Consider the following 140,886-nt stretch of genomic DNA (forward strand, 5'->3'; position numbering starts at 1 on the left):
CTGGAATTTTTCAAATGTATAGAAATAAACTTGTCTTGTGTTGATACATTTTTTCAATTTATCACAACTGAGCTTTACATTCTCATTCTGCTTGGCAGTGCTGCTTATCATGATTTATTCAGCATATGGAGCCACATTTTATGCTGCTATATGTCTAGATGGTCTCCAACCCTGCTCATGGAGAGCTACCGTCCTGCATGTTTTAGGTATCACCCCACCTGATTCTAATTATCAACTCGTTATCACGCCTGTTGACAAGCTTCAGCTGCTTGATAACGAGCTAATAATTAGAATCAGGTGTGTTAGAGTGGTGGAGATACCTAAAACATGCAGGACAGCTCTCCAGGAGCAGGGGTTGGAGAACACTGGTCTAGATGGACATGAATCACAGGCCCAAGTAATGGTCTCTGTTCTCACGACGTGATTTCTGGCCACGCTGCTGCTACACAAACAGAAATATAAAAAATGACAACATGTAGTTTTAGTGGTGTTACATACTGGAATTATGTCTTCTAACCAACAGCAAGGTGCATTGACTTTTCAAGCTTCATAGAGTGGTATTGTCACAGTGGGGTTTACTTCTTTTACAAAAACTCATTTTTAATTTTGGTAGTCAAATGATTGCGACCAAGATAGACTGATACGTTGTAATGCAGACTCTGTTTATCTTTGGCATTTCTGTGCTGGAATTTCTTGTTATTTACTGTCCGTGGTAATGTATGTGGTAATATCTGTCAGCTAATTTATTGCTTGGGTTCTATTTGGTAACATTATTTCTGTACATAGAGCAAAAAACCAAAGCTGATGTCGATTGATCATATTTGGAAAACTGACACTCTAACCGTGGGGGGAAATATTTCCAGCATGTTAACTGTTGCTTTTACTTTCTGCTTGTGTGAACACATGAGGTAAGAAGGTGTTTGTGGAGTATTTTTGAACTCCACCAGCTCTGTACTGAACACACATAAGATCGACATCCATCTGAACATCTCACTCAGAAAGAAAGATAATAGGGAAACATTTCCAGTATGTAGAATTTTCCAGTTACAGGGAAAAATGAACAGGACACCTCTCACCAGAACAAGCACATTTCAGCTCTATGCGAGTACTGTGCGATGTACGAGCCGTGGAGCAGCTCAAACATGGGCCGGCATATGGACAAAGCACAGCACACACACACACACACACACACACACACACACACACACGGAAACAGTTACAAAAAATGAAGGTTCTCTTTGAAACTGTACATAGAGAGGTCCTATTCAAGTGAGGTCACACTGGAAGCATCATTTCTGTTCTGTGTGTATGTGAATGACCCTGCATACAGAGATGACACTGCCAGTGCTTATAGCAGTGAATCTGTAGTCCAGCTCTAAACTCTACAAATAAAAAGCAAATATAAATAATAGCAAAGCGGAAGGAAGATAACTGTAATAAGTGAATGTGTCTCTCTGCTAAATAGTTAACAGACGTAGATGTAGTAGGTGGTTTCAGTTGCCACAGTTCTTCACAGAATGATCCAGTTCATTTCTTTCAAATATAACAACCTCACTTTGTCAGTTAGTCAAAATATGTCATTTTTAAATGAAATCTTTAATATTTGTGATTTTAGTGCAACCCAATTTAGCCGATGTTCATGATACACATTCATCCATGCTGAGATAAGGATCCTATGTGACAACTAGTCACTGAGAGCCCCATTCAAACTTTTATTCATGTATTTTTTCATCATCCAGCTACACAATAAGCGAAGTTTCAGGATTTCTTTCTTTCTCATTTCTTTATAAGAAGGAGCACAAATATTGAAATCCTTTGCAACTGAACTATTTGGATTCTATTCTCACATTCTTAATACAGGATTTGAGTGATTGAAAAGAATACACCTGGAACCATGCTGTTTTTCTTCTCTAAAGAGTAGCGATTAGAAAGATTTCCCTGCGAAGAAACCTTCAAATAATATCAATTATGTGTCATAACAGAGTCTTAGGATGCTGCTTAAGCCCAATGTGCCAAAACACTGAGATGTGCATACCATGTATATATGTACAGTATGTGTTTTTGTGTGCCTGTAAAACATGTAGGACCATTGTTATGACAATGACACACATGCTGTAGTATGACACAATAGTGCAGACTGGTATGTGATTGAAAAACATATATCCTAAATATAAAGATAATAAAGAAGTTTTTTTTTAAAAAGAATGTGGAGGAGTGTAAAAATGAGATGTGGAAGCACCATTTTTTTAGACTGTAGTCATGAAGCATTAGTTTGAAATCGCTATTGCCAAACAAGCACTGTGACTTCAGAGAGTTTGACACGGAGCACGGAGTACACCCACAGTGTGCAGTGTGTGGTGTCTAATGTGCTTTTTGAGGTGAGCGAGTCTCGTACAGTCTGCTAAGCATATGGGATATGTTCAAACATAAGCATGCAACAGTAAATATTGTACAAGTAAAGCAGTTCAGTTCAATTTTCTTCAAACTCCAGTTGATGACCTCACTGTTCACCACATGTAACACTGACATAAGGGAGGTAAATGAGTGTGCAGAGCCAGATTAACCCTGACATGAAATGAACAATTATTACAAGCACAAACCTGCAGAGCTGGGGTTTTTTTTTTGTTTTTTTTGTTGTGGTTCTTCAAAAACTGATTACAAAGAAAAGCTATCAATGCTAACCTATATGGAATCCCAGCCAGCATGTCCATGTGGGCCCCACATGGGTTAAATGTAGGCTAACGTGGGTAATGAGTGGGCATGGGCTTGACAGGCACACAGTTCCCACATGGTGTCCGTAACATGGGCCCAACATGTGGGACTAGCTAAATGGGCCCCATTTAAAGTTCATTCTGATCCCACTGAGACTCATTTGGACCCCACCTGAAACCCAGCCACTTGAAGCCCAGGTGGGCAAACACAGTTGGGGCCACCATGGACAAACTCCGGACAAACCCATGTGGGACCCATATTTGCAACTCAAATTGAACTCTTATGGGGCCCACATGGACATGGTGGCTGGGATGGAAGTGAGAGATGTAATCCCTCATTTAAAATAGCAATGAGTTACAAAACATCAATTGTCAGCTGGGAGGACATTTGATTTAAGGGGGTGCTTTTGGATGCTATAACAAAATCAGGAGTGTTATACCTCATACAAAGCTGACCATTTACAAACAAAGACCAAGTCCAAGATTAGTCATATACAGTATATTAACAGTGAGAGAGTAAACTTTGTGCTAGTACAGTAGAAGGAAGAGGTATAACATACAAATTCTCCTGATACCAAAAAAAAAAAAGAATCACTCAGACTACACGATTCAAGGTGCAAAATCAATTTTCTGTACTGTGAAGTATAAATTATCATAATAACCGCATAACATTTATAAAAAGCACAGTTTTTTTTATCAAAATTCACATTTTTAAAAACCAACAAAATAGAGTTCTGAGAGTGTACCGTTTCTGTGAAGTCTAAAAATGATGTTCTCTTAAGAGTGTTTGCTGAGACCGTCTGTTAGGACAACTACAATACCCAGCATCTCACCGAAGCAGGGTCATTTTAAAGCATGAAGGAATTATGCACGTGGACCGATAATCAGATGATGGATCTCTGGCCTGGTAGAGCTGGTGGGCCCATATTGCATGGTGTCAATACTGAGCTGAGGACCTGTACATCCTATAGACAACCTGAGAGCAGAAACACTCATTTTGAAGAAGCTCATGATGCCTTTTTTCTTGAGAAGACTGTCCTCATAAGAGAAACCAACACATTCTCTTATTCTCTTACCAAAATGGCAGAATAGGCCTATTTCCAATGACTCCCTAAGCAACATATATGAGTGTTTTCAGCACCCTCTAGAGGATGGATGGAGAGCAGAAGAACTGTTTTATAATATAATTATGTTTTATGATGTGACAACGCTGTGGTTAAGGTCTGGTTAGGTTTAGGCACACAATTCACTTGGTTAGGAAAAAGATCATGGTTTGGACACCCGAGCTGCAGCAAACACTGGTGAAATTCACTGCTTCTTGCAATGAAAAACACACCTGAGGCGAGGCAAGTGGCGGTGTCTTTTGTGGAGAAACACACTAGTTTGGAAGCAGCAGGCGATCAGTGGTCTCCTGCTGCAAAGGCCACTTTTTGCCACCTCCTGATGGGGAAGTCACCTTATATTGATGTCACCTGAACAGTCACTTCCCTGGTTCATAATTATAACAGTCACTAGATCCCAGCCAGCATGTCCATGTGGGTCCCACATGGGTAAAATGTGGGTTACGTGGGTACTCAGTGGGCATTGGCTTGAACTGGGCAAATTTTGCAGGTCCCACATGGTTTCAGTAACATGGGCTCCACATGTGAAGGCCACATGGGTTGACTGTGTGAGCCCCATAAGGGCTAAGCGGGTATGGGCATAAACAGGGCAAATTGTATGGACCCCATATTGTTTAAGAAACATGAGCCCCACATGTGTAACTCACCCAGTTGGGCCCCACCTGAAACACAGTCAGAAATCACTTGAAGCCCATATGGGAAAACACAGGTGGGGCTACCATGGAAACTACGGACAAAGCCATGTGGGACCCATATTGCAGTCCAAATTTAACCCATATGGAGATGTTGGCTGGGATGGTGTAAATGTGACCATATGTCATTTTTGCTGGCTTCAATTTTAGACCTGTACTGTCAATTGTGAGGATAGACCGGAACAACAACAATATGATTCATATCTGTCAGAAGTTAAAAGTGGATCAAATGTAACACTGTTATGATGCCACACAGTCTACCCCTCTAACCCAAACTGTACCACAATCTTCCTATATGTGTAATGATGTAGTTTTAGTTGCACAAACTGAATCAAGCCTTAACCACAGCAGTCGGCAGGTACAGGAAATTTGTAACAATGATGGAAGTGTAATGGTTTTTGGAAAGTCCTGACAAATTATGTCATTCTACCAATTAGGACACCAAGTTAGAAAATGACAAATTTTGTAGTTAAGTTTTTAGGACTTGTTGTGAGAACCTAAAAGTGAATATTGACAGGTCAGGCAAACTATTCCATAAAGGGTCGTGTGTCTGCAAGTTTTTGTTCCAACCAATCAAGAGCACATGATTCGACCAATCAACTGTCTTAAGACTGAGATCAGGTGTGCTCCTGCTTGGTTGGTATAAAATCCTGCAGCCACATGGCCCTTTATGGAATAGTTTGGACATCCTTGATTTAGGTTCTCAGAAGAATTTTCTATAACAGCTTCTTCACACATGAGCTCCATCTTAGGGCCCCATGTGAACCCTTGGGGTTTGGGGCCTGGGCATGGTAGACCTGTTCAATAATCCATCCATTATGCATACAGCTGAAGTCATCATGGACAATCACACCCGGCACAGCGCAACACTTTGTCAAGGAAGATACATTACCAATCCTGTGCAATTATCAAGGAGTTATTCTTTTTACTATGAAAGTGAAAAAGGGACTACATGTCACTGACCTTATTGATTAACCAGTCAGTGAATAAAAAAGTGGCCAAGATGATGTATTAAAAAACAAAAAAACTACACCCAGGCTTCAAATTCCGCTCGTGCTACCATTTAGATACGTCCACAAGTGCAACATTCTTAAACCTTCCAACCTGTACAGCTCAGGACAGTAGTGCTTTAAATTGCTTAATAGTCCCCAAATCCCAAATGTATTCTCAGTTAAGTGCTTATGTTAAGGAAGTGCATTGAATACACGTAAGAGAATCTTGTATGTTTGAGTCTCATGTTTTGAGTGGACAAATATCTTGTGTAAGATATATTTAAAAACAGAGGTTTATTACACACTGTGGGCCCTCTTCTAACTGATGAGACCACCACAATTAACGATGCTTCATTTTTATAGTCCATATGTTATAATGATCAGATATCTATCTCATAATTACAAGATAACAATCTCATCATTTTGAGATTCCATGTTTTTTCTTGTGATTATGACATACAGATCTCATATGGCTGATCAGTGTAGCCCTAGAAACAGATGAACTGCAGGTTGTCGGGGTGATCCCAGCTAATCCCGACTAAATGATAAAGGCTAAATGGTTTATTGAGTGTATTGGATGTGTATCTGTCTTTGAGATTTTGTCTTAATTGAATTTATTCACACTCAAGCCCACAACATCAGACCTATGTGAGGTACGGTTGTTTTGTTTATGAGATTTTTTTTGGGTGAATGTAATGTAATGCACTTCTGTACAACATCTTTTAAAAATACGTGCACAATTTTGCTGAGAGGAAACTTTTGAATTCGGGCACTATTGCACATCATGTTAAAATAAGCTAGTGTATAAGCTAACGAAGATACTTAGTCACACAAAGATTGCACATTAGTGATAGAGTGGGGACTAGACTGTAATAAACACCATTAAGCTATTTGTTGGGGGGGGGGGGGGGGGGGGGTATCTTAAAATAAAGCAAAGTATATTGATATGTACATGAGTGTGTTTTCACTATGAGAAACACTGATTTCTCTTTAACAACTGAAAATATCTTTACCTACAACACAACACATGAACTGGGACAGTTTGGATTGCAACGCATTGATTTTTGAGCCAAACCTGACCGGGACTGTACAGTAACTCTACACAGCTTCACAGACTATGGGACAGTGAAATCACAGTGAATGACAGACGGTAGATGCTCCGATTAACATTTACATATGGTCCATTTCAGGTGACTGGAGTGTATTTAAAAGTTAAAAATGTTACTGTCTTGGTAAGACAACGTGTAAAAAATAAGGACAGGACTCATTATGGAGGCCATTTTTTTAAAAGTCTGTGGGTTGACGGTAGATTTGTTGCCTTTTGATTTTTCTGTCTGTAACGTCCGTTCACCAGTCAAGACAACATCAGCAGCTTTTGACAGCACAGCTATTTCAATCTGTGATGACCTTTTAAAGAGCCCTTTTAAAGGGCAAATCCGCTCACTTCATTCCACTCTGGGAGCCAATAAACACAATAAGTAAAACCCAACTTAACCACTGTTTAAGTAACAGAATTGTAATGTTAACAGCAGTCAAAGTGAGCACAGCTGGAGAATCACATAGAGAGCAGGGACTGTGCTGAAACCTGACCAGTGCACACAACACAGCTGTTTGCTGCTGCTGCTGCTTCTATGGGGCCTTTTGACATCATATGCCTTTGTTGTGTTGGATACTGACAGCCAGTTATAGATTGGTTCACAGTGTAAAACACATTAGTTTCACAATAACAGTTCTTAAGTTGATAGATGCCTGCAGTTTTTTTGGCCTATTCTTTTGTCCATGTCACGTGACTGTCAAGCTTCTGTCGCTGGCACTGCTTTGTATTCTCAGTGGAAAATGCAATATTTTAAGATATATTTGGCGTTAAAATGCGTTTTAAAAAAAATTTCGAGTGAGAAATATGCATTTTTTTCACAATCTTCTTTCAGTGAGTGCATACAATGTTTATTTTGAAGATTCTTGCAAGCTTTCCATCATCGCTACAGACAATCTGACAAGCAAGCTCCCTTTATGCTGTGATTTCCCACAAATTTAAAAGGGAATAAAGCAGGTTAATAAACTCTGAATATGTTGTTAAATTTGTTTTCGTTAAAGCTTTCATCCTTTAGATTTGAGTCCTGGTTGATTTGGCGCCACCTGTGGTTACTACCGGTAACAGCGGGTGTGTTTTAAACTCAGATCTCAGAGTTCTATAACAAATTGTACATGAATCACTGGCAGCAGCAAACACACCTTAATCTGCTTCTCTGTCAGAAAGGCAACAGAAGAAGAGCAACTGGTTGATCTGTTCAAAGCGCAACCGAACTAACTAGACTTCTTCCACTGGCACTGATTTCTGTCTTTCATATCAGAAGTGTATTAATTAGTATGTGTGTGCATTGTTTCCTGTGAATCCATTCGGTCAATGAAAACTGATAAACCGAGAGCCAATTGCTGTAAAGGCACCTCCATAAATACAACCAAATATGGGGATTGATATGATGAAAATTATACTGATTATAACTTAACTTTAATGTTGTGAAACCAACATCACTGTGTGACAGAGCTAGCAGTAAGCACTGGTAAATACATGTGCTCAATTGAAAGTGATTTATATTCCCGGCTTCTTGCATCTTGAAGTAACCGTTAAGTTGGATTCTACTGTTCTGTTTCTCATTTTCATATTCAACATTGAGTCAGCATTGTACAAAAAAAAATCAAAATGAAAGGCCAATTTTGTTCAAATCCTGTTAAAACATTCAGAATACAGAATGTTTAGACTTGGTGGCAGTGGGGCCATGTATGGGGAGTTATTTAATAGAATAATCTTTAAAAAATAAAAGTATGTTCCTAATCAGGCACAGACTGAGCACTTTGAACACTGGTCCAGGTGGCTGTGGTTATTCCCCCCCCCCCCCCCCCCCCCCCCCCCCCCCCACCCCCCGAGCACGACTGTAACCTGAACATATAGCAGCTAACAAGAAAACTACCAAACGTCTGTGCTGTGCTGCAGACTGATGGAACCTTCTGGAGAGATTTTAGAGGGAGGGAGGGTGAAGCTGAGGTTGGAGTGTGCATGTTGTCAGCCCTCCTCAGAGGTTCCAGGAGAATGCAGGGGTTGGTTGGCTGCTGGCTTTTCCTACAGTAAACAGAGCCTGTGTGCTCCCTGGTCTGTGAGCTCACACCTCTACTGAAGTGATCTGGTTCATCTGGGCCCTCATTGACTGGATGCTGTTGAGGATCTTCTTCTGGTGGCCGGCCAATGTCACTTCAACTCTAAGGATGTCACTGCAACGGGAAACCATTAGTCAGTTCAACTCATTACACCAGAAGACTACATTAACACCTGAAATCTGGAACATTTCTGATTTTATGAGTTCTGGAAGTCTACTGCTAAGTTTAAATGACATTTTCTGTGTGCTTTATAATATGATGAACCACAGTGTGTATAGGTGCCCCTTGGTTTTGCCTGTCATCACCATCCTAACCCTGTGATAGGTGGAGGTTGTTGGAACTTGACACGCACTAGCCAGGGCTGAACAAACTGTCAAAACTCATCTTAATCTCTTTAGGGAATAAAATAATTGAATCTCTATTTTGACTTACAGTTCATGTGCAATTATAATATTCTCTTAAGAAGAATACAGTATGAATTACTGTAAGTGTGCTCCCTCCAATTCTGAAAAACTGTCACTTTGGATAAGGGGTTTTCTCAAATGTTCTAAAATCACAATTAATAAACAATGCTCATGATGATTAGTATCACTACCATATCCCTCTTTCCAACATGTCTTTAACATAAATGATCTAACATACTCCATGGTCATTTGAGACACCACATCAAAGCTGGTGAAGCCTTCGTTGGCAAAGTTCTCCTTGTACTGGCCCATCTTGATGGCGTCCAGCCAGTCATCCACTGTGCTGAAAGAGGAGAAGTCTGGTGTGCTGCGGTCCAGCAGAGGTAAGTGAACACTAGAGAACAAAGCAAAAACAATAGAAGAACATATGAACGGTGAAACATTTTACGTTTTGAGTGTTATGTGATGTAGGCCATTCCTGCTATACCTTGATGACAGTGGTGTCATGGCCTTGAGGCTGTTGGGGTTGCGGATCATCTTGTCCAGGGTGCTGACAATCTGGCTGAATTTGGGCCGGTTGTTGCGGTCTTTCTGCCAGCAATCCAGCATCAGCTGATGCAATGCACTAGGGCAATCCATAGGGGGCGGCAATCTGTAGTCCTGCTCTATGGCATTGATTACCTACAATACAATACATGTAATCAAAACGAATGACAAGTCATAGAGAATATGAATGGTATGTGATGATTGAACAGTCTTTGAGATACAGATGAGCAAAGAAATATACAGAATAATAAAAGTAATGAGAAAATATATTTCCTGTGGAAAATTTGAGATTTGAAATTATTTTTTGCTTAAAAAAGCTGAAAGCTCCAATGCACAGCACTTCACTGCTGAAAAAACTGGATGCTGCCATAACTGGATGCTGAACTATAAAACCTAAAGAAGCAAAGCATTGAAATACATCGCTAAAAAGCTTTAAGTTATATTTTAAAATTGCCAAACCTGGCAGAAAAAAAGAAATGCTTTGTATGGATCATACAGGTGGACTGGATTGAAAATACAGACATGTGGAATGAACTGCTAGAAATGGAAGTTGGGCTGAATAACTGGAATCTAAACTGTAATACTGTCAAAGTTTTTCACTTCTGTTGAAATACATTTGGGAAAAAGGTTAATATTAATTTATAAAAGTAAAAAAAGTTGAATTGAAGCATACATGTTCATAAAGAGGAGAGGAAGTGCCCATTAGAATGGTTTGTGTAGCTTAAGGTATGCAGCAGTGGTAGCTGAATGAAAAACATGAAGGAAGGAGAATGAATGTCCAAATCTCTGCTGAACATGCAGAAATCTGAAATGAATGACTTAAGTACATAAGATAAAACAAATCTCCTTTTACCTGGGGCTTTCATTTTTAAAAGTTAGGTCATCCACAGTTTCCTCATGACATACTGTACAGTGACTGTTAGGGGCTTTTATTTTGAAAAACAAACCTCATCCTGAGCTTCCTGTTAAGATAGAGTTGCTCTATGGGGCTTTTATTTTGAAAGATTATGTGGGTAAATGAAAGATGAAGAGGAGATTGTGTGTGTGTGTGTGTGTGTGTGTGTGTGTGTGTGTGTGTGTGTGTGTGTGTGTGTGTGTGTGTGTGTGTGTGTGTGTGTGTGTGTGTGTGTGTGTGTGTGTGTGTGTGTGGTATATTTAAAACTATAAGTTAGACAGGAAGTAGTATTTACAGTAGTAGTATTTATACAATATAAATCTGCCAGTTTCAAGTTTCAGAGAAAATTGAGTTTTTAAAAAAAGGTGGATGGGTACCAACATTTTCAGCCATGTGTGTGTATCACCTTTATCTAGATTCACAGCTCAGATAACATTAGTGTCAATGAGACACAGCATGCTCTGCCCTTTTGGGCAAATTTTTAAAAAAAAAACGTGTCCTATTTTAATACAAGTAACACTGGATGAGAGAGGACACATTTCTAGATACATCCTGATTTTGATGTATGGATTTTTTATTTTTTATATGAATGCCTGAACCTTCAGTTTTTAAAGATTCCTTTTAACACATAAAAATACTCTGTTTGTAAAACTAATTTGTGTCTAATATGCTTTTTACATAAAAATGTACGTTCAAATCAAGCTTGTGAAGTTGCTTGTGTTAAACTGAGATTTAGAATGAGCTCAGACAGACTTTCTTCCTTCAGCCACCAAACACATCCAATCAAAAGAACATGTATTTGTTTGAAATTAGCTACATTTTAGCTACTATTTTGACCATTATGTTTGGCTAATGTTTTTTGCTTTATTTCTCTGCTTGCTCACTCACCATTTTTGACATATTATTCACTAGTTCTTAGTGACAACTTGTATATTTTCAGGTCTTATAACTGACTCAATATGTGGATGTATGTTTGATGAAATCATTTTTATTATTTGATCAAATGACCTGAGCTACTCTACAAAATGTCCACACTGTGCTTAAATACAAATGCTGGTTGTTTATCAGGCGGGAAGTTCTGGTCCTCTGAAATGAGGCGAACGTGGAAGTAACTTAAAACTGCATTCTATCAAAAGGCCACCAGGGGGCGACCGTTTTGGTGTCAAAAGGACTTCCGTCTCTATACAAGTCAATGGAGAATCACCAACTTCTCACTTGATTTTCTAACCTCAGTAAACGTTTTCAAAATGTGTTTATGGTCTCAATCGCTAGTTTAAAGCCTTCTTCAATGCAGTATGATGTTCATTTGGGACATTTTGGCCTCCCTGATTTTATATGTGACGATAAAGCAGGGTATGCATTAGGGCGTGGCTACGTCGTGATTGACAGGTTGATTGGTTCACAGGTTCAGGAGGGCGCCTCATGCTCCTCCTGATGCCCATATAAGTAGAATCCGTGTTTTTTTTTTTACCCGGCATGCACCTGAAATTTTCAAGATGGCGCTGCCCAGATCTGAAACTATTCGCTTCCTAGCAGCAGTCCACAAACCAATGGGTGACGTCACGGATGTTACGTCCATTTGATATACAGTCTATGTTGTTTACTCACATCTTGATTGCTCATGTCCCAGTAAGGCCTTTCGCCGTATGACATCACCTCCCACATGACTATGCCATAGCTCCAGCAATCACTGGAGGAGGTGAACTTCCTGTATTGAATGGCCTCTGGAGCTGTCCACCGGATGGGAATCTTCCCTCCCTGGAAACATGGAAACGGAAGTGTGAACAGAAAGACAAGGACATGTTTTTGTTTTGTTTTTTTTAGAAAAACTATGCTACTGTAATCTTATTGCCCTTTAAAACAGAAATGATGCACACAACCTGGATCTCATTGTTATGGAGGAGGCATATCATGAAAAAGGAAAGATGAGGATGCCAACAACCAGGCTGTGAAACATCTATGTGGGTAAATATGTTGCAGAATGAGAGAGCTCTCGTGTTTCCCCCCCCCCCCCCTTCAGCTCACTTGTGAATACTTAATGTAAAAATCTAAACATACCAGTTCAGATTTTTGTTTTGCAAGTACATCATATTCTACTGTTCTCACATCAAGTCTGTCATTATGTGTGTCTGTAGTGTATGATGAAGACTCACTAGAGCGCTGGTGTAGGTGGGGTCTGAAGTGTCATCCTCTAAGAAGCGTGACAGGCCGAAGTCAGACACTTTGCACACCAGGTTGCTGTTGACCAGGATGTTCCTGGCTGCCAGGTCTCTATGGACGTAGTTCATGTCACACAGGTACTTCATGCCGGCTGCAATGCCGCGCAGCATTCCCACCAGCTGGATCACAGTGAACTGTCCATCATTTTGCTTTAAGGAAAAAAAACATCAAATGAATGTTTTGACTTTGTGATGAATAATACAATAATGGCTGAACACTATACGTACTGGATAATAGGACTGTATAGTGACAGAATTCCTACAAATTCATTCTGCAACCACATGTATCCTTGCCGACTTGGGATCAGATCTCATCAAAACTTTGTCTCTTGCCTAATCTGTTGTAAGCATTATTGGTTGTTGCAACAAATCATTTTTGCATGGGTACTTCCTAATGGATAACTAAAATAATGTAGCTCAACATTCTTACGTCACATAGGCGTTTTTCAGAATTGTTTTCCAACTGTTTTTTCCTCTTAATCTTAAACCATTAAAGAAACAGCCCTTTTTGTTGTGATTATCTATGAAAGACACCAAAAAGCATCAAACTGAGTTTTCCACTTACACATGTGATAAGTTGGTCTTAAAATTTAATTAATCTTTGCACTCACTTAACTGTTCAGTTAGATTTCCTGTAGATTTAAATTTCAGATAAAGGCTGATGTTTTTTAGTTACAAGATGTTGTTTTTTTTTCTGGAGTAGTCAGTGAGTCATCATAGCTTTTATTGATGAATATTTATGGTGACCTGTGGTGCCATTACCCAGCCAGCATGTCCATGTGGGCCATACATGGGTTAAATGCGGGATACGTGTGTACTAAGTGGGAGTGGGCATAAACAGGGCAAATTGTATGGGCCCCATATTGTTTCAGTAACATGGGACCCACATGTGAAGCCTATGTGGGCCGGCTAAATGGGCCCAATTTAAGGTCCATTCTGGTCCCACTTAGAGCCTATATGGGCAAACATATGGGGCCTGCATGGGTCTCACTCAGTTGGGCCTCACCTGACACCAGGTCAGAACCCACTTAAAGCCCATATGGGCAAACACAGGTGGGGTCACCATGGAAACTGTGGACAAACCCACTTGGGACCCATATTTGCAGCCCAAATGTAAACCTTGTGGGGCCCATATGGACATACTGACTGGGTATCAATCTGACATTTTACACAAAAAATACCTAAATCTAATCTAGGAATAACTACATGAATAGCGTGTTGTGTATGGAGAGCTATACTGGTGGTAGGGGGCTGTTAGCTTCACTTTCTGGTCTGTACTTAGTTTTGAAAAAGTATTGCAGCAAGTGTAATGGGATGCATGTATAGATCAGGATCAACTTGTTCATCTGTCAGTGTTTTTACCCTGAGGAAAGAGTCGAGGGATCCGTTCTCCATGAACTCGGTGATAATCATCACAGGGCTGCTCTTGGTCACCACCCCCTCCAGGTGGATGATGTTGGGGTGGTCAAACTGGCCCATGATGGACGCCTCGCTCAGGAAGTCCCTTCTCTGGCGTTCAGTGTAACCCGTCTTCAGTGTCTTAATGGCCACCAGGATCTCTCTCTTCCCAGGCTGCCGCAGGTTTCCACTGCAAACCTCCCCGAACTCACCTAACAAGAAGATGGAGGCAGACAATAGAGGGTGAATGACATTAAAGTTAAAACACCCTAGCTTTCACCCCAAAATGTTTACTGTATTTCAACTTCAGCTACAGTATTACCATTTTATTTATTATTAATGTTATTTGTTTTTAAACTTTTTCTCTCTCTTCATTCAATTAATTTGGAATATTTTGCTTATGTATTACCAGAGGACCTATGTTTAGTAAAATAGTGCTGTTTTGTAATCCCATGTGGAATGGGCCAGATGTTTGGCATGACACAGAAATAAAAATAGAAGTAAAAACAGGCACTGAAGAGTTCCAATAAGTCCAGTAAGAAACCTTCTGAAAACCTCAGCCATCTTTTTGATGGACTGTTCTACTTCACCTGCACCTATCACTTGTTCAATCTTGACACAGGAAATGTCGATCTCCATGGCGAACTCTCTCACTGCCTCGTTAGGGTCTTCATAAGTGAAGGGGTCGATGTAGATCTTCATTCCTGGTGACACTTCAATAGAGAGATAAAGAAAAAGGACAGCAACAGCTATACACACAAAGCAGAAAAAATAAAAGCAGAGCTAAAAGATCCTGAAATCTGAATATACTTTCATTAGTTTTGCCAGCTGTGAGTCTGATGATTAGACTCAACTATGCCAACAGCCTCTAACATACTGTGCACTGTAAAAAGTGTTACTTACTGTGACCACTGGTATAATGTTGGAGTTTGTCTGTGTAGTCTGATTCTGGTCTGTCTCCTGAACTCCTCCTGCTAATGACAGACATACACAGAAACTTTTTTTGAAAGCAAATCTCTCTCGAGTACGCAAACTCCATCCACTGACAGAAAAAGCTAGTAAGTGGACCCTTTAGTTGTGATTGTTTTGTCAGAACACAGATCTACGCAGTCTATTTTTAAGTGTACAGTGATGGATCCTCTGGAATGCACATCAATTTCATAACTCAAAATGCCTTTGAACAATCCTCCTAGTTCCTAGTCGGAAATTTCAACTGGAACGCCCCCTGTAATCGGATCTGCGACTCGGAAAGCTGGACGTACCCCACTAGCCCCGACCTCAAAATCCAACGTTAATGCCAATATCCTGTTTATTAGCACTTTTGTCTCATTTGTATCTCATTAAATCAGTTGTACACACAGCATTGTCCAACTTCCATCTGTGGATGTGTTGCTACACAGTTTGTATGAGCAAAACACAGCAAAATGTATTTTAACAACTGTATTGCTATCAGTGGCTAACATGACTGAAACTGGTTTTCAGACTTCAGTAAACTGGAACGATACAAACTTGGGTGTGACGTCATTCCCAGCTCCAAGCTCAGATTTCCGAGGTAAATGGAATGCACCATCAGTCTTACCCCACTCACTCTGGGAGTGCATGAAGGTTTGTTTTTTTTAGATTTTTTTCTGGCATATATGCTTTATTTTACAGTAGAGAGACAGGAAATCACAGGAGAGAAAGGGCGGTGTGACATGCAGCAAAGGTTTGCCAGCCGGGACTCGAACCAGGGTCCGCTGCATATATGGCATGTGCCCTTAACCACTCGACCACTTCATGCGCGCCAGTGCATGAAGATTTTGAGCTCCTGAGCTCTTTGTTAGACCTCTATGTTTACTGAGGATGTCCACAGTAGTTTGGAGTGAGTCTCTTTGGATGTTTTTGATCTGATTTCAACTCAAATTCTGAGCTAGAGTGCATGTCTTTTATTTTAAACTGTTGTGTTATAAGCAGGTCAGATTTTCTGTTAATGAATTGTAGAACACTGAACTCAATTTCAGTTGGGAGCAGATCGTCCATGTTTGTGGCCTGTTTTGTCATCTAAGGGGTTGGCTGGAGTGGCTTGTGGAGGTATCTGGCATGCTGGACTGTAGGTAGTAGTGATCCATAAAGCTTTCCAGTCCGTTATATGATCCACTTTCTCCATGAACAGGTCCAGAGGTGCAACGATAAAAGTTTGTGTGATTTGATTAATGCATGTCCGTGATTTCAGTCTTTGCAGTGCTGTTTGTTGTGTTGACAGTAATGCAGTACAGTGAAGCAGCTAACTGAAGTAGGTCGCTATGATGAATCTCACTAATGTAGTCATTGATCACTGACTCAATGACTACGTGTAATGTGACAGGGGTCGCTTGTAGTGACTAACCAAAAGAGAATTGTCACTAAAGTTCTACAGAAGTTCTACAGTTTGGTACAATCAAGATAACATATGCTAATATATCATTTCATGGCTTGCAACATTACCAACCCACCTGCAGCAGACAATTACGAAGACAGTGATGGCAATGATGAGGACGACTCCTGCAGCAGCTGAACCAATGATGAGGGGGAGCTTCTCCTGGATACTGGAGTTATATTCCTCTGCATGGCAAAAGACAGAAAATGAAGATGAAGACTGAACACCATTCTCACACAAGCTTCTACTTTAAAAAAGGTGTCAAGAGAAAGTAGAGACCTAACATAGAGGTTGCCAAGATGTGAAGCTTTGACTAGCAAGTGGTAGTAGGTCAATACTGAGGTTGTAGTGGGTGGTGGTGGTGTACTGAAGTGCATTATATTGAAAAGTGTTCTTAATATTTTGCCCACCTTATCTATGTTAATGGAGTGGACAAAATATTAGGAAAACCATTCAATATAATGCACCAAACTACACCAACACCCACCATGAGCACAATAATAAACGTAAAGTAGAATTATCACCTTTCTGACAAAAATGTCAACGAAAATGTAAAATGTAAGCTTCGTAAAAGTAGAATTTGTGGCAGAGCTGTTGTATTGCCTTGCATTGGCTGGTGAATGTATGTAAAGACTTAGTTGGCCAGAAAAACCAATTGGCGCTCATACCTTCAGTCATGGTTTGGAAGTACATTTTGCCACTGAAGCGGCCAAATCCAGCGACAGTCCGAGCCCGAACCTGAAAGACGTAGATGCCTCCAGGCTTCAGGCCTCGTATGACTGCAGTGTTGGTCTGACTCCTTGTTAGAGATGAGTTCCACTCTGCCTGGTTCTAAAAAAAATACACATCAGAAAATGATGTGTCAGTAAATAAAGATGAATGAGATACTGTTAATGAGTCACTACAGCGGTAATTATCTCCGGGAGTTTGTGACAAAGTCTTCATCATCAACACTGCTGTACCTTCTCATAGTACTGCAGTTCATAGTCCAGTATGACTCCATTGGGCTGATCAGGTTGGGACCAGGACAGTGTGATGCTGTATGGGGTTCTGCTGACCTGGTGGATGATGGACACTGCTGATGGAGCTGAGAATGACCCAAAGGGAAGCAAAGTTAACAGCTGTTGAGAAAAAGTCAAAGTTTATCTGCCAGGTGAAGTGTCGTGATAGACTCACCAGCCTGGTTGGTGGTGATGTTAACAGATGCGTACTGTGGTGAATGAGGACTCTGTTCAGACACGCCGTTCACAGCTTGTATTTCAAAGGTGTACTGGGTGTGAGCCAGGAGGTCGCTGATGTGGACACGGGTGTCTGTCAGTCCCAGCTGACGAGGCACAAACTGCACGTTGTCTCCGCAGCGAGTGCAGCCGCCACGCCCACTGCCACAGCTCTTACAAATGATGTTGTAGACGACATCTTCCCGGCCACCGCCCTCCTGCGGGGGGCTCCACTCCAACCTCAGAGAAGTCTCATTCACCATGGAGATGACGTTTTGTGGAGCTGATGGAACAGCTGGAAAAGAGAGAGAGAGAAAATAATGTAATGTTAGACAAGGTAAGGTACTTCTGAAACAGAACTCACATGTCAAGCAGGCAACAGTAGGACAGATACCAAAAATACTTTTCCCCCTTCAATTTTCTTTTGAGGTGGAGGTTTAAATACCCCCATTATTCATTTTAAAAGGTTTTCCTGCTGGACAGAAGATGTCTCCTACTTCAATGTAAAGTGTACTTGCAATGGAGGTTTCAAGTTCCCAAGTCCCACTTCTGTAAGTTGAAAATAGGACCATGATTGGCTTGCAAACTATTTGTGATGTCACAAATCATAGTCACAGAAAATTATTTTTTTAAAGAGCTCAGAGAAACCTTCCTCCTTTAGCAGATGAGTGAGAAAATATTTGAACATATGTCATTCTGCACAGTAAAGATCAAGTTTTCAACTGTAGGAACAAGAAAAAATATTTTTGAGTGGAGGGGGACTTTAGGTTTTTGCAGGTGCTGCTTTAGTAGTGCAGATCCATGTAAACAAGTGACACCACAGAAGCAAATGTGTTATACTTGGATCCCAAAGAATTTGTCAAGATTGTCTTGTTCATATTCAGTACTTTATTTAGTATTTTGCTAGATCGTGACTATTCATCACTTTTTTTGTTACTTTTTTTCTTAAATTGACTAGAGGTCGATTGCATAAGCCTGTGGTTTCTTGACCTTTCCTGTCACATTTATTTTATTTCTCTCCTTACTTCTGAGCCATGGATTCAGGAGGGGCAGTGCTCTCACTCTTTACCATTATACTGAAGGGGTCATGGAGTTTGGCTATTCAGTCTGCATGTGCAGATGAAGACTGGATGGACTTTGTAGATCTGGAGGCTTATGAGGTGCGTCCACATTCTCAAGCATGTTCTCAGTTTGTGTTGGGCTCTGCCTGGCTTGTGTTTGGTCACCTATTCTATTTGTGATTATCATGGTGTGAAGAGAGGCTGTCTGGAAGAGAAAGCATTGATTAAGATTGTCATAAAATATTCAAATGAAAAGATCAGTCCACTCAGGGGAGCCAATGGATGTCTGACCTAAGACCCCTCCCTCTGTGGTGAAGAGGAAGGTGAGTCCAAAAGTGAAGCTCTCTGTTTGTCAGTCAATCTACGTTCCAGCCCTAAACTATGGTCATGAGCTTTGGGTAATGACCAAAAGAATGAGATTGAGAATACAAGTGATATCTGGATCTGGAATGAGTTTCCCTTGCTGGGTGTCTGGACTCCTCACACTGTCTCTAAGGACGATCCTGTCTACAACCAGCTCAGAAAAGAACCAATGCTCTTTTTAAAGTAACCACTTGAGGTAGTTTGGGTATCTGATTCCTCTCCCTGGAGGATTTCTGGGCAGGGTTGGGAACACCTTAGGATTACCCAGGTAGAGCTGGGGGATGTTGCTAGGGAGAAATATGTGTTGGACACCTCACTACACCTGGTGCTGCAGTGACTCAGAACAAGGATAGTCGTTAGAAGATAGTTGGAGAGATGGATTTTTACTTAAGGCCTGTTTGGCTCTCCTAGTTCAGTCTCAGTCATTACAGAAACATAAATGACCTCAATATCCATGAGTGAACTAGCCCCAATGATATAGATTCAAACAGCCCAATGCTTTGTAATGTTTTTGCACTGCATAGATGGATAGGTATTTTTAATCTTATAATTTGCATTAAAGTTCTATCCGTGACAGTGACAGCTGGCGTATACATACTAGTACAGGGCATCTGTGGAGGATCGGAGTCGGAGCGGTAATAGCCATTGCGGCAGACGCAGTTTGTTGCTCCCTCGTTGGTAGTTCTGCTGTTGATGGGGCACTGCAGACATCTGTCGTCTCCCTGTGCAGCCTTGAAGAAGCCTGATACACAAGCTGGAGGAGGAGATAGAGAGTGCACAGAGAAGAGAGAGGACAAAAGACAAAAGAAAGAAGTGATGAGAACAATAAGCTTAGAAACAAAGTGTCTGATGAAGTCAATCTGTAGTGTCAACTTGATATCATGTTGGCTGCTGGCAGCATCGGTATCAAAAACATCAGTATTAGTATTAGTCTAAAATACTGTGTCTGAGCTCTAGTAGTCCATCTCTACATTTCCCCCTCAGCATATGTTTAGTCATGATAGCACAGACATCTGCATCTCATAAAGGTCAGCTCATTGAAGTGACACATACTGGGCCTCCTTCAGATGCTGTCAGTTCTGCTGTCCACAGGAACAAAAAACATGGTATGCATGTGGAGCAAAGGATACTGTCTGTACTCTTTACATAAGATGATCAGTCAGTAAAATGAGAGAGAAAGAAATCTGTACTATCAATATTTAGTTTTCCATCATTTTTTTTGTTCCTGTTTAAATGCATAATGGAAGATGCCACCTGTACCATGGTGACTTTACAAGCAATATACATAAATACAGCAGAAAAATTACCATTGTTTTTTAATCTAATCCACCACAGAATTAACAATAAAAAAAATCACAAGCTTTAAAAGTTCATATTTCTTGCATTGGTAAAGGAATGAATTGAATTATGTTGTAGTGTAAAGGTAGATACTACTACTGTAGATAACTGAACTGAACTGCATTGATATAAAGGCATTTGGTAAAACCCTAACCCCAACACCAGCTGTGTTATATTCTTAACACAAAAGTTCTTAAATGTAAATGGTCCAGTGCACATATTTCAGTCTGAGATGGATCAAGTCACTGCACTGACACTGCAATGATAAATGTGTAAATTATATTTTGTGACCTTAGAATTATGAAGTTCCACCTGCGTTCAGAGTGGTTTTGAGATGTTGAGGTTCAAAGTTTTGACATCATACCAAAACTGATATACACTATAGTTTATTTGTCAAAATAACAGACACCCTCAATATACTCTAAATATATAATATCCAGATCCTACATAGGTCTATATAATCTGCTGAGGCTTCACAGAAAGTAGTTATTTTGTTGAAGATATGAAGATTAGTCTTAATTTCTTTCAGTAGAGAAAATGTATGTATCAGCTTCTCAAGGTAGTTATGATTTATATTTGGGCAGACAAGAATTACCTCCAAGCTCCATTAGAAAATGATCACTCTCAAAGATGCCAGCTGTTGCAATAATGTCGATATTGTGGGTGTGGTGGAAGGCGCTGAAGGGTGAGATATGCAAGGGTTTTTGCAGAGGCAGTGGGGCTCCCACTGAACCAGCCAACGAGGCAGCAGAGACTGGCTTTTTCTTGTGTGTCTGCTGGGATTTGTTGCCAGAAAGGCAGTATTGCTAGCGGCCAGAGAGAAGGGACGAGTGACATGAGAAGGCAAACCGGTATTGCTCCTCCAAGACCTGTCACAGGACATCATTCAGAGACGCAAGAAGCTAGATGGAGTGAAAAAGCAGCTAAGGAGAAGGTATGTTATGGTATACTGTACCTGGCCATTCTGAGAGTTGTCGCTGACAATATCAGACAAACTTTCACTTTGCCTGAGATTGTCTTTCGTCAAAAGCCTAATAAAACACAGAGGTTATAATCGATGACTGAAATACCTTTACCAGGATTTGGTTTTGTGAACTATTGTGTGAGTTATCTTTGATTTAAACATCTACAAGTCGGGACAGTGCACATGCAGATCTGATGATGCTGGGACTGAATTATAATGCATTTGCAGTCAATGCTTGGAGAGGCTACTATGTTACACCATATCTTTTTTTTCCTGCTTTTTCTCTCAGACAATAGGTTAAGATTGAAAAGTATAAATTGAGATGTTGATCTTCGTGCATCCCTTGATTTTAAGCTAATTGAGTAGATGCTAGGCTATAATATAATACAATTTTGGAGTTATGTTTTGTCTTATAATATAAGCTTCATAGCGGTTCAGTGGGTTTGGGACGTCACAGACAGATTACTCCAGTGTATTGTTCAAGAGTAAAAGTTATGGTAAACCATCTTGTTCTATCAGATGCCAAAATATTGGCAAAGAGGCCTGGAGAAACAGGTCTTATTCACCTGCACCAAGTGTGTTAAGAGAAAAGGGGTTTTCCTTGAGCCCACTGATCTTTGTGGTGGCACTTGAGCCTTGAGCAGCTGCCATCAGAAATAATGCAATTAAGGGCATTCAAGCAGAAAAACAGAACAAAAATGAATTTGTATGCAGATGATGTTTTGTTCTTAACCACAAAAAAACACAGAAACAACATAACCACATATATTGTTGGCTTCCTCCAAGTTTAGTGTATTTGGGCATCAAGATTGTCCCAGGTCTAAAACATATTATAGTTTTTCTCTCAGCTGTCTAAAATGTATATATTGCAGAAGTGTTCTAGGATGGGTTCAAGCTTTCATATCACAAATGGAGAGGAATCCCAGTTAGGAACCCATTGCTGGCATTTGAAAGGGAATCTTTGGGAGTATCACACCACACCACAGGGTGAAAGCCTTCCTTTTGGTGAAAATATCATCACTTTGGTATATCAAACTACTGATGGAGTGGGAATCTTAATTGAAAATGTTTTTGAAAATGACAAATGTATGTCATTTAAACAGATGATGGCTAAATATAAAATCCTAAAAAAGATTTTTTGGAAATATCTTCAATTGAGAAGCTGTAGAATGTCTAAACAAAGAAAACCCTCCCTAATGACTCAAACATACATAAAAAATGTCAAAGCAATTGGTTGACTATGGGCTTCTAGATTTTATTATTTTAGGAGACAATCTCACCTGCATCTTGGTGTAATATGCGAAGGGAAGTGCATTTGATATTTGTTAAACAATGTTTTAATGTTAGCCTTAACATTACATACGTTTAGTAACATTACAACAAAGTTATTAATATTACCCTAACATTTGACCGCTAAATAGATGATTCCGTGCCAATTTAGTGTAAACATCCAACATGTCAATGACAAAGAAGTGCTCATCATCACTCCTAAATCCCATTTCAAAACATCTCAAGACAAATCCAAACCAATTACGTTAAAATCTACACAAAAAAGTCCTGGCAAATCAACACAACAGTAACATTAGCCATCTCCTTGACAACAACACAGAGTACAAACCAACCGCATAATCAGCCAACATATTGTTATTGGACGCTGAGGGGTTGCACTTAATATTACATGTTCACCACATCTAGCTAACCCTAAATTAGCCGCCTTGAAACCTACAATCAGTCATCATATATTAATATCACTTGTTAGTAAGTATTAATCCAGTCAGAGAAAGTAGATCTGTAATTCAGCAGTTCAGGTCAACTTATTTTCAAACTCTGATGTGGTCACATGATGGCTCAACGAGCATATGAAGACCATGGGATTTAATTGGGTCTAATGCATGAATAATAATAGGCCTAAAGAAGCCTATATTGTGTATGATGAAGAAATGAGATGAAATAGGGCTAACATTTGAAATGCATACCATGCATATGGTAGTTAAATATTACTGATATGTGAAAATAGGATATATATATATAGCCTATTTTGTGTGTGTGTATATATATATACACACACCCACATATTGTGGAAACTTGGGATAGCAATAACAACCATTACTTTAGCCTTATGTCTTTGATTGTGAGCAGCTTTGATTGTGTGTGTGTGTATACACACACATTGTGTGTTGTATAGAGCTACTTACCTATGAAATGTTATCATTCCATGGTGTTGGCATTTCTCTATGTACAGAGGACAGATTACCTGCTGCTATATGGTTGAGGCACTTCCCACAGATGTGGAATCTACATGTAAGCCTATATATCTATGGGTTCTTGGAAGAAAAAAAATAACAGCCATTTGGGACTTCATTTTGCCTTAATTCAACAACAAAATAGCTGGAAGAAACCATGAAAATGTGTAGACCAACATCTAAATACATCCAGAAGGTAGTGAAGAGGATTCTAGTGATGAGGCATATGGCTGCCCACTTTGAGCCTGGTTCTGTCTGAGGTTTCTTCCTGTTAAAAAGGGAGTTTTTTCTTGCCACTGTCCCCAAGTGCTTGCTCATGTGGGAATGTTGGGTCTCTTTATAATTAAAACCTGAAGAGTTCGGTTTAGAACCTGCTCTATGTGTTAAGTGCCTTGAGATAACTTTGTTGTGATTTGGCGCTATACAAATAAAGATTGATTGATGAGGCAACTAAATCCATCTCCTGAATGATCAGCTGTTATGCAGTAAAGAATACAGTAAAGGCCATATAACGCCAAGCCAGCAAGAACAAAAGTGAGTGACAATTCTCAAGACAGTGTGGGAATTCCAAAATGGGTTCCAAAATATTGTGTTTTGTGCCATATGACATTTTACACAATGTCTGGTAAAAACAGGAAAACGCATAGACATGAGCTACATCTGTTACCACATTTACTGTACGCATCAAAGATATCAACAGCTTTAGCCTCTGAATGCTATAAAGACATTAATTTAAATATACAACATGAAAATGAGACGTTTTACAGATGAAAAATAGAGTAAACATGATCCTTACACAATACACAAAGAAACACACACTTCTTAAAAAGAGGGGGCTATCACATCATAGGCCATGTGTGTCATTAAACTTCACATTCCTACATCAGCAGCAGTTCCCCATTCAGCCGCAAAGCTTAATCCCACAAAGCATTGCAGGGATAATTGAGTCCTGGCTGGAGAGTTTTTAGTTAGAAAAAATCCTTTGACCTTCATCTGCAGACCATCAAATGAAGTATTGTTCTCTGCTGTGTGTCAAAAAGGATCATGTCACATGTGAAGTCCTCACTCAGCCAATACACAGTAAACATTAATGATATGGATCAGATAGAAACTTAAATACCAGGGTAATGTGTCCAGCTGTCATGCACAAGACAATGCCTGGAAGGCCCAAATAAAAATGAATCAGAATCATTGCATATCTCCGAAAATACTCTTCCAGTTCATAGACTAAAATATCAAATCCAGACTGCATTTTAATATAACATTATTTACATGTTGTTTTTAAAGATGATTCAATCAACACCACCTATTTCATAAAAATGTATTTCATAAAACTAAGCACACAGTTTAAAATGGAGTTTCTTCCCTTTAGCTAGCAGTTGCTTTTGTTGTAAGGTAAAACAAATTTCCAGCCATCATCTGCATAGTCAAAAGAAGCAGCAGTCACCTGAATATGAGCGGTTTAGGATCTTGGGGTGAAATTCTGACTTATTTTACAATAATGTAATTATCAACATCATCATGTCTATATATGGACTTATCGTATGATACATAGACATGACCTTGATCATTTTTTGACCTCAGTATTTCCACACTTCACATTAGCAGCTAAGATGCTATTCATGTCACATTGGCTAAACAAGTAGTGTCCTCCATTCCTCACTGTGTACGTCCTGAGTGGAGACTGTAGAAGAATTAAAGGGAAATAACTCTGTCCCCAACCATAATGATAGTAGCACCCACTCTCCAATCCCACCCCCCACTCCTCTTACATTATGATGCTTTTATATGATCATTATATCAGTGGTATAAAATGATCTTCAAATGACAATAATATCGTTTATCGCTATTATTTCTGAGACGATATACTGTAGCATCCAACAAAAGTAGTTATTGTAACAGGTCTAGTGTTGTAGATGGAACACTCTTAGCAAAATGACGTTGTTGATAGTGCACCAAAGCGGATGACGGACCAAACTGCCTACATTTTTATCCCTGGAGCCATGCTGCTATTGTGGCTAGAACTGCATGATAATAATTATTACCAACATTTCAGCTGACTAAATACAATGTTCTGCAAAAGCAGAAGTATCTTCCAGTTTTAAGTCCTTACCTCTGCAGACTGTACCATTCTCCAGCGCTTCGTAGCCAGCTTTACACATGCAGCGCCCGATGGGTACCATCCACTCCCCATCGCCGTTACAATACAGCTTGATGGGAACATCGACCTCCTCGCCGTTAGGAACACACACCCCTCTGGCTGCCACCAGGGAGGTGCTCTCTGCTCCGGACAGAGTCTCAGGGAAAAGGGCGCCATTCTGGATCACACTGGGACATTTCCTGTAGAAGACGCGTACAGCGATGAGTGACATACAGGCACCGTAATCCTGGAATGCGAGGTAGAAGCCATTGCGTGAAACAGGTCCAAAACTCCGGACTTCACTGTTGATCTTCATGATGCGGCCCCCGAGGTCAACCTGAGAGAAGCTCTCATCGGCCGCTATAGTGTCCACTTTAACCCAGGGGTTCTCCATCCATGGTGGGGACGTTTTAGTGGCTGTGTCCGAGTCAGACTCATAGTAGTACAGGTTAAAGGTCTCTTTGCAGGAGCCGGGGACATTGGGTATTGAACTGCAGTCACGTACTGAGAACTTCATCTGGACGTGGATGCGCTGAGCACCACGCCGACGGATGTACTTGGTGCGTACCCAGTTGTTCTGGCTGCTATCGAAGACATTGCACACCTGATATGTTCGGATGGTGTTCATGTTTTCGTTGTAGCCGCTAACTTCTTCCCACTAAAAGCGAGAGAAGAAAAACATGAAGATACAATGACACACAAAACATGTACAAAACCTATAAATATCTTAGCAGTAGCAGTTAATCTTAAAGGTAAATCTTCCATTTAAACTATCGTATTGCCCAAATGTAAAACTCCCTTCTCCAACAGCTGTTTCTAAAGGTAGATTATACCAGTGTTCTCCAACCCTGCTCCCAGAGAGCTACCGCCCTGCATGTTTTAGGTATCTCCACCACTCTAATACACCTGATTCTAATTATTAGCTCATTACCAAGCCCTTCATGAGCTTCAGCTGCTTGATAATGAGCTAATAATTAGAATCAGGTGTGTTAGAGTGGTGGAGATACCTAAAACATGCAGGACAGTAGCTCTCCAGGGTTGGAGACCACTGCAATACACATTCACACTTGTTCTGTTGGGAATTATTAAATAGGAGGAGAAAAAGTCCCCTATCCTTCAAGCCTTTTCTCTTGTAAAAGTGAAATAAACGCATTATTTTGACTGTTTTGTCTTTTTGAGCTCCTCAACATCATCACCGTACAACGGATTCTATATATTTTATATTGAATTTTAATGCATTGACTGTAATATCTGTCATTAAATTCCAACATTTCCTCCATCATGATTTAATGTCAGTTCTCCTTAAAGGGCGAGTTCATCATTTTCTTAAAACAACAGTCAGGCGCCCAAATTTGTTTATACTGTACTGACCATGAGAACATCCCTTCATAATACAATTCTAATGTATGTGTATTATGCTAATGAGATCTCAACAAACACACTACTCAGGTGGCAGCAACACACACACACACACACACACACACACACACACACACACACACACGGATGACTAACAAAGGCTAAAGGACAGCTCTGTGCTGAAGGGGACAAGTTGATACTGTTATCATTTTACTGGCTTTATGCGTCTATTTTCATTTTTGTAATGAATCTGTTTGTTTTCTTAGAGTCTCATCAGCTGTGTGTCATTCGATGAGTCATAATCTATGGAGACTGGCCCAAACATGACTATGGGTTCTTCACTGGTGTTTGAGTACACAAGGTCACTTGTCAAGAAGACACAAACATAGATAGTGTTATTCTTCTGATGAGGTCAGTTTCTCTGTCAGCCAGAGGATATGTCAGATGTTCTGAGTCGAGCACACTCTCACTAAGTGTTATATAATGGTCATATCTGAACGTTGATTATTTATGTATGTACTGCATAGATTGTCCTGTATGCAGTAGCCTACATATAGATCATGCATAAAGCCACATGTATTTTTTAAAAAGGTACATGTCTATTTTAGATGCAATCATTATGTTTAATTTAAATATGGAGGAATATTTCATGTTGGAGGCGAGAGATAGTGTGTCCCAATTCAACACTGTATATTAATGTTATGTTTCTTGCTCTGGTTTCTCTCACATGCCCCACAGACCTGTACATTAGGAAGGCCTTAACTGAGTTATATACAGTACATGTATGCCTGTACATGTGCCTCCTGCTCTGTGTGAGCTGTGATAGGCAAGAAAAGGCACATTTTCACTCAGAAAGGATGCTGTAGAATTTGTCCCTCATCAATTACATTGGATTCCTGTCATTAAGGGAATGTCTTCATCACTGGTATGGATAGGAGGAATGATCACAGCTACCAACAACTGAGTCAATGTACATGCAAGCATGTGACCATTGCTTGAATCTAGACTTGTAAAAATGTGAACCTATCCTTTAATGATGATGGTGCACTACTTTTGGTAGTTGATACAGAAGAAATTGATACATCATTTTGTTGTAACAGGAAGTTATACAAAGCGTGCACCAAACTGCGAACCTCAGGAGGAAGCCACCGGTTTCAAAGCTGTATAAGTCAAAAGTAAAATGATTACTAAATAAACATAATTTACTTTGTAGTATTCATTGCTTTCAGACTCTTTCCTTTTCATCTGTAAACAGTGAGACAGCAGTCTCCCTAAACTGGAACATGGACTATTTTCATTATCGATTAAAGCTGTCGATTATTGTCTAGCTTAATCGATTCGTTGTTTGGGCTGTAAAATGTCACAAAATGGTGAAAAATGTTGATCAGTGTTTCCAAACATAAAGATATTGTTTTGTGACAGTTTATTGTCATATAAGACCAAAAAACCCCAGAAATAAATCACATTTAAGGAGAAGATTGGCAATTAATCAATTAATCGACTAATCGTTGCAGCTCTAGACTGCTGATAATCTTCAGAGGATACTTTTAAATATCATTGACAGTAAAATACTGATGACCTCATTGTCTTTTTGTTTTAAGCTATTTCCAACAAAGACCATGATGTGAGGGTTTTCAGCCATCCATCAAAAGATCAAACATGTTCTAGTAAAATCACGTGCAGATGCTGTCACACTGTACCACATATGCATCGGAGTGTTAGCTACATATTTTTAAAAGAATCTTGGTTTGCTCCACTCACCCCCTGTGATGGGGAGATGGTCCAACCCAGTTCTGCTGTTGCTGTTGTTGAATCCATTAGCACCTCTGCAGGAGACACAAATGAAAAGGTCAGACATAGAAAAAATGATTTGAGTTATGATTGATGATATATAACTGTGTTTCCTTAAAGAAAGATTACATTTCCTTCTAAACAACTCACACAACATTCTGTCCATAGTCCTATTTCTTTGTAATGTATCATAATACAGCTGGCTTCCCATCAAATATGACTCAATATTATAATACTATGTGTCTGTCATAGATTATACCACAGCATGCCTTCTCTTAAAGTCACTCTCCACTCAAACATATGTTTCACTGATATTTGATTTATTAGTTTAAGTTTAAGTTTCTCACTAATAATCACATATTGGGGCGTGTACCTGTGAGCATGATTTGTAACATCACAACAGATTTTTGAGCCAATTTACAATTACATCATTAAAAAATCTAAACATTAGAGGCAATGAAACAGCAGATTGACCCACAAAGCCAGCAAAGGCACAGATTACTGTAGCTGTTGGCCACATTTCAAAGTTGTTGGGGTTTTTTTTATGAAGTTGACAGAATTAACAACCCAGCAGTTGAGAGTCACTAGACAATGAACTGTGTCTGTGTGTGTACAGAGATATCATGGCAGATTTGTAGTAAACAGTGGAGCTAAAAGGTGATGTGGTTCTTTAACTGTATTATCAAATAAATGCTAATTAACCCTCCTGTTGTCCTTGGGTCAAATTTTAAAATATTTTTATATCAGAAATATGAATTTCTTTCATCTATCTGAAAAATGACATCGTTGTTTCCATACAACATTCTTTGCAAGTATAATTTGTACTTTATGCTTTATTGTAAACAGTCAAACCAGACTGGGGTCAATTTTGCCATTCAAACATTTGAAGTGGTTTCAAAACTGAATCCTTAATAAACTTTAACATACACCAGTCTGTTACATTTTCTTACATTTACTTAAAATAATTCATAATTTCTGTTTTTAAAACTAAAAAATGAAGTATAATCTCATTTAAATGAGACCTATTCACCATTATTTCCAAAAAATAAGTGTAAAGTTGGAATGAAGTTAAAGAAAAAAAGGTCTAACACAGAATTGGATGATAATTTATACATTATGCTTTATTAACAGTTGAAATTGACCCAGGAAGACAACAGAAAGGTTAATAAGTAGCATTCAGTGACTCCACTGTGTTGCACAGTGAGCAAACCAAAGCAACACAATGCAACATCACCAACAAGTTGAATGATGCTTAACTAATGGCACAGTGTTGGCCAGTTTAATATGTACAAGGTACAATAAGTGTTAGATGAATTTAGTAAGGTGACTGCTGTCATGCTGCTGTTTATGAGTCGTTTCAGTTCAAATGTTGTGATGTTTCACTTTATTAGATTTAAAAGAATATTGATATCATTATGATTGTAAATAACAACATGCAGGTTATTGGTAAATCATTATGATTAGAGCCAGACTGATATATCAATCAGCTGATATTGACCTGTCTCAGATATATTGGTATCAGTATATGTCGTCCGATATGTGCCGTTATATATATTTTTTTTTTAAATGTAAGTAATACAGGCCGCATTTTATGTATATTTGATCCTTTTTCAAGTTTAATATATGCATATGTTGTTTTTTCTTTCGTTTAGTTTTTTAATTTATAACTAGTTATAATGATTCAATTCCCACAGAATTTTACTTTTTAGTGCACTGATGTCATTTTATACTATACATTTTATTGTAAAACTGTAAAATATCATACGTTCATTACATTTGAGGTATCATGACAACAAAAATAGTTTTTATCTACTCTGTACATATAATATTATTGGCATATATTATTAATATCGGATTTTTTTTACTCCCTAATATTGGTAACGGCATAGGCCCAAAAAAATCCAGTATCGGTCAGGCTCTAATTATGATCAGCTGGTTAACCTTTATAATGAAGAGTTACTTAGTTCATTCATTTATTCATTCATTCATTTTCTTTGCCTCTCATCCTCCAGAGGGTCGTAGGGGAGCTGAAGCCAATCTCAGCTGACAATGGGTAAGAGGCGGGTTCACCCTGGTGGCCAGTCAATCATAGGGATGATATGTATAGAGACGGACAACCATTCACACTCATATACACACCTACAGGCAATTTAACCTGACCCACGCAGGGACGGGGAGAACATGCAGACTCGGCACACAGAAGGGCCCCAGCCGGTCGGTGGGTTCCAACCCTGAGGCTCCTGTGAGGCGACAGCGCTAAACACTGCATCACTGTGCCACCCTCATGATGAAATACAACATGACAGTTTGTAGACTACAAAAGAACCAATCCACATTTAGTCGGAGATACTCAGAGCCTAAGATATAAACTCAACAAAAAGATTGTTAACCCCGTACATACTGTTCAGGTCATTTTTTTTACCCATTATCACATTAGTAAAAAGAAAAAACACCCTGAACACACTTGGAAGATACACATTTAGACATATTTTACATACTGTGGTTTTCTGGGGAACTCTGACCCTAACCCCTAACCCTAACTCAAACCCATTCATTAACATAAGCTGAAATCATTGTTTTTTATGTAACACAGGATCATAATATGAATGTTTTTTCTACTTAAACAAACTTGAAGAATTGACTCTTTCTGCTCTGATAGATTTAATAAAGGTTAATTACAAGTTTATTAATGACTGATGAGATATTTATGAATGCAAAAACTCTGGTATAGAGACTCATTATGAGGGTCAGAATATGAACAGTATTTAGGACCTACAGGGACAGAACATATGGTCTCTAATCTGACATTTAAATGGATGTTTGTCATTTGAAAACTAAACCTTATTAAATGATTAGCAGCACGGTTCACTGCACTTAAGTATGTTTATGTATTTAAAGCTGCTTTTAGAGATGCTTTAACAGCAGCATCACTCACTGTTGACCAGAGTGTGGAAACTGTAGAAAATACACAGTAGCAGGTCAGTAGCAATGCAGGAACACAGAAAACGATCATGTAATTAGAGCTTCAGTGTTAAAGCATTAATCGTGATGCGTTTAAGGGGCAGAGCACTGTTCAGGAGAGTGCGAATGGCCACAGACCTGTGGATGAAGCTAAAACGAAGACGTTCACTACAGCACATGTGAAATGAGTGGCAGCTCCACTGCAGACCAGCTCTATTTTTGAAGTAGCAGTTGTGTTACCTCAGGCTCATTGCACTTCTTTTGATTTGAAATAAATCTAAAAGTAGTTCATAAGTAACTTTCTTTGCATTCATTTAATTCCCATTCAAGATCCACTGGTAAGAACTGCTTTACATTGTTAATATGGACTCAAAAACTATTGTGAAATGCAAAATAATAGAATCTTAAATGTGAGTTTTTTTTAAAAAAAATAGTGATTAATCATGATTAACTATTGAAATTCAGCGAGTAATCGCGATTTTTCAGAATGAATCATTTGACAGCCCTAAATATAATATATACTTAAGTCTATGAACCTATTGACATGAGCCTACACCTACCTCATTTGATAACAATCACACGATCAGAACTAAGCTGATCATGGTTAAATAATCCTCTTAATTCTCATCCAGATATTTTGATTCTTTGAATGTAGTTTGAGCTGTTAATCCTGGATGAAGACAAAGACTAAATGAGTAGAGAGTAGAAACCATGATGAGTTGAGTTCATGTTTTTTTCCGCTCAGTTAGAATATCTCTAAATTCTGAGCACCTGCTAAACACCACAATCCCACTGACAGTTCTGTCACCAAAACTAATGTTCAGCATTTTTCTCTGTCCCCACATCCTGTGAGCAGTGTTGGGGAGTAACTAGTAACTATGTAACTTGGTTAGAAAATTAGAAAAGCCATCAAAAGTAATCAAATGTTACATTACTTTGATGAAGTCATTGAAGTAGTTACATTACTTATTGCATTTTAAATAGAGTAACTAGTAATCTATAAACTATTACATCTTCAAAGTAACCTTGACAACCCTGCCTGTGAATGAGGGCTTGACTTAGTGATGTCTGTTTCATTCTTGTGCTATTATTGAATTCCTATATGATCCACTCCTCATGCACACAACTGAACACACTCACACACACCATTTTCCCACCTCAATGAGTCTGTGCATAAAAGTAGCTATTAGCCTACAAACAGAGCAGAAGGAAATCACTGAATGCTTAAACAGGCTGTTTTCATTTTCTGCTTTCTTCAGCTGGCAGAGCACAGGAACCATAACTAGCATTTCCTATTCACACACCTTACATGAATCATTCTAATTATTGCAATGAACAATTTAAACCAGATCTCTTTCAATCATTTCACACCCTCATTTTTTTAAGTAAAGCTGTGGGTTTGCTGCTTTTCTCTGTTTTCTATGAATGTAAGATGAATATCTTTGGGTTTAAGACTGTTGGTTGTAAAAAGAAAACAAAAACAAACCAAAAGAAATGCATCAATCACACACAGCGATGTAAATAACAGTTAGTTCCTGACCTATACACAAAAGCAAACATTTGCAAGCTTGATCTGTCATACTGGATCTGGTTAAAGGGCTACTGCAATAATTTAGTGTTTACTTCCATGACACTGAAGGTTTCAGGTGTAAAAATCAGTGTCACAGAGGCTGATATGTCAACAATTTAAATCATGAGTCTCCAAATACACTTTCCATGATGCAAATCCATTGCCAAGTTATATTTTTCAAATTAACCCCTATTTCAATTTCTAATCATTTTGAATACATAGAGAGTGTGGGTGCAGTATGTCATGCTGAGATATCAGGGCTGAAGGCTGAAGTCAAAGATGGTATCTGCTCTAACCCACTTTCTCCCTCACCATACACTAGGGCTAGTCCATCAAAATCTCCCCATATGTCCCGATAATGATACTTTTCCCAATATAGGTCATTTCATATCCCGATAATGATACCTATATCAGTATGACACATTTTAATTCACTGAATAAATAGTTGGTCCATGGTTGTTTCTGATTTGCTGGCTTTCTCGCTGTCAGCGCTCCCTCTCTTCATTCACTCTCTGTGATTACCGCTGTAACCGCTTATTGGTGGAGCAACTCTGTCCCCCCAATTCAGTGTCTGTACCTTTTATACAGAACAGTGAGGTGAAAATAAGGATGCGGCATTCCCGCCTTGAACAGTCCCTCCTGAGGGCAGAGGAGAGATAAATAAAAGCAAAACACAGAGACACTCTCACACTGAGATGAAATGAAAAGAGTGCATGGAAATGTGGTAAATAACATAAATAACTACTGTTTTGCCGTCATTTATAGTCACCGTATTGCTGCTTCTCTCCTCTTCTCTGCTCTTTCTCAGTGTGGGCGGGACTGAGTCGTCTGTATGCGCAGCAGCAGAGAGACAGATAGCGATGATAGCGAGTTGACAACAACTAAACTCGTCACGTTACTGTAAGTGTAATCAAATCTTCATGAGTAAAAAGCCAAAAGGAGTAATTTAACAATGTAATCTGTGCAAAAGATGGACTGACTCCCAATGATGAAAAATACTGCTGTAAACAGTGTGATTTGCATCACAATGACATAAATGATACAGTAAAATATTAAATGATAGACATTTTTCTCAGGTCACACTCAGGCGGGGAGTTCTGGTCCTCTGAAATGATGCGACAGCTGAAGTAACTTAAAACTGCATTCTATCAAAAGGCCACCAGGGGGCGACTGTTTTGGTGTCAAAAGGACTTCCGTCTCTATACAAGTCAATGAAGAATTCACCAACTTCTCACTTGATTTCTAACCTCAGTAAACGTTTTCAAAATGTGTTTATGGTCTCAATCGCTAGTTTAAAGCCTTCTTCAATGCAGTATGATGTTTTTTTGTGAAATTTTGGCCTCCCTGATTTTATATTTGACGATAAAGCAGGGTATTCATTAGGGCGTGGCTACGTCGTTGTTGACAGGTTGATTGGTTTACAGGTTCAGGAGGGCGCCTCTTGCTCCTCCTGATGCCCATATAAGTAGAATCCTTGTTTGGTTTTTACCCAGCATGCACCGGAAATGTTCAAGATGGCGCTGCCCAGATCCGAAACTATTTGCTTAAAGCAGCAGTCCACAAACCAAAGGGTGACGTCACGGATGTTACGTCCATTTTATATACAGTCTATGGTCACACTATATATATCATCATAACACACAACCCTACCATACGCCATACCCAGCAACTTAAAGGAGCGCCTGTGAACCTGATAGTGGAATCAATTCCTGATAATGTAATAAAGTGCATTTCCTATTAATGTTATTACAATATTGGGAAATGATTAGGTTCTGCAAAAATAGGGTTAACCCAATAATGTAATAACCTCCTGCCTATTTAATAATTTATTACATCATCGGCACAAAGATTATGACATTATTGGGAAATGCACTTTATTACATTATCAGGAAGACATTACATTACCAAGTTTTATTACATTTTGTATTGAGTTATGAGGGTTTTTTATTACATTATCAGGTTTTACAGCGCCCTCACCACATTTGGAGTGTGCACAAATTAACACATTTTTAAAAATCAATAAATGACTTTAGAAATAGAATAGAAATAAACTTGTAGCTTCTACACTCTCTACTTGGTAAATACGTCAATATGCTTCAAACACAGTGCGTGCAGGATCTACCAGTATCTGAAACTTCCCCTGCTTCCATCCAGTGCAGGTTTTTTTTTTTTCATTCTTCATATACCTACTCCTGTCATTTTACACACGAACAACGCAGTGCAACACCATGACTGTATAAAAGTGTCCTCACGTCGTCTCATACGTACGACATGTGTGGAGACGGCAAAGATACAGAGACGATAGAAAGACATCAAGGAAGATGTGTGTCTGCAGACATTCAGAACAGCTACAATCACATGGACTACAAATGGACGCTTCATACAAACTTGCTCATTTGGCCACGTCTTTAAAGCCCCCCCCCCCCCAGTAAAATCATATAGTCTCCATGTCCTAGATGAATTAACCATGATGACGAAATGCAAACATTATACAATCGTTCTCCCAGGCTCAGGCCCAGGAGTAGTGCTCCTCAATGATGATGAGTAATGCGTAATGCAATTAATAGTCAATTAATCATAGGTCTGTCATGATAACAACTTTTTTTGGACGATATATTGTCTCAGAAATAATCATGATAAACGATATTATTGTCATTTGAAGATCATTTTATACCACTGATATAATGATCATATAAAAGCATAATAATGTAAGAGGAGTGGGGGGTGGGATTGGAGAGTGGGTGCTACTATCATTATGGTTGGGGACAGAGTTATTTACCTTTAATTCTTCTACAGTCTCCACTCAGGACGTACACAGTGAGGAATGGAGGACACTACTTGTTTAGCCAATGTGACATGAATAGCTTCTTAGCTGCTAATGTGAAGTGTGGAAATACTGAGGTCAAAAAATAAGATTGATAAGTCCATATATAGACATGATGATGTTGACAATTACCTTATTGTACGATAAGCCTATAATGTAATTATTGTGACAGGCCTAATTAATCATGATTTGTTTAAATTATGAGAATGTAAAAATGTATATTGTATAAAACATTCAGAAAATACAGAGTTTAACATTTGCTCTTCAGCATAATTGAATTGTTTATTTCTGACTACTTTAATTGCTAAAATGGTTTCTGACACTGCTAACAGATGAATCTTCAGTTGATTACACTATGAAAATTAAAATAAAATTGTAGTCTTGATGTACTAACATGTAACTATAAATGTCCTCAGACAATATATTTACATCTGGATTTTGGTCATTAGAGCGTTCTTCGGGAAAGCATAAGCTCAGCTACATTATATAACTTATTGAATGACTGGACCACTTCATTCACATTTATTCAGACTTGGCTAAAACAGAGAATACACCGATGTTAATAAGTGAAACCCGAGAGAGAGTCTCTGTCCATAATGACGTGGAATTTTCTTGACGTGTTTTCAAAAGATTCAATGACAATGGCCATTTAAATGTTTTCACATCTAGCTGTTAATTGTGGTTATTTTGTCAGCCATGGTCTCTCAGGAGGTCTGGCTAGCCTCCATTCTGTAACCCCCCCACTGGGAGAGTAGAAACAGCCAGTCTGAAAGTCTGGAGAAGAAAGAAAACAAAAAAACGGACTGTGCCTGCACCTCTGATGATTCTGTTAAGTCGGCCAGCACATTGGAGACTCACAAGGCTAGACTGCTCCAGAAAAGAGGTTGGCAGGCAGTTATGAAACAAATACATTTATTAAATAAAGGGGAACTCCAGTGATTCTATACACCAGCATGTTTCCAGGTGTAAAAAGCAGTATGAATCCTTTTTTGATTTTGCAGAGGGAGCTGTGTGAAATGTAATAAATTGCCTCAAGTGATGTCAAAAGGATGATATCTTTATTTCTGTTGCATTGATTTTGATTATTGTATTTTGTTAACTGTCCATTGTGAGTGCAATGATCAATTTCTAGCATATTCATTTAACTTATTGGCAACATCTGACTCCCCGCTTCAGTGACAGAGATTTTCTAGAGGATGTTTTTTCCCGAAATATGTCGGTAATGTAAATTATAACTTGTCAAAATATCAGGTTTTTGTGTTATTCATATCAGCCTTTTATTGGTTTTCAGAATTAAAAAAACGAGCAGCCACTGGTGTGTCCAAATGGCCCATTTTTCCGGGTGCTCGCTTCCTGTTAGTATCAGCAGCGATTAATGAGGAGCTGGGAGAGAGCGGCGAGCCAGGTGTCAGAGCCGCCGCTAAACAGGAATAAAGAGGCCATGAGCACTGACCTGCAATGAATTCCCACAGACTCAGCCAGGAAGGAAGCAGGAGGGGACAGAGGAGACTCAAGATATGAATGAGCACATCTCTGTGCTGCAGCAGTAATACAGCCTTTGGTGTTTTACCGTGTCATCAAGCAATTATAAAGAACTAAAGATGAGTTAAAACACCATTTTCTTACTAATGACAAAGATCATTTGGAGATTCTACTCTAGTCTTGATTAAATTTAAAGTAGCTTGTTTTTCCGCAATACTAAATACTGAAGGCCCTGGGCTCAAAACTGTAAATAAGATTAAATCGATACTGGAGAATGTGACTCCTGATGCGATCCTCTAGAGAGAAGATTTGCAATTGCACATTAACATAATAGAGTTCATATTGAATTACTCACCTAATTAACATCAGCTGACTTGACTTGCCACTGGCAGTGTTTGTCATTTTAACCAGTGAAAGTGACGGTCAGTTTTAGGTGTACCTTTCCTAATGTGTGCCTGAATATACAAAAAAATGCGTCATATTTTTATTTTTGTGCTGCTTTTGGCCAATGTCCAAATTTGACCTTTGTACGCTGCATATTCTATAAAATGTTCTATTGGACCATGATCTAGTGATTGTGAATATCTTTTTTGCATAGATAAACACTCTGTTTGCTCAGTGACAGCTTTAGTAAGGGTTAATCAAACATGAATGAATAATGTGAGGGTTAAATAATCAGGTTGATTAGATTCCAACTGATTCACATTCTTCAATACAAATGCAAATATAATTCTACTGTACAAAATTAGATATAAATATTCCATTTCCATTTTCATAATATGTTTCTGTTATTATTGTTTGTTTTCATTTTTTTTTGTTATATATACATATATACATATATTGTAATTATTTGGTTTGTTCTATGTAGTCATATCATTTTCTGTAATATTGTGTCATTTTAAAAAATTTTAGGTGGAGGCTTTAAAAAAAAAAAGCCCATTTGGGTTTTCTGCCTCTCCCTGCACATTATCTGTCATTATCTGTCACTTGTTGTGTAAATTTTAATTTGTGCAAAAATAATATAAACTAAACTATAATAATGAGTTACAATTTATGTCAAAGTACAAATGATAGTCTGGCTATTCCATGTCTAATATACTATAGACTCTGTAGTACAGAGGATGAGTAGATCCAGAAGGCATACATTTCCATAAGAAAAATATTGTGAATGCATTTCCTCATAGCAAGAAATATATAAAAAATTGATATAAAAAAGTATACGAACATATATTACAATACATTCCATCAGGATACTTTACCAATACCTTACTCTGAGAAATGAAATGAAATAAACATGTTTTTTTTCCATTTCCATCTTTTTACAAAGTATGGATTTCTATTGGAAGAAAACCATCACTAAATATCAACACTATAAAACAACAAATACATGTTCTTCTCCCATTTCCTGTCAAATCTCTACCATCAAACAGAGCTAGTGAATCCAACCAGACAGCAGAGACCAGCTGTATGAAACTCTGCGTGTGCAAAGATTTTTAAAGCCATGCATACAAATGGTTGTTTTTCTAAATCTCAGTCACTGTGGAAGTGCAGCTGTTATTATACATGATTGGTTAATTATAGCATCAGTGGTGGAAGAAGTATCTCAGTAAAATAGAAATACTACATTGTAAAAATGCTTCATTATATGTTCAAGTCTTAGTAAAAGTAAAAGTACTACGGGCCGTGACTATATTAAATACATTTAATAAAGTACATTATTAATACTGATGAATCAATGCATAAGCAGCAATTTATGGTTATTATTTGATCTTGAGGACTTTATAAGAATCATAAGATAAATCTGAGACTGTGAGGTGATCATTTATGTAGGAAAAAAGAAAAAGTAAAGTTATGATACATTTGGAATACTGGAATTTGACCTTTAACCAAACTGAATAACAATTTGTAATAATTTAATCTGGTCTGTCAGCTTATCTTCCACCTCTGTCTTATGATATCACTAACATCTGGCTCTGGGCTCTACGTATGCGTAGTATACGTGAGGTGCCACATTCTCACCACACCTTCTGTTAAAAACCAGTTCGTGTGTAGTAAAATGGTGCATGCTGGGTTTTATGGGCCTGCATCATTTATAGCTTTTTCACCCAAGTGTTCACAATCGCAAACATGAAACCTGTCATGATCAGAGAGATAAAAGAGAGAGAAGTGTAAAAGACCTGAGTTAATATATTGGTTAATAATGAAGGGCATTGCTGCAGCAGTGCATTTAACATTCAGGCGGGCCGCCATTGGCTGGATCTGCTGATGTGAGCTGGAGCTGGGAAATGGGGACAGTGTGGGCTGGTGAGGGCGGGGGTGCATTAGTATATGTTGCCCTCCTTTCGTGACTAGACATTCGTCATGGCAGCTCCTCAGTATCTGCAGTTGGAACACAACTGAATGGAGACAATATGTTGCTGGAAATCACTTGACATGAAGGAAGCATTGAATATCACCACTGACATCTGGTTAAAACTTAACACTTAGCACTAACACTTTCACTTGGTGTGTCTTTCTAGGCTGTATGAATTATGGATGGAACATATATACATCTATACACACAGTATATATCAGTAAAACCTGATGCTTGCTCTGATCAACACACACTAAACATGGCAGAGCTCTCTTTCTCTATCTAATAATGACTCCCTCCCCTTCCCACTGGCTCCATCTGTCCCTGCATTCCTGCAGTATATATATAGAGAGAGCTCTTGTTCTGCCTTTCTATGCAGGATTCAATGAAAAGTAGGGCAAAGAGGAGGAGAGAGTGGGCCAACTAAGTCCAGCACACATAATCTGTGTAGGCTGCACCACGCTCTGTACGCCATGCAGGATTAAACCCACAGGGACACATCAGCGAAATGTACTTTCCATTCTTTAGGTATCAGAAGGTATTTGACTTGAGCTTAAATGCAACCCATCTTATAATGTTACGGTAATACTATTATGGTATTGTAGATATGATGTATTCACAAGGTAGAGGTCTAGCATCACATGCATGCACACTAATTATAGAAACATCATGTCCTACTGTAGTATCTCTCTTCTAAGACTGGACTACCCAGCAGACAAAGTGTCCCCAGAAGCTCCAGGTTCACTGAGTCTATTGGCTGTGTGCAATGGAGAAACTGAGTCAGTAATTAAGTATATTTCTCATGTACTGCTCTTAAATACAATGTTAAGTTTAAAAGATTTATTTGACAACAATAAAAGTCTGCAGTCAACCATTCTTAACTATTAAATAATGAAAGACAAACAGCAGAATAATGCTAAAAGCTCATTTCTGGTGTGTCCTCTACAGGGTAAAAATGGGGTAAAGGCTGGGACATACAGGGTGTGTCACCATCGCGTGTGCGTCATGGAACCTCTTGCTTTTCATTTCAGTGCCCATGTTAACAGATTAGAACAGCTACAGAGTGTGTGTGTGAGACCTGAGGCTCATGTGAAGCTGCTGTGGCGCGTGATCTAGAGTGTCGGGGTATCGCCTATTTTTTCCACGTGATGCAAGCGGTTCTCAGCAAAAATAGACAGTGAAAATGATCTGTTGATAGTCATATTGACAAAATACCTGCATTAGTACACCTTTCACTATAGTTTCAATATTATATGTATAGAATATGTCACAGACATGAAGTGACACCACTGTGGCCTCTCTGGCAGGGTACTCCAATGTAGAGACTTGGTGACCCACCAACAACAACTCCTCCTCACTTTCTGTGATATTAGTTCAAACCAGGACTCCTGCCTTTTTTTAAACTGATTTACAGACAGAGATTTGCTTTTGTTATTTTCCTTATTTGTTGTCAGTTTCCCGCCTGAAAGTTAGTTTGGAGGATTAGAGTGTGTTTGGCTTGTTTGTGGAACTTGGTTTCATCCGGAGGGATTTTCTTCACTTGGAGCATTGACAGTGGGGGTTTAACTGACGGAATAATTAATTTAATCTATAAAAAAACCCAAACATCTTATGTGAGGAGTGTATGTGTCTGACACAGAAGTAGCCCCAGAAGTAAAAATGTCCTTAAGAAAGAAAGCTGCTTTCAGCGTTCAGCTGTCTAGGATCTGTGCTGCTCTCAGATGGTTAGGAAGGCTGATCCACAAGCATGGTGCAGCAGAGCAGAAGGCTTCAACCCCCATGGTGTGAAGCTTAGTACTGAGGGGCCCAGAGGAGGAGGCTGCTTACAGATCTGAGGTTAGCTAGATCCTGTATGTAGAGAGGCACATGTCCGTTGATGGCTTTGTGTGTGTCCAGTCTTGAGGAGATAAACTGATGGACACGATTCTCTGCATCTGACAGGGTTAGAGTGGGGCAGAGTTTAAATATGTTGGATAGATGGTAGAAAGAAGGTTTGCATAGATACGCTTAGCCAACGCTACCCAACACTTATACGGTCATCAAAAGTAAGCTGAGGGTCAAACTTAACTACCAGGTCAGTAACTAAAGGGGAAATGGGACTGTCCTGGCCTTCAAAGGTGAGATGAGGTATTGGGGGAGGTGACTGAACCTGGTGTGTAGTCCCAACAAGTACAGCTTCAGTTTTGCTGCTGTTTAACTGCAGGAAATGTGTGTCCGTTATCTCCTTACGATATGTGCTAAAGCGTGACATGACTGCAGAAGGGCTTGAGGCAGTTTTGATGTACAGCTGTGTATCATCTGCATAGCAATGAAAATATATCCAGTGTCTGTTGATGACATGTCCAAGGGAGGAGCATATAGAGGATTAGCAGGATGGGGCTGAGAACACCTCAGGTGACGGGGAGAGTTCTAGTCAGTCCTCCCGGAAGGACCGAAACCACTTAAGTCTGAAGGTCACAGTCTGATGTAGCTGTGGAGGCACTCTAACAGGGTGATGTGATCCACAGTGTCAAATGTAGCACTCAGGTCAAGGAGAATCAGAAGAGAAGGTGACCCTGCATCAGCTGCCATTAGCAGGTCATTTACAACCCTGTGCTGTTTCAGTGATGTGTGCTAACAAAAACTTGACTGACATTTTTCAGACAAGTTGTGGGGTGAGGTTGGAGATAGGTCTGTTAATGGCAAGAATGTCTGAGTTCAAGGTGGGCTTCTTGAGGAAGGGGTGGATAACAGCAACCTTGAGAGAAGATTGAACACTATCAATTTCAAGGGAGTAGTTGACAGTTTTGGTGATTGGGGGCTAAGAATTGGGGTGTATGATTTGAGCAGAGCTGTTGGAAAGGGGCACAAGTACAGGGTTTCATCTTTCTGAGGGTTTTTTTCCATGTGGTTCTGCCAGACGCCAGTAAAATGAAGGAGAGATGGCGGGCTCCCAGAGAGAGATTTGAGAATAGGAGGAGACAGAGTGGAAAAGCTGCACATCAGAGAGCAGATGCTGTTGACCATGGCTCTGAAAGAGTCAATTAAGCTGTTACATCGCTTTTCTGTAGCCTCAATTGGGGGGGATGACTGTGGCTTCGGGAGGTGATTTATTGGTGGGAAAAAGATGCTTTGAGATGCCAGGATTGTTATTAATTAGGTTGCAGTAGAACTGGGAATGAGCATCTTTAAGGGACTTTGAGGAAGTCCATTGATGTTCATGGAAGACCATTTTGTGGACAGTGAGCTCTGAGTGTCTGAAGTGTTGTTCCAGGACACGTCCAGCCGTTTTTACTTTCCACAGGTCATGAGTCTTGACTGGGGTATGGAGATCAATAGATGAGAAGATTATTTGAGAAGATCTGTCATAGAATATCGAGGTTTACATTACAGAGCAAGGCATCCAATGGAAGAAAGATCGGGCATTGGCAGGGGAGACAGTTTGCTGTCCTTCAGAGAAAAGGGATCCCATTAGAACAGGTAGGAATCTTATAATCCAAAATCCTTGAATCTCAGTAGAGAAGATTTCTGAGAAGTATTTTATTCAAAGCTCATACATTCAATAGAACATATTCCTCCTCAGGGAGTGCTCAAAATTCTCTGCTTAGGAGCTGGAATACTTACACCAGCTCAATATCTGGCTCATAGCTTCCTGCAATACCAAAAATGTTATTTATGTGAACAATTTGACTTCTTTTCATAATAGAAGTGAGCTTTTTGAATTACACGGGTTCTTCTCTACTATCTATGAATACAGATTTTGCTGTTCAGTCAAGTAAAATCTTCAAGAACTGATGCTGGTTGAGTCCATCTCTTCCTAGTGCTGTTTTGCATAGTTTTGATAATTTTGTAATTATAATGCATAAGTCTATCAACTGCAACATGCACATACTTTAAACAGTATGTGTGCAGACAAACACAAAACCATGGTCCCACATTAGACCTTGTATTTAGCCTAGATGCAAAATGTATCCAATGACTATATCCAATCACAAATATATACTTTTTAACTGTGATCACTAGGTATTAATACCCAGCCTACACCTTGCACACTTACATCTATAATAAGCAAAGTACCTAAGTTCTGTAAATGTTTTGACCTTAAAAGCCCACACCTGTCTGAATATTCCCACACCAATGACTTGGCTTAACATTTCACTTCAATCTGCTTGTCTTCACTACATATTATTGCACCTCTTATGGTTAGGTCCTCAGAAAGAAACAGCCTTGAATAAATAACAATACTCACAGCTGTAAAAGTACATTACATTATTATGAAAGAGTTAGTATTACACATTACATTATGGTTAAGGATGTGAGAACTTTTTTCTGCCCATTAATATACCCCTAGATTTTTATTTAAAACTGTCAATCAGCTGGTTACATTTGGCCCCTCTTTGTACCCCAGCTGAAAGTGCTGCTGTTGTGAAATGTTTTTATCTTATTTTACAGATAAAGTAGATTCAATCAGAGCCTCTATCACCCACAGTGCCACTTACTCTGATATTTTTCACCCACAAAAAAATAGTTTGGACCAGTTTTACCTGTATCATAACACTATCATTTAGGAGAGTGTCTTCCAGTCCTCTTGACATAATAACAAGCCCTTAGCACTTTGCAATTTCAAATTGCAATAGGGCCTTTGCACCACTCATAATAATAATCTTTACAAAAACAATAGGCTCCTCGCACTTTCACTGCCAAGGACCATTGGGCCCCTGGCCTTTTAAGCTCGGGCCTAGTTTAAAATGATGCAGCCTGAAAGGGGGGGAAACAGTCTTCTCCCTTGCTATCATAACATTTCTAATTCACTGCTGGCTTCCATTCTACACTCTCATGCACTGGGTGCTAAATATCACACGAGCATTGTCACGTCTGGATGAAACTGTGAAAACATCAACATCAAGAGTCTCCTCTGTCTGAATGACTAAAAGTCATCACTTATAGATTAAAGCAGCCAGCAATGTTACATACTCCAGGTCTAAAAAGGGCTTCTGTGTATATGTGTATCTAATGAGGATATGCAAATGCTGTTGATGACATTTTCTAATTTCAAATTTGCTATTTTCAACAGTCTCCTGCAGTGCTGCAAACTAACAATTATTTTCAGCATTGATGAATCTATTGATTATTTTCTCAACTGATCGGTTGTTTGGTTTATAAAATGTCAGAAAATAGTGTCAAATATTGATTACAGTTTATGTAAGCCCAGTGACATCCTCAAATGTATTCTTTCATCCTGACCAACAATTCATTCAAGATATTTATTAAGATGTTTACTCTCACATAGGACTAAATAAATGTGAAAATATTCACATTTTGGGGGATCAGATCAGAGAATGTGGACGTTTTTTCATTAAAAAATGTCAACATAACAATGTCTACATAACCTGTCCTGAGATTTCATTGAGCAAGGCATACAATGGTGAGTGAGCAGCAGTGAGGAGTGCAAGCAAGGTAAGATTACAGACACGAGTCTAGACCTTCATGAACATGCTTTAAAGTTGCACACAATGTTCAGGCTTTACCATCTATATCAGAAATACAATGTACTGAAGCAATATCTAATGTGTGTGTCCTATAGCAACAGTCAGGAGCCCAAATGAACAGTAAAGCATATTTTGTTTGCCATAATCATTTCTCCTGTTCATACTGACCATCAGAAGATTCCTTCATAATGCACTCACAATGGAAGTGATGGAGGATAAAACAAGTTATTCTTTAACTTGACGAAAGAAAATGATGACAATTTGCATAAAGACTAATAAAGTTGTCACATGTAACACAACAGGTTTCTGGTTCAAGGCACGTCTATTGTTTGCTTGAGGCAGCAACAAATGAACTAATAGGTACACAGACTAAACAAAAGACATACACCTACTTAAGGTCAATGCTATTAGAGTCATTTTGTCGAGAAAATCTGGCCTTTAATGTGATTTGATTGTAATTTTGTTTTTTTATTTATTTATTTAAACATGTGGAGGTGGAGAGGTGCAAAAAAAGAGGAAAAAATGCATGGCTTTCTTAATTAGAAAAAAAGAACAAATATTAAAAAGATGGGAAAGAGAGAAAAAAGGAAAAATAAGATTGCAATAGCAGAAATCCATACAAGTACACACACTAAAAATAAAATAAAAATGATTAATTATTAGCGGGGAGTTTACAAAGATAATCCATAAGGATAAGACTGTGGAGAGAGAAGCACTGTCGTGGCTCTCTGTCAGGCTAGCACAGATATCAAGTTGAAATTCCCAAGTTTGGTGAAGCGACCATAGGCCAGTGAAGAACTGGGTCATGAGCTGTTTTGATGCTCGATGTTTTCTGTCACTGCTCCCAGAGGCGAAAGAGCACTGTGCTGAATGCTGAATATTGATTGGCTTAGATAACTGACTTCCGCCGAGAAATGTCAGCAAAGGCCACTGAGGCCAGGCTGGCTTCTTTCCATGAACAAAGAAAAGTGTTGCCTCTAAGGAATGAGGACAAATGTTAGGTTGAATGAGTTCATAGAATACGTTTGAAGATACACTGGAACTCTCTTCCCCTTTAGTGTAAGAAATGAGAAACTATTCAAATACTGAAGCTACTATGCATGTTTTTTCCGTTGCTGATGCTTGATTTATATCTTTGGAACTAATGTAATGTTCATGTCAAAGCACATAAAAAGCATATTTGACGCCTGTCACTCACCCATCTCACAGAAGAGAGTTTCCTTTCATTTCAAATGTATCAATCCACACAGACTCAAAGACACACTTCACACTGATAGATGATAGAAGACCAGATTACCAGAACTCACAGCACCAAAAAAACCCTGAGACCTCAGCACCTCATATGTGAGTCTATGTTTTAGTGTTCAGAGTGTTGACATCACACATGGGCTTAAAAGCAGCAGGTAAAAACATCAGCTAGGCTATTAGCAGCTAAGAGGCTATTCATGTCACTATTCACTATTCCTCACTGTGTACGTCCTGAATGGAGACTGCAGAAGAATTAAAGGAAAATGTAGCACCCACTCTCCAATCCCACCCCCCACCCCTCTTACATTATTATTATTTTATATAATCATTATATCAGTGGTATAAAATGATCTTTAAATGACAATGATATCGTTTATCGCGATTATTTCTGAGACGATATATCGTCCAATAAAAGTAGTTATTGTGACAGGTCCAACATCAGCCTGGTTTGTGGTGTTAAAAACTGCCTGTCTAGTTATTGACATTGAAATGATAAATTACATCATGCAATTGTAGTGGGACAGCACCACAACAGAAAAATTATAAAATTAAATTTTTGGATTTTTTTCATGGCTGTACTGCATATTCATTTCTTTTTAATAATTAATTTCTTTAGCCTTTAAGTAAGTTCAGTGGCATAAGAACATTGCAGTATATTTCCCATTTTGAAACAGCCTCTATTAAGATTGGTGGACCAAAACTGAAATAATTAAATAGAATTAAAATCTCTAAACGATAACACATAAAGAGACACTTGCATTGCTTTCACATCATGACCCGCAATAAAAATTCAGAAATAAATTACTAAGCCTGGTGCGTGCTTCCTATCAGCAGTGTGTCTCTAATCACAAGCTCCCCTGTTGAGAGGGAAACAATTATCATGTAACACAGCGCTGGTATAATGAAAAAGTACAACAGAGTGATAATGACAGTAACGACACACACTGGTGCAAGATATTGCAATTATGTGCAACGCAGTTCCAGCTGAGAGGCAGCGAGGAGGCATGATGCATTGGTCAATGAACACTTGGTTAACATCTGTTCTTCACCACTGCAAATGCGCCAGGTAAAAATAACCCTGTGTGTGAATGAATGGAAGATTCAAGGCAAAGCAGAGAAGGGCTGACTTAGAGTCCGGGCTGGTGCTGACTGGATGGCTTGTGACGTGGCTAAAACTGTCAGGTCTGAGTTACATAAAGCAGCAAAGGAAAGATGGCAGCCGAGCCGAAAGAGGCTGAACTGGCTCCATACTGTGAGTTGGCTGTTAATGTCAGTAGAGGAGGATCCTGTGAATGTTTTGTTTTTCTATTCTTTATTATTGTCGGTGGTGGAAAGTAACTGGGTACATTTACTCAAGTACTGTACTTAAGGACGAATTTTAGGTACTTGTACTTCACTAGAGTGGTCACATTTCAGATGAGTTGTTAACTGTTATGTTTGTTCAAATCAGAAATTCCTTCTCAATAGTGATTACCGTGGATGTTACGCTTGTATGCTTGCACGCATGCTCATAGTATGAAACTATTGCAGGTGATGCCAGCCTCCCCCCACTCCACCCGCTACCGTACGCTCACACACAAACACACATACAGACGCTTGTGTTGGGCTGTGACTACTGACTGGTGAGAACAAATCCGCACCGCCCAACCTGTAAGAATATGCATTAATCAACCACCTAAACCTGACCTTACCCGCAAACCACTACTTTTTACCACAACCTAGTGAGCTGTGGCCGGGAAGCAACACGCTTTGGCTGGGAAGCAACAGGATGTGTCAATGTAGTTTTGTTGTGAAAGGTGTGTTTATTACCACCTTTGGACTACCGACAGAAAAAACAAAAAGGGTAATTTATATTCTGCTTTTACTCTGGAGCTTGTTTTCTGCTCCTTTGTTGAGGAAATAATGTTTTAGCTGTGTGTGCTGAGGAGTGGGCGACTGGTCATTGTGACCGTTTTGTTGTGAAATGTGTTGTGGTCAACGGTGGCAGCAAGCCTTCTCATTAGCTGGAGAGCTAATATCTGCAGGGTATTTCTAGTTGGATTGTATAGTTTTTGTTGTGTTAAGTTGTTATGTTGGTTGTTTGTTGACACTAGTGGAAGAGAGGCAAGGCACTCGGGAACACACAAAAACGTCATATTCGTTGGATTTTCACAATGTTCTCGTCTCCAGTGAAAATCAGTCTACAGGCTGACAAACAACCATCAAAGTCTGACAGTATCTACTTGTTTACCCATTACCCATTCACACAATGGCAATAAAAACGATAAATAAATGCGTTTAGCTTTGTTATAGTAATTGTAAACTTCTCACATGGTTTCATTTCATTAAATGTTCAAATGATCCAATATTTCAGCAAAAATCAAAGATTAGAGAAAAAGTCCAAAAGCTGAAAACACATTTGTGTATCAGAACCATGAATCATCTCACCACCCCTCACATTTATCTGCTGACCCTTTGGAGGGGCCCCACCCCTAGGTTGGGAACCACTGGACTAAACTAGCTAACTGTATATAAAGTAGTGTAAACTAGCTCCACCTCCAGCAGCTACAACAGTAACATGCTGCTCTAACACTGATGCTTCACTATTAATCATCTAATGATGTCATAATAATAATATATCAGTCAGAGGACCAAACCACTACTTTTACTGCAACTCAGATTGAGTATTTATACATTGCTGTACAGGTACTTTTAATTTTAAGTAAAGGATCTGAGTACTGACCAGGACTTCAACTCAGATAACATTATTTGGCTATGCAACTTGCCTTGACATCACTTATTTAATGTATTAAAATAATTTTTACAAGCTAACTAAAGGATCAATCAAAGCTTCCTCCATCTCACCCTTGTTACCAACATGTTATTTTGAACACATTACCGTGAAGTGCTTTTACTAGGGTTTATAATACAATCTAATGAAATTGCTATTTATTGTCAGCTACGGCACACACATCTGTCCTGAGTAGAGATTTATATGTCATATAATAATTTTATCTTTTGCATTAATCAGGTAGAATACCATTCTCTACATATACGTATAATTACATATATGGAGACCTGGTTGCCGCACAGCCTTTCAAATCTTGCATAAAGCGATAATGTTGGCATTCTATCACAGGCAGAGCAGAAAGTCACACTGAGCCTGATAGCATCCTGCTATAATACACAAAAGCCACAGATTCTGAAACCACATTAGCTTTTCTGCTAAAAGTCTGCTTCTTATCTAACTTACAAACATGAACACACATCCTGTCCTGCACCAAGCCACCAAACAGACATTCACCAGGGAAAAAAGTGCACCGCTTATCATCAGTAACATGCTGGTTTGGTCACTGCTCTTCAACTACACACTGTCTGACCAGGACTTGTCGCTGCAGGTGCGTTCACTTTGTCTCTCATTCCAAGCACTCAGACATATTGAGGGATCGACTCACACATCGTTGGTTGAGGATTGGGTCTTATTGATGGTATTTGATGACAGTAACAAAACTATAAAATAGCCCTTAAACTTGAACACAGGTCTTGTACAGGAATCTGAGGGAAAACAGTGACACAAGGTTGGGAGCATGCTGTTGTCTAAAATGTCATTGTTTCCCATTGGCTCTGGATCAAAAGTACCCCTGTTGACATCACCGGGGGGTCCACATGCTTTTGGCCGTGTACCAAAGGAATAAACAGGCTTTGGTAAAGAACAGAGATCAACTTTGAGAATGGCGTGATGTTACAAGAACTCCTCTCAGACACAACATCACATGAAACTGCTTTAACATTGTTGGCGTTGCTCAAAAATGACTCTCATTGGCTGCGAAGATATCGGAAAACTTTCCAGCCCTGCAGGGATTCATCGTCACTGGGCAGCCTGTTCTCTGATCATAGCAAATCAATCATTTTGGTTTCCAGTCTGAGAGAGAACCTGTTAACAGCCTTTAAATAATCACATAACTGCCCAAACTCCTTATTTAACTCCTCAGGGTCTGGTTTTTAGTTTTTAGTGACTGTAAAACTCTGAAGCGTCACTGTAAGTTTGAAATAAGGTTAATTAAGTTCAGTTTTAGAGTATAGGAACACTAAACTACCAGCATTTGCATTTTATATTCTTTTTACACTACTGTACTGTACTACTAATCAGTCAACTGTCTCATATGCATGTTTACTGATTCAGATCAGATAAATATATTATGACACATGTAAAACTAATGTTATGTTTACGTTTTTCTTTTCCTGCCTAACTTTTACTCACTCTTACATTTCTAAATGTTATGAATTTATTTAATGTTTATTTGCATGAGGACAAATATATGGGGCGTAGAGCGATTATCTACCAATTGGAAGATTGGCGGTTCGATTCCCGCCTCCTCCAGCCCACATGTTGATGTGTCCTCGGGCAAGATACTTAACCCCAAATTGCTCCTGATGGCTGCTCCGACAGTGTATGAATGTGTGTGAATGGTTAGTTTCCCTCCTGATGAGCAGGTTGACACCCTGTGTGGTAGCTCCTGTCATCAGTGTATGAATGTGTGTGAATGGGTGAATGGGTGAATGAGACATGTACTGTAAAAGTTCTTTGAGTGGTTAAAAATACTAGAAAAGTGCCAGTCCATTTACCATATACAGCATGAACCTACGCTACACACCACAGTATTTATACCTACTAGCAATGCCTGTTCCTAGATGCGTTATTTGTCTTATATTCAGTTCATTGACATAAAAAGGTAAAGGTGAAGAGGCTGACATCTCCATTCATATGGGTCAAGCTCCAAAGACACTGCTTTTCATGCAGCTCACATATAAAGTCAGTTCAGACATCATGAGGGTTATTCTTCCAGACTTGGCCTACAGAGCCACAGTGGACATTGGCAAAAGCTTACAGGCTAAGTGTTAAGGGCTGAGTGCCTCTTTATATTAGCCTTCCTAATTCATTTCTGATAATACAATGTGTGTATATAACTGTGTGCCTGCATGATAAAAATATGATATCTATTAATGTGTATTGATTTTATTTCAGTTAGCTTGTTTTAATGCTGGCTCCTCATATGCAGGAAACATAACTGCACTGCATGATTTTAGTTGAGCACAGCTGTGTCTGGCTGTTAGTATTAAATGCTGATATCAGTATTTTGAACTGGTCTGCCAACAGCCTGTAGTTTATAGTGAACTGTGATTTAGTCTGAGCCTGTCTCAGTCTGCATGATTGGAGAAGTAATCATTGATGTTACAGCATATAAAGCATTAAACTGTATCTCATCCCATCACAGTTAATCCTTCACCAGTTTCCCCTTTTTTAACCAATTAATTAGTTAGCTTCACTGAGTCATATATAACCAAGCTTCATTTTATACACAATTCTCCATAATTCAGCTTGACATAATTTAATATCTTTAGACTTTTGTGTCTCTGCTATAATTTAACGTGAATTAATATGGTGTGCAGGTCAAATTTGACCTGTTTTGACATGTGACAGCTGTAAAAACAACCCAAATGTTTTTTCTCTGACATTTGGTGACTTTTCCTTAAGTGGCCCAAAATGCACAAAAATGAAAATATATTAAAATGTTATACTTTTGTATAGGTGCTGCAAATGTTTGTCCATTGAGGCTGTTCTGGGTCATATTAGACCCGTATCTATTGACATGTGTTTCAGTGAAATGAATAGTTAATAGTAGACTGATGGCTCTAATGGTTCTACAATAAACCCCACAGTTCCATAAAGTTCTTGTCATTTTCACTTTACATAAAACACATTTCCATCATTATTGCTATGTTATATGTTCATGTCTTAGGTAAAATAGGACATGATATTGTGTGATAGTAGATGTTTTTTCTGCTCTCTGAAACATGAATCAAGGTTTAATCACACATTTATTGATCAGTCAGATCCACTATTGATGCTTTCTGAACACATCTGTGGTTCAACATTTGGTATAGACACTTTTTATGAGGAGATTCTGAGAGCAGATCAAAACTGACCCAGAACATACTGCAGGGGTGCAGAATATGAACAGTATGTAAGGGTTAAAACAAAAGTCTGGGAGTTAGTCTGGGTGCACAGCATGACTTTGTAGTGTTTGAATTACTGCAGATTTGACACCATTTAAATACAATAAAAGTTTTTGCTGTTTATAATAAAGGTGCATAGACACTGTGTTCATATTTAGGGTATATATTAGTAGCTAAATATGCATGAGCAGTCACTATGCCTCTGTATCTTGACTGTGGAGACTTTGTGGAGGCCCACATTAGTCCAAAAACATGAGACTGGATTACAGAGCAGTGCAGACAGAGCGACTTTATGTGCTGTTCTGGTCTTATACCGGTGCAGGCCTTCTGCTCGTTTTGCAGACTATTATAACACATGCTGCTCATACACACACCTGCACACCAGGCTACTTTCACACTGATCAGAACCAGCAACCAAGTGTACAAGAAGAAAACAGGGATGTAAAATAATGAGAGTATATGAGCAGCTCATCATTCAGGCCAATGGAGCTGCGCGGTGATGATGATTATTCCCGTTAAAATAAACAGTAAAAGCCGCAGAAGCGGATTAATTTCAGCCTAACCTACTGCCTCAGTGTTGATAGTGTAGTGAGATTAAACACATCCACATCCTAACAGCGCTACACACTGATCCACAGGAGTCGGTCCTAGTCTCCGCTGTGCGTTAATGATGGAGCCGCTGTCACATTCAGCGCATCCACACACACACACACTAACACACACACACACACACACAAGAGTAGTTGACCGGCTTACCTTCAGCAGCCCACACCGCTGGCAGCATCCACAGCAAACACAAGATATCCATAGTGATTGTAATTCCAGGCAGTTGACTGTATAAAGCCAATGCGTTCATCGCGCAGCAGCCGTCCAGCAGCGAGCCATTGACAGCGGATTCATTCAGAGGCGCAGAGCATCATCCTCATACTCATCCTCATCCTCAGCAGCAGCAGCAGCAGCAGTAGAGGGATAAAGGCTGAGGAGCTGCTGCAGTTGGGCGAAACCAAAAGGCAGGGGGCGGGAAAACACCGGTGTCCACTGATCAGCTCTAAATACCCTGAAATACAAACACTACACATCAGTCTGCTGCAACATGTGATGGAACAAAGCGTGTTCAGGTAGACGTTACACCCAATAATAATGATCTATAACACTGGACAGTTTATTAGTGGATTATATTTTCTTTTGTAAATTAAAATGCATCATTAAGACATGACTCTGACAACCTAACTACTTATTTCCGTCTATCTCCTCTTCTGCTCCTTCTTCCTTTTTCATTTATTCATTTTCAACCTTCACAACAAGTTTCATCTGAATTCATTAATATTACATATAGTACATAGTTTCGTTATAGGTGCTCTTGCATCGTTAAACATGTCTGTCTCACTGGCATTTACAGTCTTTTTAGCATCAGATTCCCTCTTAGTGTTTCTCTGTTGAGCTGTGGTGGAAGTATAGTAACAAAAATACTTTGCTACTAAAAACACTGTAATGTACAAACATAGAAGATGAAGATTTGACTCATTCAGACGACTGAAGCTTCATATTAGCTTCAGATCAACTTTTAAATCCATGTTTACACAGAAGGAGGACTGTGGATTTAGTCCTCCATCACTTCCATTGTAAGAGCATTATGAAGAGATCTTCTAATGGTCAGTATGAACAGGAAAGATGATTACAGCAAGATAAACACACTTAATGTTCTTTTGGGCTCCTGACTGTTGCTTTAGGACACACTTGAAAATACATTTTACATAGTTTGAAAAGCTCCAAAGTCTCAATATTTAAGACCTTTAAACTGTTGCAAATGTTACAACTGCAAATGCCAGCACACTTACACTCTTCTGGTATATACAGGAAAGAGACAGATAGTATGGAGGAGGCAGAGGAGGAGAGGACAGGAAAAAAGACTTATCATCACCGCTGTCACTCCTTTTCATAGACATGTAATTATCATCTTATGTTTTTCCTTTTTTTTGGAAATTAAACAATTATTATTTACATCTCTCTTGGGGGCCTCAATCATTGACGCAAATAAAGCTGCACTTCTGACCCTGTCCACATGGTGGCAGGATACTTGGGGGACTTTCTGGAGAGAGCCACACCGTGAGAGAGCACGGTCCCCATATTACTCCAGGATGACTAACAGTACACTTCAAAAGGTTCAAAGGTTTCAATGTCAATCCAGAATGAGGGTCTTTGTGCAGGTCTGGAAGCAAGGTAAGAGTCTCAATGTACTCACACACAGTTCCAAGGACCGTGCTCATAACGTTACACTCAACAAAGCCTTGTGCATGTAGGTGAAAAACATATAGAACAACGAATGGACAACATACAATATCTATATACAGTTCAAACAGTTTGTGTAAATTATAAACAAGGATACAAGTAATGCAGTGAGAGTGCAAAGAGTGCTGAAATAAATATTGAATGGATAAAGTAGTAGATTACTTTAGATAAACACTAGCTGGTCATGTACAGTATGTAAAAACCTGTTTAAATATATATAATAGTGAGTTTGACATGCACATCCAAGACAAGACTCATGTTTTAACCAAGAGTTGGCTACAATGAACTTTACGACACAATCTGATGCTGAGGGTATCTGCGCTCCACTGACCAACAACACTGCAGGCTCTGAGACACACTGATGGATTTACTGGTCGGTTTCACACCGTGCAGGCGTTTTTTCAGGGGTTGTGATTGGAGTATTGTATGATTGTGGGTATAACTCTTGACAAGTTCATTCATGTTGTAATTCTGATGGCTGGTCGCTACAATATTTGACAGCGATATCTATACATGTTATTGCGCAATGTGTGTTTTAAACAATTCCACACATTTATAAATTGTGGGTACAGTAGGTGTGAGTTAATGAGAGCCTTATAAACTGTAATGATGTGTGAAATATAATGTGGCAGAATGTAATGTGGTAATAAGCGTTACACGTGGTATTGCAACAAAGATTATTCCACAGCGACTGAATCAGCTGTTCAGAGTGATGGCATGTGGGCAGAATGATGATGAGGTACACGGTTGGTAAGACAGCTGTAGTCTCATATTAGCTTCAGTTTAACTTTTGAATTCATTTGGCACAAAATGAGTTTTATTTTGTCCCCATCTCTGATATTGGAAGCATATTAATAGGAAAGCTCTTAATGGTCAGAATGAGGAGGAATGATTACAGCATGATAAAGCCTTTTCAGTGTTTCACATTCCATATTTTTGAGGAAATTATCAGATATTTTTAACTTTTTTCTACCTACAGACACGTTTAATCTCAACTTTGAATTTGAATAAACACACAACATAAGTGCAAGTCTGAAACTTAACTTTCACAAATAAAATAAACCTGATAAAAAATATGCACATCAAAGCACTTTAACTGCAGACTTGATGTCTGCAGTTAAATCACCAAAATCACCAGGTCCACACTTTGGGCAATAGGCAGAATTTTTTTGTTGCTGCAGCCGATCAGGCAGCATGATGAAACCATGTGCTTAACAACTAGACCTGCAGATTTAATTCAGAAAATAGTTTTAAAAACCACAGAGAAAGAGGTAAATTGGTTGTGCTGATATCTGCATTAAGTACACTATGTTTATGGTACCATCAGTTTATTTGCTATATGTATATTTGTGATTGTTTAGAACACCTGACCTGGGATGCATCCTTCTGAAGATTATCAGCAAATGTCCATCATAGCTAAATAAGATACACAAAGTTTATGTATTTTGTCAAAGTTTCAGTTATAGCTAATACAGGTTTTAAAGAAAATGAAATTTAAAAAGAAAACATACTTGTGCAGACAACACAGGTAAAGGCATCTCTAACTGCTGCTGCTGCTTGGGCCTCTGTCAGGGAGGACACTTGTTGCAGTCCCTGGCCAGCCGGGACCAACTCCTCAATTTCTATCCAGAATATCACTGAGGACAGTAATCTACACATCGACTGAATAACAAGTCAAATATACAACAAGAAAATATATCCTACTTGTTCTCAACAATATCCTGTTTAACAGTTCAAATGAATACAATCCGGGGATCAGGGAATCTGATGCTAAACAGACTGTAAATGTGTCAGATATCACTTGATATGACTAACTCACACTGCTGAAGCTCAATAGAAGCTCAAATGGCCCAAATGTCTCGTGGTTTTTATCAACCATCATTTTTATGAATCATTAGGCTATTACTGTGGGATGAACTGTGGGATGAGCCAGACCTTAACATGAGTGCCATGCTAATAAAGTCGTTCTCCAAAACCTGTTAGAAGGCCTGAAACCAGAAGAGTAGAGGCTGTTACAGCAGCAGTACACATATCTTTTCTCTATCTTATATTTCCAATGCACTGGAACATTATAAATATATTTTAAGAGAATAAAGACGGTTATACCACATGTGATGCTTTCTTCATCAAGAACATAATATAAGCAGAGCTTTGTTCCTTAGCTGCACTTAGCTGCACTGTTGTCATGTCCACATAAATTCTACTGCTGTCTAAGCTATTTCATAACCTAAGACTGGAGTGAACAAGAGCTGAATAAGAGAGAGGGGAGGAGAGAGAGGAGCTTATACTGGCAGCAGAGAGAGAGAGAGAGAGAGAGAGAGAGAGAGAGAGAGGGAGAGAGAGAGAGAGAGAGAGAGAGAGAGAGAGGGAAAGAGAGAGAGCTCAGTAAGGAAATAGAGCAGAAGAATATGGGCCTGACAAAAAGGAATCCAGCCTGCCTCCAGATGAGTGAGGGCTGCAAAACAACAGATTAGAGGAGCCCAGGGCTTGTTCCCATGGAAACCTTTTCCCATGGAGACGGCGATGAGAATGCAGCAGATTGTAGGTCAGACGCGCCATCAGCGACCCAATCAGACATAATCTGTCTTGACTTGTGGGTCATAGATTGAGCAGTAAAGCTGGTGCCTTTCTGTTGCTGCTCTCACTGTCGGGGTTCCAGTCCCAGCTAACAGAGTCTGTAATCACTGCTCAACAGGAGAATGGGCCGGATGGAAACACTGTATATATAACAACGGGAGAAAATCGCAGACTGACTGTTAAAAAAGTCACAGTCACATCTTCTTAAAATCTCACGTCTTTCTAACAAGACAGCTGATGAAACAAATCCGATGAGCAGGCATGGAACCAGCTACATGCAGCACTGAGGTAGCTCTGAGTAAGTCTGTTGTGTCAACAGATGAGGCTTAACCAACATGTAACATATCTGATTTTCATGTCTGCCCATTTAAAATCCAGATGCAACGTCTCTGTTCCCTAACTTTCACCGTACAGAGAGGGTTACTGATGTGAAAAACTTCAAACCAATCGATACTTTGATAGATAAAGGAATAACTCGACAAGCTCCATTTCAATCAGGAGAGACCAAAGTTGTTTATCATACAGATGATACTGAAGATTAGTAGTCAAAAGTCTTTGTCTCTGCAGGAAGGATTTTTGAATCGAAGGACGTCAGTCGTGAGCAGCAGCAAGATTGATTCCCCCATGGAGTCCAGACACAGGTGGTGGTGGCTGAATACTTCAATCAATGAATCAATCTTTATATAGCACCAAATCACAACACAAGTCATCTCAGGCACTTACACATAGAGCAGGTCTAAACCGTACTCTTTAATTTAAATTAAAGAGACCCAACATTCCCACATGAGCAGCACTTGGTGACAGCGGCAAAGGAAAAACTCTCCTTTAACAGGAGGAAACCTCAGGCAGACTCAAGGTGGGCGGCCATCTGTCTCAACCGGTTGGGTTGATGTGACAATCACCTTCAATCTGACTTCTGCTGAGACTGATCAGGTTGATGAGGTTGATGCAGTGATTCACTGATGAGTCTGAAGACTGGGTGGTGATGGGGAGGTGGTGGGTCGTGCAAAAAAGCATCAGAAAAACTTTTGCTGAGCTTCATTTGACTTGAATATAGAAGTTTTAATATGACATATACCTGCTTTTGGTTTTATCCACGATATTGAAGTATTATCCACTATTTCAGTAAGCTCTTCTGGAATCCAAGGTTTAGGAAGCACCTGATTACCTATCATTATTTTGGGAGTTGATTTACTTTCACATTAGCACTTGCTCCTATTTTTCTTCTCTTCTTTCTTGCTTTCATTTTCTTCTATTTCATCTGTTCTTTCTCCTCATGTTGATCCATCACTCCCTCCCTTAGCTGCATCTGTTCCATCTTTTTGAGCAGCGGTCAGGTAACGGGTAACAGCAGCTTCTGCTGGGTGACGCTGATCTGTATCTACTCAGCCTGCAAGGCTGCAGCATATTTCAGTATGTCAGTCAATCAGTGTATTTTACTGGTATTTTTGGATACAGGCCAGCCCTTTGGCTTTCGTCAATCTGAAACCACTCAAAACTAAATCCTCTAGAAATTAGCTGTAGCTAATTAAATGAGCTTAATATCTCTTTGCTGGGATAAGACAGATCAGAAGTGATGGATGAAAATTAGAATGGGGTGTAGTTCCTGAAAAGTATCAAGCAGTATCAATGACACAGGATAACATGTCAAACCATATATTCAACTAATGGCGCTTATGAGTTTTAAATTTAGATGTAAATCCAGTATCTGTGGAGAGCTGTGGGCATCCTTACCACACACACATTCTTTCCCCATCAGTCTTTCTCCCAGTCTGTGGCTCTCAGACTGTGTATGTATGCATACATGTACATGAAGAGGTTATCCAAAATTGGTATCCAAAACAACCTGACAACAAGTTTGAGTGATCAAATAAGTTCAACTCTAACAATAAACAAAATCAATCCATCCATCCATTTTTCCACTGTCTATCCAGGACCAGATATTCTCACCAACAACACCATCCATGTCCTCCTAAAGGATCCCAGGCAAGGATCCTAACAGTTGGATGTGCCTGGAACACCTAGAGGGATCCTGACCAGGTACCTGAACCATCTCAGCTGACTTCTTTCCATGCTGAGGAGCAGCAGCTCTACTTCGAGCTTTCCCCAGATGTCAGAGTTCCTCACCCTATCTCTAAAGGTAAGCCCAGACACTCTCTGGAGGAAACTTATTTTGACCACTTGTATCACAATCTCATTCTGTCAGTCACTACCCAAAGCTTGTGACCATAACTTCTCCCCCCAGCTGTGCCTTGAGATTCTCTCTATGAAAATCACATACAGAATCGGTGACCATGGACAACCCTGGTGGAGCTCAACACTCACTAAGGGCGTACTCACACTAGGCAATCGTACCGTGCCCAAGCACGTTTGCTCCCTAAAATACGGATTACTTGGCTAGTGTGAGTGCTAGTGTACCGTGCTTGAGTACAGTACACTTCCCTGGTACGGTACGGTTGGAAGAGGTGTGCTTAGGCACGGTACACTTGGTCACCCATGCGCACTAGGGATTCATATTTTTCCCAAAAATAAGACATTTTAAATGCCGGGAAAAGACGCCAATTTTCCAGGGAATCCCGGGAAATCGTCGATTTTTAAAAGGCAAAACTAGCTGAGCCCTGGTCATTTCAAGCAACACTCAATGCAACGTGGATACATTGTGCATATATGGGTTCCCAATCCGACCATTTTTTGTGTATTATTTTATCATTATTAAGGCAAAAGAACTCAATTTATGTCCATCAACATTATAATGAAAAGGCTAAAGGCTTAATATTAGTTTGCATCCAGCGTGCTGCGTGGACTTCATTACATCTGCTGCACCGCTGCTACCACAATTAGGAAATGCTAAGTTTATTATCTGACTGTGACCTTCATAAAAGTAATATTTTACAAATCTGCATTATATAAACTAACGAAGTTCGTAAAAGTAAGTCATTTGGCGACTTCTAAGTCATTAAACTAAGTCTTACTTTTACTGGAGTAAAGAGTTGAATCAGGACGTCTGCTTTACTAGAGTCTTTTTATACAAGTATCTGTAGTACTGCATACTACACAGGCATGACTCAGAAGAACAAGCTTGCACTTTTTAATCATAATGCGTTGTGTTAATTGATCGGCTGTGTTGTGTTTTACCGGCGCACAGCACGCCAACACACACCTGTGCATGTTTTATGAGAGTAAACTGTCTATATGTTTTTGCGCAATGTGTCGGAGGTAACCGTGCTTGAGTACACTTGGGTTTGAGGTAATGTGAGTGCAGGCCAGCGGGGGACAGGGGAGGGGGGACATCCGTGCTGGCCCTAGTGTGAGTGCGCCCTAAGAACAATTCTGAGTTACAGCTGAGAAGGCAAAAATGGCTCTTACTGCAGTTATATAAGGGCCAAATGACTCACAGCAATGGCCTCAGTACCTTATACTTCGACAGCAACACCTCCAAGGTGCGCTACAGGACAAGGTTGTAAGTCAAAGTCCACAAAGAACATGTGGACCAGATGTGTGAACTCCCATGACCCCTTAGGTATTCTTGCAAGGGTGACAATGTCCCCGGTCAATCAGCAGTTCTCCACTTCTACTGAAAACAGCCTGAGCTAAGCCCTGCTTCCCCTTCCTGAGACACCTGACCGATTGCCAGAACTTCTTTGAGCAATCTGTCAACCAAAAGTCCTTCTCCATGGCCTCCCCGAACTCCTCCCATGGCTGTTTGTTTGCCTCACCAACCACCAGAGTCGCCACTCTTTTGGCCCTACAGTACCCATCTGATAGAGATTTTAATTATGCAGCCCATACATCAATGGAGAGAGTAGACAGGAGTCCAGGATGTCTTATATTGATAAGGTTTATTTACTTGATCAAGGAGATGTGAATGAATGATCAGTACACGTTATGTTCTGATGCTCCCTTCAATTCTGAAGTTTCTCTCCTCCGGGGATAGACTTTAAACCACACAGATAATGCCTCAGGTTGAGCCATGCCCAAATATGGGCAGACCCAACATATCTACAATATACAGAATTTAGTCAACTGGTCTATAGACAAAACATTGCTTAGACGACACTCAGGACCAACACTATATCAAACCTCTGACTCCAGTTACCTTTACCCCATTCAGGGAAAACAGTCAAAGACATATCTGACCTCGGCTGCTATAGCAACACTATCAGAATGCCTCCTGTTTTCCCCAAAAGGAGCAGACTCACTGCTTACCACTATCTCAAGGGGAGACAGTGTCTAAACCCAATATTTGGTGTGGCCTTGCTATGACCGAAAAGCCTAGTTTTACCCAGTGCATATTAGTTATGGAAAATTCCCTATCACCCATCTACTGTTTCAGATGTTTCCAGTCCAACCAAACTACTCATTTGGGTCTCTCCAGTCTGTCCAGCAGCCTCCCTCACCACCTCATCCAACTCACTAGGTGATGATCAGTCTGCTCTTCTCTTTACCTGAGTTTCCAAGACATGCAGCAGCAGAACTGAAGATACAACTACAAAGCCTATCATCAATCTTTGGCCTAAGCTGTTCAGGTACCAGGTACACTTATGAACAACTTATGCTCGAACATCTGATTTTGTTACGGCTAGCACAGAAGTCCAGTAACAATGCACCATTCGGTTTCAGATCAAGCAGGCCATTCCTCCCAATCACCCACTTCCATGTTTCTCCATCATTGCCCATGTGAGCGTTGAAGTCCCCCAGAAGAACTATGAACTCGCCAGGCTGCGTCCACTCCAGGATCCCACCCACTAACTCTAAGAAGGCCACAGTTGAGATGTGTTCCCTGCAGAGAGATTTATACAACATACTTATCGCAGCAGCAGCAGCAAATACTAGGACTGTTTAGCAAGAAAAACAGAGAAGAAGAATGCAATTATCATAGGTATTAAAATAGATCACTCTACAATAGCCAATTATGATGAACAGCTACGTTGGCTGCTCGTTTATATCTACAGAGATACAACAAACCTTTACTGGATTCAAGAAATAAAATGTATGTGCTGACTTTGACCAAAATGTGGTTGGGCGGTTGTGGTTTTCATCCACCCCTCTCTATACATATCATTATTTAAATATCAATACATTATTTACATAAATCATTCATTGACATACAGACTATCTGTTACATTATTCAGATGATGAAAATAAGGCATTTTTGTTATGTGGATAAGCAACCCTGTCCTCTAAAAAATATGCATATTTTCTACTTGTTTACAACAACAAATACATTTTGAAAGAAACTTATTGCCTCCAGATTAAAAATGTCATTGACATGGAAAAGAAATGTTCTAGGCCAAACCCGATCACCCTAGAAGCCCTACCCCTGTCTGTGACTTCTGTGCATTAAAAGAAAAAAAAAAAGAAAAAAAAAGAAGACAATTATTTTTTTCTTCAAAACATATTTGTCAAAACCGTGTAGAGGTATACACACACATGGTTGGGGTACATCCTGTAGGCCAATAAATTATTGGGTAACAATCCCAACAGTCCCTGGTTACAGTTTAATATGTACTTGATAGTGATGAGTGTTGAAGTCAGGAACCTCCTTTAGGGCCTCTGCACCAAAGAGTAAAACAGAGCTTTGCAGGGACGTGACGTGGGTCTGCTCCAGGAAACAATTTGCACAGTTAAGCATCAAAACTGTGTTTTCTAAACCCCAGGCCATGAACTAACACAAAATACTTAATGACTAATGTAACTGTGTCACACACATCAAGCCGAAGCTGTACTGATATGATGCAGTCAGTGCTTAGTCTGCTCTAATCACATCTCACTTTCTTTATAATCTTTATAGTCTTTATAATTTGAACACATTTTGGATTTTAAGACAAACTGAATCAATGTATTATTTAGCTTCATTTATAAATACAATGAAATAATGTTTTTTGCAATTTGCATTTATGAATATTAAATGGAATATTTTAAATTGAAAATCATACATTTTGTCATATTGTATAATACCAAGCAGTGTATATAAGCATGAATGTTCATTCTTGACATTGGAGAGTTTTCCCAAGAAGAAATGTGAAGACCTTGATATGCAATCAAAAGCTCAGGAAAAAATTATAGTGGATTTTCTACACTGGTTATTACTAGTTATTTCTGGTTAGTAATTATGGTGGAAAAAAATAAATGACATGTCATCTCTTTGAAAGGAAATCTTATGAGTTATTCTTTCTACAGGGATATGAGGAAAAACATGTTTCCCAAGCCAAGTGTCCTACAGAGAGGATTGCACCAAAAGTCATGATCAAATCTTCAGATGTATATTGTAATAACTGATCCACCAGTGTAATATTGTTCAGCGTAAATAAAAGATGTCCTTTAATATACCATATAAAAATGTTTTAGGAGGAAATTATGCTTAGGTAAGAGTAGAATATTGTCAATAATTAAGTCATGCAGGTTGCTTGGTGTTACAGTGGAGAGGCTGAGTGATTGTTGTCTACAGTGCCCTCTTGTGTTAGGAGAGATAACTGCACACATACATCATTCAGAGGTGACGTGACATTACAGTAGCTGGAGAAAAAAAAGCTGTTGATCTATGTTACAGTCCGGTCATGTATTGTATTATTAATGACAAATTGCTATCTAACCATACACAACGGATTCAACTCATTATTTGTATTTTATGTTCAAAACTGTGGAAAACAAGATGTGTAATAATACGACAGACAGTGATTGACAGTGACACGGTGGTCAAACAGATACTCATCACCTCCCCTGGAACATACAGGACTTATGAACAGCACTTTATACAAGATAACTGGACTATATGCTCTTTATTGATGGTTCAGTCCTTAGTACTGGTTGTACTTTATTGTTAAATGTAGGTTCATTTTTGTTTTTTCTTGTAAATCTATTTGTTGTATTTGTAATTTATACAAAATTCAATAAAGATCCTTTTAAGAACGCAAAAAAAAAGAAGTTGTAAAGTTGATGGCATTAAATACACTGAGATTTACACACAGAATTAATAACAAATCATCACACAATGATAAAGCTGTGTGTTGAATCTTTAACATTGTTTTGTATTTTATAAGATTTTTACATATTATTCTATGTATAGAAAATAATCTGAAAAGTATAAAACTAAAGTAAAAGTATAAACTCAAGTTAAGTAAAAGTACCTCAAAAGTTACTTTCCACCACTGTCAGATTCTTTCTCCCAAAGTTTTGAGCACAGAGCAAACAAAGGTGCACATATCAGCTTTTTTTTTCTGGTCTTCAGCTGTATGACACGGCCTTCTTCAGTAGATGGAACTTATTTATTTATTTAGTATGATTTATATAATAGGGACAGATACAATAAATATACATGTACAGGCTAAAACAACTGTCTGATGCAAGTACCAAAGTGTTCATAGTGAATGCTAATTTGCAACACCTGTCCCTAGAAGGACTTTTGTCAAAGTGAGAGATTAAAATATGTTTTTTAAATAAAAAATTTAAAAAAGTAAAAAAGGTTTTAAAACAAGTGCATCCATGTAATAAATACAATATAGCACAGATATGAGCAAAAGTAAAAAACATGGTACACGGTACAAAATACTGAATTAACCAGGATTTTGTGAGTCTCTTGAAAATGATAAAGTGTGCAGCAAATTTCAAGCGTTCAGGTAGAGAGGTTCAGATTTTTGCTCCTTTCACAGAGAAAAAACCGTCTGAGCAAAATATGTTTTGCAGAATGAGACTTTACAGTTTCCACTTAAAGCTGCTCTGGCGGATCTGCTTTGCTCGTGTGCCGTCTCTTAACTTCAGAGTTGAACTTTGACACTCTTTACTTCATACGTAAAGGCAGAAAAAAACAAGCAAACTAAAGGAACAGATCACCATCAATGTCAAACACACACAAGTTTGACAGCGAAGAGGAGGAGAGTGCTACGCTGCCATGTGAAGACTTTCAGGAAATTAAAGACCACACCCACTCACACTGACCAATATCTTAATCTTCCACTCTAACCCACACTCACAACAGAAAGATGAGCCTCGTACAAAGAAGCATCATCTTAACAGTGAGGAGGATGAAGATAAAGAGAGGGGAGTTCACTTTTTTTGACATATCACCGTTAGATCTGTGCTTGTTCATATCTAGTAACTCTTCATTCATTTCTATATAATACTTAACCCTCTCCCCCCCATCCTACTACCATGGCGATGAAGAGCAACCGGCACTGGATGAGTGATGGATGTGTGGAATTAACCCCTCCAGAGGATGTGAGATGATTTGATTGCTGAGGATAAGTGCTTAGCAGTTTTTCTTTGCATTTGGCTCTGCTGGCTGGATCTCCCCGCAGATTATGATGTCACGGCGGAGTGGGAGCCTGTGGATCACAGTCAGGATTAAGTGCATGTAGGTAGTGGTCTGTGACGAGTGACTGCTCAGGAGCAGTACAGCCGGCTTCCATGCAGTCCGGCTAGCTTCTCCCCTGAGGACCTTCCAGGAAATTAAATTCAGCATTTTTCTCCATCACAAGATCAAGAATCGGTGAGTTAAATGATCTGACCTGCTGCTGCTCTTTGTGGAAGTTACTGTCATAATAACCCTAACCCTAACCCTAACCCTAACCCTAACCCTAACCCAACACAGATATGGAGTGAAAGAAAAAAGTCAAATGCAGGAATGTGCTTTATGTTCTTTATACGCTCATTCTTCTATTCTTTTGTACATTAACATTTCTTTTTAGACCTGCCTAGCTGCTCATAGCAAGCACTAAACAAGATGAAGGTGAAATGGACCAAGCTGGGTATGGTTGTCTTCTTCCTGCTCTCTGTGGTCATGACCTGCTGCTTCATATGGCAGTACAGGATGCCAAAACTGAAGACAGGTGACGTTTATTTATCTTTACAACCTCTCAACTTTTAAAGACAAACAGTATGGCTCAACCCAACCCTGGAACTACTTTCTAGCCTCTTTGGTGTAATTGCTCATTTGCTGGCGCTGCAGAGGGATTACACAAAGCTGGAGAAGCGGGATTACGAGCCCCCCCGTTAAAGCAGACTTTAACTCTGCTGAGGGAGGGAGGAGCTGAGCAGTGCAGGGTGCTCCTGGATAATGACAACAGTCACTGCCTTACAGTGTGACAGGACTCTGAATTTGGCTCAGGGGCAGTTGAGTTCAGTTGGGGGGGGGGGGGGGGGGGGGGGGGGGTTGGACTGTCTGGAATCAATGACACACAATAACACACAACCTAACTTTATAAACTCATAGTCCTGGGAAAATGAGAACAGGTTGACAGTGCTTATTAATGAAGTGTACATTAAGATGGTTTTATAGCTGATGTGGACATGCTGGATTCTTCTGTCTGCTACTACAACTACTATAAACTATGCTTTTAGTACTTAATTGTGCTACAGTACACAACTGCATTCAGTACTGATATATCACAAAATAACAGAATACACTAAGTCTTAAATGGCTTCATTTATCTCGCTCTTATATCCACAGTGCAACAATTTGCCTCTGATCCAACCATTCACTTGGAATTCAGGTGTTGCCTAAGGACACTTCAACACCCCAACAGTTGTATTAGACACTGTTTTAGATCATATATAATGTATTAGTGTTACAGTAACAGGCCAGGTATGTTTAGTTGTGTGTCATCAAAATTAATTAATCATCCAAGCAGACAGATGTTTTTCTGCCTTTTTGATCATGTTAACCCTGTACTGTAACTTTAGAATGTCAGTAAAAAATATTCTATAAAGAAATAGTGAACCAACCCTTTAACAAGCTGGGATTTATGTGTCATGCTGTATTTAACATTGTAACAGAATAGTGGGAGAAATAGAAAGGAGTGCTTATTAGACTACAGGGAGAAAAGTGGAGAACATCTGTATAAAACGACTCATGAAGGATCAATAATCAAACATCAGTGCTCTGATATATGCGAGGCTTGCAAGACTCAGGTTTGGCAAGATTTAACCACACAAGAGAAAAAGCATGTAACATACAAGATGGATAGAATATTGATGGAAAGGAAAAGATCATGAATTAATCTTATCAGTCCAATCTGGACTATATATATATGACTATATATGAATATCTTAAGATTGTCTACTGCTGGTCAAACAAGACAAGCAAACTGAAGACATCAGAGAAGTTGTGAATGCCCATTTTCACAATTACAGTATAAACATTTCAGTGATTAAACTATTAAATTGAGAAAATATTTGTCAAATTAATCAATAATGAAAATAATAATTTGGGACAACAGCCCAATTTGTTGGTGATTGGTACACATTTGTTTATTCTACAGTGGCCTACATTGATTGGGATTTTCTACTGAACACATATAGTTGTGCAGTTGGGGTGTATATGCTACCATGACAGATGGAAAGGTTGTGTCTGTATGTATCATACATGATGAGACAGACTTTCTCCCTCTTTCTGTAGAAATGCTTACAAAAGTAGCAGCCATAGAAGAAATGTGCCCTCGCTACCCTGAGCCTGTGCCCCTCAGACATCCCATCATATCCCTGAGGTTGGCCTTAGAAAAGGTAAATCTCCTTTTTATTTGCCATATTTGAATTTTTATCAAACCAATTTCTGGATATAGTTAGACTTAACTAAAGTTTCTCCTAACAGATAGATGTCCTACTGAAGAAGAGTATTCACGCTACCAAGCTGCCAGCGATATCAGCCATCGTGGTTTTAAATGACTCGGTGCTGTGGAATGGAAACTTTGGCAAGAAGAACATTAGTGATCCTTCCTCGTCTGCACCCAATGAGTACACAGTGTACAGGTGAGTATCAGACAGTGTGTAGAGTAAGTGTGGAGAAGATTAACATATAATATGACAGATATGATAGAAGGGAAGTGGGGATTTGCCTGATTTCTACAGTTATTAATATTATTGGTACTTAAAGCGCTTCCGCCAGTTCATAATATTGGCGCCCCATGAGAACAGTAATCATTACCACACAGTCTAATTCTTCTATTGGATATTGCATTTGAGTTGAGGCTTACAGTTAGAATTGGTTGTAGATGTTAGGATTAGAGCTTCATTGTATTAAGTAAGCTTCATAAAGAACCATCATCAATGAGACTGAACCACTTACTAAATGAAGTGCTTAAATCTGTGCAGCAGTGGGAATTCTATGCACAATTAAACCACAATACATTTATTTAATCAATAGAAATAAGCGCATGTGATGCTCATTTCAATTGCTGTGATTGCAGAATTGCGAGCCTGTCAAAGATCTTCCCCACTCTGATGCTGTATAAGCTGTGGGAGGATGGCCTGGTGGACTCTCTCGATGACCCTCTGGAGAAGTACACAGACAACTTCACCATCAAGAACCCGCTGGGGAAAAGTGGACGGCCGGTATCCTCAACGGGCAGGAGCCGCTTGCCTGAGCTCACCCTGCGCAGGATGACCAGCCATCTCTCTGGTAACCACTCTATTTATCTTAATGACGTAGTGGCCATTTTTGATTCATCTACATGAAAAAGCAGAACTTTGTAGTCTCTCTCCAGACCTCTGATTCAATGCCTTCATCTGTGATTGGTTACAACAGGTCTGATGCTGTGTTATATAAATAATGAGGGTTTCTACTGGTTAGAAAAACAGTTGACCAATTGAAGCTTGGTAGGCGGGACTAGGAATGGAGGTGACATTTTACAACATAGCTACATTCATCAAAAAAAAAAATGCAAAAATGTACCAATGATGGATGAGATGGACACAGCTGCACAGATAAGTTGGACAACCTATTGCTAACTACTCTTAGCAACTGCAGCTTTCTGTTGACCTAATATGGTATCGGTGGGACAGAGTTGTCATTGGCTACTGAGAAAGAACATTTTAGTAAAGAAATTGGCAAACACAAGCATGAAACTACATGAAAATTAAAAGAACAGTCAAATCAGGCGAAGGACCAACATTAGGCTTGTTTGAGATCAGCTCTAGCTTTGTAAAGTGTATGTGTTTGACTGACTGTTTCAGAAAATGTGGTAACCATGGTCGTGTGCAGGCCCTTTGAAATTAACACTGTACATCTACATATGCGATTAAGCAAATGAAAAATGGAGACAGTTTATCAGAATGTGAAGTGAGCTCAGCATCAGACTGAACAAACATTATGAAGAGAAACTAAGAGAACGTGACGCCACAACGGTTTTTTCAGCTGTAATCTCATCATCAATATCTTAAACTCTTTGAGGGTCGACATCATTAGTTGCGTTAACGTTGTACTGAGTTAAAAGTTCAGTGTTCTGGAATGATTTGGCCCCAATAGGTATAGTGTTCCTGCAAATACACATTAAGTACACAGCCAATTATGTAATCATTATCTAATAGCAGCTTGTCTATGCATAAGGGTTTGAAAAAGCAAGAACAGCGTTGGTCACTGCTTAAGTAATTGTGTGTGTCACATATACGTAGAGGGTCAGAGACAATACAACAGAAACACCCTTGATTATCAGGAAATCGTGTACAACCTAGCAAAATACCGTCTGGAAAACGAGTTTAGACGTGAATCAACACATTTGAAAAACTTAGATTATGAGCTTCACATAGCTAGTATTTCCTCCAGTCTTTTAAATTAAATCAGATTGTGACAGGCGTGTTTTATTAATGACCAGTCATCTAAATGAGAACAATATAAAGAATACATGTAAGTGATAAACTCTGATTCACAGATCCTGTTAAACCAACAGAAGACTGGCTAATTTGATGCCCCTGCAATTACAGACAGGGACTCCATGTTACCATGTTACCATCATGAATACAGATGACCACTTATTATCTCATATGAATGTAGAAAAAGAAAAATGATGGTTATCATTGCTTGAGGTGGTGAATTCATAGCAAAGAGGTTACATTATGTAACAGGTGGTTACACTTCCTGTCACCTCATTACATGGCAGTCAAAAAGCTCCACAGCAGGGTGTGAAGGAAGCACATTCGTCAAAATGTAGGTCTGGACTCTCACACTCAACACTGTGTTAATCCTGATGAGGACACGTCTTTACCACCTACTACAGCACCTTAACCAACCTGGGTTCACATGAATATAGAAAGAAGCTATAATTACACTGACCTGTGTCTAGAGATAGAGCTAATCTGCTCTGTGCTCTCAGAATGGAATGGAGGCATTATGAGAGGGGGAAGCCCTGCTGAGAGGAGAAGTTGAACTAAACTGTCTGAGGACACAGATTGAAAACCATGTCATAACCTGACAGATAGCCTACTGGGCATAAGAGATCACTTATCTTTACAATTACTGTAGGAAATTTTAAATGCCACATTAACATACAACCAAAGTAGACAAATAGAAATTTTGACATGGTAGCACAAGATGGAAATTCAGCAGATCACCGGTTATTTATCCCGAGAAATGTGTGTGTCAAAATGTAACAGTGTCTAATAGTTGATGTTGAAAGTCTGGGATGTTTGAGTGTGGACCAGCTGGTCAACCAAACAATGAAACGACCGATACTGTAATCCTCACAGCCATGTTTGCATGCACTCAGGTAACCAGGTTACTCAGAGAGATGAGATTACATGGGTAACCAGAGGACACATTTACATATACTTAAGTAACCTGGTTACTCTAAATCTGTGTATTTATGTAGCAGATTTCCAGATTTCTCTCCTGCTGCCAACCTTATTTTGGAAGCATGGCTTACTGATTTTAACTCTGTTAGAAGATGCTGCTTCCTGATTTTGTTTAAACATAAAAGTAGAAGATGTCATCTTGATTGCTGTCGTTTTCATTTCTCTATTATTTTAAACATGTACGGTTGTGAAGTTTTTGGTTTAAAAGTGGTTATTGAAGTGATATTTATGGAGCACTTAATTGCTCTTCCTAAATGACCAGAAGTATATATAGAGTGGAATTTTCAGGGAGGATCAAATAGTTTCAGAGCAAATTAATTCAATTTCATAATATTACATTCAGTTTCAAGTGTATAGGAATTAAGTTGCATTGAAAAAGTTCCATTTTTCAATGCAATAATGCAAATTAAACTATACAAATTCAAATTATGTTCTTACATAGATACTGTATCTGTTTAATGTTTTCAGGTATGATTACTTATCTTGGTTCTTTCTTTAAAGGACCAGCATGTAGGATTTAGTAGCATCTAGTGGCGAGGTTACAGATTGCAACCAACTGAATACCCCTCCCCTTTCAACCATATAGGAGAATCTATGGTGGCTGCGGAACTAGCAAAAAATGGCATGCCCTCTCTAGAACCCGTGTTTTATCTGTTCTGGGCTAATGTAGAAACATGGCAGTGCAACATGGCAGGCTTCATGGACGAGGATATGGATATTATATTCTGTTTCTGCCAAATCCGTTCCACTATATACCACCAAATTCTACACACTACACCTTTAAAGCGGTATCTTATTCATGAATACATGGAAACAGTATTATTTAATGTTTTTACAGGGTTACCCCGAAGATTAAGGTCAACTAATCTCCTTTGGAGTGGAGACACGCAGGCGGCCCTTAATTTGTTACAGGATGATCTCCTTGTGGCAGATCCAGGCACTAAGTAAGACTCTGTTCTTCCTGTTTTGCTCTATTTTTGACGCTGATTACTTTAAACAGTCAGTTAAAAATGGAAATACTATGGATACAACAAGGATCCTTTTGGTATTTTGCAACCACAGGCAACTTTCAACTGACATGACATGATTGTCTCTTTTCCCTCAGATGCCACTACAGCAATGTTGCCTTCTCCTTGTTGGCCAACATCCTGGCTCAAAAAGTGACTGGCTCTGACTTTGAGAGCTGGGTGTCAGAAAACATTCTGGAGCGTCTCAGCATGGAGGATACTGGTTTCAACATAACTCCAACTATTCAGAAACAGATGGCTGTGGGCGTCTACAGCAATGGCCAGCCGGCTCCTCTCTACAACCTAGGCTGGTATCGACCTGCGGGCCAGATGTATTCCACAGCAGCTGACATGGCAAAGCTCATGATGGCTCTTCTCGGTGTATACGGCGGGACACTGCTACGCCAGGACACCCTGAACACCATGATGACACCGGTTTTAAAATGCCAAAGTGGATACTTTGCCAATTCCACCGGCACACCATGGGAGATCAATGAGCAGTTTGGCTATGATGTGGTGAGAAAAGATGGTGACCTGGACGGCTATGCGACCACCCTCTCCCTGGTTCCACGGCTCAAACTGGGGATAGTGATCCTGATGGCTGGGGTTCGGCCAGCAGACCAGGACCTTGTGAGGCAGGCCTACAGCTACCTCATTCCTGCAGTGGAGGGCGCTTTCAGAGACGCTCAACGAGCTCTCAGACCACCACCTGACCCAACTCCATACATGGGCTTTTTCACTTACAAGAATATGACTTTCTATGAGATTAAAGTGGGCTCAGATGGAGTGCTGGTCATGCAGCAGTTTGGACCACAGGTGGACACAACTGTGCCGTCCAAGTACAGAACTATCCGGCTGGACTACCTCCAGGACAGGGTGTTCAAGGTGGTGTTTGAGAACCCATACCCTTGTAAGCTGAAGGTTAACAGCGCCTCAGTCTCCCTGGAGATACAGGACAGACAGCTCTTTAACTTTTATGTTTTCAACAAGAAAGGTGTGTCACCAGGATTTGATTCCCCAGGACTCAACACTTACAAGGTGATGAGGATATCTGGCAAACCATATTTTACTTCATAAAAACAGGAATTCATTTTCAGCTGTCACTATACCTGGGGGCTGTGTCAAGGACAAATGCAGTGGAAGACATGATATTGCAAACAAATGGCTATATTTGACTATGTGGCCAGTGGTTGTGTGTGGTCAGTGCGATGAAAGGCTCCCTTGCTAAGGTTAATGTGATTATATTGTATTTTAACGTTATCTATTCAATATTGTACTGCTCATAATACCAATTTTGTCATTTAGTCCAGCCCAAGAAATCTCTGAAAGTTGCTCTTCTGCTAGATAACTAGCACAGGCAAAGCAAAACTGTTACACTATTGTATAAACGGTTTCGGTAAGATGTTTAATGGACAATATGGTAGTATTTCTCTGCAACCTTCAAGTGCCTACAGTGTGACTTAGAAAGAAAAAAAAATTAAAATGTCAAATGGTCAAATTTTTCAAGACCCAAGCCCATCTGGGAAACATTTAAACATGTTTTCTATGAGCAATAATGTAACTACTGCTAAATGAAACTCACATTGTATGATAAGTGTTCAAGTGTCCATAAAGCAGTGGTGGGCAAATAGTGGAGTGGTAGCCAAATCTGGTCCTTAAACACAAACATCTGGCACCCAAATGCCAGCTGAGGTTTTTTAATGGACTGCATAAAATCTTTTACATGACTCTTCATTAATCTACAGCAGACAACAATGTAAAGAAGAGGCTCATCTAAATCCCTATGAGCGTGTAACCTCTTATACACATATATAGTTATATAACATATTTTTTCCTATGAGATCAGCACAGATTTGTGTTAATAACAGTACTTCCGCTTCAACCATAAATGAAGGTGGCCTCTGTTTACTGTGTGTGGATTACTGATGGGAAATGACATCTGACCTCAGGTACAAGCCTAAAACGTTTTTTTTAAATAGATTTTTAAACACAAGTTGTCACTGTGCCTGTACAATGCTGGCCCCCAAATAAACTGTGTTGAAAGAAATCGGATTCATGGTTGAATTGCTGACCTCTGCCATGAAGTGTTAAGTGAAAATGTACATGTAAACATTAATATGCAAACATACTCGTGCACCTTTCGCATTTCCATCACACAATGTAATAATGTGGCCCTGATAAATATGTATGTTTTTGCCCATGTCCCTTTAGGGGCTCTTTTCAATGGAGACTGCAGATTGAGATTTTTTTTTAAATGTCCACCAATGTGATTCTGGCATCATTCTGCACAGAGAACATCACAGTAAAGGAACAAGAAGAATGACACATTACTCACTGGGTCGCTATAGTGAGAAACTCAAAGAATTATCATCACCTGTATCCTACCTTATTTTGGTGTTTACAACCTGCAGTTTCAGTATTTTGGTTCAGTCTCAACTGTTTTCAGTGAAGAACCTCTTGTCTGTGTCCTGTTGGTGCTGCAGGTGGTGTACACTATCAACTGCCTACCAGCACTGAAACTTAAAGGACATTGGCAGTTGTCACAGCATAGTACACTTCTTTTTGTAAACTTACAAAGACATGAAACAAACCAAAAATAAATTAATCCATTTATTCAGAAATGAACATTAATGTTAGCCAGAGATTGAGACAACCAAAGCTTATTTCACATTAGAATTTATTGCAACTGACTCAACCTGACAGCCAGGTTCAAACCAACAACTTCAATAAAAAACAAAATATTTCATGTTATTGCTTTAGCAAGATTTTTGCCCATCATCATTGCTACAGTCAGTGTTTCATGCTGTGGGGAGTCTATTTTTATCCATTTACTCATCTGTTTATCTGAACTGTTTTTGGCATGTGTGAGGAAGATATTCTTCATGTGAACTCGCTTTGCCTTCAATAGTCACCACACTCCACACTGGTTAGTGTAATTTTGAATTGGAAAGACACATGTTGTGTTATCTGCTCAGGTGGGCTGGTGGATCGACTTTGGGCCCTGTTAACCACTTTTTTTTTGGTCTAGATACTACTATTCATTATTTTTTTAACATATGAATTTCTTCTTGGATAATGTTTGTTTTTGTATATATAGCAAAATCAATAAAATATAAAACATAATTTAACAAACAGATGATGATTAGAATACATGTCTTATTATAAACTTCGAACATAAAATGGATTTCTGGAAAACGTAATTTAAAAAAGCGTTATGATCATAGATTAACTAGAACAGCTGGGTTAATATATGATTTTTTAATATTAATGATCATATATGTATACATATATATATAGAGAGACATATATATACAGTTTATACTGTATATGACTTCAAACTGACATCATGCAGTTCAATCATTGTGCCACCAGAGGGCTCTTATACAATGACAATATCCATCACAAAGTCATTTAACAAGAACCACTGGAAAGTGTTTGACCTCTTATATTAAAGTAATAGTGTGTCAACAGGAAACATTCTCCTCTGAGGCTCTGACGTTTGACGATTACAGTGAGAACTGGCAAAAGTTTGTTTATACCTCAAAGTGTAGAGAAACAGATTGTGCTGATGGAGATAGGTACTATTTCCCTTTAATGCCACAAACTCAAGGATAAATGAAGGCAAAAGAGAATGTAGAGCGAGAGCAGCCTCTGCAGGAATTGCTACATTTTCTGGATCATGACCTGGAATTTACCTGCAGAGATATAAAGGACAGAAAGAGAAGAAAGACAAAGGTCGTCCACACTTTAGACTTTAGACAAGATTCTAAAAATAAGCCCTCATATTTCCTCCTACCTAAATGTGTCTGTAATGTTTTTTACAATCCAACTTAAACAGTGGGCAGGACAGAATATTAGATATACAGCAGCCAAATAGTATGTTGGGGTAGTAATAGGTTTGTCTGTGTGTGCAAGCTGCAGGTCTACATGTGATCTTTCACGCTTTCTCATTGATTAAGAACATTTTCTTAAACACAGCTGTAGTTCTCAAAACAATAAAAACAATTAAGCATTATTTTATACTGATACCCCAGCACTCCATTTGTCCTACAAAAGGGAGTTTGCCCTTTGGAAAGCTAGTTTCTTTGAAGAAAACCCATTGAATGTAGAACCACATCAGCTTTTAAGATTTCATACCAAGTCAATAATCCTCAGGGGGAAATTTCTGTTGAAAGTCATTGGGATTGGGAGAAATGGGGCAGGACATTTGGCAATCCTGACCACCCCATTTAAAGATATTGAAAATGTCCAAGATGATTTTGCCATATAAAGGTCCAGGAGACCCCATATTTTGCACAGGCGGTGTGGACAGGGCCTAGAACAAGTCCAGACTACAAACACCCCCTCTATGGCATCTAGGAAAAAAAGGTTGTATTCTGAGCTATAACGTCAGGGTGGCGTGAGGGTTTTTACTAGTGGAACACCATCAATCAATTATTTTAGAACTCAGAAAGCAAAAAACCTGAAAAAATGTTTTGCAAAAATTCTCAACTCAAGGTCTACTTATTACCCTTTTCCCAACTTTCAACCACATCTCATGGCATTCCTCAGTGGATGGAGTAACAGCAGACAATAAACTGTTGTTTCCATGATCACGAGTAAACTTTCTGAGTGTCTGTGATTGGATGCTGGATGAGTGATGGTGACTTACATGCAGGCATGACGGACACCTCAGCGGTTACTATACTCTTCACTCCCAGGTTGGACAGACCTCCTCTCACCAGGCCACAGGAGAAAGCCAGATACTGCAGAGATACAAACAGTCAGTCAGTAACGTGTTCATGTGATGAGTAAAGTTGACATCCTGGGCACCGAGGCAGGTAGAGGCAAGTACTGATATAGAGTCTACTCTGTTTAAACACACAGTATTGTGACTGGGTGTACTGAAAAACACACAGAATCCAATTAACAATTTAATTTATTATATGATGCAAGGGTCACTGACTGTATTAAAGAGCATTTGAGCTGTCTGAATCCCGATCCTGTCCAAACTTTACTGCTGTAACTATTCCTCCCTGTTAGACCTCTCTGTTTGGACTACAGGATGTTACACTGTAGCCTGACCAATATATTGGTCAGCTGATGTTATTGGCTGATATCAGCCTATCACAGATAAATGGTATCGGTGTACATGTTGTCCGATAGGCTTCAATATATATAGTTGTATAGGGAGCTTTTTATTTATTTATATTTGATCCTTCTTCTCAATTCAAGTTTAATATATGTATATTTTTCATCTGTATTTTTCTAATATTTCAAGCTATTTATAATTATTCAATTCCACTGAAGTTTACTGTTTTAGTACAATAAAGTTTATTGTTAGACTGTAACATATCATGCCTTCATTACATACCATTGTACATATCAAGTGTTTGATAATCCATTTGTATGCTGAATATATGGAGTATTGGCCAATATATTGATATTGGAATGTTTTTACTCCCTAATATCAGTATCGGCATCATTCAGGGTCCACGTTATACACTTTTTTTTTTTAAAGGGTTGTCCAGCAGATGTCGCCATAGTAACTGTATAAAAAGCAATGAAACACTTTAAACACTACTGCTTCATACTGATTCAGTGCTTCAGAAAGCTTTGTCTACCCATCACTGCTGATAGATAGTCATAACTGTAATGACCAAAATAAAGAAATGTAACTTTGTATCATTATATATGTTATATCTATATTGTTCTCCTGGTGGTTTTGGCATTGAATGACAGTAATATGATTAGATTAGATTAGAGTTTTATTGCCATTTGCACAGGTACATCACAGTACGGGTACATTGGAATTCTAGTGCGTTTCCCTGAGTCAAGCACAGCTTTATTAAAAAACTAGACCCAGAGGTAGATAAAATAGACACTAAGTCACATTATAAATACAAATAACAAATAAATAATACAAACACAACACATGAATAAAAAACAACACATGAATGAAACACATTGGTGCAATATCTGCACAGAAGCCACTGAAAAGTAACGACACTTCAGCTTCTAAGGGGGCTGCTGAATGAGGTGTGGGGGGGGGGGGGGGGGGGGGGGACTTCATTGCCCACTGCACTCCATACATTACCCCATGAGTCCAATCACAGGACAGCATCAAGCAATGATTGACACACACAACCCAATAAAATGAAGTTAAAGCACCTTTGGGGCGTGTTCCATATACTGGTTCCCCGCTGACAGCTGACTCAGTAATCGGAACTTGTTGTCCTGGAGAACATAGATACCCTGAAACACATGACAAAGCAGATCTGACATCATCTACACAGCAGACAGCAGTGATATTATATAAATGATATTTACACAGCGTGGTCTGTTTAAAACTAAATGAATGATTTCAGTTCATCATAGCTGAGCCTGTAGAGCCCTGCAGGCTTTGAGTGAATGACATGAACATATTATGTAAGGCTGCAACTATTATTATCCTTATTAATTGATGTGGCAATTATTTTATTGATTAATCATTCATCACTTTGCCAACAAATGTCAGAAAAGTAGTGACAAATGCCTGTTATCATTTCATGGTGACATCTGAACCATCCAAAACTCAAACATGTTCAGTTGACTGTCAAGTATGAAAATTGAAGGCTTCAAATCTTCGAAATTAGGAAACTTATTAAAATAGTAATCAAAATAGTTGATGATTGATCTTCTCCCCATTGACAATGACAATAAATGACAGAGAGTCGATTCGAGTGTTACCTGGTGGTTGGTTCGGAGGTTGTCGATCTGCTTCTTGAACACACAGGTCCAAAAGTCTTTACAGATGAATTTCATGATGTCCAGCTCATCTTTGAACCGTGCAGTGTCTTTTGTCAGCCTGCATAGAAGAAAAAAGTCTTCACATGAAGCCCAAGAGTCCTTCATTCCACACAGACTGAGCCAGAAGTACCACTGGGTATTATTTGAAATCTACACAGTTCTTCAGAATGTATCAGCTGGGTTTGGCACTTTTTTTTTACTGAAACCCAAGATGACAAGCAGGCAGCAGGTTCATCTGTACTAGTCTTTGTGCCTGTCACAATAATTACATCATCAACTTGTCGTACAATAACGTAATTATCAACATCATCATGTCTATATATGGACTTATCATATGATACATAGACATGATCTTGATCATTTTTTGATTGTGACAGGCCTACTTGTGTCTGAGTCTGAGCTCATTGACAGCCTTCAACTATCTGACAAGTGCTCTTCTTCTTTTGTCAATGAATATTTTGATTCATCACGTTATATTTTTCATTCTTGCTGCTCTGTGATAATGAACATCGCAGCTTTGTCCTTACACACGTTACTAAATCATGATTGAGCACTTCTTAAACCAGGTTTGACTAAAGTTTGGATACATTTACTTCACAGTGGTTCAGTTCATACTGCACCAAACACCATCTACATGGATGCACTGAGCTCCTCTCTTCTCCTCCCTCTCTCTATCCGTCTATATCCATTAACATTCATGTGCTATTAATGCATTCACTAATTTAAACTTCTTCCCCAGAGTTCTCTGTGCTTTCGTCTCACAGGTAATCTGGGGTTGTAGATGACTGGATGACAGATTCATGCCCTGGACCTGTTATTCTCCCATCCGGGTCCTACTAACTTCAATGTTGATTGTTTTGTCAACGTGCTTCTCTTTCTTATGCTCCCACTCCTCTTCATCTCTCTCCTCTCAACCCCAACCGGTCGAGGCAGATGGCCGCTCACTTTGAGCCTGGTTCTGCCTGAGGTTTCTTCCTGTTAACAGGGAGTTTTTTTCTTGTCACTGTCTTGCCAAGTGCTGCTCATGTGGGAATGTTGGGACTCTTTCATTTAAATTACAGAGTACGGTCTAGACCTGCTCTATGTGTAAAGTGCCTTGAGATGACTTTTGTTGTGATTTGGCGCTATATTATAATATATAAAGATTGATTGATTGATTGAAGGTGTGCAATATTGTTATGTGGACGAGTGAGTGGGTTGTTTTATGCTGTTTATATGTGGTTTTTTTATATTGTTTCTTATTATTTATTAGATCTTTTGCACTGCACTTCATTTCGTTGTACATGTGACAATGACAATAAAGATATTCTGTCTGTGTGTGTGCGACTGAATGACAAAAAACAGTGTGTGTGTGTGTGATTTAAGTGTTAAAATCACGTGACGCCACTGTTGAGTCTCACTGACGTCACGTGATTTGAATAGTTTTAGGACAACAGCTGTACAACAAAAGGGAATGAAATATATTTAATACTACTAAGCGTGTGAGTTCATTGTTGGTTTGACACACAACCTGCACTGATAAGAATCTCATTGACTTTACACAACAACACAGCCCATTCATTCTACTGTATGTGATTTAAAGCTTGTTACCTCTCTATCAGCCCCTGTCCCACTCTGAAGCCCATGTTCTCCAGTCTCGTGATATTTCGTCCATTCTCCTGAATGAAAGAGAAAGCAGAAGTGATGAATAACCACCGACATGAACCGAGCACAGACTGTTCAGCTTAATAAAACAACCCGTTTCTTACCGTCTCTCCGCTTTCTGCTGTCTTGTAAATGTACTGTATCACTTCGTTATGTAGAAACTGGAAAGGAGCTTCGTCCGCCATTGTTCTTGTTCTAAAGTCTGAGGTTTATCAGAAGATATTACACTTATAACAACATTACTACACACATACAGTACAGTGAAGCCTATGTTGTTTCTAGGTTGTTCTTGTTTACAGGAAGCGATGAGTTTCTTACTGCAGCGCTACCGCCACCTCCAGGCCGGAGTGTGAACTGCTACAACAAACATCCACATCTATGCACTGAGTAGAGACACATACTGTACAATACAATACAATACAATACACTGGGGAAAAAATACATTAATGAGATTACTACTCATTAATGCTGCTAGTTTTTTCCCTCCACTGTACTGCAGTGTCAATTTGAAACATCTTACATTATCAGCTTATTTTATCACCTCCTCTCCCAAAAAATAAATAAATACATAAATAAGTAAAGTTAACTTTTTATTGATTGAATTTTCCATATTATATTTATTCTGTTAATTGTTTAATTACAATTGTTTCTGTAAATGTATTTGTTCATTTGATTTGTTTTTATTTTATTTCTAAACACTGCTTCAAAGCCTCCTTCACACTACTAGGATAAGATTCTGACTATAACAATTACTAATAAAGCAGAATAATAGGAAAAACTGAATATTTGTTGATTTCTGTTGGCCTAAAAGTCGACATATTGTAAGTCTAAAACTTATGGAATCAGTGTAGTAGTAGTTAGTTATGAAATTATTTTAAATTTTCAGTGACAATAAAGCAAAACCTGAGTATGAATTAAATATTTATTTTCAGTGTTTGGACTCTTCTGGTGGCTGATTTAATTGGTGACTATTGTAGTAGAGCAAACTGACACATTGTTGGTTTGGATCCTCTCAGGAGATTTGTTGAAAATGGGGGTGGTGTGCCTCTACCAGAGGCCTGGGAGTTTGAAGGTTCTGTGCAGTATCTTAGCTGTTCATAGGACTGCCTAGAGAGCTGGAGCCACCCTCCCAGTTTGTGGGTCACAGCCCCCAGTGCTCCCATTACCACTGGCACCACTGTTACCTTTACTCACTTATTGACCCACATCTTTTCTAGCTCCTCTTTCAGCCCTTTATAATTTGCAAGCTTCTCTTGTTCCTTCTTCCTGATGTTGCTGTCGCTCTGGATTGCTACTTCTATCACCACTGCCTTTTTCTGTTGTTTGTCCATCAGCACGATGCCTGGTTGGTTAGCCATCACCAGTTTGTCAGTGTCATGATTGTGGATTTGTGCTTGATGTTTTTGTTTGTTTGTTTCTTTCTTTCTTTAAGAGGCTAGGCGTGGTTTTCCTAATTTAGTGGACCTGCTGCCTGTTGCACACCTGCTTCCCAACTACCTAATCATCCACAGCATACGAACACTGGTCTTCTCTGTATTCAACACAAGATTGTTTCCACTATTCCACGTGGTTCCACTGTTGGCTAGAAACCTTTCTAGTGAAACATCTAGTGAACACTTAACTCTAGTGTAATTTATTCACCAGTGCCTTCTCTTTGTTTTCTCCAGACTTTGTGCAACCTCCAACTCTGCCACCATTGTCACTCCACTGTCCAACCTCTCCATGTCAGCCTCAAGCTTCAGCCTTAGCCAGCCTTCATCTATTGGACTGAAACCTTTTCTAAATAAACCCCCTTTTCCACTACCCACTGTCTCAGTGTCTGCTCTTAGATCCTTTGATATAACTGTATTGTCACAGTCAGTCTGGATCTGGAAGTCCCACAAGATCCTTGTTCCGTCATTCTCCACCACATTAGGATGTATTCCATTCTGACCATGGGACTTCCAGCTCATACTCAGTGCAGATGTCAATTATGCCGGCCAATATATATTCATATATATGTTAAATGTAAATGTATGTTAAATTTCAGTCATTTCGTCCAGTCATTGAACACTGTATGGTAATAACGAACAGCTGCTGCGGAACTATTTACATGGGTTACAGTTGATGTGTGGGAGAGGAGTTGAAGAGGTTGATGACCCACTTTCAGATTGTTTTTGTGAGAGCCAACATCATTGTTCTAAAAAAAGCAGATGACAAAGTACAGGACAGTCTGCTCTATGCTCACCATACAGGGGGATTATATGGGATGATGTAAACAACCTGGGCAGGAGACGTGTGAAGTGAATTACTGTCTGAAGAGACCTGCAAGTATGCAAGTTTATGAATAGGTTAAATACAGCTGAAGACAAAACACCCACAAATGTTTGCTCAATTTATTTCACTTCAAAACTGAGTGAGAGAGAGAGAGGGGGTAGAGAGAACACAAAAACTGCTGCCAGGTACAAAATATCTTCACATTACAAAGAGGGCAAACTTTTTTTTTTTAACAAAACACAAAATTCTCCCACAGACATCTCCACACATTCTTCAGTTCATCATGCAGCTGTGTATACAGTAAAGCAGAACACGTGGACGTGACTCCAGATACTGGGTTACAAAGGAACAACTCAGTGCTGCCACCTGCTGGTTGTTCTGAGGTCAATAATACGATGTGAGCCACTTCACAGGACAGTCCCTGAAAAGACACACACACAAATGCACACACTGAGTAACTATAGTCTCATTCCATTTATTTTTTCTTATTCACAAGAATCTTATTAATATGAAAAGATATTTACTGTTGAATTTCAATCTGCTTAATACACAACAATTGAATGTCTAATTCCTGGCCTCTGTAGTGATTTTAACTGCTGACTCAGGACACATGCTGTGACTGCTCATTCTTTTCCTTTCTCCTTTTTTCCTTCTCTAACTTCTTCTTCCTATTCCTCCATCTCATCCCTTCTATGTCCTGTATTCCTTCCACACTTCTTTTCCTTCTCAGCCTCCTTTTTGCTTCCATACATCCTCCTTTACTCTTACTTTTCCTCCCTACCTCTTTCCTTCTTTACCCGTATTTCATACCTACCTCCTTTCTTCCCTCCTGATCCCCCCTATTTTCTCCGCAACTTGCCTACTTCTTCCTTTCTTTCACTTCTCTTCGTGCCCTCCTTTTTCCTGCAGTGCCAGCACTGAAGCAGCTTCAAGGATTCCTTTGAATGAAGAAACTGGAGTGAACCAAATCCAGATTCAGCACAATATCTGCCCACAACCAACACCTGAGTCATACCTGTGAAACTTCTGTCCCTTCCTTCTCTGGTACTCTGTTTCATCCACCGTCCACACAGCTCCCTTCCCTCCCTCCACCCGCACAAAACACTTGTGCAGGCTGAGGTTGTGACGCACGGCATTCTGGAAAGGAACAGGAAAGGAAAGTGAGGTAAAATATGTAGTTAGATGGTTAATACACTGACGCTTTTGTTGTTACATTGTTGTTATTTAAACATATTAATAAACCACAGCACAACTAGAACATGGCTTTTACACTGTGCTATGTGTGGAAAAATTAGGACTACATTTCCCACAAAACCCACTACTGACAAATCATAAACATAGTAATTTTCCCCATCTCTACCATCCATCCCATAAGATGTGATCATGTGCTGCTCTAAGTCTCAGCTGAAGGAGGAAAGTCTCTCTCAGCTCACCTTAAATCTCAGTTTAAATCGTAAACCTACGAGCAGGATTTGTGGCATCTCAACTAATTTGGAGCCAATCGTGGTCCACTATACAGCATACAAGTGTGATGTGGAAACTTGAAGCATCCAGTGCACAAACACTGAGAATACACTTCACATTGAAGTAAAAGACATCTTGTGTCCAGCACTTAAAACCTTTGTAAATAGATGCTAGATTATTCAATAAAGAGTGAGGCGGAGATGTTTTTTTCCGGAAAAACTGTGTGGAGATATACAAGTCTGAGTAAGATCAAAAACACTTCTCTCAATAATTGAAGAAATATTATCTCTATAAGAGTTTCTGTGAATGGATTTACAACAAACTGTCTAGCTGAGCTGATTTTATCATCACATTCTGACACTTTTTTTATGCATCTAGTCATGTGACTGGCTAGCAATGTAGAAAGATGACATTCCATTAGAAACACAGTCATGTAGCATGTAAGGACACTATTCACATGTCCTCTTTAAGGTACTATAGGTTCAAATTCCTAAACACGTCCAATTAACTTAATTGCCAAAAAACAACAGACACACAGTGAATCAGGGGCTTTGTGGGACTCTTGGGGTCTGGGGTAATCCATCTTTATTTCTATATTTTTCTTTATAGTATAACTGCCTCAGCAACTATGCTACTTTTGACTAATAAGTTAGTGAGTTAATTGTAAGTTCACCAAACTTGAATGCGATGTAAATCAAGTTGTAACCTATTAGCCTGTGTTAATCAAATAAACACAATACAGTGTGATCCCAGCGTGACTGCGCCTTTAAAAAAAAAAAAAGTGACAGCTACCATAAGGCTGCAACAGTGTAATGATACATATCATTGAAGAGTAAATGTTTAAGATGAGAAGTTCGAACCTTCCAGGTGGCAGTGTTGTGTCTGAAGTAGAAGAACATGGTGGTGAACCAGTTGTAAATCTCATTCAGAGTGCGCTGTTTGTCTGGAGACTCCAGAATAGACTGAAGACAATCAGACACAGTGAGAAATGATAAACAGAAAAATTCACATTAAATAAACAATTTATATCACCAATGAATCATTTAAAAACTCACCCATCTTATCAGGTAGGCGTAGGTGTACGGAGGTCTGATGTTATTGTATTTGTAACACTCCATACTGGGAACCAAATCTGTACAACAACAATGATACATCCTCAGATCACAAACACATCAGATTAGGATTATTAAGCAGATCTATAGAGCTACATGTCTGTGAACACCACAGCGTGCTAGCAGGAAACTAAAGGGACAAATTCTGCAGCACAGACATGTTTTGAGAGCATGTGAGGACAGTATGGAGAGTACAATGTTCAGGAAACTCAGAATCTGTATAAACAGGACATAAAGACAGACTATTCCAGTTTAAAGACTGAGATTACAGATTATTAGAAAACTAATTCAATTGATCAGATTACTGGAGAAAAAACTTAATGCCCAATAATAATAATAATAATAAAAATAATAAGAATCATCTTTTTTCTCATTATCACTCAGCTGGTGATTAGACTTCAACACATCTGCAGTAACACAATAATCTCAACTCAACTGACCACTCTCAGTGATCTAATAATACCTGTTCATTTTCCTCCATTGTATTAACAGGCGTGGTGAGATCTGTACAAGGGGCCAATAGTGCACAGAGGCAGATGTTGTACAATAAAAACATTAACCACACAATTTTACTTTAATCTAAATTATAATTAGAGATCCTGGTAAACTCGCACCAGGTTTTGGAGTCATTACATCGCCAGAAACAAATTTACCTAATATTCAAAATCTAAATGGGTTGCTGCTGGTTGGTCACCCTCAAGTCTGCTCCCAAAGTATCCTGAATGAATCAAACAGGCCATAGAAAGTGTTACCTGGCAGAATGTGGGAAGAAGCAGCAGCTCTGAAGCCATGCTGGCTCAACTCCTCCAGATGTTTAATGCCCCACTGTTGCACTCTGTCTCCCTCTGCTACAGGTGCCTGGGGCAGGAACAGAGGAAGGCTGTACGGCCAATCAGCAGCTGCCTTCTGCATGGAGTGATGGAGGGGGACATGAACATAGTTTCATTAGATTTTTTCTACAGGCTGAGAAGATTCAAGCATATTGATAAATGTTTAAGTTTTGTCAAAAAGGAAAAAAAAATCTTGAAGCTAGATGAAACAAAGGAAAAAGAAGTTGAGTGGGATCGGGGTTAACCTACCAAATCAGTGTATTTGTGTTCAGAGAGGCGCAGATGGAGTTGCATCGCAATGAGTTTCTGTTTTTCGAGGATGAGCTAAAAAACAACAACAAAAAAACAAAAAAAGAGAGAATGCCTATGTTTGATTTACACCAAATTCTTCAACTTGAGACTTGAGTTAATAAAGTTGGTAATTAGTTCAAGTTAGTTTCTGTTGTACTAGCTTCATAGTGTAGTGTTACAGTGTGTTTGACATGTGATGGCCAAACCATCATGAGCAGAGCTTCTAGCTGTTGTCTGTGTGTTCAGTACAGATCAGGTTAAAGTATATAGCTGCACCACCTGGAACAACTTATTCCTCCACCCAGCATGTTTGTGCAGCATCTTGTCAGATACAGTGAGCGAGCATAGCCTGTTAGATTTGTTCTCTGTACATGCTTTGATGACAAGACTTCAGGAAGCTGCACACAGTTACTGCACCCAGCTGTTCACCATGAAATAGTTCCAGCATGTAACGAACCGTAAACCCCAAAACTGTTGTTTTCACTGTAAAAACACTTTATGCAATCTCTGCTGCTACTTACTCTTCATTTATTACTATTCAACTGCTTTGTATACAGATTGTTTCTTGCCCACATTATATTCAAAGTAGCAGAAGTCTTAAAAGACAGCCTGCAGATCTTGTTTTGATTAGTTATTAGAATATTCATAGTGGATTAGACAGTTGGGGTTTTTCTAGACCTCACCTGACTCTCCATGCACTGAACAATATCCTGCTGGATCCTCCACTGAGCAATGCTTCTTTCACCATGACTGTGTTCAGAATGAAGATGTCTAGAAGACAGAATAGATCAAGGTTAAAGGAAAAACATCTTCTACAGAAACGATGGAAACAACATCACATGATCCAATCGTGACCTCTTTACACTGGCTCTCTGTGAGTATGTTAGAGCTTGTTTTCTTCTCCTGTGAATAATTGTAGGATTTTTACTGAAAGATTTGAAGGATTGCTGCTCAGACTGCCAGTTACATTGTTGAAGTGTTTCTCTATCATGAGCATATAGCTAATAAGAGAGTACAGTATACAGTATACAGCTTTTCACTGTATACTGTATACTCCAACGTATGTGTAACATTTTCCATGAATTGAATGTAAAATTGCTGGAACTGGTAGGCCTACTGGTTTGGTACTGTGGTGTGGCAGAAAACACTTCAGGGTGTCGGGTTAGGACACTAATTTCAATTATTCAGGTGAGAGTGTGTGTGTGTGTGTGTGTGTGTGTGTGTGGGGGGGGGGGGGGGGGGGGGGGGGAAGATGCAGAGTCCATGTAGAGATTTGACTGTTTATCTAGTCATTGGGATACGTATGTGTGTGTGTGTGTGTGTGTGTGTGTGTGTGTGTGTGTGTGTGTGTGTGTGTGTGGTTCTGCAACAACAGAGAACAGCAATACAGATTGATGAATAGTTACAATCTGACAGAAACATCGATACAAGACATAATTACACATATATAACAGCTAACATCAGACTGAAAGCTATTAAACTTAGCGTAAAAGATAAAATAAGCAACACTGAATAAATGCTCAATAACAGTCAACAGGTTTACAGTGTTTATGTTTATATTAAAACATAAAATAACAAATGCAATGTACAACAGACTTAACTAGCTAGCATAACTCTCAATTAGCACAATCCAGCAGCTAGCTCTTAACAATGAAATATTTTGGATGGAAGAAACATCAATTAACTCCTATCACACAATATAACAAACTTAAAGGACCTTGTAACGTACTCATTCATGGACGCACACAACAAAAAAGTCCGTTTGACGTTTGACGTTGCTGTGGTGAGAAACAGTGAGGTCCTGCCGTCTGTCTCACGCGCTCTACAGGTGCAGGCACGCAGAGTGAGTGATGCATTCGTGTGCACAGAGCAGCGTCGGAAATCAGAGACTCAAGCGAACGGTGCATGGGAGCACAGCCTTTTTTTACAGGTTCTTTATTTTACAGGTGAATAATTTCCTAAGAAATTCCTAGGAAGTTATTATAACCTAATTATATTTATACTTATTAAAAAACTTAATTATTGAAAACCTCCTGGGAAAATCTCAGAAAATTACAAACCCATAAATAAAACTGTGTAAATATGTAATTTTTAAGACAATGATATTCAGATTTATGCCAAGAGACCCTGATTACACCCACAGAACTGATCATTTAAAACATATTTTAACTGTCTGAAAACAAAAAAAACAAATCATATCTATATAAAAATATACGTACTTGCTGTAAATCAGCAATAAAAACACTACTTTGTATACATTTTATTCATTATTGTTTCATATAAGTTATATCTTTATTACATTATATAACTGATCACAGTTTAATAGTGGTTCGGTCATCTGTAGCTCATGACAGTTTGAAAATAATCATTCCCAACAACACATCAACAACGATTGATTCAGTGAATGAAGGATTCATCACTGTACTTACTTTAAGAAACTAGGGAAATCTTCAGAAGCTGCGTCACAGCCAGGCCAGCGGCAGAGGCCACTCACAAACAGAGCATTGGTGCCCTCTGAGATGCTGGAGGGAACAGAACAGAAATATCTCAGTGATATCATGAACCGTTGGTATGAGTGGAACGATTTCTCTGTTGTTGAGGGCTGTGTGGAAGTCGGCCGTTGGGCTCAGCTCCCTCTTCGCTGCTAAAGCTTGGTGCAGCTTCCACATTAGTGCTGACACGGCACCATTCCACCTGTCAATCTCACACAAGCCAGGTGGAGTCCAACACCCACTGCGAACATCGCAACTCATAGTAGCAACACCAGTGCCATAATAACAAAACACCACCTCACAAGATATCCCTAAGTACAGTCATGAGTCTCCTTGTCCAAGCCCATAAAACATGTACACTGGATGGATGCCGTGCCCCCTTTAGTTTTCCAAAGAACTGGACCACTGTTCCACCAGGATACAATCTGCAGTCATTTAAACTTAATTCCAGTATGCAAACATATTTCAGTTTTTCATCGCAACATATTTTTTAGCATAATTTGTCATTCAGTCACCTATCATGAAGCCTGGCCTCTATGGAGCTCTGCTTTGGACCGTCTCTCCTCGAGGGCAGCAAGTGGTGGCTTTGGCTGGGAGAGGAGCCCATGTGTGGTGAAGAGGACCGGGTCGCATCTGCCTCCTCCTTGCAGATGGCGATGGCATGAGATGTGCTATTTTCTTCAAAGTGGACAAACGAGTATTGATTTAGGTTTGAGGTCTGTTTCAAATACATGCAGATATAAGAAGCTGCCATTACTAACACTCTATAAAGACTATAGATTTAACAACATAGGGCTTTTGGGTAATCTAAGGTTGGTTTTTCCATATCTGACACTTAAAGATCTGTAACCTGGAGCTTCCTATAACCTGAACCTTTGAGAACGTTGGAGGCTTTTCCATTGTGTTATAAAAACTACAAATGATCGAATATACATCACTGAAAAACGACACATCTCAAACATATGTCACTTATCCAAAATATGCTCTCCAGTTTTCAGCATTAAGAAAGTTAAAAAAGTTCATGGTGGTTACTGCTATGTCGTTGTGTATGTTGTAGTTGACATATGGTGACACATCTACTTGCCCAATTGTGTGTAACAGCCCTGGAAGTACTTGATTTAGTGCCATCTCATGAAAGCTGCTGAAATGTAGCTTCAGGAACTTTTTTCTCCATAAGCAATAACAAGTGCTGTGTTTCAAATCTTGTACTTCTGTACTTATACATAATATTTTGAGGTCATAAGTGCATTCATACTTGGTAATACTTGGTTGGTAAATACCAGATAAACACCATAAAACACCATGGTGTGTCTCTAAAGCCCGGTTGCAAAATGTGTACACCGGTCATGTTTTGCACACTGGAAAAACATATAAAATGAAGCAAAGCTTAAAAATGCCAGCACACACAAAAATGACTTTCATGAGGACCGTACCACGTTGTTGTCTGGAGGCCATTATGGAAACCTGACGCAGCACTGATGGTCTCTGCTGCTTCTGCTTCATGCTGTCCATACTGGTCCAACACTGGGAAGAAAAAAACACCAAATCATATGTTACTCTATAGGTGCTACAAGGTTTTAAAGCCACTTTACAACTTTCCACATGACTTGGTTACCCTGGTTTTGAGTTTTGATGGAGGGACAGTCAGTAAACCCTAGTCAGAGGGTCTTTGAGTCCTGCCAATACAGTATACACTGATGCACTTTATAGTCACATTCATATTCATTTCTTTATCTTTGCACTAAATGTTACCTGATTTATATTGTTTGATGTACTGTTGTCGTGTCGTTGGCCTCTGTACTCTTCAAAAGGAGCGCTTGTCTTAACATAGCCTTAAAACCCTTTACCACATGAGGTGGGTGGGGGGATCTGACAAGATTTTCAAAAGCAGACAATCCAACAAAATGCTCACATTACACAGTGATTGGCAGGTGTGTGAAAGGAAAAGGTTGACAGGGTTTGAACTTCTCAAGTTTGCTTTTTCACTTTTCATGTGAATGCCTTTGAGGAGAGACTGAAAGTATGAACTGTTAAACCCACATATGTACAATTCAACACATCCACACTACAAAAATACACATAATATCAGAAGGGCAGTGTGATGCATCCAGGAGAAGAATATCACTCCCTTCTTCAGTCATTCATTCATTCCTCAATATTTAACCGACACACCAATGAGCAGTAAACTGAGATTTGTGGACTCTTCGTGATCATCATTGTCATTTTTACATATGTAAAATGCAACACATCGTTTTCCAGGGCACTATATCGTGGATATAGAGTCACCCACACATTTAAAACAATTCAGCGTAAATCTAGTTCTGCTGAGCTCAACTAAACATCTTCTGATACAATCACAGAGATGAGAGATGATGATCTTCTAGATCTAGACGAGAAGGCGATAAATGAGTATGTGATGTCTCATTATGTCGGAGGATTCATTCAAATTACGTGGCATTTCTCTTGAATTCCATGTTGAATTTGTCCCTGCAGCAGGGAGGTGGAAAGTAACATTTGCAGTGCAGGCAGGTACATTATTATTGTAACAATTTTATGCTAATTCATACTTCCAGTTAACTAATATCAAGGGGAAATATCTCTTTTGCTCCACCATGGTCCACAACATGTATAGTTACCTTCTTGTTACTTTGGTGATGAAAACTGATTATTAGCTTAAGAGAACAATGGAAGAGCGATGAACAAAGGAAAATAATGCACATTCTCCAGCCAATCAGAATCCAGAATTTACTGTACACATTAAAAGCTTCAGTGGTTGAAACATTTAAATGTGAAGACTTTCCTGCACCGGAGCAAGCAATGCACCTGTGAGCAACCACAACATGTCTGTCGGGAGGCCCTGGCACACACATACACACACACACACACACACACACACACACACACACACACACACACCCTGATAGCATCAACAGAGCAGTCTCATCTCGCACAATGAGTGGGAGATGAAGCTGCTCCACTTTTGTGCAGCATGGTACTACACCACCTGTAACCACTGGGAATGTTTATCGAAGGTTCCTGGATGGTATTTCCAAATTTGATTATATTGTCCCAGGAGTAGTGTTTCAGTATGGGATACTCCGTTTGTATCAGTTGCACAAAGCTGTTGAATGAATGAATGAATTTTTTTTTTTTTTTTTTTTTTTGGTGATACATTTTTTTTTTATTGTTTTATGTCTTAAAACAGAATTTAACATGGGTCAGCAGCATGTCTTCCTTTGGTCGGCTACAGTACATAGTCACACCAGTGATATATGTATATATATATTTATACATATAAAAATAAATGTATTTAAGTGTGCAAGAACACAGCTATTGAAATAGCATTACTAGCTGACTTATTTCATTTTCAATGGCTATGTAGGGTTGAATAAAAACATCATTACCCTAATATTTAACGTGTTTCACTAACTTCAGCTCCAGATCTTTAAGAGGTGTAAAATTCTGAATGTTCAATCAATCAATCTTTATTTATATAGCGCCAAATCACAACAAAAGTCATCTCAAGGCACTTTACACATAGAGCAGGTCTAGACTGTACTCTTTAATTTGGCTTCAATATGGATTTTTCGCCAGTTCATTTTAAATCCAGACATAAGATAAACTTAAATAGCAACAATATGTAGCATGATGAATTGGCGGACAGTGTGAGCCACAGGTTCCAGAGCAACAGCAAACATAAAAAAGGGTGTCAGAGGCAGCCATGTCTTTGAGCTTTTAAAAGACTAAACCAAGGACAGCAAGTCAAAAGAGAAGCAGTGGGTTTGCTGTAGAAGATCTTAATCATATCAGCATATCAACAAGTCTTCCAAATTAAATGACCTAATATGTTGTTTAACCATGTGACTCCAGAATGACTAATCTGAGGCCCCCATCAAACAGGATTTCATGAATCCAGTTTGATCTGCATGTATTAACTCCAATCTGGTGGGAGGGAGTTCATTATAAACCTACATTTAAGAGAAAGACTGCTTTATAGTTTACACAATTTAAAGAATCATTTTTCTTTCTATAACAAAGAAAGTAGTAGCAATATTTGAGTTGGAAGACAGTGATCTCTTTTTAATGGCAGAGTAGATCATAGCTTACACTGGTGGTCCTACTAATGACCAAAACAATAAATACAATTCTGGTGGGATACCATCTCTGCCGAGGGATTTATCATTATTCACAGCTGATTATGTTGTTAGTTATGTTGTTTTTCGACTGTGACAAGTACTCATAGTAAAGTGCCAAAACGCTGTCCCTATGTTCAGTATATGCCAAACACTCACTGCCCTCCCTGAACGTCCCACTGGAAAAAATGACTGTTTTTGAATTAGGATCCTTTGCTTGAGTGAAAGTAAAAGACAAATTAAACAACATAATGCGTTGTTTGTTAGTACCCTTTAGTACAACTGCTTCCAAAGTGGGGGCCAAGGCACCCTGGGATACCTTGAGATAGGGCCACGGGTACAACAGTTCTCAAAAGTTCTTCATATCATTCTACATTCATCATGCAGTTTGAAGAAAATATTCAAATCACCGTATTAAAAATGTTAAATATGCAGTAACGCCTCAACTCAATGGTTGTCATAGTAACACAGCAAGATTTGTTGTGAGTTTTCCAGCAGTGAGGAGGAGTTTCATGACACGATATTTCTTATGAAGCGGAGCCATGGCCTAAAAAAAAGCTTAGGAACCACTGCTTTAGAAACATCATGGTTACATCGTGTTAATCAGTGAGCGGTAGAATTGTGGTGGTGGGTGCAATTTAGAGCTTTGGACTGAGCCAGGTGAGCTAAGTGGGCTAAACCCCATCCAGACTCCAGCTCTATACAAAGACATGAGAGTGAAATCTATCACAACATCTCACTCTCAAAATGAGCAAATGGGCATATTTCTCACACTGTTGTCAACTTCAGACATTTCATGTAATGAGTGTAACAATGAAAGAAATGTTTACATCTTTTTTTCAAAGGATCACCACAGCAGTTCTCTTTACATCCTGACATTTTTACTTTCTAGTGAGACTGACAGCCCCCGCATCCACCCCCTGTATACTTAAGGTTCATTTCCTCCAGTATTGGTTACTCTTATGTAGTGACAATGTGATAGGTGCACTCAGAAGCTCTAATGGAACATGATATATCTCTCTAAGGAAGTAATAAAGAGCCATCACTTTAAAAAAAAAAAAAAAAAAAAAAAGAAGAAGATTACACCTTATGTAACAGCAGTGTCATTTCTTTCTCGCTATCTCTCTGTCATATCCGACATGTCTTTACGGCTGGAGGGAAGCACACTCTGTACAATAAACCAAACAGCTGACAACACGCAAATGCACACCCACAGACAGGAATTCAGAAGAAAGTGAGAGCGCTCGAAATGTTCGTGGCTTCTACCTGTCACCTCTCATTCTGGCTTTCCTCATCATCTTTATTTAACCTGTGAAAAAAAAAAGAGGAGATCTTTGGTCACGGCGCCACTCGAACCCGGGAGTGATCCGATGCGATGGTTGATATTTGGTTGGTGTTTCTGTGAGTCAACATCTGTCAGCCACACATAGGTTAGGAGAAGTATTTCCTGTTTATTGTAATCAGCCACATTACAGTGTGGAAAGTTGCAGATGCCTCATTCGGGTACTATAAATGTGTGGGTTCATTACTCACATACTTCCATATCTCACATCACACATCCCAATCACACTGATACTTGTGTGTAGGAGACGTTTTCAGATATTTGATCTAAAATGACTCAACTCAAGTGTTTTATCAGGTCATATTTTCTGTCATTTATCTGTAATTGAACACTTCAAAAACTTAAATGACATATAAAAACAACTTTTTAGGTAGGAAAGTGTTGAATCTTGATGTATTACCAGAGTCCAGGAAGCAGGGCTGCAGGCTGCTGAAGAATGTGTGTGTGTGTGTGTGTGTGTGTGTGTGCGTGCGTGCGTGTGTGCGTGTGTGTGTGTGTGTGTGTGTGTGTGTGTGTGTTTGTGTGTGTGTGTGTGTGGGCAGATGTACGTGCCAACGAATCAATCTGAATATGGTTAATCTGAGTTTGTGCTTGCGGTTATAAAATCTTAATATACACAAAAGTTCACGTGAATATTTAAAACAGAACTTAATTAAATTGATAATGCACGGCATAGTGTGTAATTCAGTATGTTCTACTGATTTTATCTTAAATATTTTGAATCTAAATGAACTTCAATTCAAAGTAATTTTTTTAAAGTCAGATAAATATTTTTCGAAACACTGCAGCTGAAAAAAAAAAAGCCTGTAACTTAACGTCAGTCTCCATCTTTGATCGATTAATGTTGAAAACACAGACATTCTGACGTGTTGTATCTTATTAATTACGTTAATAATTAAGATGTTGTCAAGAAAACAAAATCAAAACTGCACACATACTTCAAATAAACGGAGGAAAAGGAAGTGGGCCTACACAGAATGTTATTGTCACGACACCTTCGCTTATCTTCTAAAGAAAGACAGATTACGAGATAGAGCATAATATCTTCATGAGATCATTAGATGACTTAGGGACAGTCACACTTTTATGCAGTGGGGGAAGAAGTGTTCAGATCTTTTACGTCAGTAAAAGTCACAATACCACAATGAAATCATCCTCATACTCCATTACATGTACAAGTCCTGCATTTAAAATCTAAGTGAAGTTACAGTACAGAAGTATTGGCAGCAGGATTTACTGGCATTTAGCGGTGAGTTATCAAAACATATTTTAATGCTGAAATGATCTTAGAATATTGCTATTTATTTAGTTTTATTGAGCACACAGAAACAGATCAATGAAAAAGAATAGGCCAAAAAAATGTAGGTATCTCATTATTTTAGCACTGTTATTGTGAAATTAAAATACTAAATTATATACACTGCACCTTTAAAGTATCAAAAGTAAAAGTACGTACTGTATGCAAAATGGCTCAGTTTGTTCTGGTTATCGTATATAATATGTATGTATATTACTAGACTTTTAACAACTAACAATTCATTCAATTCTGAATGTTGTCAAGTTAAATCTAGTGTTAAATGTTAATGTCAAATGAATAAGAATGCATATAGTACAGCATTAAATTGGAGGAACTCTAATAATTGTACTTAAGTACAGAATTTTTTTTTTTACATTTCAATACTGCATTTATAAAGAAGAATACAGAAACATGATATTAATGTCATGGTTTATCTGGGGAGAATAATGACTTTGTGATTTTGTGGTAATGGACCTAAAAGAATGATTGACAGCCACAGTTGTTATAAGATTCATTCATCCTGACTGCAGTGGATCTGAAAATGTCTTCACTAGATTTTGTTCTACTTTTCAAAACTTTTGTTACTGTTGTGAAGAAGAATGTGTCATACATCATAAAAGGTGAACATTAAAGGTGTCAGAATGCATAAAAAAGATCTTCAAACAGAACCTGAACCCTCATATTTCCAACGGAAGTGGCGCTGAAAATCTTTTCAAACAATCCAACAAGCACGCCCACTTTACCAGAGGTGGAAAGTAACTAAGTACATTAATTCAAGTACTCCGCTATGTTTATCTGACACTTTTAGATATTTGTCAGATATATATAAATATCTTTAACAAATTGTTAAAGATTAAACCAGTGGTTTCCAACCTTTTTATCTTTTGACGTCTTACATAAAGCAGTGTGTCGTCGGCTCACATTTCAGATGTCTATGAGTTGTTAACAGCTCCACCAAATACTGATTTTTCCCTCTAAAATTCTCACATGCTTTCATTTCAATAAATGTTCAAATGATCCAATATTTCAACAAAAATCAAAGATTAGAGAAAAAGTCCAAAAAACTGAAAACACATTTGTGTATCAGAACCATGAATCATCTCACCACCCCTCACATTTATCTGCTGACCCTTTGGAGGGGCCCCACCCCTAGGTTGGGAACCACTGGACTAAACTAGCTAACTGTATATAAAGTAGTGTAAACTAGCTCCACCTCCAGCAGCTACAACAGTAACATGCTGCTCTAACACTGATGCTTCACTATTAATAATCTAATGATGTCATAATAATAATATATCAGTCAGAGGACCAAACCACTACTTTTACTGTAATACTGCATACTACATCACTCATAATACTGCAGTACTTTTACTGTAATACTGCATACTACATCACTCATAATACTGCAGTACTTTTACTGTAATACTGCATACTACATCACTCATAATACTGCAGTACTTTTACTGTAATACTGCATACTACATCGCTCATAATACTGCAGTACTTTTACTGTAATACTACATACTACATCGCTCATAATACTGCAGTACTTTTACTGTAATACTGCATACTACATCACTCATAATACTGCAGTACTTTTACTGTAATACTGCATACTACATCACTCATAATACTGCAGTACTTTTACTGTAATACTGCATACTACATCACTCATAATACTGCAGTACTTTTACTGTAATACTGCATACTACATCACTCATAATACTGCAGTACTTTTACTGTAATACTGCATACTACATCACTCATAATACTGCAGTACTTTTACTGTAATACTGCATACTACATCACTCATAATACTGCAGTACTTTTACTGTAATACTGCATACTACATCGCTCATAATACTGCAGTACTTTTACTGTAATACTACATACTACATCGCTCATAATACTGCAGTACTTTTACTGTAATACTGCATACTACATCACTCATAATACTGCAGTACTTTTACTGTAATACTGCATACTACATCGCTCATAATACTGCAGTACTTTTACTGTAATACTGCATACTACATCGCTCATAATACTGCAGTACTTTTACTGTAATACTGCATACTACATCGCTTATAATACTGCAGTACTTTTACTGTAATACTGCATACTACATCGCTCATAATACTGCAGTACTTTTACTGTAATACTGCATACTACATCACTCATAATACTGCATACTACATCACTCATAATACTGCAGTACTTTTACTGTAATACTGCATACTACATCACTCATAATACTGCATACTACATCACTCATAATACTGCAGTACTTTTACTGTAATACTGCATACTACATCGCTCATAATACTGCAGTACTTTTACTGTAATACTGCATACTACACCAAGCTGAAAAATACTAATAGTACTGTTATCTAAGTAGGACTATTCGTGTACTTTAACTTGTAATGGAGTATTTTATACATTGCTTTTAGTAAAGTAAAGGATCGGAGCACTTCACACAGTGATTAGTCTGGTGTAGCAACATCTCTGTCAAGCTCTCTTTTACATTCTTGACACAACTATTTCTGTCACTTTTCATGTGAATGAAGGAGTGCAACACCATGACTGAATGTGAATATTGGCCCTCTCTGACATGGCAAGCTATCAACACTAATGCCTCGAGACATCAGACAACACGTCGTACAAGTAAATTAGTTTCGGCTCACATCGACTCCGGTCTATTGTGGAGAGATTGATATCTCTTCTACTGTAGAGCTCATGTCTGTCATGGTGGGACTGCTTCATTCTGAAGGATTATATGATAATAGATCATTATATGTAATATGAGACAACTGAATTTTGTCTACCGTGAGAGATTTCGCTCTATCGCTGAGATGTAGTTAGGTATCCCTTACCAATGACAGAGTTACCTATTATAGTAACCCTATAATCATTACAAATACCACAACACCTTGATAGACTATGCTGTAAGTGATGGAGGACAGTCCCCGTTCTACAAATGTATTCTTGATATCAGTTTAAACTAATTTGAAGTCATGAGTTAGTGATTATCTTCCGACGTTACCGTCTTTTTAGTTGCCTCTCTGTGTCGACGGACAGTGTTTTTTTACTTGAGAAAGATTCATTATGGTAGTTACATGTAGGATTGTTGCCAGGACAACACACCAACACTAAACCTACGAAACCCAATCAGTCTGGCTAATATCACACTCTGTACTGCATCTCTTAAAGTGTAGTCACCCCATAAAGGGTAACTTTGATTCAGCAGGCATTTCAGCTAGAATTGGCATTCCTGTCGATGTGTGTGTGTGTGTGTGTGTGTGTGTGTGTGTGTGTGTGTGTGTGTGTGTGTGTGTGTGTGGTATTCTCACAGATCATGGTATAAAGTGATAGTCTACAAACATGATGTTGCTTCCAAACTCAAATTTCTAGACTCGGTGTATTATTCTGCCCTCAGATTCATTACCATAGATCTCTCAACGTATGATAAAGTTGGTTGGTTTCATCCACTATCAGACATTCACCACCTTACCATGTAACATCCATACTAGACTTGACCACAGGACCCTACCAAACTTGCTCTGCTAACTGTCTACCTTTGGTTTTGTGGAACCAAACACATGAAATTATCTTCAACACATCCTCCAGATCAACACTCTCGCTTCCCCTGTACAATTCAAGGCAATGATCTCAAACCACTTCACCTCAGTGTGCAGTTTTTTTTTATAGTATCGTCCTCTCGACATCATCGCAAATAAAGGAAACCTCAATGATTTTCGAGGCGTTAAGTTAAGGTGAGATTGAGTAACAGGCCGTTCACACGCAAGCTGGTACAAAAGACACCAATCCACACTACAGGGGGAAGTTCATTAGCTACATTATTACATGGGATAGATCTGTAAACAGCTGATGGCTGAGGATGTAAATGACCGGTGAAAGTTGAAAGTGAATGAACATTCTCACAGTGATAATGCTAACTTTTTTTATTAACTTTATTTTTATAATGTTCATCATCCAAGATGGACGTGTTAGAATGCTAACGTTCACTAATAAGCACTGAACAGAAAGAACGAAGGGAACGTCATGAGTTTTGAAGGTATTTTGAATGTACTTAACAAAAGTATCAGCAGCTACATTTACTTAAAGTATTAAAAGTAAAAGAAGCTGTCAGGCTGTGACCATATTATATACATTTAATAAAGTAGGTTATTAATACTGATGAATTGTTGCATAAGCAGCATGTTATGGTTATTATTTGATCTTGAGGACTTTATAAATCTGAGAATGTGAGATGATATAAAATACATAAGTTATAATACATACATACATTTGGATTGATTGTCCAGAACTTTTTTATCATCTTAAGGAACAGCTGGTTTCATCTTAAATAATGCCGCGTCGTCCTATTTCATCTAAGATTTGAATCTGAAAAGTAACTAAAGCCGTTAGTTACTATATAACTATATAACTATAAATGTGCAATAGTGCGTACTGTGTATGCATCTCGGTTGAGTCAGCGATGCAATTAAGTCTGAACTGCTGCTCTTATTTATCACTGCATCTGTATTTATATTTATTTATTTATTCATTACCGCCATTTTTATATTCTCTTTTTTTATCCATAGTGTATTTTATGTGTGTCATTGTTTGCTGGTTTAATGTGTATCAGACACAGAGATCACACAATTTCATTGGACTGCTGTGCAATGACGATAAAGGCATTGGGTTGAATTGAATTGAATAAATGTAGAGGAGCACAACTTTAAAGTAGAAGAAATGAGTACCTCAAAATTGTTCTTAACCCTTTATAGCGCACTCATTGAAATATTTGGAAATTCAAAATTGGGAGATATTACATTTTTCATTTTTATGTTGCAAATCAAGGTGATTGAAGTTACCATATATGGTCTCCGCTGGTCTAGGGTAAAACATTTACCAAAAAGTCTACATATAACAACTACATAGTTACCTCACAGAGAGACATGGGGAGGCTATTTTGGATGTTTACGGAGGTTACCAAATACAGTTATCGCCCCGATAAAGGGTTAAAGTACGGGGTTAGTAAATGTACTTAAACCTCTCCTCGCTATCAAAGCGTATCTTAACTAGCAAACCACACTGTGTTTTTGAGCAGTGATTCACAGCTGTCTGCAGTTCTGATGCTCTAAATGCTTAAATGTGGATTTACAAATGGCGGTGAGACATATCTGAGTTTCGGGGACTTCATTTAAAGGCTGTGTGGTCTGTCGGGCTTCTATCAGATTTACAGTTTTCCACTTGAATTTCTCTTTCATTGAGCTCATATGTACACATCACTTTTGGTTTCAAACATGAACAGAGTGAATAATACTGTCACTACTACATTTAAAACCGAATTAAAAAGTCGGCTCTGTAACCACTGACTGTGTGACGTACTATTGTGTGTAGCTTTGTATTTTTGTCCTGTGTGGGTTTTTTTTGCTTGGTACTGTTTGTTATTGTGCTTTTTTTTATGTTTTAATTCCATGCTGTTCATATTCAGGCGTTCAACAGTATCAACTCCTAATAATTAGTCTCTATACGTCATTTCCGCACCTCAAACCATTCATGAATACCTCATCAGTCATTAATAAACTGGTGGTTCATCCTTAATGAGAGATTCTGTTTTCTTTTAGTTTTTACACTTTTCGTCGATGGCGAAAATGTTTATAATCACGCGATTTAATGATCCGAAGAGAAGAACATAACGCTTTCCATAAATGATACCACGAGTGAATCAACAGTATTTATGAATAAATATCAGTCAAACACTCGACAAAAATGTGTATCGGCTGCACAAAAACATTTTTAGAAAGTTGAAATATTTCAATTTTATATATTCTGAATTACATGAGGAGGGTTAGGGTTAGGGTTAGGGTTAAAAGGGTTAGAGTTCAAAGAAAAGTTTTGAAGGTGTCTTTTTCTTCTCTCGAATGTAAAAATGGGTGAAATGAGACCCTGAACAGTATGTAAGGGTTCATATTGACCTACTGAAGGGACTACAGATGAAAACGAGCAATCATCTAACCCTGCTACAGAACGTCAAATTTTAAAAATGTATGTTTAACACTGCACATGGTCCCAAAATGACACAATAGGAATGTAGAGCGAGAAGTTCACTACTACTGGGAGATGTGAAAGTGTTGTAGTTGGAGGTTTTTAGCAGGATACTAGAACTAGAGAGGTAAATGTAAATGCTTCTTTAGTGGTGATGGGCTTGCTGTTTACCTCTGCAGACCCATTTCCTGCTCTGTGCTCAGAAGATGGCTGCAGCTTTTAGAGAAGCTTCCTGAGGTGTTACACACAGTCTGCACAGGAATACACACATCTGTACCAGGGCTGTTCTTACGTTCTTATGAGGCACTTTTAACATTGAGATATCTCACACGGTCACATCGAGAAAGTGATTCAATATTTCACCTAGCCGTAGAACAACCGTACGCTATGACGTCTTTAGATTTTTTTTGTCGACAAAGTGTAACGAGCCGTGCGTGTTGAGCGTAAAAGAGAAACAAAACCATTCCTGCTGACTGATCTGTCTCTGTTGTTTTTCTCACTTTAAAGGCAGGATTTCACTCATAGCATCTTATGCTGTCGTGCACCAGAAAATGCACGAGCGGCTCCAGATTCAAAGAAATACCATCGAATATAAATTCGCTCGAGTTGCAGTTTCCTTTTGCCTCCAGTTTTCGTGGAAGCTAAGCTAAGCTAAGCTACATACACGCTGTACGTAGAGATGTAGAGATGGAAATTAATATCAGTTTTTCTCACCTTGCTCTGGGAGGGACATCAGGATGTTATATATGAACATGCAAGCTTGTAAAAATTCAAATACGTTATAATACTCTGCACGATTTCATTAATGTAGCATTTACAGTACATGAAAAAAAGAAAGCTTCGGAGCTTATTTAGTTGAATTTAGTGAGGTTAAGACTGATATTTGTGGCTTAAAACAAGACATCTGTCATCACCAGCTGTGACCAGTTCAACCACATCATTAGAATACGTTTAGAGGAGAGCAGAATCACATAATTCTGTTGTAATGCACAAGAAAAAAAATGTGTTTATATATAATTTATGCTTTCCTGTCCCTCATATTTATCATGTGACTCCTTCCTGTCTTTTTAAACATGAGGAAAATCAGAGTCAAAGCGGACGGCGATGATCCTGCTATGCTGGATATTCCTTACCAACAGGCAGATGTACAAATATACAGTAGAGTATATTTACATATGTTATTTTGCATTATATAAAATACCATTTGATCTTGATAGAAGATTTTTTTACTGCATTCACAAAATGTAACATCAGCCTTTCCTGCATTAATTTGGGTGTTCTCACAACATGAATAATATTTAAAGTGTCCCTAAGCATATAGATCAACTTTATAATTGTCTGCTTATTTAAATAGTGCTTTACGTGATCATTCGGGTGTGAATGTGTGAAAGGATTTTAATCTCTGCTGCTGAAATTTCATCCGATCTTTTTTTGATCAAAAAAATCTGCTAACATGCGTGAAACTATTCAGCAAGAGTTTAGAATCATTCATCACCTTTAATGAAGCAGAAAACAGTGAGATCGTGATTTAAATATCATCAAAAACGGATTTTTTTTGGTTCCCTTAGCCAAACAAGGCGTGTTGTTTTTGTGCATTTTGTTAATGAATTCATGATTTGAAATATAAGAACATTTGCAAACCACATTCACACACACACACACACACGCACGCACACACACACACAAACCAGCACTGACCTTATTCTGCTCTCAATTAATATAATCCCACACATATTCTAAGTCTCATCTCTCTTCAGTCTGAGCTAATCACTCAGTAATGATCCCAGTTCTAGTCGGAGGTGTGAAAGTAAGATGAGCGCTTACCGTGTTGCCGCCGTGCACAAACTCCTGCTTGCCTCTGTCTTCCTTTTCTTCAAGGGAGATACTTTAAAACAACACAGAGGGGGAGTTATTCCACAGGAAATATGTTTTTAGCAAATTTAAAAAAGAAAAAAAAAAAAAGAAAAGAATGACAGACAGAGCTCAGAATCAGGTTGAAAACACAAGAAAGAAAGTTAAAAAAAAAACAATAAATGAAGAAAAAAACAGCAGTAGTAAAATGTGCAGATTTAGGAAAAGTTTTAGCTCAGAAAAAAACTATAAAAATGTTGAATTGAAATATAATTTGATCATCTTGCATTCATCTAGCAGCAGTTTGTTCAGAGCTGTTAGTGCTGACAGTAGAATGAAGGTAGGCTCAGACTCACCTGGTGACAGCAGACTCTCACATCAGAGCTGTCAGATATCTACTCAGCATTTATACTCGAAGCAGGAGACGGAGCAGACCGTGATTGTCCTTCAGCAAATCAAAACACAAAAAAAAAAAAACTTTCCAAATGTTGCTCTGACAACCTGACAACAAAAAAAAATGTTTGTAGGAAAATGAACCCTAACCCCTTTGTACCAGAGCAACAACAATAATAAAAAAAAAAAAAAGAACAGGTTGTCTCTGAGCTAAAGTTCAGTTTGCTTTATGCACAGAAAATAACCGCTTTTTTTCCATGTGCGTGCATGTTTAGTCTGCTCGGTCCACGTGTTCTCACGTCAGTAACGGTGAGGTGCTCTCTGGTAAACATCTATTTGTTCAGTTTGTCTCCATCAGCGTTACAGTTTTCACTATTGCTATTTCTCATCAAATGAGGTGAAGCAACATGTGTTTTTAATAGAGAATTAGTTCTCTCTTTTTTTTTAGTCCCCCTGCCTTCCAGACGTCCACTGAATAAGATTTAGTGAGGAGACGTTCAATCCGCTGTGGAACATATTTTGAGCAGTTTAATTCATGTTCATTGTGAGTGTAGCTGTTGATAGGTCGGTTCAACAAAGTAACAAAACCATTTCTGAACACGCTTGTTGTTCTGATGAATCCATTTCAATTCATTTAGATTTTTTAAACAGACTTTCAGCACCACTGCAGTACAGCATACACAGCACGGGGGAATACACAAATAACATGTTAACACCTCACTGTAAAGAGGTTTCTGCTAACAAAAGAAGAAGAAGAGAGAAGAAGAGTTTGTCAAAGGGACCGATGTGTTGGCCAGATATCGTCAGAGGTCTCCGAGGGGTGTATCTCGAAAAGTGTGTGTGTGTGTGTGTGTGTGTGTGTGTAGTTCAATTTTAGATATATTCTTAAATTTGCCCTTTAAAGGCACTTTGCTTAAGGAAATAAAGTGCTTGGTATCAAAATGTTCAGAACAATCTCCGTTTTCTGCGATATTGGGCACAATTTCAGCCTACAGCACTTTGTCAACAGATCATTTGGTCAAAAAAACCTGAATTCTAATTTTAGAAATTCTTCAAATCTAATGGGAAAACATTCCTTTACTCGTGTGGACAAATTGCTTTGGTGCTTCAAATGGCTTTACCAAGGTATGAGGGTTTACAAAAGTACTGTAATATATGAATACAATTATATATATATATACACACACACAAAAAATGTCTAAAATGAAATTTTCTCATGTTGTTTTTTCGATTAGCAGTGTGGTCTGTCACTCTACTGACAACAATGTGTAAATGGTTTGGTTGAATACATTTAGGTGGAAATGTGACTGCTGCCTGGATTAAGTGGTCATTCATGTGTGGCGTCCTGAGTGTGGACGGGCGTAAGACTACAAAACACATCGAAATTCATGTCAGAAAAAGATGCCAGTTTTTCGGTTAACTATTGAAAATATCCTGTAACATGTTACTAACCAGTGGTGGTTCCAGCTTGTACGGCGCCCTGGAAACAATTCTAATATATAAATATAAATATATGATCATGAATTATAACATACTGCTAATAAAAAACAGGAATAAAAGTAAATTGCACAAATCCTATATCACACAAATAGAACAACACAACTGTAAATTGTGGTTTGTTTGGTAGTGTGACTCATTTTGGTTTTTGCATCAGTAGGCTACCATACAAAAGTAGGTGCGCTAGATTCTCTGCGCTCCTCCTACCTCAGGCTTTCAGTGTAGAGACCTGAAATCAACCTGCACCTGCCCCTCTCCCCATCTCCTACTGCTGACTGTGAGAACTTCTCAGCAGGGCCCTCGTTCTAGTTCACAAGCTATAATGAGGACGACCGCTCCAAAGGGTTACTTGACCTACATGCTTACATTATAAAGAGAAGACATGACGTACCAAAACGTGATTGAAAACCGGTCGTTTCTTTGGTTGTTGTTGTTTTTTTCCTATTGGTGCGTGTGCCCAATGCCACTCCAGGCAAGATGGCACCCTGGGTGGCTGTCCATGTCGCCCATATCTAAATCCACCACTGTTACTAACTTCATTGCTCTGATTTACCTACACAGAACCATAAATTAGGTCAAATCCAGGTGGATTTCTTTCAAAACATATTCAAATGAGTAGTAGCTAGAAAACAAACTGAGAAAAAGAAAGAATTTAACCTTTTAAAGTGACTTATTATTCCCATCTGTGTCAAAACGTTCTTATTTCCTGTCTGTTTATCCCTCCTTCCATTCACTTAAGTTGAATGTGAACCCATTTTTTTTTTATCAATGTCTGACAATTTTGGAGATACTGTAAACGTTTTTAACCAGGCAGGTGGCAGCAATGTCACGGCTCACTGATAAAGCCCGTTTTAAAACTTGTAAGCGCTTCCTTTAAATAGCTTCAGTTTGGTAAGCAATCAAACATAACGGATTTCGGATGCGTGCTGGAAACAGTTCATCATTTTTTGCACGTGCAGCACGATCTTCCATGTTATAGTCAACCCAACGGTGTTCTCGTGTGAATATTGACAGTGTGAGAAAAGCTTTTGTGACACTACTTTCTGATCCCGCAATATGTCACAGCATATGATGAGGCGACAATTATCTTTTTGCTTTTGCTGACGAGGTTCTTGGAGCTGTGCATGTTATACAGTAAAGGATGTTACCCTCTCACTGAATGATTCAGAGTGAAAATCATATTGTCGATGTGCCAGTGATTCACTCCTTCCTCCACTAAAGGTGTGGATGTGGAGGCTTACTCTGCTGATTCAGCCCAGAGTGGGGATGAGAATTTGTTTCATTAGACGTTGACTTCTACCGGTGCCATCAATGTTCTGTGGTGAAAGTTCAATTATTTCTAAGAAATTCGTCTTTTTGAGGTTTTTTTCGCCGTCAGCTTTCGCTTTATACAATAATTCCATCTGTTGTCTAAATATGGTAATAAAGGTGTCCTGTTTCATTGGGTGTGCTTTTCTCTGAAACCTTATTAACCAATAAACCAATCACCTTTGTCTTGTTTGTCACGAACTTTAAAGTTTTGTGGTTTTCTCTGTGTTTAAAGTACCAGTGAAAAGTACATGCGGTGAGTGTTGTGCGCTGCTGGATGTGTACGGCAGTGCGTTAGTGATGGGACTTTCCCAATCAAATTGCTTTTCTCTTTTTTTGCACTTGCGAGGGCCGTGCAGGGTCCCTGGGTGTGCAAGCTTGGACACCTGATAAAAAGATGTGTAAGAACAGTCAGATGATCAGACATTAATTGGAAACAAGCCAACAGTTTTATCCAGATGATCTAAACAGAAAATAAGGGTAGAACTGAAAGTGAGGCAATCTGTATGACAGAAACTGTGTGCATGCAGTCGTGTGGTGGTAGCTGACAGTAAGTAGTTTGCAAGGAGTTTTGGGAAAGCTAGCTAGCCGACAGAGGCCAGGATTTCCACAGCGTCATTTTATTCTACAATACCTATCAAGCAAAACAGCCCCAGGTCTCCATGGCAAACTAACAGACGAGTATAGGTATCATACTCATACCCACTAATGAAACAGTTGCAGTTACCTACACTTTCTCTTCCAATTCAGTATGACTGACTTGTTAAGAGTAATGTTCCTGTGTACCCAGAGATCAGCTATTAAAAGAAACCATGTGACTTTTACTTTCTTAGCGCTAGCCATCTAGAGCAAAGAACTGTATAAACCTCTTCTGTAAGAGCTTCTGATCTGTTAAAACAGGGACACAGAAGATTTATCTCTCTTTAAGACTTTAATGAACTTGAGCAACAGCCCAAAACATGGGTGAGCTTATATGTGTATGGTTCTAAAATAAAAATCGATAATATTGTCCAAGCTATCATACAGCATCATACTGTATATGCACTAAATCTTAAAACACTATTCATTGCATAATTTGAATGCAGTGTAGCTACCCTGACATGTAAACAATGCACTAATTAATACAAACGTAGAGAAAGGACATTCAGACACTCAGGCTATCAGGTGCAGAGTCTAGCAAAGTATGCTAACTAACTTAAGATAAATCACCATCGCTACCATGGGGTCGCAAAAATTATCATCTACTACAACAACCATATTAAATTAACTGATAAGTGATACGACTCATAGGTCTAAATGACACACACACGCAGTCATAACCGACATCTTACCTGTCTTTCTCTAGCTATGCTGATAATACAGTGTTGTACATACTCACTTCTCCAATTCAAGCCATGTGTGCCTTTAATGTTCTTCAGACATCTTCTGCTAATTCGACAAAATGAACACATGCCTCTATCTCAATGGTTCTGAAATAGAGATTGTTCAGTCCTATGAAAATGAGTTGCTCATGTTTTTCTCTTGAAGACAGAAAACCACTCATAGTCCATCATGTCTGTGCTTGAGTATGTAGATATAATTTGCTGCCTTGTTCTTGAAACAGCCTGATGCAGTTTATCACTGGGCCCTGCCTTTCATTACAGGAGAGAAAATATATCTCATTCATCACCGTAACGAGAGAACTACACACTCTCACTGTTGTTTCTAAAGCTGCTTCACTAGATTACATATTTCCTCACATGTAAATCTACAGTTCGTCAGAGCAGATCCCAGATCTGGCTCACTCTTCATACCACACCAGTAAAAAGTGAACTTGGACAGACTGCCCTTTAACATACACATACATATGTAATGAATTATGAAGAATAATAAAAACATGAAAGTCTCATTTTATGTGATGAATTTAAACTTTACATTTTAAACATTATTACAGATGCGATACTGGCTCTGTATTCATTTCTGTCTTTCCAGCTGTACTCATATCTCTTGCAGGAGAGATATTGATCTCAGTAAGACTACCTAATTAAATAAAGGTTAAAGACTCTTTAAAACATGTCTGATCATCTGACTGCTTGTGTCTTCTACCCTGACCTGTTACTGTGTTAACAGATCACAGCTATTAATCAGTGATGACAGTACTGAATCAGCTATCACTATCTGTGTGCTGTGCGCTTTTAATACTTACGAGTGACAGAATTCACTTGCACTATTAGTGATGACCTGGTAATATACACTACTTTAACAATGAGGTCTAAAAAAAATTCACTCCAAACAATGTTTTTAAGCTTTACAGTTTAAAAAGTAGTGGAAGCTGTATGCTAAGCTTTATTAAGCTTTATGAGAATTGATGCTTTTTGACAATAAATGTCTCATTTGTGTTTGAAACTCTTGACAATTATTATTTCCTGGTGTCAGAATGATTGTTCTGTGTATACTCATCATGTCAGTAATTTTCAGTATCAACAACCTCAAATGGTACACCAATGCAATTTTGAAGAGGAAGCATTAAAAGCAGTGAGCGGGGGGAAGCCCAGTAACATGCTGTATGACATTCTAACAGTGTGTAAACATCTCGTTCTGAGGTTATTTTCTGTGTTGTCAAAGGTCATCTCACACATAGAATGCCACCGAGCGGAAGCCCTGAGTCCTTTACGAATGTCAATTTCCTCTAGAAAGTTCTGCAATTATTATTAACCTTATTAGGTAACCTGTGTTTTGGGGACTTTATCAGATGGCCTGGACTTTCTGTTCACCTTTTTTTTCTGTATATGAGATGTCTTTTTACATGTCATAACAGTAACTGGGTGCGTGTAATTAAACTCATCTGACAAAAAAGTTTTTATTGTGTTATATACTGAATATCTCAGTTGATGACTCATCTAATAAAAATGTGACTTCCTGCTGTATTAACCTTCACACAGAAAATCCATCCTCGGTATCTTTCCCTCTGATAATCCAGTTCAGTCGAGAAGCGAGCGCCTGCTGTGTGTTAGCTCATCTGTTCATCATCTGAAACTGTTTCTGCTCAGCGGCAAACGATTCCTGCACGTCCTCTCTGTGTTTATGCTCAGACAGCAGACTCATTTTTCTTTTACTAGTTGACACTTTTTTGGAGTTTCTGGAAAGGTGGATATGAATGAACGAGGCGGAATATGTATTTAGCTTTAAGCTGATTCGTGGTTAACACACTAAGCATTTGTTTCGACCAGGGTTATACAGTAACCCTAACCCTTATGTGGAGGTGTTTGCAACCCGTTACTAAGTGCAACTTTCAATTTCTGAGGAAATCAAGCGTGGAAAACGTTTGCCAGAAGAATGACTACTATCAACTTTTGATAGGTGATGGTCACAGATGCCTTTTTTAACACTTCAGTGTGAGCTTTGTTTTAAGGAGCCAGCATATTTTTCTTTGTGCACGCATATTTACATGAAAAAATTAGCCACTTTTTAAGATGATTGGAAAATGATCACATATAACAGGTGAGTTGTTTTTATAACCAAATCAGCAAGAAAAAAAAACCTCAAGAAGAAAGTTGCATCTAAGACTTTTTTTTTTTTTTTTTTTTTAATCTTAGCTTTGGATCTGGTTTGGATTGTTGTCAGCAGTGTGAAACAGTTTCTTCCTGTCAATCCACTACTGAAACTAAAATGATTCAGAGGTGGACCATTACACAGCTGGAGTCTGAACACAGCTGGAGTCTTACCTGACAGTCCAGTCCAATAGCAACAGCATAGAGGGTCTGCTTGTTGGGGTAAAAAGTCACATGACAAGTTGTCAAGTTGTAAGCAGTTGCTCTGCTGGTCAGACAACATGTTTCACTTTAGAGAATGACATACAGAGCTGGCAGTTCTTAATGGTGCCAACACAAATATTTGAGAAAATCGAGTAAAATTCTGTCAAAAAAGTCTGTCCCACACTTAATTAATTTGTAATAAATTAATACATTTAATTAATTCAGATACATTTATCAATTAAATTATATTAAATGAATGTATGTTTTTACATGATATCAATATATAAGTTATTATACTATAATAGCATATGTTTAAATAGATTGAAAGGAAAATGTGGACATGAAATCAAATGTATGGCAGGATTCCCAGTAATCCAGTTTAAAGTCAGACTCTTTGCTTCATCATGAATATTTATTAATATGGATGACTTATACTCTTTTATGACATGAACAAAACTCTCCTTGTTGAATCATCGGCATGAAAGATGAAAAAGTAGGTTAGAAAACATCTGGTTTGATGAAATGTCAAAGACTCCTGCGAGGCCTGCGTTCTACTTCTACATTCGTCACTATTGAATTACAGCACTGAGGAAAAACTGATTTTTACAACCTGCAAATTTAAATGAATTCTCTACCTGATTCTGGGTCAATTGGGAATCAGTTCTGCAACTGTGGCTCCTTTGAATTGTCTTGTCCTCTGACCAGCCTCTTCTCCATAATTACACTGGCTTAGGCTCATGGATTTACCATACTGAAATCATCAGAAAAAAATAGCTCAGAAACAGAAGTTAAAATAATCCCAACCTTAACAGTCACAACATACAGTGTGTAAACTCTTGTAGTTACATGCTGATGTGTTTATATTTCATTTAGTTTGACGGCGTTATTCGATAATGATCATTTTATTTTGAAGTGCTTTCATTTAATACAGATGTTTTCATTTTCTCTGCTGTGTGAGATTTGAAGGCATAAAATGAGTTCAGCATTTTGTGATCGTAGTGTTGTATTGCTAGTGGTTTTATATTCAGTCATATTATATTTGTCTTTGTTTTGCTTTACACAGTTTTGCTGCTGACATCTTTGCATCCATAAAAAATATATTTTTATACATTTCATGCGCCCATTAATATTCATTTTCACTTGTTTGAAACTCTTTTTTCCTTTTTTTTTGTTGTTGTTTCTGCTTCACTTCTTCTTCTGCATCTCTGTTTTTTTACGTATTTTGAAAAGTGTCCAAACTCCGTCTTTATAAAGTCTTTGGAGACGGTGAATGAAACGTTTATATGGTGATACGATGTAAAAGAAATGTGGCACCGTAGTATGTTAAGTGCTCCCCACTTTAACTTCTACATCAGATTCGGTGGTTTTCAAATTGTCTCATTTGAATGATGAATCATGGAAACACGAGATAAAAATCACCATTTACATATTTCGTCATTTTTTTTTCATCTTTTCATCATTGAACCTTAGTAACATCTATATTGCTCATGACACATGACACATATGTTAAATTGAGTTTTTTTGATCTAAATTCCATGTTTGGTGAAAGTACAATTAATTATGTCTTAAATAATATTTTTATTAAATAGATTTCATTATATTGTTTATCGAGCTGGAACATAAAAAACACTGTACTTGTATATCATGTGCAATCTGATACAACAGCAGCTTCTGATTTTAGTCTGTGTCGACACCCATTTACCATAAAACAACACAGTGTGAAATCTCTTTATTAATTATAGTGTATCAACTCAGCTGTTAGCATGAATTCATTAGTATTAGACATGCAGTGTTTTAGTCAGGTCATCTTATGAATGAAAAATGAGTTTTTAACTTATGAGCATACTTTGAGTTATTTACTTAATATATACTTTAAGGTAAATAGTAGTTGTTAAGTTTAGTTACTTTTAGTTATTTACTTTATACTTCTAGTTAAGTTTAGTTACTTTTAGTTATTTACTTTATACTTCTAGTTAAGTTTAGTTACTTTTAGTTATTTACTTTATACTTCTAGTTAAGTTTAGTTACTTTTAGTTATTTACTTTATACTTTTAGTTAAGTTTAGTTACTTTTAGTTATTTACTTCATACTTCTAGTTAAGTTTAGTTACTTTTAGTTATTTACTTTATACTTCTAGTTAAGTTTAGTTACTTTTAGTTATTTACTTTATACTTCTAGTTAAGTTTAGTTACTTTTAGTTATTTACTTTATACTTCTAGTCAAGTTTAGTTACTTTTAGTTATTTACTTTATACTTCTAGTCAAGTTTAGTTACTTTTAGTTATTTACTTTATACTTCTAGTTAAGTTTAGTTACTTTTAGTTATTTACTTTATACTTCTAGTCAAGTTTAGTTACTTTTAGTTATTTACTTTATACTTCTAGTTAAGTTTAGTTACTTTTAGTTATTTACTTTATACTTTTAGTTAAGTTTAGTTACTTTTAGTTATTAATATTATTCATGTTCAAATTCTCCAAAACGCCTCATTTTTATTGTACAATATATATGTAACCGATCAGGATCCTGGTGTGAGGAAAATTCAGAGTGTGACTGAAGTCAAATGTAAGAAATGTTTATAATGGGAAATTTGTCACCTTGAACTTGTTTCTTTTTGCTCTAACAGTTGACTAACTACACCAAACTTAGTTTCAATCCTTGTTTGGTTTCACACTGAATATCTTCCAAAAGATTCAAACAGTGACATTATAAAAAGTTGTTGTTTTGTATTTTGGAGAAAGCTCAGCCTGACATACACAAGTACCTGGAGACTGTAGTTCAAGTCAGACCTCAAGTGTTCACATATGATTAGCCAGTGACCTTTTCAGATAACGTAACATCAAAATCAAATACGTTTATAAATGGTTCATTTACAGTTCAATATAGAAAACTTGTATCTTGATATCTTATCTAATTTTATTTACAAGACAAAGCTCGCACGCAAATATTCACCAGGGAAAAGTGCTCTTCGTAATCTCATTTACTTAATCAGGTAACAGTGCATGTGCGTGTGTGTTATCATCATTACAAAGGGACTTCAATCCTGTGAAACGGCTACATATTCTCCCACACTGTCTACCTACTACACCGCTGAGAAAGAGTGTGAGTTGTTTGAATTTTTCTGAATTTTCTGGGTCAAATTGTGGCCCATGGCTTCTGCGCTAACAAAAACAATTAGGTGAGTCACACTTAAAATTCCCTTTTTCACAATCAAATAAACCTAATGTGAAAGTGAAAATATCATTTTGAGCTTGTTGGAGCTCTTTTGAATCAACGAGGTCATTACCTGCGGTTCCACGGCAATGCAGTGACGCATGTCCAGTGAGACCGGCCCTGTGCGTTCCATCCACATGTAGCGTATTCAGAAGCATCGAAATGTTAATACTTATGATACTTGAGAATGACGTTTCACTCTCGATCTTGTGAATAGCACGAAACCAGATCATCCGAACGATGGGGGACGGACCTGCTTTTTCTGGAGCTTTCACCCACATCCTCATTCTTCTTCAGAAAGGGAAGTCGCCTCAGGAGTCAACAAGTGCAGAACCTTCGTCACATGATAACAGGCGGGTGTAGACGGTCTCTGGTGTTACACGTGAGGGTCCTCCTTGACCTCCCTGCGGTCATCTGCTGACCTCTGGTCAATGACCTTTGACCTCTTCTCATTGGATGATGTGAGCAGTGTCTGATGTGGTCTGTTTCCAGTGTTCACCTGGTCTCTTCTCCAAGGTGATTGCTGTATAAATCAATAAATCAATAGTGAGGCCCGTGCATTTTTCTATCATTATCCTAAAGGTCTCTTACTTTCTTATTTTCTGTGAGGATGTCTCATATGAGTGTTCCAAGCTGGATTCAGAAAACTCTGTTAACTAAGCAAAAACTTGTCATAAATAGCTAGTTTCAACTCGATGAATGCCAATGAATAAGAAGGTGTGTGGGAGATCTGATCTACCGTGTTTCAGTTTCATTCACAAAAACAAGATTCACACATGTTGGGAGATGAACAGACAATCACATAACACGATTAGCGGTATCGACCACATTGCGTCAGAAATAATGGTTTGATATGAAGGTGGGTGCTGTTAAACATCAGTAGTCTTTGATTAAGATGTTAATATGATGTGAAGATATTATACATTCATCTGAACAGAGGATGATTCTGAACATGACCAGCTGTCTGAAGGAGGTATCTGTCCAAACAACTTACTGTTACTGAACTGTGACCCACAATAAAATCATATCATTTAACCCTTACATACTGTTCATATTCTGACTCTAAAGGGTCAGGGTTCATCTCTGCGCCAATTCACATTCATAAAGTCTACATCAGTCATTAATAAATGTTTGATGAATCCTTAATGAAGCTGTCAGAGAGCAAACAATTATCTTATCTATGTGACATTTTCTATAATATGAAGAATTTTTGAATTGTATAAAAAAATAATTTATTTGATAAAAAAATGTTGTTTTAAAAAATGGGTCAAATGAAACCCTGAACAGTATGTAAGGGTCATGTCTCAAATTTCTCAGTATCAGCAGCTGTGATAATATGAATTTTAGTAACATATCTCAGTTGATTTCATTATTATATTTATACTACGAGTTCATTAATATTCAGATATTATAATTCTTTGGTCAAACCAAATGTGTTTTTCCCCACAGATAGTCATACTTGACACATATGACAGCTCAGATGATAACCACAGTGGTTATGGTTAGGGTTACAGTAGTTATATTAAACTGTGTTAAACTATCTCCTGCACCAAAGTGTCCTGTTGTGTTAATACCATCATCCAGCCCTCGGTGGGATTATTTGTTGCCCCGTTACAGGAGAGATGTAGTAAGTGTTTTGCTGTGTCCAGCTTCCAGCAGAGCAGACAGCTGTTCAGGCGTAAAGCTCCACCACACAACAACACAACCGACTGGCCGTGAGTAGGGCACCGGTCCAGACCGTACTGTGAAGCTTTTTCATGCCACATGTTCTAGTAACCTCTGTTAACTCCAGCCAGCCCAGTGTGCTGCAAACACAGATCCGTCTGTCCTGACACGACCGCCATTCAAATATACAGAGCAGCACTGCAGCAAAGCTTCACAATTTTCAAATCTACTACATCCACCACACCCTCAATGATTTGACATTAAAGTAATAGTCAACATTTTTACACTCATTTACTTTCTTTGTGAGAGTGAGATAAGAAGTTCAATCTCATGTGTTTGTGTGAAGAGCTGAAGGATGTGGTGAGTAATCAGTGCCTCCATCTGGCAAGATACTTCCAAATGCACTTACAATGTAAGTGATGAGAGACAAAAAATCCACAGTCTTTGTTTGGAGCAAAAAAAAAAAAGTATTTTAATTTCTTTCTGAAGATAATATGTAGCGTCAGCTGTCTGAGTTAGTTCATACGTTCCATAGTTTGTCTTCTTAGCAAAAGAAATCCCCCTTTGAGTCTCGACAGACAGTGTTTCTCTGTTGAGCTGTGGTGGAAGTATAGTAACAAAAAGACTTTGCTACTAAAAACACTGTAATGTTGAAACATAGAAGATGAAGATTTGACTCATTCAGACGACTGAAGCTTCATATTAGCTTCACATCAACTTTTAAATCCATGTTTACACAGAAGGAGGACTGTGGATTTAGTCCTCCATCACTTCCATTGTAAGTACATTATGAAGGGATCTTCTGATGGTCAGTATGAACAGGAGGGATGATTACAGCAAGATAAACACAATGTTCATTTGGGCTCCTGACTGTTGTTTAACAATAGACTTGAACAATGATGAACCTGTCCTTTAACCATATGTATATTTGCTTGAGCTGGATTTATAGCTGTGAATTAAAGGGTTACCTCGTAGCTTCAGAGCCTCCACATGTGGCAACAATACCTGCAAAACATCAGCATGTTAGCTTTGTCATTGTGATTGTGTTAGCATGCAAACTAGGCTAAAGGTTGCCTTTTTGAGACAAACCTCAAAGAATGAGTGAATTAATCATTTAATGAATCACTGGACTGTTATGTGTCAGTGCCATCCAGGAATAGAGTCACATCTGCTCCTTCTGAGTATTAGGGAGACCCTTTTGTGGAAATGTCGTGTGAAAAAAAAAAAAAAAAAAACCCTTGAAGAAATCGCATGGTGTTTAAAGGACAAATCATGCAAATGCAAACACTGGATAATGAACCGCAAACAGAGCGCGATTAGCACAAAAGCTGTTTTGTTGTTTTTAAGGTATTGGAGAGACAATAAACTACAATGCAGGGAGCCCAGCTGTAGTAACAGATTATTGAGTTTAAAGTTTCATCAGATGACAAAACAGCAGCTGTTTATACTCACAGAGAAGATTTCACAACTCTGTCTGGAAACGTATCAAGGTGACAACCCGTTTTTGCTTTTGTTGCATCATCTGAGAGGTAAACAAAATTAAAGCACCGACATTACGAAGTACACCGTTAGATCCCCGCAGCCCTCTGTGTCAGCACCCCCCCACTGCGTCAATGCACCGCCCTGATCAAATGAAGGACAGGGTTGTGTTCTTTCACACAAAGCTCAAGATAGCAGAGGAAGAGTAGCCAACATCTATCTGTCAACGATCAATGTCTGTGCCAAATGTATTCACGATGCGTCTAGCAGATGTTGATATATTTCACTAAATACATGTAAAACGTTTACCTGCTGGGAGCGATAGTGGAAAGGTCAGGGGTCATCATCTGGACATCGTGGATATATTTACCCAATTTCATGGCAATTTATTGAAAAAGTGTCAAGATATTTCACAAGAGAAGAAGGGCCAGACACTCTGGGGTTGGGGGGATAGAGGATCAGGGAACCCAGACTCATTGCTTAATGTTTGGATATAAAAATGTTGTTCAAAATAAGAGAGGAAAGGCTTCCATGCTTTAAAGAATACCTGTGGAATATCTAAGTTATTCGACTACATCAAATATATCACATCAATGTAATCCTCAGTTCATTTAAGTCATGGCTGAAGACCTTTCTGTTTGTGACCGCTTTGTATTAAATCCAGATTTTAGAGTTCATATCTCACACTGCACTGTTTTACTCTGTCTTATTCTATTTTAACTTAATTTTATTTCCAATGTAACACTTTTAATTGCATTTAAATGTATTTTTATTTTGCCATGTGTTGATTTTATATCCTGTCTTGATGCATTTTATGTTTTATGTAAACCATAAATTGCTTTGATGTTGGAATGTGCTACACAAATAAACATGCCTTGCATTAATATAATATATTAAATCAGGAATTATATTCATATATGACAGTACATAACTGTGGCATACTGAGGAGGGTAGATTAGGGTAATGTGGGACACTTATTGCAATTCTGACTTGTATACCTTTTTTTGGGATTTTTGAATTTTTGGATGGTGTACTCAAAAGGAACATGGCACTTATATTAATATATATCCCTATTTTAGATTTTGTAATTTGGGACACTAGAAAACTAGTAGCCTGTATGTCCACGTGTAATTTTAAACAATATAACTCACACAGTGCATATTTTAGTTAGCTTTAAAATAACTGAATAGAAAAAGAGATAAATGCACTGGAGCTTAATTGACCCACATTAGTCAATGTCCCATATTACCCTAATCCACCCTATAATGTGATATAAATACCACTATATTCATGTATTTGATCAATAATTAGGCCTCATTATCCCTGCTGGTTTACTCTGTGTTGTGTGACAGCAGGTATTACATATCCTAGAATTACATTCATTAGGTGAATCCTGCACAAACACACTTTGACTTGTACCAGGATTCTTCCCTCATTTTGACTTATTTTGATGTATTATTTAAAATATGACTATGTTTCTAGATTTAAATATAAAAAACAGATCCTCAATGAGTCCAGCTCTGTGGTGGGGGCGATGAGGAGCTTGGTGCCGCCCCCATTGAGACGTGATTAAAACACGGCCGGTACCAGCAGGATTATTCCCGAAACCTGCCGAGCACCGTGACGAGAGGAGAGCACCGCCGGACGGAGCAGCCGCGGATCCTTCACCCACACATCCGCCTTGCCTGACGGGCTGCGGCGAGAGGGGGGGGGGGGAATCATGACGACTGGCCTCGGTGTGATGTGTAAAACAGAAGCCATTGAAATGTTCGGCCATGCTAACGGACATAACGAAACGGAGAACATGAGCCGTCCCTCGACTTGACTGGAGGATGAGAGAGAGGGAGCGCGGCGGTGGAGCTACAGGGCGGCTGCTGCTGCTGTCTGCCTGCTCCACATACACACTGGCTGTACTGATGCTGCTGGACGGGACCACCGCCTGAGTACCTCAGTGTAGCAAGCCCGGAGATAGGGAGCTGACACACCAATATAAAAAAAAAAGCCTACATGAGTGGTGATGAACCCAGTCTGCTGTCACTGGGACTGGGATCTACTGGTAACTGGCAGGAGCGTCTGTGGAAAACCCGGAGACATGACATGCACAAGAAAAAAGAGGAAACGCAGCAGTGGCTCCTTTAAACCTTTTGTTTTTTAAAGGGAGTCCGCAACAGGCAAAACACTGAAGCCTTTCTTTTTTCTTTTTTTTTTTTCTCCATACAGATGTGGAGCACTGACACAGTGTGAGGTGATTGCTGTCTTTCTTTTATTCACTGATTGTTTGGAGCTGTTTGGTGTTTGTGTGTGTTGGAGCAGGAGCCAGGTGGATCGCTGTAGCTTCTTATTCTCATATAGACTGCAACTAGACGGCCTGCCTGCTACAGTCTGGAGGACAAGCAGCCCACAACAGGTAAGCAGCACACACATGACTACCATTTTGCATTGCCTACAGGTCCATGGATTGCGAAATACCATGCTGCCTGCCTCTGCATTCCTGCATGCCATTTATTAGAGTGGGAGAAGCCTCGCTGCTGGCTGTCTCTCTCTCTCTCTCTCTCTCTCTCTCTATGCCACTCTCTCTCTCCCTCTCCCTCTCTCTCTCTCGCAGCCTCCTGTAGGCCCAGACTATCGCAGCTCACTGAGACTGCCACCTTTTGTCTGCCTCAGTGTCTTAACAGGAGGGGGGGGGGGGTCATCCGATAAGGGGGGGGTCGCATTATGCAGAGCTCATCTTTATATTTGATGCAAGCATCACAGCATCAGTGTGACGCTGTGTTGTGTTGATGATAAATAACAGAGGAGCTCCAGCAGCTGTAGGGCCTCTCTCTCAGCACAGGGACAGCCAAGTGATTTAATATCATTTGCTGTAATGTGCCCCCCCCCCCCCCCCCCCCTCCCCTCCCCTCCCATCCCATCCCACCACCCCTGAGAACATAGCGCCACCTCCTGAAGCAATACAGGCTGAATGATTTGAAGCCGGACTGCAGCAGCTGCACTGGTGGCGGATCCCCCCCCCCCACCCCCCAGTCCTCATCAGAACCTGTAGGCTCCATGTGAGGAGGCCTGATGGGCCCCGCTGTCAGAGAGAGAGCAACTCTTTCTCCATCTCATCCAGTGAGCTTTGTCGCCTCCTCCCACAGACATCAAGCCAGAGGTATTGGGCTGCTGTTGCTACCCAGTTCCTGACAGTGACTCTGCCCTCCGCCGCCAACCACCTTCCAGCTTCATAAAGCCCCTCCTTCAAGACACACAGCCCCTCTCTCACACTTCCCCTCAGCTCCCAGCCTGTGGAGCTACAGTATGAGGGCTGCAACTCCTAAAAATGACCTCATAAGAACAGTTTGATCGAAGAGTAATTTGATCAATTTCATCATGATTTGACAAAACAGCTTTTGTGCTAATCGCGCTCTGTTTGCGGTTCATTATTCAGTGTTTGCATTTGCATGATTTGTCCTTTAAACACCATGCGATTTCTTCAAGGGTTTTTTTTTGTTTTTTTTTCACATGCAATTTCCACAAAAGGGTCTCCCTAATACTCAGAAGGAGCAGATGTGACTCTATTCCTGGATGGCACTGACACATAACAGTCCAGTGATTCATTAAATGATTAATTCACTCATTCTTTGAGGTTTGTCTCAAAAAGGCAACCTTTAGCCTAGTTTGCATGCTAACACAATCACAATGACAAAGCTAACATGCTGATGTTTTGCAGGTATTGTTGCCACATGTGGAGGCTCTGAAGCTACGAGGTAACCCTTTAATTCACAGCTATAAATCCAGCTCAAGCTAATATACATATGGTTAAAGGACAGGTTCATCATTGTTCAAGTCTATTGTTAAACAACAGTCAGGAGCCCAAATGAACATTGTGTTTATCTTGCTGTAATCATTCCTCCTGTTCATACTGACCATTAGAAGATCTCTTCATAATGTACTTACAATGGAAGTGATGGAGGACTAAATCCACAGTCCTCCTTCTGTGTAAACATGGATTTAAAAGTTGATCTGAAGCTAATATGAAGCTTCAGTCGTCTGAATGAGTCAAATCTTCATCTTCTATGTTTCAACATTACAGTGTTTTTAGTAGCAAAGTCTTTTTGTTACTATACTTCAACCACAGCTCAACAGAGAAACACTAAGAGGGAATCTGATGCTAAAAAGACTGTAAATGTGTCAGATATCACTTGATATGACTAACTCACACTGCTGAAGCTGAATAGAAGCTGATCATCTACTTTTAAATGACTGTGTGGACACACTGTGGATACAGTCCTCCATCACTTCCATTGAAAACACATTTGAAGGAAATCTTTTGATAGTCAGTATGAAAAAAAAATTGTGAATGAACCCTTCTTTTATCTTCCTCATCAGCAGCATACAGCTACTTCCCCCAGCTTTTCAGTGAGGAGCGCCCATGACAGTCACCCACACAATTATTGAGACAGTCCCCAACGGGGCTAAAGGTTTTTGGGGTCTGTGTGTCTCAGATGAACTGCTGTCAGATTGTCTAATAGTATCTGAAACCCCATCCCATCTTACTTTTTTGACATTCTAACTTCACACGGGGATTATCAAAGTGTACATAGCTGTAAAGTAGGTAAAGTCTCTTTTCTTCCTTCAGTTTTCATTCAGTATGAATCTCTGTGAAGAGATTGTCCCCATTTAATGATTTTTTTGCTAGCAATGTCCCCACACGGTTTTTCTGGCCCCTATCCTGATCCGAGTCCTTCACTATTAGGCATCAGCCAATACACAGTCTGATCCGATACTTACTTTTACATAGCAGCAGCAGACAGTGTTAAATTGATATGTGTTTGACATAAAGAAATGGAGGCTGTTGCTTAGTGACTGATACACATTTTTCATGAGCTGCTTAATCCAAATCCTGAAGGTCCTGGTTCAAATTATTAAAGTCAGCTGCTTAAATAATTGATATATGAATGAAAATTTAAATGGAGAATGTGACTCCTGAAATTGACACGTGGCGATCTTCTAGGGAGAAGACATATCACTCTGTTGGATTTGTTGGAATCACAGAAACACTCCTATCCGCTGCTATTCTGGCTGGTGAATGTGTGGATTTAAAATCAACTTATTATTACGCACTTCATTTGTTACTAACTTTGTCTTAATACAAATACAGTTAACCTATTTTGTCGTGTTTGTAATTAAAGAGAAAAGGATGAAAATAATGTGTTTTAATGCAGCCAAATTCACCATATATTTGTTCTTGTTGACATATGTTTTCTGTTGCTGTTTTCAGATGGTGGCAGTAGTGTGAAATTTGATCACAACACATAAATATTATCCCTTAATATGGTCATTTTCTATAATCGTGTTATACTGAATGTTTGGTATCATACTCAAGTCTTTACCGAAATGTTGCTGCAGATCAAATCTTTTTTTTGTGTGCTCACATTGACAAAATGAACGAATGAAAGTCCAGGGTAATGACAGCAGCAGTGGTGAGATCTTATATATTGACATAGAAATGAGAGATCACATGAGAAAGTTCCAGGCACAAAATATCCTGAAATATCTCCTATGGGCAATAAAACAGTGACAGGGCCACGGCACAGCTGGATCCTGTGGACATAAAGAGTCAGTTCAATCTCAAATGACCAGGGGTGTTACAGAGTGGAGGTTCCTTTTCTCACCAATGATGTTTGGCTGAATACAGACACAGACAAGTTTTCATGTGGCCTATCATCAGGTTACTCAAAGAATTAACATTTAGTGACAGCTGATATAACCTGTCACCATCCTGTGAACCTTTAAAAGTGATGGTCGCCTAAACATGAGAAGCTGCTAGCTGAATGTTTTCTACACTGCTGCTCTTTGCCAACTTGCCTGGGCAAAAGGACTAATTACTCACAGGATTCATCAACGTCATTAAACATAATAAACTGCATCCTTAACCTATATTCTCTAATGACCTTTTTTTTTATTTTTTTTTTTTTAAATGTACCTAACTGGTGAGTAGGTTGTTGACGCTACTCTGGTGCCTATTCCATCACTACAGATGTCCTCCTGCAGCTGCTACATCCAGCCCCTCACTGGCACTTTTCAGCAGTGATTACAATGATTGGCAATGGATTGCTAGTTTTTTTACATTACATTACAGGGGCACATTTATCTACAAAATATGTGTCAAATTAAACCGTGGCTCCTAGGTCTTCTGAGGTAAATCACCTGTGTGACTCTGCATTGGACACTGTGGAGTCACAAAGGTGACCTCCCAAACCATCTCCACTCTCTTTAGAGCAGGTCGTCAGTAGGACGTCTTATCTCTTATCTCCACCATAGATGAGCCCAGTGAGGGTGGTGTCATCTTCAGACTTCAGGAGTTTGATGGCCTGATTAATGGAGTTGCAGCTTTTGGTGTACCGGGAGAAGGGACACAGCCTGAAGGGGAACCGGTGCTGATGGTCAGAGAGTCATAGATGTGTTTCACCAGCTTCATGTGCTGCTTACTGTCAGACAAGAAGTCTGTGGTCCACCTGCAGGCAGAGACAGGTACATTTAGCTGGGAGAGCACTGCGGGAGAACTCGGATGATTGTGTTGAAGGTGGAGCAACCAGGACCCTGGCGTAGGTTCCTGACGAGTCCAGATGCTGAAGGATGAAGTGGATGGCCATGTTTACAGCATCCACAAACCTGTTGGCTCTCTAGGTGAACTGTAGGGTGTCCAGGAGTTGGACTATGGTGGGAAGTGAAACAGCACAAGGTGCTTCAAGGACTTGGTTACAACATAGGTCAGGGCGACAGGTCTGCAGTCATAAAGTACCGTGGACCGTTGTTTTTTCTGAACGTGGATGATGGAGGAGGTCTTGGAAGCAGGCTTGCACATGGCCTGTCTCCAGTGAGTATTAAAGATGCCTGTGAACAACAGAAACAGCAGGTCAGCTCAGTACTTCAGTGTGGAAGAAGAGAGTCTGGTCAGGGGTTCTTTCTCTTAAACAGCCTGTTAATGTCTTTCTCCAGGATTGAGAAAATCAGGACTGTCCTTTTCTCGTTCAAGAACTCATTCAGGTTGTTGGCCAGGTGTGATACGTTAATGGAGTAACCCTTTAAGTTTGTAGTAATATGTCTGAGGCCTCTCCAGATGGAAGCAGTTGTTGGCTGCAAACTGTTGTTGGACTGTCTCGGAGTACAGATGTTAAGCCTTTTTCACTGTCTTGCTGAACTTGTATTTCACCTCTTTAAACTTGTCCCTGTCCCCATTCATGAACGCCTCTTTCTTTTTCAGTCTTGCCCGTACAAGCTTAACTGTGAAACCAGGGTTTGTAGTTGTTGTAACTCACCCTGGTGCACGACGGTATACAGATGTGTATATACAGCCTCTGTGTAGTCATCCATGGCAGTCCTGAAATCATTCCAGTCAGCACACTCCAAGAACTTATGGAGGTCCTCCACAGCTTCACTGTTCCACCTCTTAAATACCGTCAATACAGTTGTGAATTCTGCCTGTTTGTGGGGATCATGTGGACCATAACGTGGCCAGAGTGGCTCAGTGCAGTGTGTGGGACATTGTGGTAGGCATCTCTGATAGTAGTATAATAGTGGTCTAAAGTATTCTCCTCTCATTTTATATTTGAGAAGGCCATGGCCTAAATTACTTTCGTTAAAGTCACCAAGAACAGTAACAAAGGAGTCCCGGTTTGTCTGCTCCACACACAGTATCTGGTTGGTGAGTTTGTGCTGAGCTTCCCACATGTTGGACATATGACCAGTATGAAAGACACCAACTCATGGGGAGAGTAGAAAGGTTTTCGGTTGATGAAGAAAGATTACAGATAAGGAGAACAGTACTACAGAGTCACTGTAACATTGTTACACCAGCTTTCCTTCATGAAAGACAGATACCTCCACCTTTTGCTTTGTCATTTTGATGTTTCGTTTTCATCTTGACAGTTCTATGTCAAGTCCGGTATTGATCCATTCAACCATGTCTCATCACGTTCTTTGCACAGCGATCGTACGTTGGGAGAGAAGTATTCCCTGTAACGGTGTAAAACATCGGAGTTGCATGGACGCACCGGCATGTTTTCTTCTCCGTCTGCGTTTTGCTACATGGCCAAAGGTGAGGATGCCTTTGACCAGAATGTCCAATAATTCCAGATAAGGCGTGAAAAGTTGGAAATGAATCAGCAGCAGTTGTTTCCCTAATGTCCTCTCTGGTGTAAGAGTCCCGGGTACCGAAGCAAAACACTGAATTATCAAACAAAATAAAACAAAATGACATTATCCACGTACACCAACATATGAGCTCATGAGCTTGTATGAGCTGACAACGAGACCCTCTCATAAACAGCATTACTCCAAAGTTCCACTAGCGTTAAAAAAAATCCAAAGAAAACCTTTAAAGTTGGACAAATCAACATGTCAAAAGTTTGGATACACCCATCCATTCAAGGGATCAAACTTCAGTCTCATCAACCTGGTTTCCAACAGCAGCAGAGGCTGTTTTAATTGAAAAAGTTCTCAACAAACAGACACAATTAGCATTTAGCAGCTAAAGATATGCACATTTTGCACTGCTAGATGTTTCAACAGGCAATGTCCATCATATCAACTTTGTGATATGTCAAACAGGGGAGGTGCATAATATTCACCCTTCTTGTGGATTGCTGCCCCCAAGTGGCCAAAAATCAAAAAATGTTGCTTTAAAAAGAATGGGGCATTTAATGTTCAATGGGGACAAACGTAAGTAATCAGTCTCAAAGGATAGGTTCACATTTTCCCGCTTTTAAACAACAGTCAGGTGTCCATATGGACATTTAAAGAGGGGTTTCTTGCTATAATGTCACAGCAAACACAGCCCTGGGAACTTGATGCTCTCGCTTTAGATATTAACACTCGTGTTTGGGGCTTCCAGGTCTTAGCTACTCATGCGTATATCTTGAGCGTTGGACTGCCAGGCTAAAGGTTACGTATATTCTTACCTGATCACTGATCTCCACTGCCCATCACTTAGACAACTCGCTCTCTGTGATCCCATACTGTTTAACTTTGGTGCTCCATTGGTAGTTCTTTTGTAGACATGTAACATGCACACAGTAACTTGAAAACAAAACTCCATAAGAAGAGGGCAAAACCTGATGTTGCCTTTATAATCACTCTGGCATGCCCCTAATTCAAACTACTAGCTATGTGTTTAAGTAAGCCCAACCCACTCACCTGACAACCATGCGGGACAGGCAATAGCAATAGTTTCCAACCCTGCTCCTTGAGAGCTACTGTCCTGCATCTTTTAGGTATCTCCACCACTCTAACACACCTGATTCTAATTATGAACTCATTATCAAGCAGCTGAAGCTTGTCAAGGGCTTGATAATGAGTTATTATATAATAGGGAGATCAAGTTCTGTGTTAATAATCATTCCTCCTGTTCATACTGACCTTTAGTAGATCCCTTATACCCCTTAAAATGTATTAATATGAATGCTAATATGAAGCTTCAGCTGTCCAAATTAGTAAAAATCAAGAGGATATCTTCCAAAGTTAGTGCCTTTAATACAAAATCCCCTCTTTGTGTTTCCTCGGACAGTGTTTCTCTGTTGAGCTGTGGTGGAAGTATAGTAACAAAAAGAGGAACACTGTAACGTTGAAACATGGAAGACTTGATTTGACTCATTCAGACGACTGAAGCTTCATATTAGCTTCAGATCAACTTTTAAATCCATGTTTACACAGAAGGAGGACTGTGGATTTAGTCCTCCATCACTTCCATTGTAAGAGCATTATGAAGGGATCTTCTAATGGTCAGTATGAACAAAAGGACACATTTCTCTGTTAATTCTGAATCCTGAATATTATTTTAAGCTTGGAAAAATTGTGAACCTGTCTTTTTATGCAGCTGTCAACAATTGGTTGAAAAAACATCATGTTGAGATGGACTCTACATGTTGTGCAGCAGTTCATTCACAAGGAATGTGGCACAAGCAGTTCAGTGCTAATATTCTGACATGTCATAGCAGGATTAGTGAAGAAAGCGAAGATGTACCAAATAACATCAGACACAGCTGCATTCCACTTAAGGTCTCAGTATGTTTGAAACAAAGTACCTGTTGTACTTTTCCCTCAAACTCTCTTTATTCTAAATCTTTACACAACCACTTCCACCACCTTTTGTGTGTACAACTGAGCGCAAATGAAACAACAAAAACCACCCAACAGGACTGAGCTTTTACTGTCCTCACTCAGTGTGTGTTCTTGGGTTCCTGTGGAGATACAACAACACAGTGATGAAGGGTGTGATACAGCCAGAGGGTAGTCAAACAGCGACGAGTGGTTTAGACACAGCCTGCTTTCTCTGCTGGTTACACCTTCAGAAAGGATTCAAACCTCTACACTTTCCGCACACTTTGGGTTTTAGATCAATCTGCTCCCAAAAATGACAAAATCTATTCAAATTCAAAAACTGAGACCCATTGTATAAGATGACTGAAATATGCTTACTGATTATTTTGGTAGCTTATATTATTTATGTGATTTTGAGGAGTTTTAATTGATGGATACAATTTGTCTTTATGAGTTAACCATCTTTCCCCCCCCCCCCCCCCCCCCCCCCCCCCAATCACCTATTATAATTCATGTTTTATCTGTCATTACTTTGACTGGCATTAGTTGTTTGTTTGTTTGTTTTTTAAATTGAGCATCTTCCTCTTGTCTGCTTTTATTATGTCTGCTATAACTTCTTTATTTGTGGCAACAGAGTATTAAAGGTTCATGTAAACAGATTAGCCTTTAAACCTTGAGACCTTTACCAGATGATGATCAATAGCCGGGTTACTCTGCATGGTCGAGTAACCTGTTTCAAGTGATTACTGGCCTTTATTTCAAAATATTTCCTCTGTATAATGTGTGTTATTGATTGAATGTTGTGTATATATTTGGCCTACATCAGTGTATCAATGAGTCGAGATAGTGTATATTACTTGTTAACCATATCTAAAGATGATGATCTCTAAAATAGAAGTATCCGAAATGTTCCGATCACAAAATCTTAAAGAGAGAGAAGAAAATTCCCATTGATTCCATTTAGTTGTGTTCTTGTACATATGTATATGGACTATGCACAGGGTGAAAATGTTTTGTACTGTAATATAATGGACAGTTACTGTTTGGTTCACTCATTTAAATGAGGAGCTAAAATATACAACAACACAACTGTTTTAACTACTTTTCACTTTCGAATGTGTCAGGAAAACTCCCTGTCCTCACATATGCCCATAGGTGTTACCATGGTTACCAGAAGATCTTACATAATATTGTAACATGAGTAATGCAGGGGGTTGGCCTTCTTAACTGTTCATGATTACAGATGGATTTAATAGTAGTTTTTCTTTTTAATTCAATGTAAAATCACATATACTGTTTACTATCTGTGGACTGTCTGCTTTGGTTTCCTCATTAGAGCTAAAGAAGTCATCTTACACTTTAAAATATAAATCTAGTGTTTATGGTATACCTGGACTCTACAGACATGTAACACAGACTAATTCTCTGTCTTTTGTAGTTTTTTTCAGGCTCTTGGAGAGGACCAGGAGGTGAGCCGAATACAATGGGGCGATGTGGTTTGAGGTGTTCCTGTTCCTTGTGAACTGCGGGCGGGAAGCAACCACGAGGACGAAGGAACGACTAGCAGACGGAGGAGGCGGTGGAGGAGTGGTGGCTTTGGTGTTTGAGGGAAAGGTGTTATATGGGCGGGGGGGCATTCGGGATGGCGAATGGGAACGAGAGCAGCGAGGGGCCTGCAGGACCCATGGCGGCAGTGGTGGCTACCACAGGAGGTATGGTAGCAGAGAGTCCCTCCTCTGCTGTCTCTACCTATATCAAACTGGTGCTACTGGGGCTGATCATCTGCATCAGTCTGGTAGGCAACCTTGTGGTGTCTCTGCTGGTACTGCGGGACCAGGCCCTGCACAAGGCACCTTATTACTTCCTGTTGGACCTTTGCCTAGCAGACACCATTCGCTCAGCCATCTGCTTCCCCTTCGTTCTGGTGTCTATAAAGAACGGCTCAGCCTGGACCTACAGCGTGTTGAGCTGCAAGGTGGTGGCCTTCATGGCAGTGCTCTTCTGCTTCCATGCCGCCTTCATGCTGTTCTGCATCAGTGTTACACGCTACATGGCCATTGCACACCACCGCTTTTACTCAAAGCGCATGACATTCTGGACATGCGTGGCTGTGGTGTGCATGGTGTGGACGCTTTCTGTGGCGATGGCGTTCCCGCCTGTTTTCGACGTGGGCACTTACAAATTCATTCGTGAGGAGGACCAGTGCATTTTTGAGCATCGCTACTTCAAGGCTAACGATACGCTGGGCTTCATGCTAATGCTAGCCGTGCTCATTCTGGCCACACATGTCGTCTACATGAAGTTAATCCTCTTTGAGTACAAGCACCGCAAGATGAAGCCAGTCCAGATGGTGCCGGCCATCAGTCAGAACTGGACTTTCCACGGGCCGGGGGCTACCGGCCAAGCAGCAGCCAACTGGATCGCGGGCTTTGGCAGGGGTCCAATGCCACCCACTCTGCTGGGAATCCGGCAGAACTTGCACAACCAGAACCGGCGCCTGTTGGGCATGGAGGAGTTCAAAGTGGAGAAGCAGCTTGGCAGGATGTTCTATGTGATCACCCTGCTGTTCCTGGTGCTCTGGTCTCCTTACATAGTGGCTTGTTATTGGAGGGTGTTTGTCAAGGCTTGCACAATACCACACCGGTACCTCTCCACCACCGTGTGGATGAGTTTCGCCCAAGCCGGTGTCAACCCTATTGTCTGTTTCTTCCTGAACAAAGACTTGAAGAAAGGGCTTCTTTCCCACCTACCAGCCTGCTGCAGGACTAAACCTCATCTGCCACGAGAGCCTTATTGTGTCATGTAAGCAGACATGATGATCTAAACATGAGAAAAAAATAAGGGGCAGCCAACAGATGTATTGTGGGAGTGATTGCTTGAGTTCTCTTGGCGTTTTGATTCAATGCAAGCTACTTTGAAGCAGTGGGTGTAAACTAGTGAGTGTCATGGTAAAAACACTGGAAAGGGTAAGCATGTATTTCCATCTATGAACCCTTTTTTCACTCAAACACAACAGCATACATGGAGTCAGAACCTTGACTTTTGATAACAGGGGAAATATATTTTGATAGCAAAACATGCAAGTAATAATGCAGTCATTGTGGAAACCAAGCCAGACAAATAGCCACCAACAAATGGCCGTAAGCTGCTTCATAAAGAAGGTCAATTGGAAAAGCCCTGGATTGACACGAATGCTGTTTGAGTTAGTTTGGTGACTGTGAGAATGCTAAGGAGGACAAAAAAGCAACTCTTCTAGTCTAAATCTAAATTTTACTATCATGCTGCATTACTTTGCAAAGCCAGATGATGTTAGTCGTATTAGCCTCTATGAATGTTTTCAGTGATTTCTTATGAAATACATCCTTTCATTAAGTTCACGTGCAAGAGCGACACAAGAAACGAGGGAGAGATATGCAACTAAAGTTTCCGTTCATAGTCGGCATCTTAACTCCTATCGACACATTTTTTTTATTAATATTTCATTTTAAGTGCTTGACAATATTAACTGAAAAATATATGTCACCATAATCTTATCATTTAGATATCCTAGCACTCTATCCAAAGACTTTTGATCAGCTGTTTAAACGTGTACAAACAAATAGTTAGGTCAGTTAAGTCCGTCCAATTTTAAGTCAGAGTTAAAATGATACATTGTACAAATGACTGTATGTCACATTCTGGCCTGAAAATGATTTTAATTATGATGTTAAGTCTTTAAAATATGAGGAAACACTATTATTGACCTCAGCGGAGGGAACACCCAGTGAGATGGTTTTAATGTTACTTAAAGTTTGTAATGAAGTGCTCCTGTGAACGCCGTCCACACATTACTGCAAACGCATCAGTGACAGGAACACCAAGAAATGCTGTGCACCAGCTTTTATGACTTTTAATGTATTTTCTTTGCACTCATCCATATCTATGTTTTCTTTACCCCTTACTCTTTGTGAACTAAAACGGATACACATGTGCTTTTAATGATGCAACCTGATCAGCTTGGTTAAGTTGTTTCCCACCAATAGCAGCTGGTCCTAGCCCACTATTTGAGTCTCGACACAGTGCCCGGTTGCATGAAATCTTCCTTATCTGAGCTTTGCTTTTAAAGGTGGTGCACAAATAGAAGGGTGTGGCAGAAATCACTTCCCATCGGCTACCAAATGCACTCTTATCTTCTCCACGCCATTTTGAGCATCTGAATGCTAAAGTTTAAAAAGTATGAACCATGTAGTGCCCTGAAATTAGTCATGTCCAGAGCAGGTACACTATGTTTGTGTACCATCTTGTCTTATAGCTGTGTGTTTACCACGCCTCTGTTGTGGAGCAGTTTATATATTCTGACAGAGGAGGATTATATAAAGCTGGATGGTGACACACAGCTGACAGACTCTCATAGTGTCCTGTGTTTATTACTGGTCAGCTGAGCTCATTTCCTACTTGTCTACTTTGGATTTACTTTGCTCCCACATGCAGATCTGTTAATTGTGTCAAATCCATTGAAATGACAAGATTTTGTGAAATTTTGCCTTTGCACCTGTTGCTGATTATTCCTGTCTGAAAACTCTGACAGAGTCACTGCAAGGATCTATGAAGTGTTAATTATGTCTGACTGAGAGAATGAGGGAGAAATAAAACAGCAGGAATAAAAGTGTCTTTCTGTCTGAGTAAAGAGAGCAGCAAAGATGTATAGGACTGAGGAGGCTGAGGAGGAGAAATGTTCTATATTAATAAGCCAAAGTAAAACAGACACTGCAGAGTAAATAGAAGTATCGTCCAGTCTGCAGAAACTATACTACGATGAAGTCTCCACAGGGTTTTCTGTTTCCGAACACTCTTGGCACATTTTTATTCTGTTTGTGAAAGATGGAAAAAAAAAAAGAAAAAAAAAGCCAAACTTCCATCTGTGCCAGTGATGGTACCCTGAAGCATTTCCCATTTCATCTCTTGTGAAACACAAAACACACAATAAGGAATTATTTTCCCTCCCCAGAATGAAATGCAGTTTGTTTCAAAATGTTCCTAAGGACAAATCAAAAGTTACATCTGTGAACCACATTGTACTTCAGAGAACTGACTGACTGCTGAAGACAATATTTTCTAGGGAAACTTAATGTAACTGAACTGATAACTACTTCAAGCTCATCAATAAACTTGTTGACAGGAGGTTTCATTTGTCGCATGTTAAAGACAGTAGGTAGATAGATATAGAAGCAAAGCACAGGTCAGACTGTCTCACCTGCAGCAGATACTAACAAGAATGTGGAGGCTTAGTAAGCATTGTGCACTTCACTTCCTGTCAGCTCTGCTTCAAACTATCAGTATGAACCTTGGTGTAGGACTGGGCGGTGTGGACAGAAATCTTGTGGATCAGTTTTTGCTTGACTGTAAAATGCAGGAATGAAAGTTGAGCAGTAATAATCCATTTCTCAGCAGTTTAGGTTGTCCCAAAATACTAATACTAACAAAAATGACATAAATAGTTAATATTTTTTAATAGTTATAACTATTGACAGGTCTGCTGTTAATAAATGGAATATTAAATGGAAGCTACAAAGTCACTTCACTCATAAATTTGTAATAAAATGCCCTACTGCAAAGATTAATAGTCACTTAACATCACTTATAGTGAGAATAGTCAATTCAGCAAGTTGCTGTGAAATAACTCACACATGAAATGATTCCTTGTGATTTAGTTTTGGCATTTCTTTCTTTGGAACATCCAGATGCAGCACAAAGGGTCTGGTCTAATGACAGGCTGACTGTGGCTGATTTATGTATTAGTATAATGTAACTATTCACAGTTTACAAGACTGTCACAAATCAAAATCACAAATGTAGCAGCTGTCATTTACATAGACTTTTGACTGAAAAAACATTTTGTGCACAGCGTCCAATTAATATGATATATATCGCCCAATCCTACACTGGTGTTACTGCTGAAGAATGAACTTTATTTTATTGATTGCAGCTTCCTGTTGGTTTGTACAGAAGCTCATTTCTGCCCCGTTTTTGTCAGGAAAATGAAATATATGAATTGGCAAATGTAATGACAAAACTAAAAAATAATTCCACTTAAAAAAAAAAAAAATCAATATTAAAATGAATATGTTGACTTTTTAAATTACAATTAGTGGGTGTCGAATAAAAAAAATTGAGAAGTGATGAGATACAGTTACAATATTGACACTGTAAAACTTATTTAAAACAAAGTAAGTCATTCTAATTATGAAGATGCAAAGTCACAGCACTGAGTTATAAAAGCAAGCAGATGCGTATTACAGTAGATATCATTTTATCCTGCATTGTTTCCATATAAACAGAATTTCAACATTCACATTACAAACTGGAGTTAAAACTATGTTTCACAAAACCCTGAAGGGTATTTTAAAGCGGGCTATAAGATCACAAAATCAATCTGGAGTCATTATCATCTGTGTATGAATGTCTGATTGGACGATAGAGACGCAGTGAAATTGCGTTATCACTTCACACAGAAGCACTGAAGGTGTGAGGGAGCGGCAGAAAGCACATGTGCTGCTTTATTTTTAATCTAGAAAAAAAATGATGAACCGTGCTGCTTTCTTATTTCTCTCTGAAAAATAAAGTGTAACTTGAGTTGGAGGATAGAAGACGTGGGAACAGAGATTGTAATTTATCAGTGAATATCTGAAAACCGTGACGGTACCTTAAGATTAAAGACAGTGTGTGTTTGAGGAGTTTGAGGTTCTGTGCTGCTGTGGCGTATCAGACACACCAAACAACAGCATGCCACACAGAATCGCTAATGTTGTTTTTTACTTTCAGAATTATGGCCTTACTCCATAAAAAAAAAAAAAAAAAAAGTCAAACCAATGCAACACAGAGTAGACACACTCGTCTCTCCTGTACGCACTGAAGTTATTTAAGAAGGAGGAAACAGAACACTGTGTACACTAGTGACATTTGGAAGACACGTGGCTCTTCCCATCAAAACCTGGAGGAACTGTGCTCATGGACAGATGATGAGCAATGAGGGGGGGAAAAAAGGCACATTCAAAGTAGAAGACTTTTCTATTAAAGACTGATGGAACAGAAGTCCAGCCTCGAGGATGTTTCTGAACCCCTGCTCTGGATTGTGTTGGATTGTTTTTTTCTCTCACTTGTTTTCCTCTCAAATATCAACCAGACGAACGAAGGGGAAAAAACAACCGATCTTTCCATTTTTTTCATTTGTGAGACAAAGCCAGAAAAACCAGTGTGGATTCACAGTTGATGCTGGAGAGGCCTGACAATGCTTTTTTTTAGTTGCCTCAGGCAGATTATCTTTTGTAAATTTACTGTGACCTCTGTACTATTTAGTGTGTATTATATTGACAGCAAACTAACTTTGAAATGCAACGGAAGAGTTCCTGATCATTGTATTTTTACTGTGTGTGTGTGTGCGCGCGTGCATGCGTGTGTGTGTGTTTCTATTGGCGGGTATGAATGTGTGTATGTGTAAGATGATGGTTACATGAACGACAAAGAGAGAGGGAAGATCTGACAAGATAACATATTCCATCTAGGCTTCCTCAGTATTTCTCATGTTGACCCTGTTTTCTGACACAAACATCTGAATGTGTTTTAAATTCTACTAAATTAACTGAAAGTCCTTTTTTAAAACACTAAATAGGTTAATAATTGGACTGGATTTTTTTTTGTACATATTTAATGAAGGTATTAAAAAAAAAGTTGAGATGAAGCATTTGGTCACATATGACTGCATACACTGACCTCTTTCTGAATGTTTCAATGAAGAATCCACACATGAAAAATGAAGCTTAAAATGAATTGTACATACAACACAAGACTTTCACTTTGACTTCAAATCAGCACTCAAATTGTCCAACACTTTAAAAGAAATAAATATTCAGCTCGGGTCCTACTTTTGTAGTTTTTCATCATCGTTTCTATCAATACTAGTCAAATTGTAATCACAAAATGACTAATTAACCCTCATGTTGTCCTCAGGAGGATAACATTTTGACCATCATTTCCAAAAATATGTGTGAAATCTGTGGTAATAAGTTGTAATGAAGTTGACCCAACACAGAATTGGTTAAAAAAACTTACACTAGACTGGGTCAATTTTGACCTGGGAAGACAGCAGGAGGGTTAATAATAATAGTACATTTAATTTGTACCATACTTTCCATTCATAGGGAAAATCAAAGTGCTACAGTATTAATAACAGACACTCAATGTAATTAAAATAGTAAAGATCTGAGAGCACAGTGACGTCATTAAAGAGAGAAATGATATGATCAGGCAGACTGGAAGCAAACCTGCAGGTCTGTTAAATTATCCAAATAGTCAATAGAAAAGAAAAAGTAGAATAAACTGGAATGACCCTTTAATATTTGCCTTTTTTGTCTCAAAGATTGACACTAGAAGGGTCCAGTGAAGCCAGGAACTCTATCACATGTTGAACTGATCAAGCAGCAACAGAAACTAAATAAATAATACAATTACACTAAGTATGAGTATACAGTTTAACGATCTCGTCACAAAGTAGCTGAAGATCTTTCTCACTGCAGGAAAACATATAAAACTGAACGAAGTGTCACAAAGTCTGGAACGATATTGTCTGATCTTGTGCACACAGATTAAAAAATATGAGTACAAGATTTTTTTTAATTTTATTGCAGAACATTGTCTTTTAGGATTTTTGGAGCTTCATAAGTTATTTTTACCATGTTGGACTCTACAGTACAATCACCCAATTTGAGATCAGTAAAATGAAAGGCATCAGGCAACGATGTAAACTGGCTTGTTTACATAAGTTCACCAAAGATGAACTTTAATGTCTCCATTGAATCTAGTTATTATAATAATTTCATATTGATGCTTTTACTCTGTAGTAAGTCATTCGCTGTCATGAATGCTGGTGTGACTGGGCCCCCGGCAGCTGGAAATGAGCCAGGTACCAGTTTGACAAGTGAATGTCCAAATCAGTGTTTGGTTGTTGTTCTGTGTTACTGTTACATGGTGAACAGGCACAGTAGAAGAAACTCTGAATACAGCAGTGTGTTGAAAAGGGTGCCAGGCCCTGTGAACTCTCCAAGAATCTGCTTCATTTGAACCTTTAAAATAGAAGATTAAATGTGGAAGGTTAAAAAGAGAGAGTCTCATCCTGGAGTCAAAATACCACACATCGAATACCAAAATGTTTGAAAGGTGTGAAAGGATTTTACTTCTGACCACCGAATATCATGGAGGCAAGTCAGATGGTGCGGTTTCCCTTTGTTCTGTATTATTAAAAAAAAAAAAAGTGGTTGAGCTATTACGCATGTCTCTGGCGATTTATGATTTCTGTTGTCAGTTTTGTAATGAAAATAAATCTCATTTGAAATGATCAGGACATTATTATGATTACCTGCAGCAGGTCTCACCACATCCATTAAAAAAAAAAACATATTTTACATAATGTGCAAGAATCAAGTTTCAGAATATCCTGTTTTGGTGGCTGAATGACGATGATGATGATGATGATGATGATGATGATGATGATGATGATGATGATGATGATGAAGGTGTGGTAGAGTATGGTGTTACAGCACCGCCGTTCCATTTAATAACTTAAAGGGTTGTGTTTTCTCACCTACTTGCAGTGATATCTAAGCCATATAAATATATACATGGTTTTATATTTTTTTTTACAGCTGTTTAAATCCCAAAACAGCAGAGGTGAGCAGAATTGTTGCTCATTGTGTTCACAGCATCCTCTTCCAGAAACAGTGTCCCTGTTACTCTGTGAACCCACGAAGCACACCCACATCGTTTTCATTAGAACTATAGAAAGTAGTCTCAGTATGAGACCTTTTAGCTCTCGTCAGTGCTTTCGCACTACAGTGTTTTTTCTCTTAAACTGACATTTCAGTTGCTTTCATTTATTGTTCAGTGGTGGAAAGTAACAAAGAAATAAAGTGCTGTTACTCCAGTATTGTACCCGAGTACAGTTTGAGGTACTTGTACTTTACTGTAGTACAGTTTGAGGTACTTGTACTTTACTGTAGTATTTCCATGTGATGCTACTTTCTACATCTCAGAGGGAAATATTGTACTTTCTACTCCACTACATTTATTTAACAGCTTTAGTTACTTTTCAGATGCAGATTTGACACAATGGATAATATAACAAGCTTTTAAAATACAACACATTGTTAAAGATGAAACCAGTGGTTTCCAACCTTTTTATCTTTTGACGTCTTACATAAAGCAGTGTGTAGTCAGGCTCACATTTCAGATGTCTATGAGTTGGTAACAGCTCCACCAAATAGTGATTTTTCTCTCCAAACTGAAACTTTCATTTCAATAAATGTTCAAATGATCCAATATTTCAGCAAAAATCAAAGATTAGAGAAAAAGTCCAAAAACTGAAAACACATTTGTGTATCAGAACCATTAATCATCTCACCCCCCCTCACATTTATCTGCTGACCCTTTGGAGGGGCCCCACCCCTAGGTTGGGAACCACTGGACTAAACTAGCTAACTGTATATAAACTAGAGTATCCATCACACAGCCCAATATTTTGTCAAACTCATACTCTATACTTATTTACGTGAGATTTTAAATGCAGTAATCTAACTTGTGATGGGATATTTTTACACTGTGGTATTTCTACTATAACCTAAGTAGCCTAACCTAAGATATGTGTTCTTCTTCCACCGCTCATACAGTTCAGCTGACACTTTAACTGCTTTCAACACATATACAAACTCACACTTCTGCTGCCCACGGGGCTCGATTTTCAAATGCTTTCAGAGATTGATACACACCAACTGACTTCAACCGCTTCAAGTCATTACACTTAAGATGACACATCAACTCTTTTTAATGCTCACACTTCAACTGTCGGGTTGAACATTCACAGCCTTTACAAAGAGTATCTTGTATATAAGGTTGATACTTTGGCCTGAGGAAATTCTGCAGGACAGGTTTGATATTGTGCTATTGTGACCTCAGTGCAGGATGAATTCTTCCATTTAGAAAGGAAGTTTGAGCACAATATTTGGGAGCTGAATGTCTGATGAATATTGATGCAGCAATATTCATCAGATGACTGAATAATACCAGCCAAAAACTAATCAACATGAATGAAATATGATTTTAAAGAAATTGATTTATCACTCCATTTCCTCTGTTAAAGTTGCTAATATGTGAAGCCTGTGTCACATTCATCAGGTGGAGAGAAAAAACTACTGTACTCAGATCAGATGTTATTGTTAAAAGGTGTTAGCATCAGTTTGACTGGACTTTACATCACAGCAAACCATTTTACAAACCATGAACGTAGCTCTATTTTATACATTTTCTTTTTTTCCCATTGGTTTCCATTCCTTTCAGTATGATATGAAATTACACTTGTTCACTAATACAGTGCAGATGTGTCAAATCAATCTGCACTGTGATTCAACAATAATAGAACATTGACAACAATGATTGTTGATGAAGGCCTGTTATGCTTGAAATGAACTAGTTTGTACAAAGTGTCTTCTGACCACAGAGGGGTCCAAAGGTTAGTTGTTCTGCTAAGCTTGCTGTCATAGAGACAGGTGGGATGTGATGATTGTAGAAATGGAAATAACTGTACACAACTTGCCAAGTCCCAAAAAAGTTCTGATGTCAGAAATGTGTTTTCTACAATCTGAAAAGCACTTGTTACGGGTGCTCTAATATATTTTAATATTATATGGAAATGAAATGGTATCCAGTGGAAGATTCTAACATTCAAAAAGTGCTTAAAAATGTGTAACGCATGCATTTATTAATGGTCAGCGAAAATGTAAAATATACTTACAACACACTGGTACAGTCTCTGGTATGATATAGTGGTTTCCTTGTAAGGGTTTTAATTATTTAAGTTGTCTCCATGTAAACATGCCACATAACAGTTTTCATGTGGAGCACATGGATGCAGGGATTGGAGTGGCATTAGGACTCTTCACGGCGTGTTGAGAGGAGAATGATCGCTCTTTCAGCATAAATACTGTATGGACACGTGTTGTTTTAAGACAGATATGAACCAATCTTTTTTTCCATGTAAACAGACAGCATCATTCAGTCAGGGGGCAGGAGCTTCCTGACCAGCACCATGGCTTCATCTGACCAGCACCATGGCTTCATCTGACCAGCACCATGGCTTCATCTGACCCAGACATTTGGCCATCTGGCTCATTCACCTGTAACTGACATCAACAGGTCTTGAGACACGAGTCACTCAAGAAGTACTGATCCTCCACAAATCCAATAAGAGATGGTCACACTCATTGGTTATATGTTTTGGCTGTCGCTACAGACACACTGAACACCACTCTGGCCTACATCCTCATTAAAGGAATCTTTAGAACACCACTGACAGAACCAATCACTACCTGATTCACTGAATTAGGCTCGACTGTGGTGACATAAGCCCGGCTTTCAAGCTAACCTACCTTAGTTATAAGGACAATAACGTTATTTGTACATGACACCTTCTATACAAGAAATGCAGCTCAGAATGATTTACAACAAAAGACATAACATTCACCAAGTGCCTAACGTGAAAAAAGACTTGAAAAAATTCTTGTTATAATGTTTTAAAATAAGATAAAATAAAGTGAAACTACAATGCATTGAATGTGTATTTCAATGGTAATTTGAGACTTAATAAGCACTGTATACAATCTATAAATCAGTGCTTGGGTCTTTGAAGCCATAAGCAAACAGAACCTCCCAACAGACACAGGCTCACCTCGTGTCTTGATTAACCGTAATAAGTCTCTTCCAGCTTACCCCGGAACATGTTCACACAGGTTTAACCTCACCGTGGGTTTTATCTGTGTTGGGTGTAACCCAAAGCCGCCCCAGAAATAACAAAAAACACCTCTAGTGGTGCTGCGGCGGTTAAAAACACACATCAGTCTTTTTTTCTCAAACCTACCAACCACTGACCCCAATAATAAAATAAAATAAATCTAGAATACACACTGAATGATAATAATATTAATAAAATACAACATTTTAAAATGTAACTTGGTCCTAGGCCATTAATGGCTTTGTATGTAAGGAGGAGGACCTAAAAGTCCATTCTAAATGTTACAGGAAGTCAGTGCAGAGCAACTAAAACTGGACTTGTGTTCTGGTGAGCTGCAGAGTTTTGAATGTCTGAATGTCTCTTTTATTTTTCCTGGAGGGCAGTAAAAAATGCATTACAGTAATCAAGTTGGCTCAAAATGAAGGCATTGATTTATGAATGATTGTACTTTAGCTATGGTTCAAAAGGTGGAAAAATAATGTTTTCATCACCTTGTTAATGTGAGACCTGAAGCTTGGATCTGAATCTAAAATAACACCAAGATTTGCAATGTTACATTTTATCTCCAGATTATTACACAGTATTTCTCTTTTGCTTTCGGGCCGTCTACTAGGATTTCAGTTTTGCTCTTCATTTAACTGCAATAAATTATTGCTCATCATTTATTTATTTCAGGAAGAACACCAAAGGCAAAAAAAAAATATGTGATGCTTCCTCAGTTATGAGATATATATCCTAATTATGAGGAAAAACTCCAAACATCATAATAATGTTAGGACTTGCGAGAAGGCACAATGCTGCTGAAGACTGAACAATATCAGCCACTTTGACAAAG

At 38.9% G+C, this 140,886-nt stretch overlaps 5 protein-coding genes across 7 annotated transcripts; 2 read left to right on the forward strand and 3 right to left on the reverse strand.

Annotated features, from left to right (window-relative positions):
* Positions 1 to 8,674: 8,674 nt before the first annotated feature.
* Positions 8,675 to 53,761, reverse strand: ephb2a (eph receptor B2a). Its single transcript, XM_062427804.1, has 16 exons — positions 53,662 to 53,761; positions 28,973 to 29,037; positions 25,826 to 26,510; positions 19,766 to 19,921; positions 17,703 to 18,038; positions 17,489 to 17,613; positions 17,195 to 17,357; positions 16,603 to 16,711; positions 15,035 to 15,102; positions 14,722 to 14,844; positions 14,096 to 14,343; positions 12,668 to 12,883; positions 12,123 to 12,272; positions 9,561 to 9,754; positions 9,312 to 9,467; positions 8,675 to 8,783 (listed from the first exon to the last, which is right to left on the reverse strand). The coding sequence occupies exons 1-16, from the start codon at positions 53,759 to 53,761 to the stop codon at positions 8,675 to 8,677; spliced, it is 3,003 nt and encodes a 1,000-aa protein (XP_062283788.1).
* A 12,729-nt stretch (positions 53,762 to 66,490) lies between these two features.
* lactbl1a (lactamase, beta-like 1a) lies at positions 66,491 to 73,415 on the forward strand. Of its 3 annotated transcripts, XM_062427808.1 has the most exons (7): positions 66,491 to 66,596; positions 67,034 to 67,036; positions 68,165 to 68,268; positions 68,357 to 68,514; positions 68,952 to 69,163; positions 72,170 to 72,275; positions 72,437 to 73,415. In XM_062427808.1, exons 1-7 carry the CDS (start codon positions 66,491 to 66,493, stop codon positions 73,413 to 73,415), a joined length of 1,668 nt encoding a protein of 555 aa, XP_062283792.1. The 3 variants fall into 3 exon arrangements, with proteins under 3 accessions (XP_062283792.1, XP_062283790.1, XP_062283791.1); XM_062427806.1 differs by lacking the exon at positions 67,034 to 67,036 and having other exon boundaries at positions 68,144 to 68,268; XM_062427807.1 differs by lacking the exon at positions 67,034 to 67,036.
* Positions 73,416 to 74,959: 1,544 nt separating this feature from the next.
* On the reverse strand, positions 74,960 to 81,022 carry trappc6b (trafficking protein particle complex subunit 6B). The gene is made up of 6 exons (XM_062427241.1): positions 80,855 to 81,022; positions 80,697 to 80,764; positions 79,047 to 79,164; positions 78,489 to 78,572; positions 76,990 to 77,083; positions 74,960 to 76,033 (listed from the first exon to the last, which is right to left on the reverse strand). The coding sequence occupies exons 1-6, from the start codon at positions 80,933 to 80,935 to the stop codon at positions 76,002 to 76,004; spliced, it is 477 nt and encodes a 158-aa protein (XP_062283225.1). The 5' UTR covers positions 80,936 to 81,022; the 3' UTR covers positions 74,960 to 76,001.
* Positions 81,023 to 83,261: 2,239 nt separating this feature from the next.
* foxp3b (forkhead box P3b) lies at positions 83,262 to 118,879 on the reverse strand. The gene is made up of 13 exons (XM_062426557.1): positions 118,745 to 118,879; positions 107,356 to 107,456; positions 103,846 to 103,906; positions 90,629 to 90,719; positions 89,711 to 89,873; positions 89,133 to 89,225; positions 87,387 to 87,474; positions 86,662 to 86,736; positions 86,335 to 86,488; positions 85,526 to 85,602; positions 85,331 to 85,432; positions 84,022 to 84,143; positions 83,262 to 83,427 (listed from the first exon to the last, which is right to left on the reverse strand). The coding sequence occupies exons 1-13, from the start codon at positions 118,877 to 118,879 to the stop codon at positions 83,391 to 83,393; spliced, it is 1,299 nt and encodes a 432-aa protein (XP_062282541.1). The 3' UTR covers positions 83,262 to 83,390.
* Positions 118,880 to 128,728: 9,849 nt separating this feature from the next.
* Positions 128,729 to 130,043, forward strand: gpr173 (G protein-coupled receptor 173). The gene is made up of 2 exons (XM_062427663.1): positions 128,729 to 128,832; positions 128,864 to 130,043. Exons 1-2 carry the CDS (start codon positions 128,729 to 128,731, stop codon positions 130,041 to 130,043), a joined length of 1,284 nt encoding a protein of 427 aa, XP_062283647.1.
* The last annotated feature ends 10,843 nt before the right edge of the window (positions 130,044 to 140,886 follow it).

Source organism: Scomber scombrus, chromosome 10 (genome assembly GCF_963691925.1).
Source record: "Scomber scombrus chromosome 10, fScoSco1.1, whole genome shotgun sequence".
NCBI lineage: Eukaryota > Metazoa > Chordata > Actinopteri > Scombriformes > Scombridae > Scomber > Scomber scombrus.

Excerpts from the sequence above, each read along its gene's own strand:
- trappc6b (XM_062427241.1), bottom strand. The coding sequence starts at position 80,935 with ATGGCGGACGAAGCTCCTTTCCAGTTTCTACATAACGAAGTGATACAG. Across the intron at positions 80,765-80,854 it reads CAGCAGAAAGCGGAGAGACG|GAGAATGGACGAAATATCAC; the intron begins GTAAGAAACGGG and ends TCTTTCATTCAG. Across the intron at positions 76,034-76,989 it reads GGTGTCCGTCATGCCTGCAT|GTAAATTCCAGGTCATGATC; the intron begins GTAAGTCACCAT and ends ATATCTCTGCAG.
- ephb2a (XM_062427804.1), bottom strand. The coding sequence starts at position 53,761 with ATGAACGCATTGGCTTTATACAGTCAACTGCCTGGAATTACAATCACT. Across the intron at positions 17,358-17,488 it reads AACTGCAGTACTATGAGAAG|AACCAGGCAGAGTGGAACTC; the intron begins GTACAGCAGTGT and ends TATTTTTTTTAG. Across the intron at positions 8,784-9,311 it reads GTGTCTCAAATGACCATGGA|TGACATCCTTAGAGTTGAAG; the intron begins GTATGTTAGATC and ends TTCCCGTTGCAG.
- lactbl1a (XM_062427806.1), top strand. The coding sequence starts at position 66,491 with ATGAAGGTGAAATGGACCAAGCTGGGTATGGTTGTCTTCTTCCTGCTC. Across the intron at positions 66,597-68,143 it reads GATGCCAAAACTGAAGACAG|ACTTTCTCCCTCTTTCTGTA; the intron begins GTGACGTTTATT and ends ATGATGAGACAG. Across the intron at positions 72,276-72,436 it reads GTGGCAGATCCAGGCACTAA|ATGCCACTACAGCAATGTTG; the intron begins GTAAGACTCTGT and ends CTTTTCCCTCAG.
- gpr173 (XM_062427663.1), top strand. The coding sequence starts at position 128,729 with ATGTGGTTTGAGGTGTTCCTGTTCCTTGTGAACTGCGGGCGGGAAGCA. Across the intron at positions 128,833-128,863 it reads GGCGGTGGAGGAGTGGTGGC|CGGGGGGGCATTCGGGATGG; the intron begins TTTGGTGTTTGA and ends GTGTTATATGGG.
- foxp3b (XM_062426557.1), bottom strand. The coding sequence starts at position 118,879 with ATGATTCCCCCCCCCCCCTCTCGCCGCAGCCCGTCAGGCAAGGCGGAT. Across the intron at positions 90,720-103,845 it reads TTGTGCACGGCGGCAACACG|TGTTGGACCAGTATGGACAG; the intron begins GTAAGCGCTCAT and ends TTTTCTTCCCAG. Across the intron at positions 87,475-89,132 it reads GATTTCCCTAGTTTCTTAAA|ACATCTTCATTCTGAACACA; the intron begins GTAAGTACAGTG and ends TCTGTCTTCTAG.